At 35.5% G+C, this 144179-nt stretch overlaps 1 protein-coding gene across 4 annotated transcripts; it reads right to left on the bottom strand.

Moving 5' to 3' along the window:
• Nucleotides 1-23363: 23363 nt before the first annotated feature.
• Nucleotides 23364-133198, bottom strand: Prkacb (protein kinase, cAMP-dependent, catalytic, beta). Of its 4 annotated transcripts, none has more exons than XM_013018310.1 (10): nucleotides 84349-84648; nucleotides 55802-55863; nucleotides 54017-54145; nucleotides 50369-50467; nucleotides 49732-49814; nucleotides 47819-47945; nucleotides 46074-46169; nucleotides 42877-42999; nucleotides 30394-30558; nucleotides 23364-25463 (listed from the first exon to the last, which is right to left on the bottom strand). In XM_013018310.1, exons 1-10 carry the CDS (start codon nucleotides 84533-84535, stop codon nucleotides 25338-25340), a joined length of 1197 nt encoding a protein of 398 aa, XP_012873764.1. In that variant the 5' UTR covers nucleotides 84536-84648; the 3' UTR covers nucleotides 23364-25337. The 4 variants fall into 4 exon arrangements, with proteins under 4 accessions (XP_012873764.1, XP_012873765.1, XP_012873766.1 ...); XM_013018311.1 differs by lacking the exon at nucleotides 84349-84648 and adding an exon at nucleotides 132854-133198 and having other exon boundaries at nucleotides 25000-25463; XM_013018312.1 differs by lacking the exon at nucleotides 84349-84648 and adding an exon at nucleotides 70879-70914 and having other exon boundaries at nucleotides 25000-25463.
• Nucleotides 133199-144179: the final 10981 nt, after the last annotated feature.

The following is a 144179-nucleotide window of genomic DNA, read 5'->3' as shown; positions in this document are numbered from 1 at the left end:
TTCTTTTCCTTCCTTCCTTCCTTCCTTCCTTCCTTCCTTCCTTCCTTCTTTCCTTCCTTCCGTCCTTCCTTCCTTCCTTCCTTCCTTCCTTCCTTCCTTCCTTCCTTCCTTCCTTCCTTCCTTCCTTCTTTCCTTTCTCCCTCTCACCTACCTTGTCTTCACTCTTAGTAGTTATTATAATGAAGATAAAGCAGGATAATGAGTACATTTCTTCTCAAGCATTGTTGCCTCCTCCTTTGTTTTTCCCCTACCATCCCTTCCTTCCCACCTCCTCAACTATACTCCTCCCCCCCACCTAAATTGTAAAGTTCATTTTTCAACATAGTGTCTTGTACATCTCATTTTGTTTTTTCCCTTCCCCTCCCCATCAAATACAGTGAAAACAGGGGATATACCGTGGGGGAGGGACATACAAAGCAACAAAAAAATCACATGGTACCTTATAAATATGTTAGAAACAATAGCAAGAAAGAAAAAAAAACCCACTGTGTCCCTATCTTGAGGTTCATGTGCTATTGCTAATGATTAGAGATGTATAACATCACCATTCAGATTGGCTATATTGAAGATGTCTATGCAAGTCCTTTGCCTATGTTTGAATTGTATTCTTTGTTGTTGAGTTAGTTTAGAAATCTGGTTCCTTAAAATATCAGTCTTTCCTGAGTGTTAAGTATTGATTACTAATTACACATTTAAAAAAGTATGATGTCAGCCCAAGGCTGCCAGTTCCCCATCTGTGTCTCAGGCAGACACAAAGAGGCATGATCCCCAGTGTAATGAGAAAGACAAAATGATGGGTATTTGCACTGTAGCCTTCATGATTTAATACATATACTCCTTTCCCAAGTCCCATTTTGTCTCTATTATGAAAACATATATATATATATATATACACACACACACATATATGTGTATTCACACACACATACACACACATAAAACCTATGTTACTCCAGCAACCAAAGCAAATGATACACTGGCTTTATTTAAGTGAAGGCCTGACCTGCTGGCAGGTTAAGAGGAAATTTCTCATCAGCTGAATGGGAGATGTTAAACTCTTTTCCACACTGCCAACTTTTCATCAAGGAATATTTCTTGATAAGACATCTGTGACTCACTCCAGGAGAAAATAGCACAGGGCTATGTAAGTATATTAGCTAGATAATTCAAGGAGACAGTAACTGGCCACACACTGATCTTTCACCTATGCTGGGAAATGGATTTTAAGTGAGCTCAGTGGAAGCAGAAGGTCCTAAAGCTGATTTCTGCCCCCCTTGTAGTGTATTGTTGTATGAACTTACTGCTCTGATCTCAGTTTCTTCACCTCTGAAAGAAGCTTCATAACATATCCCTGGAGGAGTTTACAGCAAGGTTAAATCAGTTTTTAAAAATAAAGAAAGAAGAACTAGCCTTATAATGATGTTGTGCAACTATTATCACCGCCACCCACCTCCAGAACTATGCGGCACTGCTTAACCTTTGTCCAGGTCTCCATAGTCCTGGGGAATATTCCAGGGAGTGGGTGACACTTGTAATAGAATTTGTTCTGAATCCCCGATGTCATCATGAACTCTGAGTCCTTGGATCTTGTCCTTTGTAGGCCAATGAAATGTTTGTCTGTTGTTCTTGTCCTTATGTCCACTTTCTCCATTTGGTAGCTTGATGCATCCTAGCTTTTCCACCACCCCTGGCAAAGGCACTGCTGCAGTAGACCAAGGTGGTCTTAGTTTTCGTGACCATTGGCAATTCCAGGACTTGTTCCCAAAGCTCCCTTCTGTATACACTCAGGGTTGAATGTGGACATCGCCATGCAAGTGAGCACTGAGCTCCAGGTCAAAGTCTTTGAAATTTAAGTGCAAGTTCTTTAAAGGAGGAAAACATTCTCACAAACCTTGAAGTATGTTTGAGGGCCTCTAGGAAGCTCTGGAACTTGGTTTAGGGAATAATATTTATGCTATAACAGCAATCTAGAATGTTCCATCAGGGGAAACAGGAGGTCATGTGACACACAAAGTCATGAACTTTTTGCACTCCAGCCCCTCTCTTTGCTTCTGTCACAGTGGGCAAATACATCAGCATCTTAAACTTCAATGTCTCTCCCTGTAAAACTAGAAAATAATAACTATGGATCAATGTGATAAAAAGGTCAAATTTTAGAATAAATTTAATATGTTCGCTATTCAGTATAAGTGTAGTAAGTCAGTCCTTTGACAGTGAGCAGATGGAAAAAAATTGCAAGGGAAGGAGTTATGAAAGAATTGCCAGGTATCAGCCATAGTCGTAGTCTGCTCATTCTCCATCTGTAAAGTTTCAGGAACTATGGGGTCCAGGCAACTGGCCTTTTCTTGCCACCCAGTGAGTTCCCTATCTATGGTGGTGGCTTTCTGAGAGTAGATGGGTTAGTTGCCTAAATCCTGTATGGCAGAGGCCTACTCTCTATTCCTCCTTACTGTCCTTGAAAACCTTGGGGGCCCTTGCCATACAAAAAACCTCTGAGGATCTGCTGATGGACTCATTGACCCCAAATGATTAGAGAGATTGGACTCCTCACAGTGCCCTTTTTGATACAAATGGTTACACCTGTTCAGGGCTGAGCCTATTGAGAAAATTGTACAACTGTGCAGATTGGGACCATGACAAATTCATGGCTTTCAAAGCTGGTTAACTGTCAATGAACAGCTACTCTTCTTTCCCTCAACACCCCTTGAAAACCTGTGCTCTTTCCTACAGGACTCCTCACTTTCTTCGTTTCCCATCCTTTCTGCACATGCCTGGGCCTCTAGCATTCTGGGAAATCCGTCTGACAGATAGGACTGCCATCATACCTGTGTCTTCAAAGTGGCCCACTCTGGCACTACCCTATCCCCCCTTTGGCCCCTGCAGCCTGCAGAGATAAGAGACATGTCTTTCTATTCCAGGGGAACTCTTCTGCCATGGTCTTGGGTTCCTTCTACCTAAGAAATCTATTTAGATTTTTCTTCTATTCTATGTTGTTGAGTTGGCATTGACCATCCACCACTCCTTCTCCAAAGGTGGACACATGACCCAATTTGGCCAATCAGAGTACACCATTTCCCCTACCACCGTTTTGGAGTCAGGATAACTGAATCATATATCTGAAATTTGGACCAATCAGAGTCAACCAAGAGACTCTTGCTTGAGCTGATGAAAGGTTGGTGATGTATTGTCTTGAGACTGTGGGCCTTGGCAGCCAAATGACAACAGAAGTAGTAGTGCGTATCGTCTTTGCCACCACATGTGTGCACCCTGCCACACTGAGAATAAAGCCAAAGGAGAGGAATGTGAAGTTGCAAACCAGAGGAAGGGAGAGGGAAAAGAAAAAGAGGGAGGAAAAGGGAGAGAGGGAAAGAGAGAGAGAGAATCCTCACATTTTGTTGAGTCTTTGGAGGCATCTGTGCCTCCAGAGAGAGGTTGGTCAATTCTCTTCGTCCTAAGCTTTTGGGCATTCTGCTATTCATAAGAGAACTGAGAATGTTGTCTCTGGACTGTGAATGTCCCTAGGAAAGGGTGGGGTCTCAGTTGTGCACTGCCAGCGCTGAAGACAGTGCTGACCATGGCACACACTGTGGGTGCTCAGTAAGTGTTAGTCAATAGTAGTTAATGTTTATTGACTAGCCACATCTGTGTCTAGAGTGGAAATCTTCATCTCATCTCATCTGTCTTTGTTTCTTTATCATGGTTCCTATCTTTTTGGTCTCTCACTTTCTCAGATAATATATTTGTTCAAGTCCCTTTGTCCCTAAAATAGAAACCAGCGAATGACAGGAAAGCAAAATCTTCCTTCATTATGGCATTTGTTTCTAGCACCCTGACCTACTTTCCCATCTTGTCAGAGCATAGTCTTCATCCACAGTAACCTGGCTTCTGTCCCAACTCTTTCAGTGTTGTCACAGTTTTTTCTGTCTTCATTGGCATGAAAGCACATGCCACTCACTCTCTGTCAGCTGCTCTTCAATATTCCCCACACCACTGAGCCCCCTTCTAGGAAGCAGCGTGTTTTCAGGCTTTCCTAGCCTCTTTCCTCAGAACTCAATTCATGCCTCTTGAATCTACCTAAGCATTCAGCTTAGAATTCTAGCCGCCTCCTAACAAGACTTGGAATTCCTTGTTCCCATTGGACCCTCAGCAGCACAGCACTCTCTCTCTCTCTCTCTCGCTTTGGCTTCAATCATTTGTCTCCAGGCATCCATCTTCCACTTTGTTCAGAGCCCAGATTTATGATAACTGGAAGACGGCTGCTGTGGCTCAGAACTTCCCTAAGACAGGCACTTAGCCCAGGAAGCAGCAGGGGCCAGGGTATGAGGTTCACTCAACTGGATGCTGCTCTCTACAACACCCAAGATTTGGAAAGAAATGCATTTTGTTTTGCCTGAGCTAGTGCTCTATTACAAACAGCAATTTCAGAGTGAGACTGTGAAAGGAAGTGCTTTGTCCCCTGACCCAGGAACCTCTCGCAGATTAATTGACTAGTTCTGGTGAGCTGACAAGCAGTAGGGAATTCCAAGCATCTATGTTGACAATTAGAGCCCACCCAAGAAACAAATGGTAGTAAATAACCTGAACTATTTAATTTACAGAAGCTTATGAGAGAAATGATCTCTGCTTGTTTTGCTAGTTTCAATGAAGCCTTCCAGCAACTAGATTCATTTCACTGATCTACTCAGCAAATATTTAGCAAGCACCTAGGGCCTGCAAGGAGTTAGTTATTTGCATAGAGACAAAAAGCTTATAGATAAATAACTTTAATATAATGTATCATTAAATTCCAAGTGTTTTTTTTCCTATTAAACAAACTGCATGGAGTCAAGGAAGAGTGTACATTTAACGAAACACCAGGCTGTTTCCATTGCTGATGGCTGAAGCTGTCTGCATAGCAGAGTTTATAGCAGCCTCTTAGGGTGAATCAATCTTGGAGGGAACTGGTTTTTCTGACCATGTTCTTGGGTCCTGGTTCTTCAGCTGCATTCCTTTCTGTTTCTTTCTTGTTTTTCATTTTTAATATATTTTACTCGACTACTTCTCCTTGCCATGCACTAGTTCCTTTCCCTTCCTTTTCTTTGAGACAAGAACTTTATCTATTCCAGGTTGGTCTCACACTCATGATCTTCTTGCCTAAATCTCCCAAGTGTTGGTCTTACAGGTGTGTCCTACCACACTGGTTCATTTGTTCATTTTCTATGGGTTCTGTAACAAATTATCTAACCCTAGTGGCTTGCAATAACCTAAATGTATGATCTTACATTGCTGTAGGTTAGAAGGGGCTCACTGGGTAAAATCCAGTTATTACTAGGGCTCTGTTCCTTTCTAGAGGCTCTGGAGAAAAGCGTTTTCTTTGTGTTTTCTGAACACTGAGCACACGATGCCATTCTGTCTTTATAACCAGTGATGGCTGCTTGGCTCTTTCTCACCTGGCATTGCTTGGACCCTGGGTCTGTAGTCACATCTCTGTCAGACATATTTCCTGCCTCTCACTTCAAAGCTAGCAACATTTAGTCTAGGGCCCTCTTACCTCCCTCCACTTTCAAAGATGTGTGACTGTACTGCGCTCAGCTGGAGAATCCAGGACACTCTATTTTAAAGACAGTTTATGAGAAAACAGCATGCCATCTGCTACCTTAATTTCCCTTTGTCATTTGTTTGTTATCAGCTGTTCCAGGGATTTGAATGTAGACATCTTTGAGGTCTGTTCTGTTATAGCAATTTAGGCTGTGATAGGCTAATCAGGCAGTCTAATGGAGTGGCATTGGATAGGAAGACAGAGCATTGAACTGAATGTCCCTTTGAAGGAACAATGGCTTATACAATTGTTCTTCAGGGATGTGAGCCCCAGTGTTTCAAGACCTGATTTTTTTCCCAGAAAAGCCAGGACTTTGGATTTTTTTTCCCTCCTTCTTTCTTTTTTCCCCCTGTTATGCCCTTTACCTTTTAAAGGTTGTCAGTAAATCTGAATATTTTAAAGCATTATACAAACCACACCAGATACACTTGCTACTATATTGGGATGTCCACGTATACCTTCTCTTCTTTGTCTTCTGCCTGGAAATGATCTCATTATATTTAGATATTTAACTATTATCTATACTATGAAAAGTTGACTTGCAAACCTATTTGTGCATTCAAACCTCTCTGATAGCTGAGAACAGTATCACAAACTGCATGCTAGACTGTGCACCATGTCTCAGCACAGATCTGCTTCTCAATCTGAAAACCTGGTAGCCATTCATATTCTGTCCCAGTAGTTATCTGCCCTGCACTTTGTTCCCTCCTCTACACTTGGCTTTGGGCCTTATTTGACTCTTTCTCTCTTAGCATTCCTTCTGGTTTACTAAGCCTGTCTTAGTTCATGCTGTTATCACAAGATTCCATTGGAAGTCTATGCCTCCATCAGAAAGAATGACATTGCCCCATTTGTTAGGAAATGGAAAGACTTGGAAAAAAATTATATTAGGTGAAGTAAGCCAGTCCCAAAGAAACATAGGTCCCATGGTTTCCCTTATTTGCAATAACTAGTATAAGTTTAGGACAAGCAGGAAAGGTCAAAAGCTCTGTATATATGACCAGATAAGATGATGTTAAGTGAAATGAACCCCAAGATAGGGACACAAGTGGTTTTTTTCTTTCTTGATATTGTTTCTAATGTATTTATAAGGTGCCATGTGATTTTTTTGTCGCTTTGTGTGTTTCTCCCCCACAGTATAACACCTGTTTTCACTGTATTTGATGTTGGTACAATTTGGGGAGGGGAAGGGAAAAAACAAAATGTTTAAATAGGGATACAGGTTGACCCATGAGATGTACAACAATGAGATGTACAAGACACTGTTGAACAAAGAACTTTACTATTTAGGCAGGGGGTGGGGGGAGTGTAGTTGTGGAGATGGGAGGGAAGGGATGGTAGGGGAAAAACAAAGGAGGAGGCAACAATGCTTGATAAGAACTGTACTCATTACCTTGTTCATGTAACTGTAACCCCTCTGTTCAGTATTTTCACAATAAAAAAGTTATAAAAAAAGAAATATGTGACACCACCAGCCTCCCATACAATTAGTATATGCTAATAAAAATCTGTATTTAGTTCCCCCTCCCTCTCCCCACCCCCTGCAAAAATACCTAAGATTCCATTGACTGGGTGGCTTACAAACATCTTTATTTCTCCTCATTTGAGATTAGGGTGTCTCATGTCAAGTTCTGGCAAAGTTCCTCTTCTGGGTTACATCCTTTCTAGCATGACTAGCTACCACATCCTCACATGGTAGAAAAGAAATCCAGTTAGCTTTCTGGCCCCTTCTTAAAGGGACCTAATCTCAGTAATAAAAACTCCCCACTGAGAATTTAATTACTTCCCCAATACTCCTATCCTCATCTAGGTATCAAGCACATTTGAGTATAGATTACAATATATCAACCTCAGGAAAACACAAACATAATAGTTTATAAGACAACCAAATTCCTAAATCATACCGTATATTTTTTTCTACTTAACATCATTCTAGAGTTTCCAGAAACTTACAGGATGAAGCACAAAGTCTTTAGTATATCCTTCCGTGTCTCTTACGCTATTACCCTGAATTTCCCTCTAACTTCATTTCTTACTGTTTTCACTACTATCTGGTATCTATAGTATTCTAGAATAATAACCGTAATTAGTAGACACCTCTACACCTAATGGTATTTAATGCTTATTTTTAAAAATTTTTTATTATGAAAATACCATACAGAGGGGTTACAATTACACGGGCAAGATAATGAGTACATTTCTTATCAAGCATTGTTGCCTCCTCCTTTGTTTCCCCTTCCTATCCCATTAATGCTTTTTTTTTTTTTTAACTGGAGTACTTTTTCCCATTGATCAGCCTGGAGAAGTATTCATGCTTAAATCAATGCCCAGGTCCAACTTAGGATGTAAAATGTTCTCCAACTCCTTCCCCTGGGACCTCTCATAGCCATCTCTGAGCTTTGCTCATCCACCCATCTCCTTGGCTTCATTTGTTTATAGGCACATCTCTCATCTTTGTTTTATAGCATTTCTGTATCACAACCACTCTGTCAGAGCCCCCTCATTTGTAGTAATATTTCTCAATGAACAAATGAGTGAATGAAGAAGTCACAGTAGACAGATGGCATCTGTCCTATTTCTGATCAAAATTACCCCAAGGAGTTGTAATTGTTTGATGAGTTTCCACTCCTGTCTTCAAATAAGTTGCTATCTTCCGGCAGCTGCAGAAGCTTTTTGAATGATTTCAAATGTGGAACTCAAAATTGGCTGCCAAGAAATGCCACTTCATTTCCTTTCTAAAATAACATGATTTTCCCCATGACCCAGACCAAACAACAACCCTTAGCTAATGTTTCACAAAATGGAGATTGTGTGTTTTAGGAGCAAAGAAAGGTCAACAAAAATAGAATTTGGCTTTGCTTGTTTTCTTGCTGTTTTCCAGATGTTCTTGTCCAGATTTTCTCCCTCTCTCCTCCCCCTCATCTAGGTTGCACGGGGAAAAACTCACTCCAGCACGCCAGGTCAGGCTTTTAGTTCTATGGTGACATCACCTCTGGAAGTGCCAAGTACCCTGAGAACCTTGCAGCCTTTTGCAATGTAATCATAGATCTGGACAAGGACCACAGTTTGCAAAACATTGCTTTCTCGGACTGAGAGTGAATTAGTCATCTTTCTAAAAATGGGGAAAAGGGGCACAAAGGGGCACTTGTCTTCATAAGGAGCTCAGCCAGCAGAAGCCTGTAGAGCAACTAGAAATGTTGGGTTGAAAATCAGCCTCCAGAACAGTTCCAGGATCAATCCCCATCAGCCCAAACATAAAGTAGAGAACAGGTGCAAAAACTGTTTCAACCCTAACCAGATGTCAACTTTTTTTTTTTTTTGGTCAGTCCTAGGGCTTAAACTGGGCCTGGGCACTGTCCCTGAGCTCCTTTTGCTCAAGGCTAGCACTCTACCACTTGAGCCACAGCACCATTTCTGTGATTTTGGTTTTTTTTTTTTCCTGTTGATTAATTGGAGAGAAGAGTGTTATAAGCTTTCCTGCCTGGTCTGGCTTCCAACTGTGATCCTTAGATCTCAGCCTGGTGAGTAGCTAGGCTTACAGACATGAGCCACTGGCACCTGGCTCTAGATGTCACCTTTTGAATGTTAGATGTTCTTTGTGTGCCTATGCATATTACCTACCTAGACTCTTGTTGGGAAAGACAGAAACGGGATGGGTGGGGGGAGAATATTCTCTGAATGTCTTCATTGAGCCAGCACATGAATTTGATGCTTTAAAAAATACTTGCTTGAAATTTGTTTATGCCACTTTAGAATTTGAACTCAGGGCAGCACTCTATCACTGAGCCATACTTCCAGCCTTTTCCTGCACTGTTATTTTTGAAATAGAGTCTCACATTCTGCCCAGATACACAAAGGACAAAAATCTTCCTACTTTTTGCTTTCTATCATGGCTGGGACGACAGGCTATATGCTACCATTCCGAACAACTTCCCATTTAGATGGAGTACAGGCTGTCCTGAAACTCTGGTCCTCCTATTCTCAGTCTTCCTCAGAGCTAGGATGACAGGCACGCATCACTGCATCTCGCCAGTGGTTGAGATAGGGTTTTTCAAACTTTTTATCCTTCATTCATTTTCTAAAAAATGGGATTGACCTCAAATCACAGTCCTTCTGATCTCAGCCCCCAGCACTCAGCTTTATTTGCATTTTTAATTCCCATTTTATAAACAAGGACTGGGGCTAAGCAAGGCAAAGTCTCCTTTATCAATTCTAACCAGTACTTCAGAGGATTATGGCTTACTTATTCTATCTATGCTGTTTCTAAGGTAGAAAATAAGCTGTAAATTACAATTTGTGTACTTGTATATCACAAACAGGACTGTAAGGTTAGCTCACCCATCTATGACCCTACTGGGACAATATGGACAGGCTCTTAGCTCTACATTGGTGAGTGAGTCAACATGCCCTCTGTGAAGGGACTGGTTAGGTCAATGTAGAGAGGCCCAGCACCAGCTCTGCCTGTCATGGCTACATTCTGTCTGTAAGTAAGTCAGTGTGATTATAGAGAAATTTCATTGAGTAAGCAAGCCAGCAATTCTGCACATGTCTAGCATTCACAACACACATGAAAATAAGATTTTTTTCTTGACAATTATAAGGCTAAGACTCTAGGCACTGTCCCTGAGCTCTTTTGCTCAAGGCCAGCACTCTAATACTTTAAATCACTGCACTTCTGGTTTCTGGTAAATTGGAGATAAGAGTGTCATGGACTTTCCTTCCTGGGTTGGTATCAAACTGTGATCCTCAGATCTCAGCCTCCTGAGAGGATGACAGGCTTGAGCCACCAGAGCCCAGCCTGAAGGTAAGATCTTGGGTAGGTGTTTGTGAGGCCATAATCATCACCCTCTTCTTCCTCCCCTCCCTCCATCCCCAACACCCCAAAGACAATGTGTTAGAATGCAAGTGATCAGGAGCCTGTTGTTAAAGGCATTGCTCAAATTAGCTCCAAAGTTAAATCAAAATAAATCAATGGAAATCTTTGGTATTTTCATTATTAAGAACTGAATACCAGCTGCTATCTTACAACAGATGATAGTACTTCCATGTGTTCAGTTTCTGTGGCTGAGAAATACTGCATGAGGCAGCCAAATGTCTATTGTCATGACAAAAGCTGTCATGAATGGGAAGGAGTGGGGACTAGAGGCTGGAGTAGACTAGGATGTTATGTAAAAGATTGATGAGTTACACCAGCACCTAGCATAGTACCTAATAGGTGGAGGAACTTACCAAGGGAACTGAATTGAAAAATACAAGGCACACGTGGGCTTTCTGCCATAGACTGGCAGACCATGTGTAGTTATTTCCTTAATGAGTAAGGACACATAGGCAAACCCCTGAGGATGTGTTATCTTAGGTAGAGTCACGTGGAGGGGGTACTTTCTGAGTGACAATTTTTAGAAATTCTATTTTTATTATTTTTGATAGTTTACAAAGGGATTATCATTCAACAAATTGCTTTATGAATACAATGCATCTTATGTCACCCCTTCTATTATTTGCCCCATCCTTGCCCACCCCTCCCCTCCCTTCAATTGTCCTAATGTCATAGGATGTCCATAGAATGTTATGATTGCATTCTCTCCCCCATTTCTTTCTTCATTCATCTACTCTCCTCCCTTTGACCTTCCCTCATCTTCTAAGTGCTAGTTTCAACGTATTCATTTTGTTGGACTGTGTTAGTTTTTCTAAGGAATTACACCATTTGAATTCTCCTCTGCAAATATCATACTTTGACTAGTACACTTGTATATATGTACATATGACCCTGTATATTTTACATATTTATTTATATATTAGATCTAACGTTCACCTATAGAGAAAATGTGTCCTTTGTCTATCTGGGCCTGACTTACTTCACTTAATGTAATTTTTCCTTTTTTTTTTTCTTTTTTGCCAGTCGTGGACCTGAACTCTGGGCCTAGGCGCTGTCCCTCAGCTCTTTAGCTCAAGGCGAGCGCTCTACCGCTTGAGCCACAGCACCACTTCTGGCTTTTTCTGTTTATGTGGTGCTGAGCAATCGAACCCAGGGCCTCATGCATGCAAGGCAAGCACTCTACCACTGAGCCACTTTCCCAACCCTTAATGTAATTTTTTCTAGGTCCATCTATTTTTTTTGTAATTGATGTAATATTTGTTCTTGCGAATGGATAAGTAAAATTCCATTGCTTGATTTATCAAATTATTATGCTTAAAATATGTAGTATAAAATTATTTCCTCCCTTGACTAAGTGGTTGGTTTTTTTTTTTCTGGGGGAGAGCTACATTTTCTCAGATCAGAGTATGAGGTAAATACTGGAACTCAATTATATTTATATTGCTATTTGTTGATTTTTTAAATATCATATGTCCCTTTTCCCCTGTTCATCCTAACTGTTGAAAGCTAGTGATGTTATCTGTAATGCTTTTGCTAATAACTTTAAATTATATTTAGTTAAATCTCTCTTGGTCTATCTGCTTTCACCATTGTGAGCTCTGACTTAAGGACATTCTGCTATTCCTTCTGCTTTCTAAGTTATATCATTTGGATAATTATTGTTTATATCTTCTGTTTTATATTACATGCCCTTTGACTCCAATTATTTTTATTGTGAAAATACTGTACAGAGGGGTTACAATTACATGGGCAAGGTAATGAGTACATTTCTTATCAAGTATTGTTGCTCCTCCTTTGTTTCCCCTTACCATCGTTCCAACATTACCCCCCCCCACCTCGCCAAAGTTGTAAAGTTCGTTTTTCCAGTCTTGTACATCTCATTGTTGCAATGGGTCCACCTGTATCCCTATTAAAACAATTTGTTTTTTCCCTTACCCTCCCCAAATTATACCAACATCAAATACAGTGAAAACAGGGGCTATACTGTGGGGGAGGGACATACAACAAACAAAGAAATATCTTTAAATATGTTCAAAACAATAGCAAGAAAGAAAAAAAAACATTTGAATCCCTATCTTTATTTTTTGAGGCTAGATTAATTCATTATTTTTCTCTGAGTGCTGACTTCTTATGATTTCCTATGTTGACTTGCTAACTCTTTCTGTTAGCAAGTTGATATACTTACTTGATTATTTATTTATTTATTTGGTCGTGGGCCTTGAACTCTGGGCCTGGGCACTGTCTCTCAGCTCTTCAACTCAAGGCTAGTGCTATACCACTTGAGCTACAGCGCCACTTCCGGTTTTCTGGTGGTTTGTTGGAGATAAGAGTTTCACGGACTTTCCTGCCCGGGCTGGCTTTGAACCACGATCCTCAGATCTCAGCCTCCTGAGTAGCTAGGATTACAGGCGTGAACCACCTGTGCGCAGCTTTGATTATAGTCTTTAAGATCGTTTTTTAGATTCCTTAGGAGAGGCATTGAGTTGTGGATCTGTCACCATTATGTTTTTGTTTTAGGACTGAAACTCCACATTGGATGCCACATATGTGTGAGTCCTAGGTTAGGAGATGTTATTTCCTAAACTGTCTTTTCTTTTTCCCAAATGTCCTACTAAATGGCAAGCTTCTTTCTTTCCCTTTGCTAAGGATGGTGGTTGGAGTTTATACCTTTGTCATAGGTATTAAGTTTAAGGTGGAAGTATCTTGCTCTTCTGGTATGTGCTTAAGCTACTGCTCCTAAGCTTGGTGTGCTACAGAACTGCCACAGGGCTTCCAGTTGGCTCATGATTCCCATGAGGCTATTGGCTTAAAATTTCACTATTCCTTGAATATCCTTTTCATTATAGCACTGGGATGTAACTTTATCTTCTTAGAAATCTCAGCGTTTGAGCCATTGTTCTATTCTGTTCAACATTTTTGTGTTTATTGAGCTAGACATTGCTACGTTAGCTATAGAGAGGTGTTATTTTACAGACTTAATATGTATGTTTGGTTAAGATTTTTCTTAGAAATCTTATGCTTATTTTCAATAATATTTTGGAATATTTAAGACATAAAAGTATATAGAACTATACTGATCCACACTATGTATCAGATGCTGTAATAAAGGAAATACTAAAAATAAGGAAGTTTCCTGAATCCCTCCTCCTGATTTTCAGATCCAGTCCTTTCCTCTTCTCTATCTTGGAGGTAACTCTTATCTTCAATTTGATGCTTACTGTTTCCATGAACTCCTTCTCAGTATTAATAGTAGTATTAGCTACATGAGTGTTCACAATGGTCCAGCCACTTTTTGAAGAGCTTTAAAAGTGCTAAAGTTTAGGTGAGCACAAGTGGTTCATACCTGTAATCCTAGCTATGCAGTAGGCTGAGATGTTAGGATTGTGTTTCAAAGCCAGCCCAGGCAGGAAAGTTCATAAGATGCTTATCTCCTATTACCCAGCAAAAACCAGAAGTGGAGCTATGGCTCAGGTAGTAGAACACCAGCCTTGAGTGAAAATAAACAAGCAAGAGTCTAAGGTCCTGAGTTCAAGGTCCAGTAGTAGTATATATATACACTCACAAACACACACAGACACACTTAGACACACACACAGTGCTAAAGCTTCATAAAATCTTCTGTCAGAGAAGTAAAATTATTGTTAACTTCCTTTTACAGATGAGGAAATGAGAGTCTAAAGGCCTTATGCAATCTTCCCTAAACAAACAGATGGTGTGTGTGTGTGTGTGTATAATCTAAACCCAATTAGTCTGTCTTCATAATGTATGTCCTTAGATATTATGTTAAATAGTATCTTATTTTATGTAATCTGAACCTATGTAAACAGTATCATATTTATTAATTTTTCTGCAGTTACTTTTTTCTCAGCAGGCATTATTTCTGAGGTTCATTCATATTGATGTGTATAGCTCTAATTCATTCATCTCTCCTGCATAGAACTTAATCATGTGAATTTATCTCTACTTATCCATCTTAATTTTTTGGCATCTTAGTCCATTTTGATTTTACAAAATACCTGTTGTATAACTTATAAAGTATAGATAATTATTTGTGTCATGACTCTGGTGGCTATAGGGTCCAAATAACATGGCAGCTGCATCTTGATAAGAATCCTTGGCTGCATCATAACATGACAGAAATGAAAAGAAACTATTCACAGAAAGGCTTTTTAGACACACTCTTGCATTTTTGCCTAGGACTAACCTCATCTGGTGATTCTCCTATCCACACCTCCCTTCTGTGACTATAGTTGTGTACCATCACACCTAGCTCTGAAAAATGAGTTATCTATTATTATTATTAGAAAATGCTGAAAACAGAGGGGTTACAGTTACATGTTAGGCAATGTCAGTTTTGGACAATGTCACTCGTTCTCTCTCTCTGTTTTTCCCTCCCATCCTCACCCACAAGCTGTGAAGTTCATTTTCTACATAGTATCCAGTGAGTACCATTGCTACATTTGTTAACCTTGGCCTCCATTTCTATGCCTCCCCTTACATTCCTAAAGACATATAGACAAACAAGACAAAAGAAAACAAAAGCAGCAAAAAAGGTTTGTTTCCATTTCCTGGAGTCCATTTCAATAAATATTATTTTGCATGATAAGATGCATATAGGGGGGCTGGGAAGGTGGCTCAGTGGTAGAACACTTGCCTTGCATGCTCGAGGCCCTGGGTTCGATTCCTCAGCACCACATAAGCAAAATGAAAAAAGCTGGAAGTGGCGCTGTGGCTCAAGTGGTAGAGTGCTAGCCTTGAGCTGAAGAGCTGAGGGACAGCGCCCAGGCCCAGAGTTCAGGCCCCAGGACTGGACCTCCCCCCACCCCCCAAAAAAAGATGCATATAGGTATTGCTCCTTTGTGTTTCTCTCCTAAGAGTGTCTTCCTTTGGTCTCACTGTGTGAATGCCTGGAGACTTGTATAATTTATTGCGCTCCAGTGTATTTTAGATGAATTTTTCTAGGATATATTCATGAATGAAACTGATGGTCAAAGGACATTTTACTAGGTTTTGTTCCCCTCAGACTTGTCTTCAAACGTGGTTGACCAGTTTACATGTCCATTGACAGTGGATGAAAATTTCAACTTCTCCTTATCTTTGTCCTGTGTCATTTGGCTGTTCAGTTTGTGCCCAACTGAATCTTAAATCTTATTGGGCTTTTCCTCATTACACTTCTAGCAGTTAAGCACACTTGTTTCATGTTTCTATTGCTGCATAACAAATTACCCCACAATTTAGTCTCTTAAAACAAGTTGATTACTTTCAGAAATTTCATGGGTAAGAAATTCAGACAGGCAAGAGGTGAATTTTTTTTTTAATCTCTGCCCCAGAATGTCTGAGGCTTCACCTGGAAGTGAGTGTATAGGGTGGAATGGGCTCTTCATGTATCTGCTCGTTGGTGTTGCTTTTAGTGAAGACCTTAGATGAAGATGTAGATGCAAGTGTCTACATGTGGCCTCCATGTGTGTGGCTGGGGCTTCCCCACACAAGACACTTCAAATTAGCTGAACTTCTTAGGTTGGTGGCTCAAGTCCGGAAATGGCATCTCCATAAACTAGGCAGAATCTGTTCTTTTATTTTATTTACTTATTTTTTGAGACACCAAATTGGGAGTTTTTTTTTTAGAAGGCCAGTGACTGCAGGTGGACCCTTGTTGCAAAGACCCGCAACCCCCATGAATACATTTAACACTGTCAGAAAACAAAGCCATGAATCAGGAGAGGAAAGAGCAGAAAAATAATACCAACAGACCAGATCAGTTCCAATGGAGTGGATGCCATGTTGATTGGAGGACAGCCAGAAAGACAGGAGACGTGGTGGTGGCATGGATGTTCTGTGTTCTTTTATGTCACTTTTCCTTCAGTCTGTTGGTTAGAAGGGAATCACTAAAATAAGCCAGTTTTCAAAAGGAGGAGACACAGACCTTGCTTTTCAATGAGAGAAATGTCAGAGGATTAGAATGGCCTGTTCCACCGAGCTATTGATGCATTTTCCCTTCAGAAACAATCAGTTAACAGAGTTATGGTATGTTTTGCGCAATATTTTACATGAATCATATAGTTTTTGTTAAATTTCATGTTTGGTGGCTAAAATGTCTCCATAATTTTACTAAAAGAGGAAAGGAGTAATGAAATGACAAAAAATACTTAACCTCATAAATTTTAAGTTCTACATAGTGAAAGTGATTTTACTGAAAATATTGTGGATTTATATTTGGGGAAAAGTAAACCTCTTAGTTTGATTTCCACAAATATAGAATTTGAGAGGATTGCACAATCATTTGCCCTTCTTGTTAATGACGTTACTTATTAGGATAACGCCTTAATAAGTGGCATAATATCTATGATGTTTTACATCTATTACTCACATTAAATCCATCTAGTTTTTCCCGAACACGAGAAAGGTTTTCCACACAGAATTATGGTGTTTTGTTTGTAAAATGCAAGAGATGTTAATTAATATCAATTCATATCAATTCTTTTCCTGTTTGCCCAGACCATCTTTTTTTTTTTGTTTTTGAGAACTAGCCCTTGCTCAACTTACAACATTCTGTGAGGCTGTCAATCATGTCAGGAGCCACAGAAATAGGCTCCAGCCCAAGCTGGTCAATTATGAGTTCTGTTAGGGGCTTTGTATAATGCTAGGGAATTATTTCTTGTTTCTCCTAGGTCCATCAGCCTCCAGTGGCTGGTGGCTTTTTTTTTTTTTTTTACCCTACACAATTGTCTATTGAGGTTAAGTCAATTCTGAGAAAAAAAAGGGCTCAGAAGTAGAGAAACAGGCAGAATTCTAATGGTAGGTTCTGGATTTATCAAGAGATTGTTTGGACAGAGGCCTCTCCTTGGGCTTCCTGATGATGAGAGTCTAGGGCTCCCCTTTTCTTTTTCTTTTTTCCTTTTTTTGCTATAGCCACAACAGTGTTCTGTCTGTCATATGTTAGTGAGAGGGTCTTGACCACGATCAGTTCCAAAAGTACAAAAGCAAAATTCAAACTCTTCTTCATTATTGAAAAACTTGCAAATGGCAAAAAAAAAGTACAAAACGAAAAGGATTCAGCAAAGCCTGAGGGGAAAATTGTGAAATAACCCCAGAACTGCAGGGTTCTCTGTGATCATACAGTGGGGTAGAAGAGGCAGAAAGCTGGGTTAATAACAAGATAGCATTCATTTTACAAAAATTGTTTTTTACTGTTTTACAAAAAGTTTTTTTTTTACAAATGCTATAGTCTAATTTATCAGAAATAGCTAAAATAAAAATATAATTGAATTGAATGTAAGAAGTGAAAATGAAAACTGATGAGAAAGTTTCTTCACAAAAGATTACAAAATCAACAGAAAAAAATCAAGCAGCTAGAGTCATTGTCTTAAACCACATGTACTAAATTTAGACTCTCTTAATTGACTTCCGGGCACAAGAAATTAGAAAATTTTCAGTCTAGTCATTTCCTTCTTTCCCCATCTTCTAATTTTGTTAGTTATATTATCTGGATACAGGGAAGACTGAAAACACATATAAGTGGTTTTATAATTACCACAGTTGCTTATTATTAGTACTTTATTTAGACTGTGTTTACCATGGCCTTTATATTACTGCTTTGCTATTATAATTTTTTAAAATTCATATGCATTGAATGTAAAGGGCTTATAGGTTCTCTAGTCTTCTTACTGGTTAAGGGATCTGTCTTATGCCTTTACATTCAGTGCAACTTGGCTGAGTATAATACTACTAGACCAAACTTGAGGTCTTTACAGCCAACTGTTTTATGTTTTTACATTGAATATGATTGTGGAGACATGGAGCCATTCTAACTTCCTTCCTCCTCACAGACAATACTTCAATTGTCGAAAGTGAAATTCTTCAATTGGATATGGCTTAACGTGAAGAGCCCCATATCTATTTATTTTTTCCCTGAAAAGCAAGAGTTCTCTTGCTCAGTTTTTTCTTTAATCATAGGAAAAAGTTTTTCTGTCTGACGTATTTGAACACTTTTTCTGTCCAATTCATTAGTTTCTTAATTGAGGAGCTTATCCATTACCATCTTTGAATTTCCTGTCTTTGTCAACATACACCGAAACTGTCTCACTGTGGTCTCTTTTGGGTTAGAAAGTCTGTAGCTCTTGCCTTTAATGCCTTTATTATCACCGTTTCCATTCTGTGTCTGCTCTGAGAAGATGCTTATCTTGTTTTTAGTGCAACAAATATCTTCACAGATATTTTAAAGTATATTTTATCATTGCTATGTGACAAGGGAGAGAGAGGGAGGAGGAAAGGAAGACTTGTACGTTTTTTAAAAGATTCAGCCTGTCTGGACTTCTCTTCTAGGTTTTAAACACTGTTTTGAATCTATTTCATTTCTTATTCTTAATGATCATGTAAACATATACTGGGGTTTTATCTTCTACTTTTCACTCATGCTTCCTAGAGACATTTTTTTCCCCCTAGAATGGCTTTTCCTTTACTCTGAAATGTAGTTTTTAAAGTTCCTTAATAAGGATCTGTTTGCAGGAAATGTTATCTAGAATGGCTTTTATTTATTTATTACCATTTATTATAGAAGTGGTAGTAATGAGAATATCAGTCAGTGTCCAGTTAGGAAAACAGGAGCCACTCTTGTTATTTGAACAGATTTATTAATAGAAGAAATTGTTTTTCAAGATTATCAGTTACAATTCTTTTAATTTTTTTATTTTTAATGTTTTTGTTGTAAAAATACTGTACAGAGGGGTTACAGGTACCTGAGCTCAGTTACATTATCATTATATATTTTATGAAACCAGCTAAAACAAAGCCAAATACTAAGATGGTGAAGTAATCCAAAGAAGAGCAACAGAAGAGCTCTCCATCAGCCCCAGGAAAAAAGGGAAGAGGCAGAGCTCATGGTCCAGAGTCACACAAGGAAGGGACTAAAGTCTTAGGCCCATTGTGAATCAATCTCCCCAAACTGGAAAAAGTACCTGCAGCAGATGGCATCTCAGCAAAGCTTGGTAGATGGGCACTACAGCCAAGCAATGCTGAGAAGCAGTCTACCCTGGCTGGATTATCTCCCACAGGGCATCATGACTCAATGGGAAGCTTGAAGGGGATTCTGGGTACATGGATGAGGGGAACACAGCCTGGTGGTCTGAGGTAGCTCCGCACTAACTTGAAATGTCTCGAGCAGGGACAGAAACATGTCTTTTTTTTTTTTTTGGCAGTTCTACCACATATCAAATGTATTTTGAGAGTTTCATGCAGGAAAGGATAAAGGAGAAGGAGAAATGAGTCAGTCCAAAGGCAGGCATTCAGGCCTGATATGGTCACTCTTTAGGTTCTGAAACAATGTACTTGTGAGATGAAAATCTGTTTAAACCTTTGTATTCTTTGGATTGTGAGACTACTTCTACTCCAGTCTTTCAAATTACAGGTTTTCCCCTAAAGTGACTTTAAGTGTGGGAGGCAAAACATCATCTGCCTCCCTCCTCTAAGATGTCCATGTTCAGTTCTTCAGATCCTGTGGATATGTTAAGTTAAAGGTAAAGAAGTAAGGTATCAGATGGAGCTACAGCTGCTCATCAACTGATCTTAAGAAAGTCTTGATTGTCCAGGTGGGCCTAATTTAATCACAAGGGTCTTTAAACACAGGAGGAATAATTGATAAAGCATGAGGACTTAGCACAATGTTGTTGGCTTTGAAAATGGTGACATGGCATTATAGGTGAAGAAGAAAAGTTGATCCCTTGAAGATGGAAAAGTCTCCTCTACAGACTCCAGACAAGACTCATTTTAACCCAGTGAAACTCATTTTGAATGGTAGACCTGTGATGCTGTAAGATGATGATTCATTGTAGTTTAAACCACTTAGGGCAGTAATAAAAACTTAATACCTTAGCTGTTTACTGTGAGCATACTAACCCCTGAAAAATCAGAAGACAACTGTCGATGTCTTATTCCCATTCCCACTACCTTTTGGACAGTTCACTGCTAGCATCACATTAACCAACAGGTGCACAGACAACCATGCTGTGCTTGCTTTTTGGTTGTGTATTAGTTTGAAAGGACAGCTTGATGGAAGTTTTTCCAGTAGTTAGTAGTAATTTGAGTAAATCATGATTTCTCCAACTGTCACTGTCAGTAGCTACCACTTCCTGCTTCCATTGCATGAAAGAATGGAAACAAGATAGCAGATACATTTGAGATATTTTGACCACACTGATACACACACACACACACACACACACACACACACACACACACACACACACACACACACACACACAGAGTCTGTTCAGTTTTGTCCAAAGGAAAAGCATGTTAAAGGAGATCAGTATAAGCCTTTCACTGTAGGAATGCGTAGTCCTATGGGTGTTAGTTTACTAAAACCAAACACAGACAAAACATCCATAGGGCATAACAACAAAGTAAACAGAAAGCACAACAAACAATATGGCTTTAGAAGCAATCTCTCTTTTTTCTCTCACAGTTCTGAGGCTGGATAGTTCAGGATTAAGATCTTTGCATAGCTGGTTTCTTCTGACAGCTTTTTTCTTGGCTTACTGAGGGCCATCTTCCCCATGACGTCAGATGGTCTTCTTATATCCTAATAAAAAAACTAATCATATTGGAATTTGACATCATCCACACTTTTAATTTACTTACCTCCCTAAAGCTTTTCCTCCAATTACCATTAAATTCAGAGGCACTGGGGAATACTATGTCAATATGATTTTTTAAAAAAAAATTGCAATACTAGGGTTTGCAGTCAGGGCCCCTAGCTTGCTAGGCCTCTGACACTTGAGCCACACTCTCTGCACATTTGGTTTTGCTATTTTCAGTGATGTCCTATGTTTTGTCCAGCTGACCTGGACTGTGATTCTTCTAGATATGTCTCTTACAAAGCTGAGATGACAGGCATGAACCACGAGGCCTAGCTTTTCCTTTTTCTGTTGTTGACATGAGGTTTCACTTTTATTCATTTATTTTTTTGCCCAGGCTGGCCTTGAACTACACTCTTCCTAATCTTTGCCTCCCATACGGTTGGGATTACAAGCATGGCTCACATCTGGCCCGCAACATACGAATTTTATTCATAACAAAATCTACTTAGCTTCTAACAATGGGCACAATGGCCAATGAATAAGCAGAGGAAAATAAAACCAGTAGAAAGGCTAAAATGTAAATAAGTATTTAACTTCACATCCAATATTTGTGCACAAGGAAAAACTCATTATTAAATGAATTTCAAATGATAATAAATATAGAGTAAAGGCATGCTCGTATTTTTGTCATTGATTTTATAAGGCAATGAGAAATTGGAATTTATATTAAGGTTCGATAAGGCTAGAATAAAGCAAGTGCTGGTATACAAATAGTAAGCATCACCTTACAAAACTGCACCCATATTTATGTTTACAGTAATGATCAAACAAAATGGTAAGCTATTACAATCATTATGTAAAAATAATTACTTCTTGATGTAAAGGACTATAGAAATACACACCCATCAACCTGACCATAATGAGAAGAGGTAATGGGCAGTTCAGAGGTGCTCCTGAAGGAAAACAGCACAGATTAACAGTTGTTACAAAAGAAGGGTGAGGGCTCGTGAGGGAGGCATCAATCTCATAAATACATGCAACTATGTGGTAGGAATAATTTAAACTAATATAAAAAATGAGGCTGGAAAAATTCCTTTTAGAAGCCAATGAATGCACCTAGCAGTTTCTCAGTGAAGATATAGGTTGAGTAGATTGGGCAGTTGTCCTGCTGTTACACTGCTTCTCCGACCAATGTACCAACCCAAGTATATACAATTTATAAACATTCATTGTTTAAATCTGGACATAATAGCATCAAATAGAACTCAAGACTCCATTGTTTTATCCTTTGAAGATACTTTAATTTTGCAGTTATTTATTAATTAAAAAACACAGTTGTTTTCAGCATTTCCTAGCTATAGTAGTGCGTAGGAAACTCATTCTAAACAAAGTGATTAATGAAATAGCACACACCTTTATAATTTTACATTAACAGCTTACAGTTTACAAGGTGCTTTCACATACATCATTTGATTCTTACAACAAGCAGAAAAAAGGTAAATCAGTGGGAAAGAAAAATGATTTATTTTCAGGTTTAAAACAAGTATTTTCAGGCCAGTGGGCAGTCAGCACAAGAACATATCAAGAAGACGGTTATACCCATAAGCCACAGTATCATTTTTGGTAGGTTGACAGTTTGATATCAACTGTATATTTAGAAACTGACTGAGTAAGGAATCAAGACAGACAAGGGTTCTCATGGTAATCAAGGATTTGTAAGAACACTACCAGAGATAAGATTCCCCCCAATTTACTACCTTACTGAGGGGTCTTTTAAGCAAGATAGTCCTTCTAAATAGGAGATAAAAACAGAATCTTTCATAACATGTCGAAGTTAGAAAGGACCCTGGCAATATCTAATCCAACTCTTGAATTATGCAGTCTTGACTGTCAGTCTAGGGCTTTTCCCCATACAATACCATCTCTTAAATATTTGCTGTGCCAAAACTAATTTATTCTGTTTCCTTTATTTAAATTTGAGGTTAAATACTGTTGTGTGTGTGTGTTTTTTTGCCACTAATTTCTTATCCAAGTTTTTATCTTGTTCTTGGCTACACTGTGGCTGAAAATGAGAATTTGATATGCTTCTACAATCTAATTTAGTGTACTTGATTAGTCAGAAATAGATTCCTTTGACATAGATGACAGTTTGCTGATGTTCTTAAAATAGAGAGTAAAATGGAATGGCTGAATAGCCCTCAAAACCAAGGTATGCCTAAGGGTGATCTACCTGGGTAGTGTTGATAGTTGGGCATTAGTAATTTCATAGAAAAAAATAATTTTAGAATTCATAGAAACCTTTTCAATTCCCGAAAACTGAATTGTAATAATCAAATTGTCATCCCCATGATTTATTGAAATAATTTTATAGTAATATACAATAAAGCTACCATAGAATTTGTAGCATACATAGAGCATACAAGGATCAGCACATTCTTGGGTTGAAATGAAATACAAAAAATTAAGTTTCTTTATACAAATGTTATTTTAAATTTATTAACATGATGACATGTCTTTGTTACATGAAACTTGCTATAGCGGAGTGTTTCAAATTTTTCTTGCACATTTTAAATATAGGAGGACCAACTGAAATCACTATTAGCCTTTATATGACATTACCATGCAGAAACATTTGACAACCAAAAGACATACAGACTGGAGGAAAGAATAGACAATGATTTCAAGGTGTTATAAAGGGTGGTACAGATGAACAGACAGTGTCAGCGACCTACCTGCACCAATAAGGAAGCAAATAGAATGATTATATACAGTAGGGTCGATTTGACCAGAAACAATTCATCTTGTTTGTATGTAAATTGATCAAAAAATGAATGCAGCTTATTTTAAAGTATTTTGGTGTGTTGCTAAAAGATAGGTCACTGAGACACAGAGATAAAATCAGCTGGGAAAAATTAAAAGCCAAGAAAAAAATAGTAAAAAAAATTTAGTTAAGCATGGAGTCCCAACAAACACTGAACTAAATGTGCAAAAGTGCTTGAAATTTCCGCATGACAGCAACATTGTTAAATCAGTTGGCAAAAATGTATAAAAAAGTAAACTCAAATACTAAAATTGTATCTGCATGATCATACATTCTGTTTACCTAGAGAAAAGAGATTAGAAATTAGGACATACCTAAAAATATCACACCTCAAAATTAAAATACAAATGTGGCAGTTTTATAAACCTTCTCCCCTGTCCTCACTGCTGAGGCGGGGGATAAAAGAAGAAGTTGCAACAGTGCTCCTGATTTAGGCTTATAAATATAATACACCAGAATAACAAGCAGATAGCAACTTCCTTTGTTTATAACTGTTACAAAACAACACAAACAAAATAAACCTCACTTAAATAAGAGTACCTCTATATTGATTGCAAGAACAAGCCATTTGTTTGACTTAGCAAAGTATTTATCAAACCAATGTCTCTTGTAGTTTGCTTCTTTTCCTTTAAAAAATTTACAATGAGTACTATTTGAGAAACTTTAAAATCTATCACTCTTATCCATCATGTTCTATGAAAATACTGGCTAAAACCCCATGAGAAAGTTAAGGTTCAGAAACCTTCACTGTACCTCTCTCCTACCCACAAACATGCTGCTAGCAAGGGAGACAGGCTAGGTGGGGATCCACACCACTCATTGTTCCCAACCAGTGAGACTTTGCTATATGGTCCTGCAATTACTCAAGGGGATGAGGAGTTAAGAAGCCAAACCTTTGGATCTAGAGAATTCTACATTTCTGGGAATAGCAATTTTAACTTGGTCAGATAGAGAATTCCAAAGCAAGTTATTGTCTTAAGTTGAGTAAATTTCCTTGGTGATAAAACATTCTATCTTTGAAAATTATTTAAGAGTTTTGGCAAAACTGAGTCTGAGCGACTCAGTGAAAAATAATTATTAGGTTTATCTTCAAGCCATTGGATAACACAAATATTCCCCCAAACTACTGAAAGCATTTATCCTTCCTTTCAAATATCACAGAGCCATAACACTGCTCATCTAAAACACAACAAAATAAAATGTTCAGAGAAAGAAATGAGGAGAAAGAAATGATGGAGGAGTGGGGAGAAAGACAACTGAAAAAATAGGAAAGTGGTCTGCCTGTGTGGTGGCACAGGCAATGCTCACGGAGAGGTGCCTGGTTACACAGGTGGATGCAGAGTGCACACGGATGATGGCATAAAGACCTCACTCGGTTGCTGGAATGAAGGAACTAGGTAACTGCTTCAACAAGGACGCTCGCAGCTCCACCTGATACCTCAACAGAGTGCAAAGGCTGACTGTGAGCTCTGATGGCGTCTTGTTCCTCTAAAATTCACAAAATTCTTTTGCACATTTTTCTGTAATAGAGACACGAATATCTTCTTCTTCATAGTCGTCAAAGTTGCTGGTATCTCCAGAGCCTCTGAACTTTGGTATGAATGGAGCTTCAACCTGTAATTGACACAGAGAGAAAGTCAAACTTGCTTCCAAATACTAAGAAAGAGAAATGCCCACTGTGACTACATGGTGGCATCTTTAAGTGCCATTAAATCCATAGATATGATACTACTAGAAGAAGAAATACACAGTAGATTTGCAAATAATCTAATATTTTCATTCAGGAACTGCAGCAAGTCAATGAAATATATTAGAAATTTCTAGGATAATTAATGTTTACAGATCTAGTTTATTCCATTCATCTATCTATCCATCATCTATCTTGTGCCAGTACTGGGGTTTGAACTCAGGGCCTGGGCACTGTCCCTCAGCTCTTCAGCTCAAGGCTAGCACTCTACCACTTGAGCCACAGCACCACTTCGGGCTTTTTCTGCTTATGTGTCATTGAGGAATTGAACCCAGGGCCTCATACATGCAAGGCAAGCACTTTACCACTGAGCCACCTTCCCAGACCCTGTCATTTAGCTTTTTAATTCAAGACTGGTGTTCTTCCATTTGAACCACAGCCTCATTTCTGTTTTTTTTTTTTTTTGGGTCCGGTCATGGGGCCTGAACTCTGGGCCTGGGCGTTGTCCCTCAGCTCTTCAGCTCAAGGCTAGTGCTCTACCACTTGAGCCACAGCACCACTTCCAGCTTTTTTCTTTTTGCTTATGTGGTGCTGAGGAATCGAACCCAGGGGCTCATGCATGCAAGGCAAGCACTCTACCACTGAGCCATCTTCCCAGCCCTCATTTCTGTTTTTTTTTGGTGGTTAACTGGAGATAAAGGTCTCATACATTTTACCGCCTGGGTTGGCTTTGAACTTCAACCCTCAGATCTCAGCTTCTTGAGTAGCTAGCATTAGAGGAATGTGTCACTGCCACCTGGCTTTATTAATTCTTTATTAATTATTAATATTCTTTATTAATTATTATTATGGTGCTGTTGTTACTGTAGTACAAAGGTGTAACAATTCCCTGTCAGATTATGAGTACAATGCTTCTTGGTTAAATGGCTAGCCATTCCTTCATTCTCCCTTATTTCCCCCTTTCAGGCCCTCCCCTCAAGCTATGCTATAGCTCGTTTTTTACATAAAGTTAATTGAATAAAATGCCTACATTCAAAACTATTCTTAAAATGGGTACAACTGAACTGCTACTGCTCATTTAGAATTTATATATATTTCCCAGTAGGTTTTGCTTATTCTAGGTAGTAAACTGTTAACCTACCAAGAAATAAAATAATTTTTAAAGTTGCAACTGTATGAGAGAGGGTAATTTAAAACTTTACTGAATGTCAGAAAACATTCAAGGAAATGCAGAAGCATAATATGCTCATTATGGTAAATTCTCAAGACTCAGGCTTTTTCCTAATGTTCAACTTAACTATAACCCTGATTAAAATTCCCCTAAGCAATATAAATCATTGGCAAGTCTAATATTCTAAAAAAGGAAAAATTACATGGGGTAAGGATGATTTTCTAGAAACTATAATGTACTATTATTTATATTTATAAATATTTAATATCTATTAATACTTATATTTATGAAATTGCCTGTACAGTAATGGGAATAATGCAGGGAAAAGACAAAAGAACTAACTCATGTAATATTAAAGCACATTAAAAATTACATAAAATGCCATAATATAAAACAACCAACTAAAAGTATTAAAAATAAAGTCTAGAAACAGATCAAAGTATATAACAATTTAGTATCAGTAAGAGACCAAATAAGAATTATTCACTAAGTTCTGAGGGATAATTGCTAATGATCACTAAAAAAAAAGAAAAAACAAGATAGTTTTTGAAAAAACTCAAACAGATATACCTAGGGTAGAGTAAATTCTTTTAATATGGTTAGGTAACATGGCAGTAAGTCACCTGAATGGAACATCATAGGAAGTAGAAATTGTGCTATATGGGCCTGAAACAGGAAGGAAAGGGGTGTGGAGGAGAGTAACAAGGTTTTCAGCGATTAATGTAGTGATGGAAAGCAGAGGATAATGAATGGAAAGATGTATACTAATGCCTACTACAGTACAGGTCCTATCTGCATGGGAGAACAGTAATGACTCAAAAGTTAAGATACTTAATAAATTAGCTCAGTACATGAAACACAACCAGACACGAAAATTGAGCCTGAACCAATTATCTAATCTTTCTGAACAAAGTATTCTTCCTTTGGCACTCTCTATTTTGATCTAAACTTTAAGGATACAACTGACTTTATAAAGCTTAAATGGTTTGAGATCACACTACAATGGTTTGTTGATCTGAGACTTAGAACACGTCCCCAAATTAATGTACTCTCTTTGCTGCCTTTTGACAGCCTTCCTCCTTCATAAATACTCAAAGCATCAACGTTTAATAGATGATAAATAAAATGTAGGAAACAATGAGTTGGTCTGTGGTTTGCAGATTCATTTGAAGAATAATATTAGGAGGACTTTGAAAGGCAATATGAGCTTGGTGTTGTTTGTCCCTAGGTCAACTGTTATAAGGTAGCTGTCCATTTATGTCAAAATTAACCCATCTGAACTGATTTCCTTATCAGCACAATGGAGAAAATGGTAACCCCTAGTTCATGGGACTGTGCAAATGTCTAGAATGAGATGTTACACTAAGGTCTTAAAATTTAGAAAAAATATAAACACATGGAATGCCTTTTTATGAACTTTAATGACTGTTTTAAGTGATGATATAACTTCTATCCATAACAGACAAGATGAGTTAATATAATAATGGCTGTATCATGACCTTAATAATTTCTGGATCCTTCCTTCATGTTGTTTAGTCTTGTTATATTTTCTGTATCCTACATTTTAAAAACTCTTTTGTTTCTTTGCTTTCATAGGCTTTCCAAATATAAATTAATTTTACTAATAAAAATTACATGTTTTTGGAAGTGGCGCGGTGGCTCAAGTGGTAGAGAGCTAGCCCTGAGCTGAAGAGCTGAGGGACAGCATTCAGGCCCAGAGTTCAAGCCCCGTCACAAAAATAAATAAATAAATAAATAAATAAAAAATAAAAAAATTACATGTTTTCCTTGAAGGAAAATTCACCCTTATGGCTATACAGCATTATGAGGTATTACAAACCTCTAAAACATTAGGAGTTTAGATTTTATTTAAAAAATAGAAAAATAATTTAAATAGATTCAATATAAAAATACTTCAATCAAGTTATTTTTACCTTGGCATTTATGAAGCAAAAGGTAAGATAAAGGTAATTCAGCACAACAAAATGTTTTCCTGTTTCTCAGTTTATTAACAGGTTGAGATAACTATACTTAGCATACTACTTACTACAGCTTTTATAGTGCTAGCTTGGTCAATAAGAAAGAAGGTAGTCTCTCTTAAATACGCTACTGTTCAGTGAGGGGTTCTCCTTGTTTTATTAAGATGGTGTAATAATGCGACTTGTTTTATATTTACATTCAAGCTTTCAAGCTGCATGTCTTTTTTTTTTTTTTTTGTCGGTCGTGGGGCTTGAACTCTGGGCCTGGGCGCTGTCCCTCAGCTCTTCAGCTCAAGGCGAGCGCTCTACCACTTGAGCTACAGCGCCACTTCCAAAGCTGCATGAATTTCTAACATGTAAGAATCCTTGTATCAAGAAAGCAGACAAAGAAAATCTAAAAATCTCAGGTGCAAAGTTACTTCATCTGTATTCCCTTTACAGGGAATTTAGATGACCATCTGATTGATTTCCCCATCTCTGAAACTAGCAGCTTCATGTGGGGAAGAAGGAAGCCAGCTTTCGTTCATTGTAGCATTCTCAGCACAATTCTGACTACCTAGCAAAGACAGGCATTTCCCAGATATTTGAAGAAATACAAGGTAAATAATTACTAAAAGATAAAATGTAATAGTTTCAGATAATTAGGTGTGACTTCTCACAAAGCATTACATTTTCCATTTCTATTACTTATATTCAAATTGACTTACAAATGGATAAAGGAAAAGTTGTAGCTGAACAAAGACAAATAAATGTGCAACAAACTTAGCGAACATGGTGGCTCTCGCCAAGATGATAGAAATATAAAAATGTCCCAATGAAACATTGTTCCCTGATGAAATAAATGACATTGATCAAGATGTCTTGTACTCATAAACTGACATGTTGAATTGAATCCCTTTTGTATAATTACCTAAAGAGAATTTAAAAAACACTTCCTCTTCTTAGTGAAGTATCATAAAATGATAGTATCTAGAATATGAAGAAAGAATATGCCTCCAAGAAAATATTCCAGTAGAGATGCTATTTAAGTTAATTCTGAAAGGATTAATGAGAACACAGCAGATACACAAACTGGAAAACTCATTCACTGAAAGCAAAAGAAAAAAATTCTACTAGGCATGATGTGGGAAAAAGCAGTCTTTGGGATACACTAGATTAAAAAAAAAAACCTGCCTTATTAAATGGCAATTCCTTTGTAGAACTAAAGATAACAAAAACTATGTAGTCAAAGGCTCTAAGAAAAAAAACAATTAGAACCCTGATAAATGCCCACAGAGTGGTCAAAATAAAGGCTAAAAAATGTCTCCAGAAGTCAAATTAAAGTAATTAAAAGTTGTAGCTGGATTTAATTGGTGGGTGCCAATTCTGGGTCAGAGACTGTATTTGTTTATGTATTTTTTTGTAATGTGGCTTTATAACCATTTTAAAATGCAAACCCTCCTGATACTATGAGTGGTATGGGGCATGGTTAAGAAAAACTTAACAGGGGAACTTTTCAAAGAACACAGGCCTTCTCCTTTACCTGAGAGAAAATTATTATTATTATTATTTTGTTGTTGTTGTGGGTTGTAAGGTACTTCGAATCTTGCAAAGGATTAGTTTAAGAGGTAAAATAATTTAAACCATGTGCTGTCTATCTTTAGTACATACAATTTTAATCCCAACTTTTAAAAAGCTTTTAAGTTAAAATAAAAAGGACAGACTCACCTTTCTCTGGTAAATAGCAATCCAATCTGTTGTGGCAAACCACTTGTGAGTTTTTATATCACTCACACCATTCTTTAGATTTCCAAATCGCTTGGTCAAATCTACCTGGAGCAGGTTCCTGAGAAGGTCCTTGAGATCCGAACTGAAGTGGGATGGGAATCGGACCTGTGCAAATACAGCATTCATGAAGCACACTAAGGCTCACTACATTTGTTAAAGTGAAAAGATCATTCATCAAGCCAAAATACTTAGTGCTGATCTTCTCTATGCATTAAAGTGCCTACTGCAGTCTTAAAGAATGAGGATTAGTTGAATGAATAAACTCAAACTGATCCCAGGCCCTTGTTTTAGTCATGAACTCCCCTTAAGAACAGACCCATCCCTAAAAACTAAATCTAAATGTACATGTAAAGAACTTTCCCAACAGGACTAGATGTATCCATCTCCAAAGGAGATCCCCTGATTCAGTAACACTATACAACTTGAACTATACATCTTGTATGTGAGGATGGGAGGGAAAAACAGGGTAGAAAGCAAAGGGGTGATGGCCAAAAAGAAATATGCTCATTGCCTTGTGCTGGTGGTTCACACCTGTAATCCTAGCTACTCAGGAGGCTAAGATCTGAGGATCACAGTTCAAAGCCAGCCTGGACAGGAAAGTCTGTGAGATTCTTATTCCAATAAACTACCAAAAATCGGAAAGTAGAGATGTGGCTCAAGTGGAAGAGTGGTAGCCTAGAGCAAAAAAAGCTCAGAGACAGTGCTCTGAGTTCAAGCCCAAAGAGTTATATGCATATAATATATAATATATAGTATACATAATTATATAATATACATAATATGCCATTATGGTATATATTGCACACATGTGTATATAATATATATAACATAATGTATTTGTATATGTACATGTATACATATAATTCTATATGAATATATACATACATAATTCTTATATAATTCTCATATATAGTTCTTAAATGTATAATATATAATTCTTTATTTCAAATTGCAAATAAAATGATGAACTCAAGTTAGGCTGAATGATGAATATGTATGTGTGGGTGGATATGTCTTTTTTATTTTCAGAACAGTGATTCTCAAATAGGAAGTGGTGGTAGTTTGTGATGGCTGAAATCCGAGTCACAAGAACCTTTTCAAGATATACACATTTTCACAGTGCTCCATCACACCCTCCTCTGAGAGGGGGCATACATTCTCACAATGGCCCATGTTAATGGTATTTCTCATACCTTATATTGGAAGGGAAATAGTGAGTCATTGTGAGAATATTTTCATGGTTGTTTTAAAATGTAATATGAAATGTCATAAAGAGTCTCTAAAGAGCCATGTTGACTCACTAAACTGCAATAAGAAAAAACCAGGAAATATCTAAACAGAATTATATAAGACCTTTATTTATAGTACACTAACTTGGAGATACTAACAATTTATATGCTATTAAGAATTAATAACTTTTCCTTCAAAACTATATCTAGAAGAGTATTGTTTTTTATCATTATCAGTTATACCTATTATAGAATATGAACTCATAGACTATGAAGCACATATCACTAAACCTTCATATAAGGAAGGAACCTAAACTCCAGTGAGGCTACCAACTCTGAGGAATTGTTGGAAAATAACTGAATCTTCCTGACTTCTATATTTATGAGCTTTCTGGGAGGCTGTGTTAGAATAATGTTCGAGTAGGTAGTTGTAAAGGACCAGATATAGGAAGGAAAAACAGTTTCACTCCATTAAACCATTAATTTGAGAGCTAATGTTATTAGAAACTAGAATCACTTAACATGAAAAACGTGTTTGTTTAACACAAAAATTGTGCTTATGCAGGACAACAAACATTTCCTACAGTGCTTCTCTTGGTCTGTTTTCCCCAATTATATTTCCTGTTTAGGATTTTTTTCCCCCTGATCTTCAGTAGCCATGTTTCTGAATTTCCTAATGATCTATTGAGACTAAATCTGTTTCTCTAGGGAAGTGTAAATCTATAGAATAAACTGGCAATAAAGGGTATATACCAAAATTCTGTGATGTTTAAAATCTACAGAAGCCCTAGTGAATCAGTACTAATGAGGAAGGACACAGAAGACAGAGTCTACTTCATGAAGGCCGAAACACATCTGATTTATGATCTCTGCAGCATGCTCATGGTCTTGTACATAAGTTGGGCTTAACAAATAGTTAATGAATACATGAATACAAATTCAGTTTGAATCCTACCATGACCTAGGCAATGATGTTCTTGGGATATTCATAAATAAAGAACATGAAGATCCCAGCTTTCTCAGTGTTTTCTTTCTACTGAGAAAGAGAAAATGGGGAATCAATGTAAAGTTTTGTTTTTGGTGCTGGGGATTGAACCTAGGGCCCCAAGCATGTTAAGCATGTGCTACGCCACTCAGCTAACACTCCAACTCCCCAAGTATAAAGCTTTAAAAGGAGTAACAGGAGACTCATGATTGTGGTAGCAGTGGAGGTTATAAACAGTGGCTGAATTCTATACATATCCTAAAAGTTGAGGCAAAACAGTTCTTCTGTGAATCAGATATGGGTGAGGACGCCAGTATTTTTTGACCTGATCAGTTAAAAGGATGGAATTGCTACCACTTGAGGTTGACTAAGGGTGAATGTAATAGTTTTTTTTTAAGTTTCCAAAATTTTATTTCCTTAACATTGAAAGTTCACATTCTCTTGAGAGAAGTTGTTAAGTTATAGCCACAAAATGGGCAGCATCTCAAAGCTTGCTTTCCTTCTTTTTTTTTTTTTTTTTGCTATGTACAAAACTGCAAACATAGTTATTTGGGCCATCCTTTACCTCTAGCACAAAGTAAGCTTATTTTGTGTGTGAGAAGTTTCCTATGTCCATGTATCTAATGACCCAGCTCTGTGTGAATTTTATACCTTCTTCCCAGTTTTCAATGTATAATGTTAAAATCCTAGGGTCATATTTAAGAGTAAAAGAATTAGAAGCTTATTAATAGTGCAAAACCAGTATGTCTTAGTCTGACAACAGTTAAAAACTAAATTAAGGGCAAATAAGTATGTTAAGTTTTAGAAAGTCTGTATATTTAACATACGTATTAGACATCCTAGAAAAGATAGTAAGTAGAAAATTGAAAACAGAAGTTAGGTATGAATTGCAAAAAATCAATTTGAAAATTGTGAGCTGTCATTTAAAGATGAGGCTGGATGAGACTACTAATAGAAAAAGTAGATCAGCCAATGAGATTGACAAGGAAATGGAAGTAATGCAGGAAAAAAACCAGGACTGTGAACTGAAGCCAAGTAAAAGGATAATGAAGGAACCAGTGAACTATTTCTTGCTTTGTGAAGGAGTTAAATAAAATGAATTTGAATATCTTTGCACCTCAAAAATGATTATCAAGCTCTTTCTTTTATGGCTTTTCTCCCAACCCCTCCCTCATGAGTCTTTATCCTCTCTTTTCTTTCTATCTCAGGAGACATGCCTATGTTGCTAAGCTGACCTCAAACAGCAGGTTCAAGAGATCCACCTACCTTAGCTTCTCAAGTAGCCAGGATTACAGTGGCTAGGCTTCTTTAGAAGAAAGAATTCCTGGCTTTCAGTCTCAACTTTAATTACATACATGATCTGCGATCTAAGAAAAGCCCTTATACCTTTCAGAGTCTCAGTTTACTCAACTCTAAAATGATGTTAGTATGTTCTGTCCAGCAGGTAGGAAAACAAATTAGGTTAATGGCTATGAAACTGGTTTGTATTATCATACCTATTGTCTTGCTGGTACTAATTCAAATTATTTTTATTTTTTTCAACCTTCCCATGAGATTATTGTAATGATCCAAAACAGAATTTTTGAACTGAGGAAGATACTTGGATGACAGCAAGGCTGTAATCTATGTTTATATTTATTTCCAAAATACTCAGAGACAGTCTGCATTAGAAGTGTCACTTGGAATATATAGGAAGCTTCACTTTTCTAGTTGGATCATTTCCAACCTGTTAATTTACTGAATAAATTATTTTAATTTTTTCTTAAGGTCTTAAGTTTGATAGAGGAAAGGAGAAAATGGATAATGGATAACTATAATGTTATTTTGTAAGGACTACATTGTGAATACAGCTGTTATCTTAAAATACTTTGTCAGATTGCATTATGTAATATGCAACTTACTCAGAAATAAGCAAACCAAACAGAATATTTCTCCTGCTTTTTGAATCAATTACAAGGTCTTATACGTTTCAGTTTTATGCCATTTTATTATTTATAAATTTAAAAGAAAGTTACATCCAAAAAAATCAAACCAATTCATGCTGTTATGGTATCCATGACTTAAACTCATTAACTAGTTTTACTGACTTTTTTCTTTTAGAAATGCAGTAAGACCAAATCAAATATTTTTACACTGAGTTTAATTATAGAAATTATAAAGTCAATCTTTGTCGGATAGAAGACAAAACTCTTGCTGCTGTTCTATAATTATTGATGGGGAAAAAGATTGTGTAACTATTATAATTATCTTTCATGCATTTAGGACAAATTATGCTAGGCTTAAATAGTTAAGGGTTTATACAAGCAATAATCGATTAACTTATTTTTATTTATACTTTGTGCTGTTACTGGCACTTAAATACTGGGTTTTTTTTTTTTTTTTTTGTTGGTCGTGGGGGCTGAACTGTGGGGCTGGGGCTGTTCCTTAGCTCTTCAGCTCAAGGCTAGTGCTCTACCACTTGAGCCATAGCCCCACTTCTGGCTTTTTTCTGCTTATGTGGTGCTGAGGAATCGAACCCAGGGCCTCATGCATGCAAGGCAAGCACTCTACCACTGAGCCACCTTCCCAGCTCCCTAAAAAAGTTCTTTTTTTTTTTTCTATTTTGCTGTTTTTTTATTGTACTTATAATGTCCTATGTGATTTTTTAAATTTTATTTGTGAAGATACTGTACAGAGGGGTTACAATTACATGGGCAGGATAATGCGTACATTTCTTACCAAGCATTGCAGCCTCCTCCTTTTGTTTACCCTTCACATCCCTTCCCAGTCTCCCCCCTCCCCCCCAACCTAAAAAAGTTCTTAAAGATCTGTAATAATAACAAACGGTCTATATAGCAAATTAGTAAAAAAAAAAATGCTGGTATTGAAACTTGAACTCAGGACTTGGGTGCTATGCCTGAGCTCTTTTGCTCAAAGCTAGAGCTCAATAACATGCTACAGCTCCATTTCTGTTTTTTTTTAAACAGTTAATTTTACTGTCAAGGTGATGTATAGAGGGGTTACAGTTACATAGGTAAGGTAGTGAGTACCCTTCTTGTCAAACACTGTTACCTCCTCCCTTATTTTTCTCCATTTCTGGCTTTTGTGGTCAGTTGGAGATATAAGTCTCTCAGACAATCTTTTTTACCCAGGTTGGCTTCGAACTGTGATCCTCAGATCTCAGCCTCCAGAGAAGCTAGAATTACAGGCATTACTGGCACCCGGCACAACACTACACACAGTGCCAAGCTCCACTCTGCCTTACCCAACTCAAGGCAACTTCAACCAGCCTATATTATATAAATAAAAATAAGGAGCTGGGACATTAAAATATTTACAAATATTGGTATCATAAATAGTATCGGTAATCTCTTACTCTGCAGAAACAGTAGTAGATAGAACAAACCTAAATGGTTGCAGAGTGCTAGTATAACCCAGCTTCAGTTCCTCCCTCCACAAAATGAGTCATACTGCAATCATTTGCCCATCAGACCACCAAAATGGGCTATCTCAAAGCAGATCTTAATAAAAATTTTAAATGGCCACAACCAGGTGCTTTAAAAAAGGCTCTAGGCCTTTTTAAAAGCAATTTTATTTTGTTGTAAAGGTGCTGTACAGAGGGGTTACAGTTACATAAGTAGGTAATTTCTTGTCAAACATTTCTTGTCAAACATCATTACCCACACCTTGGTTTTTCTCCCACTTTCCCAAGCCCCACTACCCCTCCCCCCCAAAGTTGTAAAGTTCATTTCCAACACAGTGTCTTGTGAGTATCACTTCTGCATTGGATCACCCTTTGTCTTTAATTCACCATTTTGTTATTCCTCTTTCCTTCCCCAAATCAGATAAATGTTATATGAGATGAAAGGTACCAGAATCAAAAATAGTTACTACTGGTGATAAACCAAAGGGAAAAAGAAAAAAAGAAAGAACTCCATACAGTACATTAAAAAACAACACCATCAACAACAATAACAATAAGAAACCTCTTATTTCCATATCTTGGAGTTCATTTTGATTAGCTTCATTTTATATGGTCGTATGAACACAGCTATTGAGACTCTAGGTTTTATGAAAGTAGTAGAATGGTGTATATGTATGTGTGTGTGTGTGTATACACACACTTTTTCATGAAAATGACCTCTCAAATTTCCTAAAAAATGCATTAACAATGGCATCTTATAAAAAGTATGTCTAAAGTAGTCTCTATAAATGTGAATGACTTTAGGAAACACAATGCACAGAAGAGTTAAAATATGAGGATGAAGGCCTAGTTTCTTTATTGCTTTGTACGTCCCTCCCCCATGATATAACCCCTGTTTTCACTGTATTTGATGTTGGTATAATTTGTGGAGGGGAAGGGAAAAAAAAACAAATTGTTTAAATAGGGATACAGGTGGACCCATTGCAACAATGAGATGTACGAGTCCTTAGGTCGAAAGACGAACTTTACAACTTTGGCGGGAGAAAGGGGGATGGGAAAGGATGGGAAGGGGAAACAAAGAAGGAGGCAACAATGCTTGATAAGAAATGTACTCATTACCTTGCCCATGTAATTGTAACCCCTCTGTACAGTATTTTCACACACACACACACACACACACACACACACACACACAAAGACACTGTGAAGAAGAAGAAAAAAATACTAAACTTAATCTTAGGCAAAAGGCCAAGAAGCGACAAGAAATGTACTCACTACCTTACATATGTAACTGGAACCCCTCTGTACATCACCTTGACAGTGAAATTTTAAAAAGGACCATATAAAATGATGCTTATCAAAATAAACTCCAAGAAATGGGAAAAAAAGAACTGCTTACAAGTTTGTACATATCTGGAAAACGGAATGGTATTAGTTCCTTACACTGCATGAAACTTCCTTTAAAGAGAGCATGATTCACTGAGCCCTGGGTTGTTAGGACAAACAGTGTGCTCACTCTGGGAGTCTGGAATTTTAGTGTGTTGGGTAGAGGGTGCATAAAAATACTGGATCCTGCATGTCTAATGACTTTCACTGGTATGCAACATTTCACAAGTGTTTTATAATTGGTTGCTAGAAGAATTCAGTACACCCATTGGGGAGGGCTACTGAAAGTTTGCACTTTGACTACTCTACTTGTTTTTTCGCTGTGCTGATTTTGGTTTGTATCCTTTGGCTGTAATAAATCTTAGCTGTGACTACCAGTTGTATGCTAGTCCTGTAAATCCTGCCCGTGAAGCTCCAGTCTTGAAGATGGACTTGGGACTCTTCACCCAGAAGGGAATGGCCATTTCACTGCTAAACTATTACCCTTCATGTAAATGCTGATTTCCCTGAAGAAAAAAATCAGCCAACTCTTGATCATTCAATATACACTTAACATTGATGTCCCTATACTTTTTGCAGTGTCTTCTTGTAAAATTTTAGTGTTCACTGAAAGTAGAGTAATAATTATATTATATATGGTGAAACTAAGAATTTTTTGAATTGTGTACAGCAAAGACTCTGAAACTATGGTATCCACATTACCTGATTACTTTATTGCAAGTATCATTTTTGAACATAATATTAACTTTTATATTCCCAGCTAGATAAGAGTTGCTGTGGAAACCATAACTGCTTCTTGTCATAGAATATATGGTATCAAAGCATGAAATTTAAAGACTATGTACAGAAATTCAGAATATGCACTGCTTAGGAGGAGAAAAGTTAGTGTAGGATTATAAATTTTTCCTGTCAACTATGCATTTTTAAACCTAAGCCTTAATATTGCATGAATAATTTGACATTTAAATACCACCTCCTCTGTTTTTCTAAAGGCAAAATATGTGGAGGAGAGAATCTAACAAGCTGATTGATCATCTTTCTGTGCATTTAAAAATAAAGCTCAAGTTAAAATATTGTAATAATCACAATACCTAGCAATGTAATGTTAAAATGTATATATTTTAGTGAGTCAATGAATGACTTAATAATGTTTAACTCTGATAAGTAATAGATACCATTATTTTTATTTATTTATTTATTTTTTGGGTCTGGTCACGGGGCCTGAACTCTGGGCCTGGGCACTATCCCTCAGCTCTTCAGCTCAAGGCTAGCACTCTACCATTTGAGCCACAGCGCCGCTTCCGGTTTTTCTTTTTGCTTATGTGGTGCTGAGGAATCGAACCCAGGGCCTCTGGCATGCAAGGCAAGCACTTTACCACTGAGCCACCTTCCCAGCCCCAGATACCATTATTTTTTATATCATGGTTTCAGAATGAAAAATATAATTGACATAAAGTACTACTGTTTTTAAAAATCAGAAAAAATAATTCTAATTGAAGCATATATTCATAGAGATTATGTAATTAGAACCATTAAGATTTCAAACATGTGATCCAGAAATGTTAAATCAAAATCAGATTTTAATGGCTTGAATAGTTAAAGAAAATTAAAAACTAGTTAGTTTTCAATTTGGCTTTTGATTACTAACTTGGGAGATACTAGTTTTGTGATGTGGATAGGGAAACATTTCAGGTTGGATCTGAGTGCAAAAGCAGGCAGTTTTATTGGGAATGTGAATATGATCAATATGTCACATCACACAGATATGGAAGTGTTCTTATGGAACAAAGGATGGAGGGATGAAAATTGCTGTACTCAACACAGACAAAAAAATCTGGCACTGTTAGGAACAAGAGTATTCCAAATAACCTGTCTTATTTCTAAATAAACCAAGAGAAAAATAATCATTCCATAATATGATAGACTATTATTATTTTCCCAAAATCAAGTTTAAACTGTTATGATTTTAGGCTATAAATTACTGGATTCAAAATATTAAAATTTGGTATTAAATGAAAACATTCAAAAACATAAATTTTCTTCACTTAGAATCATTGTCAAAATGAAGCTATTCATAATATTGATGAAGCCATTCATTTAAACTAAAGCATTTTTCCTAAGTAAATGTAAATTTAGTTATGATAGCATCTTTGTTAGAAAACTAGATTTTTAGTTTTCTCATATTTCTTTATATGACTTTCAGCTTTTAGTCTCACTTGAAATGTAAACATTCATTTCTAAAATTCTTAAAAAATAAATCACTGCCTTGTTTAACTTTTCTCAAAGTCTTATTTTGTTCATATTAAAAGTTCTTTTACTATAACTTTCATATTCTGTGAAAAAGTGAAAAAGATGAGAAATTTAAAATCCAGAGATTTACAAATGTAACAGGGATACTTAATTATTTAAAAGAAATGATGCATTGTCTTTCTGTGTTGCATTTTTCAGTGTAAACCTTTCAAAACCTTTCAATACCTGTAAGAGGTATTTACTTTTAACTTGTGACATAATTGAGGTATAAGGTCTTTAAGTAGTGACCTAATTTGTGAATTCTGACCTAACATCAGACTGTACAGAACATGAAGCACAATACAAGAAAAAGTCCGTGATACTTATAGACTACATAACAAGCTATGGAACTTTGTTGAGCTATTGCTACTAAGTCAGTGGTTAGACAACATTCTATAACTAACTGTCTTTTCCTCTTTCTTAGCTATACAACTTCCATGATTTAACTTGGCATGATGGCAGAATGATGTCTTTATATAATCCACACAGTGTAACTGGTGAATATTTAACACTATACATTTTAAATTCATGGATACTGAGATCAACTGTACATTAAATGAAGAACTTGAATTTGGCTGAGATAAAAAGTAGAGATTGAGGGTGGTGGTGGTGGGGGAGATGGGAAGGGATGGGAAGGGGAAACAAAGGAGGAGGCAACAATGCTTGATAAGAAATGTACTCATTCCCTCCCCCACAGTATATCCCCTGCTTTCACTGTATTTCATGTCGGTATAATTTGTGGAGGGGAAGGGGAAAAACAAATCGTTTAAATAGGGATACAGGTGGACCCATTGATTGCAACAATGAGATGTACAAGTCGTTATGTTGAAAATGAACTTTACAACTTTGGTGGGGGGAAAGGGGGCAGGAGGATTGGGTGTGGGGGGGGAGGATGGGAATGGATGGGAAGGGGAAACAAAGGAGGAGGCTACAATGCTTGATAAGAAATGTACTCATTATCTTGCCCATGTAATTATAACCCCTCTGTACAGTATTTTCACAAAAAAAAATACGACAAAAAAAGAAATGTACTAATTACCTTGCCCATCTAGGCCCCTCTGTATGGTATTTTCACACTAAAAAACATATATATTAAAAAAGTAGAGATGTGACTAGACTTATTTGTGACTCAAAAGGTCATAAAACATGAAAAGTCTATATCACATCTCAGGCTAGTGTGATATCTAAATTGATGTTCTACTTCACAGTCATATTCTAAATGAGACTATGTGGTCTAAAAAAAAAAGAGGATGAGACTCGCAGATAGTGAGACCTGCTAAAATCGTTACAGGAAGAGGGGGCGAGAGTGATGAAGGGGCCAGTCTAATCAAGAGACAGTGTAAGTAAGTATGGAATCCCTTGGACAGCTAGGATATGCTAACAAAAATGTTTGGAGAATAAAAAAGTGACAAGGTTAAAAGGTATAACATATACAAGAAAAGAAAAATGTCCTTTCCTATATACTTTTACATCAGTGCTTAAGCCTCCTCTGAGAGTGTATCAAAGGCTACATGGTAGGAAGAATCAGGCTCATTTCTTGAAATCAACTGTGGTACTTTCCAAAAATATCTCAAGTGCACATAAAGTCAACGGTGACTGACTACAAACAAAATTAGAAATTATAAATGGAAAAGAAAGGAAGTTCATGCAGAAACTTAAACAAAACACTGTGACACGACAGATGAATGGATCCAAAAATTGTGGTATCTATACACAATGGAATATTATGCAGCCATTAGAAATGACAAAATAATGGCATTTGCAGGGAAATGGATGGAGCTAGAAGGAATCATGTTGAGCGAGGTAAGCCAAGAGCGAAGAGACAAACGGTACATGGTCTCCCTGATAAGTGGATGATAAATCCAAAATGTTAGGTGATACGATAAAACTAACAGGACTTAAGAAACAAAGAACTCCTGCTCATCTGGTTGAACCACTACTAAATATCCCCATGCTGCTGATCACATGTATGGTGTATAACATGTGAACACTGTTATATATTACAGACTGTGATAGAAGAATGAACTTGTGACTTAGAAATTATGTAATCACTTAATCACAATCAAAAAAAAAAAAAAGAACTTCGGGGAAGGGAGGGAGGGAAGGGATGGTAGGGAGAAAACAATGGAGGGGCTAACAATGTTCAAGAGGAAGTGTACTCATTACCTCACTCATGTAACTGTAACCCTCTGTATAGTATCTTTACAATAAAACAAAAAACAAAAAAACACTGTGACATAGAATAATGTTTCAAATTACTTATTACATGGCATAAAGCATCTCAGCAAAAGCTGTTGATTAATGAGAGTTAGGGGTAGAGATGGGAAAACAATAATGTTATTTTGACTAAAATACATGTATTTCTGAAGTACATATATTAATATACACTTAAAAAAAACTTGAATAACAGGTAAGTAAAACAGGCTCTGTTTGAGGTAGGCAGATTCAACAGGAGTAGGGAGGGCAAATAGTGAAGGTAAATGAAGATGAACATGATTGAAATATTTTGTCTAAATAAAAATAGAGCAATGAAGTCTGTTCTAATTGTTTTAGAAGGGAGAATGACACGGGTTAATTTGATGGCATACAATATACATGGGTGGAAATGTCACAATGAAATCCTTCTTGGTCCAACTACTGATGAAAAGTCAATAGCCATTATAATCAAAATCAGCCCAAACAATTCTACAGAATCAGTTCTATGAATTCCTATGGTAAAAAGACTTATCTATTTCATGTTTACTTCTATTTTGTGGTATATGACATAATTAAAACCAGAGGTCCCTACTGAAAGAGAAAGGGCACAAAAATAGCCTCTAAAACTTTTCAAGTACATGTCTACAAAACTGCTAATCTTTATTTACTTAATAGAATATTGAGAATTGTGACAATGACACCTTGCTTTGTAAAGAATATGAGTACTAAACACAAAAGTAACCTATACTTTGCTAGCTTGTTGGTACACCTGCTCTTTTTTTTTAAACACTGAATATATCCATTTTTCCCCTAATGTAGGATTAACAGTCAGATAATATTATGTGGTTTCAATCCAAAAGCCCTAAAATTCATATGCAGAAATAAGGAACAGGAAAAGATACACAAGTGAGTAAGTGGTAAATAGCATTACTTACCTTCCCAGAAACAATCTTTTCGTAAATCTGAATTGGTTGGTCTGCAAAGAATGGGGGGTAGCCAGCTGCCATTTCATAGATTAGCACTCCTAACGCCCACCAGTCCACTGCTTTATTGTAGCCCTGAGACAAACCAATCATAGAGTCAATCAGTACTTAAATTACTAGAGGAAAAAGACGCTATTGGTAATTTCAAAATGATCTGGAAACTGCTAACAAGCTATAAAGAACAGGATTTTAAAAAGGAGAAAAACAGATCAGGTCAGATTTAGATTACATGAAAGGGAGAATTCTATCTTTCTTTCTTTCTTTTTTTATTTTTTTTTTTGGGCACGGTCATGGGGCCTGAACTCTGGGCCTGGGCGCTGTCCCTCAGCTCTTCAGCTCAAGGCTAGCGCTCTACCACTTGAGCCACAGCGCCACTTCCGGCTTTCTTTTTGCTTATGTGGTGCTGAGGAATCGAACCCAGGGCCTCATGCATGCAAGGCAAGCGCTCTACCACTGAGCCACCTTCCCAGCCCACTAAAGGGAGAATTCTAGATATTGAAATTGGGTATTGGAAAGAATTACTAATTTCTCTTCCTAAAATCATGAAGAATATTATTGACAATGAAATTTCTTCTACTTTATTGTGATAATTGTTGCTCAACAACAGAAAGGGACATAAACCAATTTGTCTTTTAAGGCTTATTATAGGCCCATCATCTTAAGATCAGGTTTCTAAGAGCAAATCTAGAAAGGTTTAATGTTTTGAAACAAAATAGTAGTACTGGAATAGTAAATAACAAAATTGACTTTAAAATATTATGCACTCTTGGAAATAGGACTGTGAATATAGCACGGATAATCACATGTACATCACAGCATCTTGAAAAATATAAAGTATACTTTTGCTCTATACTGTTCTATTCAACTCTAAAATATATTCAGGAAAGAAAATGAACTCAGGGTTTTGAGAGGTGTATAACAAATGGAAAGGAATAGCATATACAAAGTGAATAATGAAAAGAATATACTTGATGTTAACATCAAGCTTACTAGAATTCACACACAGAAGTATTTATAAGCTCATAAATAATAACATTTATATATTTCAACAAAGTTTGCTATCAACTATGATCTGTATCAATTAGCCCCAAAATTATGGGAAAAGTAGAACTAGCAATTATCTGATCATGGAAAGAAAGAAGCTTAGTTCTTCCCAGATCTTCTATTCTGTCTTTGAACAGGCTCTCGGATCAGTATCACTAGTCCTCACATTCTACCTTTTTGTCAGAATATTAGCTTTACAAATGACTTAGTTTTCCAAGATATTAACAAAAATACAATAACATAACGTAGAAATTTCCTTTTTATCTTTTTTCTTAATTTTGTATTTTATTAAAGGAAGAAATACTATCATAGAACTTTACGAATAGAATTAGGCATTGATTTTGCTTAACTCTTTCATTTCTGTTATAAATTCTATGCTAATGTTTATAGTAAATATGTCAGATAAAAGTAAATATCATAGGTATAGAGAACTTAAAGAATCAATAAGCCATAAATAATATGCAAAGAATATAGACAATTTATACACATACGAAGAAATACTAAATGGCTACTAAGCATTAAAAATATAATAATAATATGAATATAAGAACAATGACATCATTTATTTCCCATTAAGCTAGTAAATATTTTTTCTTTTTTTTTTTAAGCCTGAGATTGGGACTCAAACTCAGTACCTGAAGCTTTACTCATTGGCTAGAGCTCTACCCACTGAATCATGCGTCCAACCCCTAGTAAATATTTTTAAAATGATAATGATCTGTGCTGGAAAGGAGGTAGTAAAATAGATACTATCTTACACTACTGGTAAGAATTAAAATGGTACTATCTTTTTGGAGAACAGCTTGGCAATATACATGAAGAGCCTTAAAAATGTTCATGCTCTTAACCTAGTAACTGCACTTGGGGAATCTATCCTAAGGAAATAATGCAAAATACAGAAAAAAAATTAAGCACAGAGATGTTTTATTGCAGTGATTTCTAACATAAAAAGAAAAATAAAACTAAGTCAAATTCCCAATCATAAAAACAACCACCAAAAAACCCCAAAAGATAATCTAAAATAATCAATAACAGATGAATAATTGTTATATGGCATGTTTGTATACAAGGATTAGCACCACAAAACTAAAAAGGATGCATTATTGATATTATGTATACAAAAAAAGCCAGACACAAAACTATAGATGCAGTAAGATTTCAACTAGGATAACAGGCATAGAAAAAAATATGCCCAAATGCTACTTTGTGTGGTGAAATTTTTCTGCATCTTCAAAATTTATACAATGAACATCTATTTTCACAATACATAAAGTATTGTGTTTTGGTGCTTATTTTTTTGTGGGTACATTATTTGTTAAATGCATTTAAAGAAATGTGTTAACAGAAATGATAGATTATAAAGCACTACAAAGACTACATATGATTTAAATTACGAGAAATATTAAGAGGAAAGCTAATAGGAATTTTTTTTATAGTCTCACACTTTTGTAGCCAAATTTGAATTTGTTTATGACCTATCAGGCATTTCTTATATCTTCTTATTTCCTTGCTTCTTTATGCTCAATTTCTGCTAACTTCCTCTTTCTAGCTTGAGTTTCTTTAGCCTTCTATATTAAGGGCTGGCAAGGAAAGGAAAAGAGAAAAACATTCTTTTAAATATAGTTATAGTTTCTCCTACATTTTGTCATTCAGAAATAGAATTTCTTTCAATAACACTGAATCTATTCATTATATTTAACATAGAATTAAAATAATTTTCATATATTCCTTTTAAGTGATAAATTTGAAAAAGGAAGAACTGACAATTGATCCATAGCATGTCTAGATCTTCCTCTTAAAGAGATAGGCAGAATAAGCCTTCTCCACCACCAGTTACTGGGAATAATTATGAAAATTATGATTTTGGTTTCAAGGCATGGAACTAGAGTTAAATTTATTCACTTAAATTCTCTAAGATCCAGAGTTAAAACTGACAGAAGATAGGGGACTACTAGTAGAATATAGATAATTATTTAGACGTAATGAACAAATATGCTTAAAATTACAATTTAGATCAAATAAAATACATACTATTTAGAAAAATAAACTTTTTTTAACCAAAGTCTCATAGTGTTATTTCCCATATATGAATATTAGGAATATACCTTGCTGAGGATTATTTCTGGAGCCAAATATTCTGGAGTGCCACATAATGTCCAAGTTCTACCTTTAACTCTTTTGGCAAACCCAAAGTCTGTAACCTATAAAAGAAAAAAATTTGTGAAAATTTATTACTTTACAATAAATATGACTGCTGTACCTCAATGGAAAATTAACAATTCAGGATTCAAGTGAAAGTCATGAAAAAGTGGGAAAAATTAAGTCAGTATAACTGAGACTAATTCATGAAGACAACTATTTAACAAACAAAGGATAAAACAATCCAAACTGCAAATTCCCTCTCTATCTCAAAAGAGACAAAGAAAAAAAATAGAAAAAAAATTAAGCTTCAGTCATTATCATAAGATCTTAGGCCCAACTAACAAAAAAAGTAAAATAATAGCTTGATAAAAATCCAACACACTGAATTCCTAAAGTCTGACCTGCCTTCTGCCATTAACTCCTATTAATGAAAACAATAATAAGAGAAGTATGATAAACAGGTGATAAGGCATATTCTTACTCTAGTAATAATCCTATATTGGTCTTATATTGGTAGTCACAAGTCCTTTGGCAATTGTACAGCAGTGATAAAGAACATTGGCCGTTAGACGGGCGCTGGTGGCTCATGCCTGTGATCTTACCTACTAGGAGGCTACGATCAGAGGATAGTGGTTCAAAGCTAGCTTGGGCAGGAAATTCCATGAGACTCTCATCTCCAATAAACCACCAAAAAACCAGAAGTGGCCCTGTGGTTCAAGTGGTAGAGTGCTCGCCTCCTCCCAAAAAAAAGAACATAGGCTCTGGAACCAGATTGCCTGGGTTCAAATTCTGATTCTACCATATACTGTTTGGATGACATTGCTATGTATTACTTTTATTATCCTTAAAATGACAATAGAGTATTACCACTTTAAAGGATTATCAGCAAAGACATAATACAGGTTCAACATCCCTGTTCAAAATGCTTGGGACCGGAAATGATTGATATTTTGGATTTCTCTAGACCTTGGAGTATTTTTGCATACACAATGAAATATTTGTACTGGTTTCCAAGTCTAAACACAAAATAAATTTATGTTTTATATAAACTGTATAATGACAACTTGAGGGTAATTTCATAAAATATTTTTAGCATACCTGCATTTTAACTGTACTTATTACATAAAGTCACATGCTCATGGGATTTTTCTATTTATGTCAGATGTTTCATATTTTGAAGTTTTGATATTCAAATTAGGCAATGCTCAATCTGTACACATAGGACACTTGGAATATGCCTGGTACTAATGAGTACTCAGAAATATAGCTAAGGGCTGGGAAGGTGCTCAGTGGTAGAGTGCTTGCCTTGCATGCATGAGGCCCTGGGTTCAATTCCTCAGTACCACCTAAGCAGAAAAAACCAGCACTGTAGCTCAAGTTGTAGAGCACTAACCTTGACCTAAAGAGTTGAGGGAGAGTGCCCAGGCCCATAGTTCAGGCCCCATGACCGACAAAAACAAAAAGGGAAAGAAATATAGCTAATATTCCTTATGTAGGAGTCTAGGCTCAGTTTACAACTACACAGTATAACACATATAATCAGGTTCTACCCTTGATGTGATTGTTGAAGCAGAACTTTAAGCTCAGTTTTAGATATTACAAAGAACTGTTTCCTTTACAGAAGGAATTTAGTATGGATAGCTGGAGTTAAATGCATTGCTTAGTATTTTTATCATGTACACTGTAATATTATGTGATCAAGTCATACCTGGATATAACCTTGATGGTCAATTAAAAGATTTTCAGGCTTCAGATCTCTGTAGATGAGGTCTAATGAATGGAGGTACTCAAATGTTAGCACTATCTGAGCTGCATAGAACCGTGCATGGGGTTCACTGGAAAGAAACAAAGTATTTATTTATTTTTGTAAAATGAGTAACAATTACTAAGTAGACTATAAACAAAAGTTAATATGGGGTGGAGCTATTTTGGGAAATAAAAGCATTTTTGCTTTCAAATGTTTTGCACAGAATTTTTTTTAGTTTTCAAATGTTTAGTAAATTTCTAAATTGTCTTCAAAGAATACTTTAATACATTCTGAGGATATATTTTCTTCTATATACCTGTAAATGTTAGATTACATTCTTATGTTGAAGAAAAACCTATCCTTAAAATCATCTTGCTGTAAATCACTAGTGCTCATATTAGATAGCAATATCCAGACAGGTAATCTGATCTTGAAAATGATTTTTTTAATGTGTTAACTAGAATATCTACCAGACATACTGCTACAGTTAGTAGGCTCCATCTACTCTACTGATAAATTTCAAGAGCTTTTGCTTAAGGATTTACATTATATAGACACCTTTTAATTGCATGAATCTGAAGATTAATAGTACCCATTTTTCATGTCACAATTTGCATTATTTCAAAAGTGTGAACCCACTGTCTAATTTGAATTATAGATAATTTTCTAGAATATTCACTAAGTTCTGCTAATACCTGTCAGATTGTAATGATTTCAGATTTCTTTCTTTAACCTGAACTATTAATAGATCTATAGCAAAAAAAACAGAAATTTCAAAAAAATTTATATATATATATATATATGTATGTATATACATATATATGCTGTTCTTTTTGATTGTCACTGTATTTTCCAGGTCTTAGACTGATTCATATCAGGATCTCGTAAATATTTATGAATGAGATTATGAAAAGAAAAATACTTTTCAACCTCCTCATCTCAACAATGAAACAACTTATATCCTTTGTCAAGGTACAAGGAGGAAAACTGCAAATAGAGACTGGAAAACATCTCCAGTTATTACAACGTGCCACTTTAAACTTGGAAGCATGGGTATAAGAAGCTCCTTTCTATTTTCTATAGGTATCAGTAAATCAGATTACTCACCATCAGATACTAATTAGCTACCCATTGATGTTTGATTGAAGAAATAGAGCATATAGATTTTAATCTAATTGTTGAAAGAGTAAAATGCTCTAAAGTCAATTTGGTATTGGGTATTTCTACTTAACACTGAAGAGAATGCAGGAAGATAATTTAGAACAGTGTGGTTTGAAGTTCAGATGTCTTCTAAGTAGATACTGGACATGATTCTACTGATTCTGATTAAATCCAAGCTAAACAACTGTTCAATTTCTTATTGCCTCAAAGTTTCTAAGGTGGTATAAGTAGTATTTAGAGTACATATATCAAATGTGTAAAAGTTTAGAAAAGACAGTGTAAAGAAGGAATTGTTTCAGTCCACTTGTTTCTTTATAGGGCAAAGTCAATATGATACCATTATTATTTCAAAAAATATATTTTTCATCTTGCCCTTACAAATCTGTTATAAAGTATATATACTGTACATACTATTATTTCTTCAATGCTTTAATTAATTTAACTAATGCTTTAATTTTTGAATTTTCTAGAAACTTTAAAAATAATATCACAACTACCAGTGGAAGAATTTTTAAGTTGGTTTTACAGTACTTTCATTTGAATTTTAAAACACATACATTCTGTAGCCTCTTATAAATGTTTTTACCTAATACTTCTTGTAGCCAAAATCGTGGTTAATTAACCACTTTTATCATTGGAATTCAATTATAATTTGAGTTTAAAACCAATACTAAAACTAATGAAGACTTAAGGAAGGGAAAAGTATTGGTTACCTGAACCTTCCAATTCTTCTTAGATGTGAAAACATTTCACCTCCAGGAACATATTCCATAACCATGTATAAATTAGAATTATCCTATGGAACAAAAGAAAATAAGTCAAAATTATTAAATCTAGGCAAAGTATTTCAAACTCGTATCATGTGAGAATATGACACTTAACCTCCTCCTTACATGATATTCTTATTACAAATTACGTTAGGGCTTGTGCTGTTCTTGTTTTTCCAAGAACACTTAATTCCTGAACAATGAAAACGTACAATGCTAAAGAATACACAAATAAATTGTAAAGCCAAAAAATAGCAGAAAAAAGCTTCCTTATTTGAAGCCCTTTTATAATTTGTTCTTGCCTTACTGCTGTGGGTAGGAATTCCACTACTATATGGAACAGGAACAAAGAGCGTAAACACTCTCACGTTAGAGGAAATGGCTTTAGTGTTTCACTATATATATAGTATGATGCTGTCTGTGGGTTTGTCATACAGCCTTTATTATGTTAAAGTATATTCCTTCTATTCCCAGCTTCTCCAGAACTTTTATCGTAAAATACTGTATAATTTTGTCAAAGTGGAATTATTTAGAAGTTCACATTTCTGGAAAAAAATGTTACCTAGATATTACTAAAATTTACCTTAAAAGAGTACTCCAGTCGGACAAGAAAAGGAAAATTCACTGCCTGTAATATTCTTTTTTCATTCAAAGTATGCTCTATTTGCTTCAGTTTAACAACCTGTCACCAAGAGATAAGATATGTTTTAGTATATTTGAAGAGAATTCAAAACTTATAATCATTATAAAAGTATTTCTATATAATAGTAAACTTGAATAAGTAAAATTTTAGGCTTGAGGAAGAAATATAATTATTGCTATGTAATTTTATAAGATTCAAATGAGCAAAGCCTAATAGTGAAGAACATCAACTATGAATTAAGGTAAAAAGTAAGGACTAAGTAGAGATAAGAAATAGATAAATTAGAATTACTTTAAAAGTTACTTTAAAAGCTGAAGTTATAAGGAAGTCAACCAATTGAGCATGAATAAGAAAAATAATTAAAAATACCAGCCAGTTACTGTTATTCTGAAAAAAATTAGAGGCAAACAATACTGAATTGATTGACAGTGAGAAAAATCTATGTGCTAGCCTAGCCTTCTATTCAGCTCCTTCTAAATGAGGAGTTTTCTTTCAACACTTGGAGCCTTACTTTCTGAAGTCCAGAACATCAAGTAGTTTAGTTGCTACTATTCACATTTTAACTATTTTCAGAACCAGTTAGTATAGAATTATTGTAATAAATTATATAACATTGGTTGGAGAATTCTTGTTTGTATTTAATTTTCACATTATGATGGACCAAATTTTTAATTAGGCATAAACAATGTGTCATCTTGTGAAATAAGTAATGAATCCATGAATACATGCGTAAGTGGGGCTTTCTCCATTATAGCCCTATACCAACGATGTATGTGTGGGATATAATATAATTAAAGCTAGAAAGAATCGTATGTAAGTAAATAAATACATAAACAAGTAGATGGGTAAGGGAAATGAAAACATTGTTGGCAGTAAAGTAGGCAAATTAGTAAAGGTGAAAAGTCTGGGACTATGGAACCATGTTGTTGTAAATGCCAGTTGAAATCAATTGAGGATCAAACTAGTAGTGGTAAAAAGGATCTTTAAAATGCCGCTCTTGTGGCTTGAACTCGGCCTGGGCACTGGTTATGAGCTTTTGTGCTCAAGACTAGCACTCGACAACTTGAGCCACAGCTCTACTTCTGGCTTTTGGTGGTTAATTGGAGAGAAGAGTTTCACAGACTTTCCTGCTCAGGCTGGCTTCAAAACATGAACCTCAGTGGCTTTATGGCTCAAGTGGTAGAGTGCTCGCCTTGAGCGCCCAGGCCCAGAGTTCAAGCCCCAGGACGGCCAAAAACAAAACAAAACAAAAAACATGAACCTCAAATTTCGGATTCCTGGGGAGCTAGGATTATAAATAGCAATACATTTTGAAAGCAAAAATTAATAAGGAAGAAAGGCATAGAAATCAGATAAGCCTAGATCAAATTCTTGGTTCAACTACAACTCTTAGCTCTTTGGCAATAGAAAACTACTGAAATAGCAAGATTACTAGTATTAAAGGAGGAATAAAGCCATACAAAGTTGTGAATACACACTGGAACAACATAAAAGACTAAGCAATACTTGACCATAGCACAGAGTAAGACATGTGACGGTCTTAATTCTTTCCTTTACCTTCCCCAAGATGGGACAGGCAAGCCAGTTTAATTGGAAGATTTCTTATATCTTTTCTACATAGTTTAAAGCATAAGATGACATACTTTATATCCAACATTCTACAAAGAAAATCATTTATTATAAACTCCTTTAAAAAGATAATATATCAGGAGGAAGCTAGACAAAGCATCCAATAAATGGTTTAATAAGTTTTCAAAAAAATCTGCTTAAATTAGAAGTAGAAATCTTAAGGAATTGAGGATGGGGGATAAAAATGCATAGGGGAGGTATACAGAATAAGAAGTTTAGAGATCATCCAGAGCCTAGAGATTAGCAATCCTTAGAGAATAGAGGGTGGGGTGGGGACAAAATAAAACAAGAAAAGAGGTAAAAAAGGAAAAACTCAAAGAGATAGGAAAATGAGGTTCCAAATGCTGGGCACAGATGTTGTCAAGGGAGTGGTCATCACAGTCATTGGCTCTTGAAAGGTCAAATCAGATGAGCAACAGGTCTACTGAACATGGTGGTTAGGTCACTGAATGGTGACACCAGGCAGAGTCATTTCAGCAGAGCACTTAGAGGTGGGTAAACTGTTGTGGGTTGAAGAATAATAGGAAGTGTGTTGTTGACAGGGTAACTACACTATTTTTCTCAGGAAGCATGGTTGGAAAGATATATAAATGAGGGAGGCAGACAAAGATGTGCAAATAAACGTGTGTATTTACTATTTAATTTTAGAGACAGCCATTTCCTTTTTCTATTAGATATTAGTTTGCTTTTAATTAGAATAAAGACTGGACTGAAATCTCAGACTAATCTACTACTATAGATACTGGTTATATATAATTATATAAAAACATATTAGAGTCTGAAGACAGCATAAAATACAAACTATTCTAATAAGTTTATACTAATTACATGTTAAACAGTGGGTTAGTAAATAAAACACTATTATAAGGGTTCTAAATATCTGTTTTTACTTTTGAAAATGTGAGCATTAGAAAATTTAAAATATAATCATGGCTGGAAAGCATCAGTAGCCATATCTTAACTCTGGTTACCAGTGAGCAGTACTTCCTTCACACTTTCCTACCTATATCTCAGTAAGTCAAAAAGTCACATCTTAACTCATAACAAAACATCACACAACACATCTTAACACATAATAAGTCTAAGATAACACAAGATTTACTACAATTCTATTTCCTTCTCTTAATTGTTAAGATGATTACTTGGAAAATAAGACCTTAAGATTTAGAGCCTAAAATGCTTAGCTTTTTAAATTTAATTTTATTGTCAAGGTGAGGTACAGAGGGGTTCACAGTTAACATAAATAAAGTAGTGAGTACATTTCTTGTCAAACATTGTTACCCTCCCTCATTTTTCTCCCACTTTCCTTCCCCCTCCCCCAGTTGTAAAGTTCATTTCCAACATGTTGTCTTGTGAGTATTACTTTTGCATTGGTTCATCCTTTGTCCTTTGTCCCACCATTTTGTTGTTCCCCTTCCCTTCCCTAATTCAGACAAATGTATATAGAGAATGCTTAGTTTTCCTAATTCTTTCAGTATACCAGTATGTGATAAATAACTTGAATTGTGTTTATAGTATGTAGTTTTACAAGTTTTCCCTGTTTTGTCTGAAATTTTAAATTTACAAAACCCAATTACATTAAATAAGTCATAAAATAAAACTGTTAAATTTTGCATCAAATTAAGAATTGGTTTCTACATTTTTCCACAGTGCAATGAAAATGCTTGTTTTATACATGTTGAATGCAATAATTTGTTAGTAAATATATATATGTATATATATTTACTATATACTTATCTATTTACTATATATAGTTAACATATATATGAACCATTTATAAATAACTATTGAAATAACAAATCTCCATATAATAAAACAATATAGTCACAATAAATAAGAATAGGAAATAAATGCAACAATAAGATTATTTAAAGATATCAGTGGTAGGCCATCCTAATTCATCTACTTAAGTCTACTTGGCAAAGGCTACCCTACATGTAAGCAATGAAAAGCACTAACCTTCTGCTTATCTAAGATCTTCATAGCGTAATACTGTTCAGTGGCTTTATGTTTCACCAACATGACTCTTCCAAATGAACCTGTTCCAAGGGTTTTTTTCCTTTCAAAATCCTCAAGCCCAGCATTATTCTTACAAATGCATGGAAACATAAATTAAATTTAAAATTAGAATTTTCTCTAAGAAGGCTGTAATCATTTAGTAATGTATAGCAATCATGGAAAATTTAACTTATAACTATCCATTCAGAAGAAAATATAAAAAGATAATTTAGATTCCAGGTTATTAAGTCTATCTTTCCCCTTGAATAAGAAAGGATCTAATAACAGAAAAGAGAAACATTACAAAACAGAGCATGAAAGTCAACTGAAATATTATAAGGGAATTTACAATATAAAATTCTAGTACTTGATTCATAATAAATTCTACTTTTAATAATTTATGAATTGACCAGTAATATATTGATGAAAAGAGTCATGCAAAGCTTACTGTCTTTGTGCACTTGTAAATAATTATAAAAAATGGCAAGCTGAGAGATGAGAGCTCTTTTCATTGGAGTTACCTCTGAAAAAAACACTTTTACTTCAGTTGTGTGTTTATACTAGCCTATAGATCAGATAATAATAACATGAGAGAAAGCCTAGTGGCTTTCTCTCTGGTGCCATAATAACACAGTATTACCTAAAACTGTAACAATAAGGAAAGTGTTCCTCATCTCACAAAGAAGCAAAAGCTAGAGTCTCAGAACAATAATCAAACTCTTTTTTTCTCCTTGAATAGATGTTTTGTTACATGCAAGCAAACAGCTTTGTTTGGCTTTGACTACAGCATAGAAGCAAAGAATTAGAAGCAGCAATCTATTGAATTTGTTGCTGCCACAACAAAATGAAAATTACTGGGAACAAATTATGTGCTAAATAGCAACAAGTAGTAATTGCTGACCCATTTGTTTAATAAGTTTCATTACTAAGATATTCATGAAGATCTCAGCAAAAATATTTCCAAGGCTTAGTCTGTGGTATTTAGCTTTAAAAAGATGTGTTGCAATACAATTCTTAAATATGTGAAAAATCTGCACAGCTACTGAAGCTTACTATCATTGAATTTAATTTCCAGTACAAATAAAATCTTGCTTTAAAAGACATCAGTTTCTCGTTTAATCTCTAGAAAAGGAAATCAACCCTTCTAACTTATACCATTTGCTTCATCATGTCAATCTACATTTATTGATATTGTTTGCCAATGAAAAAAGGCCCTTAAAATTGTGATTAAATTCATTTTATGGATCAATATCTGACTTTTAGCTTTACCTACATAAATGAATTGAAATGTTTAGTACTATCCAACCAAACAACAGAAATAATCTCATTGATATACAATAGATACCTCTTTATGTTAATCATTTTCATTTGTGCAATAAAAGCATGCCATCTTCCTCATTCTCTTAATATTTCATGTCACACATGTCTAACATTTTACACTTACAATATCTTAGTGTATATAATCAAAATGCAATTAAAATTAATATATTAGAAAGTATCCAGAGGGTATAGCAACTTGGAATTACTATAAAAATTTATATTTAGGTAGTATATAAGAAGTCAGTTCCTTCTCCAATTTAGGTATACAATTATTAATTAAAAATGATACAATTGCCATTTTAAGCTTACATATACTAATGCCATTTGAAAATAAAATTTTCTGTAGTAGCAAACTACTTTGAAAAGAATTAAGACTGTACTTAACACGGAAATTTTAAACTGCAGAAAAAAGTAAATATTCCTTACCGGAGGAGGATTCTCCCACTTTTTCAGAAAGTCTTCTTTTGCTTTGGCTAGAAATTCTTTCACTGAAAATAGACATAAAAAGAAATATTGTCTTATAATTAATATTACTTATACAAATATTTATATTACTCACAAATCTTCTTTAAAAAGACAGACATATCAACCACTGTCATAAGAAGTATATTCCTTACTGTGATAGATTAATTAGCTATTTAGAGTTTCTAAACACAAAGCACTTTCTTATATTGCTAAAAATGTCTAATATTCTATATTGGGATCACTTTTGTGAATTTGAAATCTAAGAACAGTACTGCTCCTGAAAACAACTTATAATGTAATGTAACAGAAAACAAATGTAACAGAAAGTAAATATAACAGAAATTCATCCAGTATAAAATAGTGATTTTAAAATAAGCCAGCAGCAATATTAACAGACATTTGGACACAAGACATTTGGACAACATGAATGTTTTCATTTGTGGAGTTTTAAAAATAATTGGTTTTGATAAAAGGCTGCTTTCAGGTAGACAATATGTTATTAGATTTGTGTTTCCTCTACAAGCAGAAAGAAAGAACAAGAAATGGCAGACTAAGAGACACAAAGGATATCCTCAAAGGCTTAAAAAAATGGAACAAAACATTAGCCAAAAACATAAACAACTTTAAAATCTTATCCTAAGTTTGGAATAAAAACTAAATATTGAATGCTTTCATACATACTAGTAATAGCCATACTAATTAAACCGGTGGCTTTAAGTTTTAAATTCGCTAATTAAATGATGAACTATTAAAAAGCATTCCTGCTTTTCACTGTCTTCCCACATATTTACTAGCAATGGTTTGTTTCAAAACAACTTCAGGTGTTTTAAAAATAAGTAATAGGAAAAAAGTTCCAAAAGATAAAATAACAACAACAAGTAGTTTTACTCTAATGTTAGGAATCAGAATAATATCTGATTACATAATAATCAATTACTTTAATGTTGTTTTGGTTAAGAAAATTAAGAACACTTTCCTATCTGAATCTATAAATAAAGAAGAAATGATGTGTACATTCACAAACAGACACATGGACTGAAAAAAAACACAATTTAAATACTGTTAAAATGGCAATCAGCTGGAAAATACAAAGTTAGAATGACACATAGGCAATTATTTAAGAAGTAGTGAGTGATAATGATGAAAAGACAGAATTAGTGGTGAAAGTGTAGGCTCTTTAAAATCCCAAATTATGTGGCAGTTTGAAGCAAGGCATTTTAGGACACAAATGGTTATTTTTCTCTTTATCCTTAATGTAATACCTTTGGGAAAACAGTAGAATTAATAAAAAAGGCTATTGGTATTCTAAGTGTGCTGCTCCTTCAAAATGATGTTGATATCAATAGCAGACATTCGTTTTCAGGTAATACTAGAGAATGAATTTCTGAAGACACTGTGATTACTTTTCCTAAGTACCAATTTAGAAAATTTGAGAAAATTAGAATCTTTATATAAGCACCAGAACAATGAATCAAATAGTTATAACTAATTATCTAAATGAGATCAAATTCCTTCCAGAATTTAGAAAATTCTTATGTTTTTTTGGAGTTTAGGGTAATCCAAGTCATCTTACTTACAAAGTTCACATACTAGTTACAATTGAAGAGTGGCTTTATGAGTAAGATTTTATTAATTTATTCTGACGTAGAATAGACATATCTGAACCTTGACATTAAAATGACAACTATAAAATAAAAAAAATTATGGCAAAATGTAACTATGATTGTTAAAGGCACTACAATTTGTGGTTCTTAAAATATATCATTAATTTCTTTTGAAACGTTTTAGCTATTTTTGATATGCGGAACTTTCACATCAAGTTGCAGTATAAACTGAGATGCCTGTATCATTACAGATATAATTCTGTAAAGAAAGAAAATTCAAGATTTAAAAAATTCTGCAATATCCTTTTTTAGTTTCTCCTGTTATTTTATGCTAAATGGATCTAGGGCAAAAAAAAAGAAGCTGATCAAAGAATACAGGGCAGTATTTGCCAAAGTTGGTAAGTTGAAAAAATAGTAACCTCCTGTTGACGAGCTATCAAAAAATGTGGTGTTATTTATTTTATTCACTAATCTTAAGTTCAGAAAACTCTTTGCAATATTCTCTGTACTCATCCATGTTTTGAAGTTTACTGCAGAAAGTAAACAACAGATTTCACAAAGGTCTTATAGGAAATTTATCAAATGTGTATTAATTATTAAATTTGTGCATTGTTTCTACATACAGAGGCATTTCCCTTTAGAAGAATGATGACCATTAAAATTATGTCATTAAATAATTTATGAAGAAAATGTTCTTGAAACATGTTTTTGTCATATAAAATTATATACAAATATTAAATCTCCAGAATTAATGTGCACTACAAACATAATAAACTATTTGTAAAGATATAAACCAACAAAATGCACATCTTATAAATATAACAACATATAATTATCAAAAATAGTTTACAATATGCTTGATTATGAATAATCTTAAAAATAGACACTCCAGAACCACATATATTTGCTCTGAATCTTGTTATTTTTAAATCATTAATGAATTTAACTTCTAAATGTTTTCTCTGGCTACTATTAAGTTTCTGTTCACTGATACAACATATTAGCAAGTAGTTAATAAGACAGCAAATGGAAGAGAGCAAGATTCAAATATTAAACCCCTATCAATCCAAATAATAAGCACATACCTTGAGGTTCTCAATTTTTGAGTTCTCTTGTACTCTGATATACAAACAATACAATATTTAACCATTTAACTAATTGTGATAGCCTGAAAAGGCCAGTTTGGGGAGCTTTGGGGAATTAGAATGTGGTCTCTAATATTTCTTAACAGTGTTGTTGTAACAGGTACCTATCTACAAATAGCTAATACTACCTCTTTAGGAAAAAAAAAACACTTTGCAAATATGTTTTGTTCCATATTGGTTAATGATAGGGAAAACTAGAAACTACAAACATGAGGATATATCAAGAACTAAATCTTTATCCCAGTTACCAACGTCCATTGAAAATTAATTTATTTTCCAAATTAATTTTCTCTTCAGTTTTCATCATTTAAAAAGATGGTCACATTGCAGTTGAAAAGAAATAAGCATACCAAAGGAATCTATATGTGCACCCAGGTTTGTTTTCAGGAACATTCACCCATATTCATGATATGAAGAAAGAAGAAAGAAGAGAAAATTTATCCATTTCCATAAGTAATAAAATCAAACTTACTCCTCTCTGCCCACCTCCTTCAGTATTTTTGTATGTTACTTAAACATAAAAAGGGATTATAAAGTTCATTTTAAACATTAGAAAATTTGACTATAAAACTCAAGCAATATATCAACGTATCCCACATAATCATTATAACTGTACAATGAGTAAGACTTTCACTAACATTTAGTAACTTTATTAGGTGTTTTGGGGGTATTGTGTTAGATAAACTAGATTACTGCTTATCATGACAAGAGTATGTTGTAAGTTATACTGTTATTATCCAACTCTTATGAAAAATTTATAAATCCATTCCTATAGAAATGACAACTTATAATGAGATAAATTTTACATCACTTTTACAGTAAAAGCACAACCATAAGTTTCATTCAATGTATGTCAGACAATTATGAAGAAAACAACAGAAAATAGAACTAAAAAGAACAAATACTTCAAAGGACAAATGCACAATTAAAGTATTACATGTGTACTTTATATGCACATATGAAAACAGAACAATGAAACCTGCTGAAATTGGTTTAAGAAGGTAGAAAGAAAGACAGAGAAATGGGGGAGGTAACTTTGATTAGGATTTTTCTATGTATATATGGAAATGTCACAAAGAAATGCCCCCTGTACAACTAATATACGCTAACAAAGAAATCTCAAAGAAATATTACTGGTTTCATTCAAGATTTATAAAATCTATAAAATACTTATTAATCTGGGTAATTCAACTTAAGTGATATGCATTAATTTGCCTTCTGATGCTAAGTATAATTTCTTCTACTTCATGGTAGTGTAATTATGTTTTAAAAATATATTACATATAAAAACTGCAGTATTGAGCCAGGCACCAGTAGCTCACACCTGTAATCCTAGTTACTCAAGAGACTGAGATCTGAGGATCATGGTTCAAAGGCAGCCTGGTCAGGAAAGTCTGTGAGGCTCTTATCTCCAATTAACCACCAGAAAACAAGAAGGAGCACTGTGGCTCAAGTGGTAGAGCACTTGCCTTGAGCTGAAGAGCTCAAAGACAGCACCCAGGCCCAGAGTTCAAGCCTCACAACCGACAAAACAAACAAAAATACCCCTGCAGTATCTATATAGTAAATATAAACCATAAATATATAAAATAATACATTTTTCTTCATCAAGAAAAATAATTTTAGTTTATTATACTAGTAAACTATGACTTTATGAGAATAAAAACTTGCAAACAACCAAATAAAAAATTTTAAAGGTAACATTTGTTTTATTAAAAACTGGTTGCCTACCAGATATTTCTGAAGAGGAAGACACTCATGTACAAAAAATAAAAATTGAGTAAATTGTATTGTTAAAAATAATATATTAGCATAAGGTCATTTATGCACATTTTCTTTATATAGGAAACAATTATCTATCAACATGCATTCAAATAAGACACTTTAAAATTAAATAATAAAATAAAACTACTATAAGTAACAAAACCAATACCATTCTCATTTTCTTTAAAACAAACACTTCACTCATTGCAATAGAGCTAGTAAGAAGTAAATTTTGAAATATATATCCTGTAACTATTGTAAAATCATCTGCAAATTTTGGCTCTTCAGTCAAACTTTACAGTAGGATAGACATTGCATTACAACATATCAGTCACTGTTTTCAAAGACATTCACTTTCCAGGCATCTTACTTCCTTGATTTCAGTTTAACAATGCGTTCAACAAATACTGAACCCCCTTCAAGCATTTGGGACACTGATGTAAACCACAAAAAATAAATACTGTTAAGATCAAATCTGAATGAGGAGACACTAATGAAGGAACAAGACCATAATAAGGTGTTAGGAGAGTTTCCAAGAGGAAATGTCATGAGTAGTAAGTTAAATCATAAAAGATGACAGTATTTTGTGCTGAATCTTTAAGGATGGAGTTCTTCTAAGAGAAAAAAGTTGGAAAGGTAGATACTCTAGACTAAAATTATCTCCTATGAAAGATCATGGAGGAAAAGCATAGTTGAAGAAGAAAATGGTAACATTTACTTGTAACAGAACCATATAACTTATGAGTACACAACAGTACTAGGAGGTGACATGCATAGGCAAGCAGGAGCCCACTTAGTGAGCTACAAGTTTGCCATGCTTCTCAAGGGAGGGAAGGAAGGTGAGTAAACTTAGTTCACGGTTGCTGGACAGTATTCCTTCTGGGATACAGAAAATAAGATCACTTGCTAAGAGAGAGGGAGTGGTAAGGAGGGAATGGTGAGAGTTTGGAGGCCTGAGTACTACACCATGATGGAGCTACTGTAAGCAATAAAGCGAAGAGCTATCCCTGCAACTCCACATGGTGTATTCATTCACAACGTATCATGTGTGTGAACTTTCTTTCTCAACCTGCTCAATCCCTACCTTGGGATGCTGTGGATTTTTGAAGTCATGCAACCCATATTTGAATGAAGGCATTTCCAATAGGAATTTTATACTGAAATATTAAGCTACATTAAAAAAATGCCATAAAACTACTAGTCCTGGCAGATTGTGAAATGCTTTTTGAAATGCAGCTTTGTTCTTTATTGTTCACTGAGACTTCTTGTAGGAATAATATATCTACCAAAATTATATAGCAAAGGGTTATAGACAGTTCTGAATTCAAATACTCTTGTTGCCTGACAGAGTAGAGGCATAACTGCATCATAAAATATACATTACCAACTTAATAACAAATGATCTAATGAAATAGTTGTATCAATTTATCTTCCTACCACATCTTTGATATTCCATATCAAAGCAAATATCCATTTAGTTACTGATTATGAAATTATATCTTATTGATAGATTGGATATATAATTCTCTGTAAAATTTCATAATTTTGCCCTTGAAGTACTTATTACTTTTATTAGAAATATTCTTAGGTTCCTTAGAGCTTTGGCTATGAAACTTTTTAAAAATTGTATTCTATGCTTGCTGTCAATACACAGAACCTAGTTGATGTATATGTATATAGCAAGATTCTCCTCAATTTTTAGACAATCACAAAACATCTATAAATAATGACAATTATGACAATAATACTTTTTTATTTTCTTATTATGCTGGTTTTGCCCAACAGTGTAATGGAAACAATTTCATTTTCCTATACTTTTCTTTTAAAATGATACTAGATGCAATAAACAAATTCCAGATTATTTTCTTTCTCCTATCTCTGGAAGATTCCATACAAGGTAGAAATGTTTGGTTCTTTCAATGTTTCAATGTCCTAGGAAACTGGACAGTCCTAATTTTGTTTTTAGTCAAACTCTAATTGATTCAAATCATTGAACAGGTTTAGTTGTAATCAGTTCTTTAAAAGTACTTTGTAAAAACTCATACTTCTTATGCATCTTTATTTTTTGTTCCACTCATCATTGTTGGTGTTTCCATTAATTTTTTTTCTTGTCTCGATTAACCAAGCTACACATTTCCAACTTGTTTGCTTGACCACTCATATCACAAACATCTTTTCTGAACTGAATCATTTCAATTTACCTTTAAATCCAGTTTGGCTACATGCCCTAAATTTTTATATGTAGTTGAATTTTCTTTTTTTTAAATTTATTTTTTATTATTTATTTATTTTTTACTGTTTATTTTTTTATTGTGAGAATACAGTACAGAGGAGTTACAATTACATGGGCAAGATAACGAGCACATTTCTTATCAAGCATTGCTGCCTCCTCTTTGTTTCCCCTTCCCATACTCCCCCGTCCCAATTCTACCCACCCCACCAAAGTTGTAAAGTTCGTTTTTCGACATAATGACTTGTACATCTCATTGTTGCAATGGGTCCACCTGTATCCCTAGGTATCCCTAGTTAAACGCTTTGTTTTTCCCTTCCCCTCCACAAATTATACCAACATCAAATATAGTGAAAGCAGGGGTTATATCATGGGGGAGGGACATACAAAGCAACATAGAAATCATCTTGTAAATATGTTAGAAACAATTGCATGAAAGGACAAAAAAATAACATTTGAATACTTATCTTGGGGTTCATTCCCCTAACATCAACTTATCTGACCTTTTCTGGTTGACTCAGACATGGCTTACTTCACTTACTATAATTTTTTCCAAGTCTTTCCATTTCCTAACAAATGGGGCAATGCCATTCTTTCTGATGGAGGCATAGAATTCCATTGTGTACACATACCACATTTTCTCGATCCATTCATCTACTGAGGGGCATCTGGGTTGGTTCCAGATCAACAGAAAGCCCACGGATTGGGAAAAGATCTTCACTAGCCATACAACAGACAAGGGTGTCATATCTAAAATATACCTGGAACTTAAGAAATTAAATCCCCCCAAAACAAATCTTCAAAGACAAAACTGCCCAATAAATAAGTGGGCTAAAGACTTAAAGAGAAACTTCTCTGAAGAGGAAAGGATGGCCAATAGACACATGAAGAAATGCTCAACCTCTCTAGCCATAAAAGAAATGCAAATCTAAACAACACTGAGAGACCACCTTACCCCAGTTAGAAAGGCTATAATCAAGAACTCTAATAACAACAGATGCTGGAGGGAATGTGGACAGAATGGAGCCTTACTAGATTGTTGGTAGGAGTATAAACTTGTTTCAACCACTTTGGAAAGCAGTATGGAGATTCCTCAAAAGACTCCACATAGAGCTCCCCTATGACCCAGCAATCCCATTTTTAGGCATTTACCCAAATGATCACAAACAAGATCATACTAAAGCTACCAGCGCAGCTATGTTTATTGAAGCATTATTTACTGTAGTTGAATTTTCAACTTATGAGTTAATTCTTGATCCATAGCTATTTGAATTTAAAATTTTTTTTAGTGATTGCATTTCAGTTGGATAATTTTGATTTTGTTTTGGTGGTACTGGAGTTTAACCTTAAAATCTTGCTATTGCTAGTCAAGGCTTCTACTACCTGAGTAAGGCTCTAACATTTTTCAATTTAGTTACTTTTTTGGATAAGATCTAGCATTTTTTGCCCAGAGCTGGCCTTTTACTATGATCCTATTTCCTGTGCCTTGTGTGTAGCTGGGATTAGACATGCACCATCACCACATTTAGACTGTTGAGATGGAATTTTTTTTTTTAAACCTAGGATGGCTGTGAACCATCATGCTTTCAATCTCTACTTCCGAAGTAGCTGATAGTATGATTGCTCCATGACAATGTATTGGTTTGTTTAATTAGCCTTGTATTATAGATTGAACTTGCCTGTTTTGTAGTAAGAGACTGTAACTGTATATAAATTCTTTGCAATTTGTTGAGTATGTGTAATTAGATAACCAATTTTGGAAGCATTATACTTTTCTGATAACATGAGTAAGAATTACTTCTTTGTAAGTCTTATATTTTATAATTTCTCTTAAATAGGTCAATTTTGTTTTATATACTTGGTTAGAGGCATTCATTTTTTGACAGCAAGTGACAATTCTATTTTATGATATTCTTATGGGAGCTTGAATATTACTCTGAACACAAGTGTAGTGTGCATGTGTGTGTGTGTGTGTGTGTGTGTGTGTGTGTGTGTGTGTGTGTGTATTTTATTCTTGGATTATGAGCTTAAAGTTCAGTGTCCAAATCTTAAAGTCTTGCCAAATATAGGGTTTTGTTTGACCAAATAATGCATTTTATTGGTGGATCTCAGACCACACAATTAATTCAGATTAAAGCCTAAAATGTACTTAAGGAGAAGCAGTTGATTATCAATGGTCAGGAGAGGTATCTTACATTCATACACCCACCACCCTCCCCTGTCTCCAGGAACCCAAGCCAAGAAATCCAAGCTTTCTTTTTCCTGCAGGCTCAGCAATGGTTTTTCTAATTTATGTTTTCACTGAGGTTACAGTTCTAGGACTGGGTTTTATCTAAAGGCCTAGGAAATCACCAACTATATGGACCAATAAAACTTGTTTTCTATCTTTGTGGGGAAATTTGAAAGAACATCCCCTCAGAGCAGTCCAGGTATTTATTTATGCTCCCTTCAACAGCTCTGGTGTTTACTTGCGATTTCATTTTTTGCATCATCGGAATTTCTTTAAATTTTTATAAACTCAGAATTCACTAAAAGGAGTCTTTGCTATAGCTTTTTCAGCATTCCAAGGTGTGGTTGTACGTTTATTATTATTTCCCCCCAGAAGAATCTTTAAGATACCTGTGTATCTAATTTTGTATTTTCCCCCTATAGGACAGGTGTCACTGTTAGATATTAAGATGCAAAAACTTAGATGTTTGTAGAGCTGGATTTGTCAATCCTTGAAATTCAAATTGTTTCCACCAGTGTATATTTAGGTATTGACTGGTTACATTGTTATTTTGTCAAAACAAATGAGTTCTTTTGATCTAAATACTTAGTTGTTTGTTCAAGAGGTCTGAGAGCATGAGTTCAATCTCCAGCACCAAAAACAGTCTTCATTTTATTTTTGATTATTGTTGTTTGTTTTGTTAATCAAATTTGTTCTCTGGAGATACTAATCATATAATCTCTACAAAACCCTATACTTTTATCAAGTGTTGTTGCTTTTTTTTTTTTAAAGATTTTTGTCAAAATACAGAGAGTTTCTACCTCATCATTCTTTTCTGGTTCATTTTTCTCTTATTCTGGCAGAACATTTCAGGCTAGTTCTTCACATTATTATTTCACTTTCCTATGCTGCTTATTCTGCTTTCTACTGCCTCTAACACAGCATTCAATTCAGCAAACATCAATTATATTTTATTATAATCTTTCTATGTCACGATATTATGCTTTTTCTGCAAATCCAACCTGCTTTTCAGTCTGTTGTATTCATCCTGTTCTCCTGAGTTAGCTCATCTTTCCTTGACATTTTAAAGAATTAATTCAGTTGTTATCTGTAATTTTTCTGTTTATAACCTTTCCACACAAATATTTTCTAAATATAAATTTGTTCTCTTCCTTTTGAGGGCTGTGATTTTATTTTCTACAGGTGCATAATCTCCCTCTCTTTCCCCTTTGGCAGTAGTGGGGTTGAGCTTATGGTCTCTCATTTGTTAGGTAGGTACTCTCCTACTTGAGATACACTGAAGCCCTTCTTAGCTTTCTTTTTCAGGTTGATCTTGCCTTTTGCCCAGGATGGCCTTGAATTATGGACTTCCTACATTCCTGAATGCTTTCTGCATAGCTGAGATCACAGGCCCATGTCATCACTTCTGTGTTATTTGTTGCAATGTGATCTCACTAAATTTTTTGCCCAAGGTAAAAAACCACATTTTCTCAAGCCACGTTTCTCCCCATCTCTTCCTCCTGAGTAGTTAAAAGGACAAGTGTAAGGCACTATACCAGCCATATAAATTCACCTGTAGACTCCAGGTTGTTGTTTTTTTAAAATTATTATAAATATTCCCAAATTAGGTGGTGCTTGTTTTTTTTTTTTGGACACTCTCACTTCCCATGCAAGTAGTTAGAGTCAACAGTCTTTCATCTTATTCATATTCACATTATTAAATAATTCAATGACCTTCAGAAACTAGAATGTAGCCGTGTGGATAGAGCTCCTTCTTGGTGTGCCCCTCATATGAAGGGGGAGGGGAGGAAGCCCTATTTTTCCAACGTGGAGTAGCATAAAATGTTCTTGGTAGTCACAATATAGCTGTTTAAGAAAAATAGCAATTAATAGTGTGGCCCTCCATTCATTTTCCCCATAATCTTATGAGCCTCATCCTGCTAAGTGAGGGTGAAACATTTCTTTCTATCCCACAGACAGGCTACTCAAAATAAAACTGTCAGTTCTATTCCTGGGTAAATATACTTAACTCTAGGGCTGCTGCACTGTTTTCATGAATTTGTTCTTGTATTTTCAGTCACGTTCTAGAAAGATAAATTAAGTCAGTGCTTGTGCTCAAGAATGCAACATTCTTGAGTTTCAATGTCTTCTTCAGAGATTTGCCCTCAATTGCAGCTGGGCCAATGAGAGTTCTTGTTTAGACGGTTTTAAATTGACACCAACAATTGTACCTATTAGTGGGGTCCTATATTATGTTTCCATACTTAGATACATTGCAAAGCTTTCAAATCAGGTTAAGCATACCTATGTACATTATTTCTTTGCAACAAGAACTTAAAAATCACCCAAATAAATACTCAGTACAGTATCATCCTCTACAATTACCCAATGGGACAGTTACTTCTTCTCTAATTGAACTGTAACTCAGCACTTGTTGACTACCCTTTCTCCATCTCTCCTACTCCACCCTTTTGGTATTATTATGTTAATCATTTTTAAGTACACAGACTACAAATAAATACTAAAGATGACTAAAATCCATCTTGTATAAGGAGAAACCTATTTACACACAGTAAGGATAGTAAGGCACTACAAAAGGAACACTTTTTAATTTAATTTAAATTTTTTTTTGCCAGTCCTAAGCCTTGAACTCAGGGCCTGGACTCTGTCCTTGAGCCTCTCTATTCTCAAGGCTAGAGCTCTACCACTTGAGCCACGGTGCCACTTCTGACTTTTTCTGTTTATGTGGTACTGAGGAGTTCAACCCAGGACTTCATGCATGCTAGGCAAGCACTTTACCACTAAGCCACATTCCTAGCCTAACAATCAATTTTTTAAGTACTAGAAAGACAAGTTTGAATTGCTATAGTTCAATTTCTTAGTTTATTTTTTAATTGTCAGGCTACAAAGATGATGTGGAAATGGTAAGTAACCATGGTTTTTGTGTATTCTGAACCAAAGCACACAACTGATATTTTTCACTGATGATATAACAAAAATGTTAAAATTTATTTTTAAGATGAATATTATTTGCTCATTCATTTAGGGATATTCATGTTTGGGATAGTGAGGTAACCACTGGAAAAGTATAGATGAACCATGGCACTGTCTTTGGCTAAAAGAGTTCAAATTTAGAGATTAAAAACTGACATGCAAATATATAATTTGTATGTAACAAATAGTTGTTACTGTTTATAAGTTTGCTTTGATAGTATAGTGAAAAGAGAGTACAGACAATTACAAGCATAGTGGTACTCAGGTAGGTAACTGCTTCCACATGACCTGCTAAGACCATTGGCTTTCATTTTAGAAGCAATAGGGAATTAGAAGTGATCGTACTGAGTTAAGAAATGGGAATATTTGCAATTTACCAATTTCAGTGTGAAAAGAAACCTGGAGGATATAAAACTGAGAACTGGAAAAATAGATTGAAAAAAGATATATAGACTAAATAATCTAAAAGAATTCCTGGTGTTGATGAGATTGGAAAAAAACAGTGATTTCTGAGACATTTCTGATGTCAAATTGACAGAAATTGATGACTAAGTATATTTCTGGGGGTTATAAACAGTTATGAATGACTCTAAGCTTTCCTGTTTTTATATCCTGCACTGACAGTGAGATCATCAACAGAAGTCAGAATCAATGATGATGGAGTAGATTTAGGAAAGGAAAGAGACATTTCAGTGTTGAACTGAGCATTCAAGCAGTGGATATGATCATGCAGAGAACACAGCAGGAAAGGAAGCCAAAGGAATGTTTAATTAGCAGGAAGGAAAAAAGATTATCTTTATAGCTATTAACATACATACATGCACCATATATACATAAATACAACTGAGTTTACAAGGCCCAGCATTTACCTACTTTTTAGAAATAAAGCCACACTTCACTGGTAATTTCCATACTTTGAAATGGCCAGGGCATTTAATCTCTCATGACGTAAGTAAAAGTAGTTGAAACTGAACAATTTTGAAAAGTCAATGTCTATTTGTTATTATTTTCTATTATTATTATTATAATTTTCTAGTAGTAGAAAAGTCATGTAAAGAAAGGTAAACATCTAGCTCAGAAAGCAAAAACTATCTCTATAGTTTTTTACTGAGGGAAAAATCAAGCCATAGAGGAGCAATAACAATTTTCTTCAGCTAAAACCAACAAATCACATTGTAAGATCTTCAGAAAACATAGTAGCTATCTAAAGATTATAAGGTAATATGCCAAACTTTCAATGAGAAAACACATATTCAGATAAATTAACCAAATAATGACATCACATATCCTGAGGAATGTCACATGTTGATTTTGTAGTATTAGTCCAAATTAACAACACTAGATCAGAAATATCTACCTTCATAACAGGAAAACACTACTCCAGTCAATTTTTAATATTTCACATGTGACAATGCTCCATTAATATCCAACAGCATTCTATAAACAGATATAGAAGTGTTGAAACGCTGATGTACTACTGTATGGCAGAATAAAAATACCTATTGGTGATAATAAAGTGATTTCTAGTTACAGAAGAAAAGACTCATTGATTTTGAATTTTATCATGAAATAGCACAAACTGAACTCTCTCAGGTTTGGAATTCCAATTCTAAATCTTTTAAGTATAAATATTAGAACTTCTATGTTAAAAGAGAAACCATATAACACTTATGCTAAAAATGATATCTGAATCAAAGGTTAATTTGCAAACAGCTTCTTTTTTTAGTAAGAAAAAGATGCTAATGAGTTATGCTCTAAGCAAACATTTCTCACTCTAACAACAGGATATCTATTTTTAGCTGCAGGTTTGGCTTGAAGTGAACAGCTTTTGCCCTGTGATAAGCTGCAGTATCTACTGTAGTATGTTTCTCAAAAACCACTTCTGGAGTGGTTTAGAAAAATAAATCATAATAACTAAAGGAAGACTAGTTTTCACAAACATATTTAGTCTAATAAATAATTTTTTCCAAATAACTATTTCATACAATTTTTTAACAAAGCCTCCAAGCCAAAATGCATTTTATTTCAATAAATCATAGTTGAGAGCAACCAAAAATATCAACAAAATTTCAACCACATCTTATTACCAAGACTAGCATATTAAAAAATATAACCCATGGATGACAAAACTAACCAAAGGAAAGTTAAACTTATTATTTTAGGATTATATATTAAAATAAAATTCCCTTATTATTGTGGTTCTTCTACTTACTAATTTATAACAATTAAGAGCAGTGGCTAATGAATATAATAAATCAAACCATAAAAAATTAAAAACAGATTATTGCTTCTGAATAATAGTAATGACATTAATTATTTATAGTTCTTAGTGGTTTTTAAAACCAGTTTACTCTAATATAGCTTAATTTCAGAGCATCAACACAAACTGTAATTCACTCTAGTCTTGGCTTTTATAACCATCTCTTGAAAAAATATTTTTCTTCTTATAGTTAAATATTTTAAAAAATATATAGCTGAAGAGTCTCAGAGAGCATACTTACCACTCATGATGAAAACCAACCTTTCCAAAACATATTGCTCAAAACAACAATCCAGCAGCAAAGGGAGTTATGCTAATCTCTAGAGGTAGAAGAAGCGAAGCAATGGTGTAAACACATACACTGGAACATGCAGCACACGGAAAATGAAAAGAGCTTTCTTTTGTTTAAAAAAGCAAAGCCTCTACACGCGAAGCATAACTGCCCAGCATGAGATATCAGTAGTAAACATTAAATTCATGCTAGAGATGCATATAACGACTTAATTTCTTTCAAGCTAGTTATCCTAGCCTCCTTCATATACCTCCAGAACAACTCAAAATGGCAGGGAGAAAATTTCGAGCCAGGATGTATAAGATGTTCTCAATTATATCAGCATGAGTTGTTACCACGGCAACATTAGACCAGAATTATCGGTTCACTTGTAACAAGCGTAGCTTTTCTAAAGCTTTAATCAACCAAAACAAATAAAATACCTTTTTATTTAGAGCCACACGATTTAAAAATAACCATATTCTTTAAATTTAAGCATCAATCTACCCTTTTTACCTCTTTCAAAGATATAAAAATAATGCTGTTTTCTCATATACTCACACAATCCCATGTTGAATCTGGCAAGGAACAAACAGCAGAATGATTGCACCTAAACGTCTTTCAATTACACCAGCTCTTACTGCTAGCTGTGGACCTCACTGATATTAAAATGCTGTGTGCTGTTGCTAGTGACTATTGGCGATGAATCTTATTGCCCAGATCGCTGATAGCTTTCATTTTTCATGAGCCAAAAAGCTACATATACTGCAGCACAAATGTTAACCATTTAAACATTCTGTATGATGGAAGAACAAAACATAATACTATACAATAGAGTACATATATAAAGGAAAATCACAGAAGAACTTATTTATAAACTTCCATTGAATTCAGCATTGCAAACAGTATCAAATGCCATCCATGTGGTATGAAAAGAACACAATACACAACAGTTACTGGCAATTATTACTGAGGTGTGAAATTCCCAGATTAAACAAGATAATGATGACAGATCGTATAGTAAAGGTGGGCAGACTGGAGGGCATGGTGTACAGACTGTTCCAATCCCAGAGACTCAGAATTTGAACCTTGATGATCTATACATAGGACCTAGAGGACCATGCTTTCTCAGGTAGAACTCAGCAAGTCAATTTTCTACTTTAAAAGTTGCCAGGTATGGCAGGACTTCTGGTGACAGAGTAGAAAATCAGAAATTCTTCCTAAGAAACAACTAGGAAGCTGGACAAAATTGTCAGAAACAATGACTCATTGTTCTGGGAACCAGCAATCATAAACAACAAATTGAGAAGCATTTCATGAAAAACTGCTGAGCTTTGCATGGGTACTCAGGGAGTTGTGATGTTCTTGCACGGGGTTACTCCCCTTCCTTCACAGCACAGTCAGTACAGTTCCCTACCCAATGAAGTTGGTCATGAAAACTAGCAGATTCACTGTCAGCTGACCCCGTTTGGACTGAAAACTCAAACTCCACATTACTAATATTTTCATTAAGAAAAAAACAAAGTGCAAGATATTATTAGTGAAAGAAGTGCCAGTTCTATCAAACTAAGCTTGTGACCCTAGTGGGGAGGGCAGCAGACTGGTGATCTAGCAAGAGATTTAATAGGAAAACTGGAAGTGAGACAGAGAAGGACTGGATCAACTCTCCATACTCTGTCTATGTAGGAGGTTAGGTCCCTCATGGAGGCTGCAGAGGGCTCAGTGGAAAGGTAAAGAAGATGTTTAGTACAGACCTGAAAACTATGCACAGTGTGCTCCTCAATCTGCACATGTATTTTTGAGTACAACTAAGCCATGGAGACAAAAAGCAATCGCTAAGAAAGCAGATTTAAATAATAAAACCTAGAAGAAAGAAAGAAATTAAAACTGAGATATCAGTAGTCACATATCATGGAGGATCTAGATTCTATGCATTACAACCAAGAAAGCTACTTAAAATAAGATAGATAAAACCAATCCTTACAGAAGAAAGAAAAATTGAATTCAGAGCTGCTAAAAATACATTATGGACTTCGTTTCTGAGAAATCTGTGTCTATAGAAAGTGACCATTAGAAAATGTCCCTGATGGGTTTAGATACAGGATTTAGCAGAGAAGGACTTCAAAACTGGTATGATAATCATGATAAGAGAAGCCAAAGAATACTGTGTATATAAAGAATTAAAGAAAAACGATCATAATGACAGTTCAAATGGGAAAAACTGTCATCATAGAAAGAGAACCTGCTAAAAAATCAAAATCAAAAAGTGCAGACTTGAAAAGTCACTAAGGAAAAAAATTTCAACTCACTATGGGTCCAACAGTAGATTTGAGAAAACAAAAGGCCAAAACAATGTACTTAAACATAAATTAGTTTAAAATATCCAACATGAAGAAAAAAAGACTGAAAAATAAACAGAGCCTCAGAAACTTGTAGAATACAAGGGTATCAAGACACATATAATGAGGATGAGGAGAAAAGAGATAAAGGGCAAAGGAAAATATTTAAAGAATTCTCATTTTAGGGGCTAGGAAGGTGGCTCAGTGTTAAGCGCTTGCCTTGCATGCATGAGGCCCTGGGTTCTATTCTCCAGCACCACATAAGCAAAAAGAAAAAAAGCTGGAAGTGGCGCTGTGGCTGAAGTGGTAGAGCGCTAGCCTTGAGATGAAGAGCTGAGGGACAGCACCCAGGCCCAGAGTTCAGGCCCTACAACCGGACCCCCTCCCCCTCCAAAAAAAAAGAATTCTCATTTTTTTTATTGTGAACATACTGTACAGAGGGGTTACAATTACATGGGCAAGATAAGAATTCTCATTTTACAGGAAAACAATAGTTTATGAAACACATGAAGAGATGTACACCTAGAGACCTCATATTCAAGTTGCTGAAAGATAAAGACAAGGAGAAAATCTTAAAAGCAGTGAGAGAACTGACCAAACATATACAAGAGAAAATATGAGTAATAATTATTTCTCTCAAGAAATAACAGATTCCAGAAGACAGTGAAATTATGTACTCACAGTATTAAATAAAACTCACGAACAATATCACCAAGGCAAAGTATCTTCCAAAAGCAAAGATGAAACAGAACATCCCCCCAGAGAAATTATAATTGAAGAAATCAGTTGTAAGCAGAAATAAAAGGTGTATGTATATTTATATATAATCTTTATATGTGTGTATACATGGAATACAATGATACCAAGGGTTAATCCCAGGGCCTTGCACATGTTGGGTATGGGCCTATAACACAGATGTAATACATGTAAAAATAATAACAAATTCAGAGAAAAATTGAGAAATAACTGGCTCAATGTAGTTTTTAAAGTCATTAGTACCCTGAAGTAAACTCAGACTGAGAAAATACTTTTAAAAACACATAAATTAACTACTAAGAAAAATGTTCAATATGCGCATAACTCAGGCCTGTAATCCTAACTACTTAGGAGCTGAGATTGGGAGGATTGCAAGTCGAGACCAATTAGGGGGAAAAGTTCATAAAACTGCTTTCTTAACCAATAGCTGGGCGTTTTGGTGGAAAGCTGTCATCTAGCTGCATGGGAGGCTGAGATCAGGAGGATCACACAGTTTGCAAGATTCTATCTCAATACAAGAACCTGGGCAGGTGGCACTTGACTGTCATCCCAGCTACAGTGGACATCCTCAAGTTGGAAACTATTTGTATAGTTTCCAAAACTTTTTCAGCTGTCATCACAACAGCACTTCCAGACTTACCACTCACTAGTATGACATGTAATGAATAAGTCTTCAATCACTGAAACCACCCAGTAAATCCAATCTCCCCCTACAAATATTACCTTTTTTTTTTTTTTTGCATTGGCCACTGCGCTAAAAGGGATACACTTCTGTGCTTGATTTCAATCCAAGTCATTATAAGTTTCTCCATAAGTGATGTATGTCTTTCTGGAATCAGTTAGTTTCACTGTCTTCAATGAAGCAGATTCCTTTAACAGCTTCTGTCCCTTTGTTCTGATTCTTCAAGATCATGGCTATGCTGGAATGGGTCATGTCTTACTAAAAACAATAGTCATCACTGATTTCCCACCTAGTCATCCTTAGTCACTTTTATTTTTATTTCTAAGTCAGTCACTTGAAATGACTTCTAATTGGCAACATTACCAAGTAGACTTTGTATGATTAGGAACAAAACCATGTGATATAAAATCAAGCACAAAAGAAAATGATGCAATCAAGAGATGCAATGTAAACAAGTGACATCTAAGGTTGCTGCTGGCATAATCTAGCACACTATTTTATAGAAAATTTTATATACATATACATTTTATACATATATATAGATATTTACATACAGAAGGAACATATTCCAAAGCTATGATGCACAATATAGTATAGCAAATACATAAAGCCAGAACCATAATTGTTAATTATCATCTAGTATTATGTATGTAATTATATGTACTATACTTTTATATAGATGGATGAATAATGGGTTTGTTTATATGGATGTCACTATAAAAATGAATAAGCATTGAGCTATGAATTATGAAGGTTTTATTAAATGACATAACTGACAGGAATTTAGCTCTATTAAATCTAATCAAACTAGTGTGATAAATGTAGTCCATTACTCATTGAAACATCATGATTGCAGGTGGCAATTTAAATAGTCCTCTTTTAATAACTCATGAGAAAAAATAGATAAAAAATTAGGAAGAATAAACAACTTGAAAAACATCACCAAGAAACCTAGGTATTCATAAATACAGCTTCTGACACCAAACAACAGAGAATATGTTGGAAATTATCTGTACAACTTTGGGGGGGGAGTAGGAGTAACAAATTTGACAAGAAATGTACTTATTATCTTATGTAACTGTAACCCCTCTAAATAACACCCTGACAACAAAAAATGCTAACATTAAAAAGAAAATATATGTGGAAATTATCTATATTAAACTACAAAAAGTATTACTCTAAGTAACAGAAGCCAGAAACAACAAACTGATCGCAAGCTGTATAATTCCAGTTACATAAAGTGTCTGGAAAAGGAAAGTTATGCAGAAAGTATATCAGTGTTTAGTGAGACTGAGGTAAGAGTAGGTATTGGTTGCATTTGGGTACAAAGAAATGTTTTGGAGTGATGGAAACATTTTTAAATGGAGCTGTAGTAATAGTTGTTAAACTAGATATTTAACTAATTATCACCGAATTTTATACAAATACTGAGTGAATATTATGTCATGGAAAATATCTCAATTTTTTGAGCCAAGTTCTTATCTACCAAGGTAGAGACAACATGCTTGATGCAGATCTTCTTTGCTGAGGAAAGAATCACTTCAGTGGGTAACTTAATTATGTAAATGTAAAGCTAGTAAGCACCATTACCTTAGGGAAATGTTCTAATAAAATCTTTTGGGGCTTAGTAATGACTGTTCCTTCTCAAAACTGGTAAACAGAGCTAAGTAAGAGGAAGAAGATAAATAGATTTGTCCAGAAACTAAAACAAGAATTCTGAAAGGGAAGAATCAAAATCTAGATCCATACTTCCTGAGGTTCAGAATTACCAGAACTTCTTTTGTGAATTTTAGTCACCAATCTGTGAAGAGGTCTATTAAAGGGGAAAAGGGAATCTGGTTTGAGGATTTAGGCTTAAAAAGATGCATTGATTATAAACTAAATCCATATGTTTACAGTCAACGTAAGAAGGCTAGAGACCATCAGACAGTACAATGCTGTTTACAGAAGACAGTTTTTGATATTTTTGTCATGTGGGAATTTGGGCTGAACCAGTTTTTCTAACGTTTTGAGAAGCTGGAAGTCCAGATTTTATCTGAGATAATTAGAGCAGACTTTAATTAGATTTTTACCCAGCTAGTTAGAACAAATGGTTATGTCAGACTTGAATATTTAAAAGATGAGACCTTACTTAAAACAAATGTGTCATATTTATTAAATAATAATAACTGGCAAGCTAAGCTTTCTAAAAGCAGACATTGTTTAGGACTTGCAAGTGATATTTAGCCTCTCAGATAACATGACTTTCTTTTAGACTCAATTTATTAACTCCTACATTGCATCTTATTTTCAAAATTCTTTTACAGTTTCTATCATGAAAGGATGCTGAATTTTGTCAAATGCCTGTTTCTATCCACTGAGAAGATCACAGGATTTCTATCCTTAGTTCTGCTAATGCAGCATGTACTACTTGATTTCCATGTTAAGCTATCCTTGGATCACAGAGATAAATCAGACTTGATCGTGGTATATAATCTTTTCATGAAAAGGGCTTTTCATTGACAAATATTCTTTGCACAGAGAAGTTCACTGTGATATTTTTGTATATGTACAATGTACCCAAAACTCATCCAGTTCATCACTCTTTCAACCACTCTCCCTCTTCTTAAAACAATTTTAAAAAGTTCCATTACTCTATTTTCATAAATTCATTCAAAGCACTTCAACTACATCCATTCCTATTCACTCTCTCCATTGGCCTTCTCCTCCCACTAGTACCAAAAGAGCTTGTTTCGATTTCCTGTCATTCTTTTTATTTTAAAGTATATATTAATTGAACTATGTTACATGTGCATAATTCAGTCAGGTTAACCCCTTCTATTGGCTTGTTCCTTCCTTGCCCCGCCACCTCCAAATGCTCCACAGATTTCAGTAAGATACTGTATGCTATCTTTATACATAGACACAATACATTTTAATTTTATCCCCCATCCTTCTTTCCTTCTCCTCCTTCCTCTCTTCATTCCCTCATAGACTCCACAGATATAATTGTATATGTCTATCTTTCAGGTCTAGGTTCACAGATATGCAAAAAATATGTGTTGTTTGGCTTTGTAGGGCGGGCTTTTTTGCTCTACAGGATAATCTCCAGCAATTCCATCCATGTTCTTGCAAATAACCTAAGTCCATTTTTTTCCTTATGGTTGAGTAAAATTCCATGGTGTATATTTAGCATATCTTCTTCATCCATTCATTGATTGTTTGGTATCTCAGCTGATTCCATAGTTTGGGTATTAGGAACAGATTGACAGTAAACATGGGTGTGCAGGTATCTCTCTTGTATATTTATTGACTTACATCCCTTCAAATGTGTCAAATGTGTGCCAAAAAGAAGTATGGTGGGCCTATTCTTAATTTGGAAGAACCTTTAATGTTGATTTCCAGAGTGGGTGTACTTGTTTATTTTCCCCCAACCATGTATGAAAGTTCTTTCCCCTTTCCTCCAGTTGGCATTCCTGCCATCATTTATTTGTTTGTTTTATTTTGTTTTATTGACACCAGTAATGGTGTCAATCATGAGACGGAATCTTAAGTGTTTTGATTTGTATTTCCCTTATGGCAAGGATAATAAACATTTCTTCATGTATCTATTGGCTATTTGTATCTTCTGAGATTTTTTCTGTTTATTTACTGTTCTTTTGCTATTTAATTTTGAGCAATTAGTATATTTTAGATATTGAGTTTTGATGCATTAAACAACTTGTGATTTTCTCCCATTTGGTGTGTTGTCTCTTATTCTGAGAATTGTTTCTTTAGCCATGCAAAAACTTTCTAATTTGATGTTACTTTTTGCTTTTATTTTCTGGGCAACTAGTCATATTCAGAAAATAATTACTTATTTCTCCATCTTCCAGTTTTTTCCCCACGTTTTCTTATAACAGTTTCAAAGAATCAATTCCCTTATTAATATTTTTAATGATCTTTTTAATATGCCCTTGAATTCAGTTTGCTAGTGTTTGTGGAGGGTTTTTAGATCTAAGTTTATTGGAGATATTGACCTGTTACTTCCTTTGCTGTGGTGTCTTTATCGAGCTTGATATTAGGGTACTGATGGAAGTTATAAGTATTCACTCCTATTTAAGTTTTCTTGAAAGAGTTTAAGAAAGACTAGCATTAGCATTAATTCTTCCTTAAATGTCTTGAATTTAGCAGTGAAGCCCTTAAAAACTGAAGATTTTTTTCTTCCAGGAGTTTGAGTATTGATTTCATAAGCTTGGTATTGTGTCTATTCTATTGTCAATTTCCTCATGATTCAGTCTCTTGATATGTATAAATTTCTTCCAGGTTATCAAATTTGTTGCTATGTAATACTTTACTCATTTTTTATTTTTCACAGACAAAGAAAAGTCAATCCTAAAAATTGTTTGGAACCACAAAATACCCCAAATAGCCCAAGCAACCTTAAACACATAGAACCATCACACTAACAGATTTTAAAATGTTACAAACCTGTGTTAATCAAAACATGGTATTGGAATAAAAATAACATATACTAATGGAATACAATAGAGTGTAGATATAAATTCAAGGACTTACGGTCAATAAATTGCATGGGGAAACTGGATATTTACATGCAAAATAATTAAATTAGGCCATATCTCACATCATTAAAAAATGAACCCAAATTAGATTAAAGCTTTAAATATATGAGCTAAAACTGTGAATCTAGTAGAAAGAAAAACATCTGGGCAAAGAATTTTTAGGTATGTGTAACAAAAGTGCTCACTATACCTAAGTATCATTTAAGTTTTAATCAAAATCACAATACCACATCAACACAGTCCTATCTTTCCTGATAGTCTGGTTAGTATCAAAAAAGCATAAACCATAAACTATTAGAGAAGATGTGGATAAAGGGAGCTCTATTTATCCTAGGCTGGCTTTGAACTTATCACACAGCCTTGGTTGTCCACGAAGTCACAGCTGGTTCCTGAGAGCTGGCATTAGCCATGTGCCACCATGTCAGAGTAAAGGCCACTTGGAATAGTGATAAGAGCTTAAATGAATATGGCTGTTATAGAAAATAGTAGGGAGGCTCCTCAAATTTTTCACAGGATGCAGCACTTGTATATGTACGTTTGGTTAAATACTGAAAGAAAATTCAGCCAGTATGTGGAAGAGATTCATGAAATTTCAGGTTTGTTGCAGCATTATTCATAAAGGTCAATATATGTAATTAACCTAAGTGTATACTGAATGGATTCTTTAACTTTGTCCCATAAAATATAAAAACAATCTTGAATATGTACAAAGACTTAGCCACAAGGATGTTTACCAGCATTTGTGTGTGTGTGTGTGTGTGTGTGTGTGTGTGTGTGTATCAGTTGTGGGTATAGTTGATTTTTCCCCCAGTATTTTTAATATAATAGCATAAAGTGAAAAACACAAAAAAATTAACAGTGGTAATCTCTTGAGAGGATTTTATGCAATTTTCAATTCTTTTCTTTATTCTTCTATTGGATTTCCAAATTTCCTTATTGAAGAAATACATGCACTCAGTCTAAAATGTTATTATAGAGTAAGTGCTTCTGAAACCTCAGCGTCCATATGAATCAGCTGAGAAATCTTGTTGAAATGAATACCCTGACTCAGAGGTCTAGATGACATTTGATATTCTTTGATGACATTTGATATTCTGTTTTTAACAAGCTCTCAGATAATGCTAATGATTGCTGAACTCAGTACACACACACACACACACACACACACACACACACACACACACACACTTTTCCACCAACCCTATCCTCTGGCTATTGCTGCAAAGTGAAAACAGGTAAAGGTTTTCCATTACACTTAATGTTGTATTTGATATTGCTACATAGCCCAGAGAAATATTTTTTAGTTTCAAATCACTTAATATGACAATCACTTTAGCTTCACTATAAAGCTCGTTGGTTACTCCAAATCTTATTTAAAAAACAAACAAAACACATGGGTAACACCAAAAATACCTAGGTAAAATCTGCAATATAGTGTTCACCAGGGTCAGGTCAGTATTTGCCATTTTAGGCTAAAACTCATAGGCCTTTATCACAATTTCACAATAGGAAAAATTAGAGGAAGCCTGTGTCAGTCTGTAATGTGTTAAATGACAATACAATTCAACATTACTGAAAATTATGCTAGCAATATTAAAATAAACTGACAAGTTCTTATACCTTCATAAAGTTCAAAAATCATAGGTGACACGTGTAACACAAAGATAGTAAAATAATTTTAATGCTATAAAACAAGTCTTATTAAAAGTAAAAGATAAGCCAAGTACCAGTGGCTCAGGCCTATAATCCTAGATACTTGAGAGACCAAGAAATGGAGGATTAAGGTTCATAGGCAGAACAGTTTTTGAGATGCCTTCTCAGCTGACATCTGTGCCAGGCAGCCTATACTACGGGGGAGGCTGAGACTGGGAGAACTGCAGTTGCAGGCCAGTCTTTACAGAAGAGTCCCCAAGACTCAATCCCAGTGGAAGAAGTTCGGTATGACAGCAAAACTTGTCATCCCAGCAATGACTGGAAGGCTAAAATAGGTAGATAGCAGTCCTGGTACATAGTGCTCTAAATGAAAAATAACAAGCATGAAAGAAGGCTGGAGGCCTGTCTTAGAACAAGTGTGCCAGCCTAGTAAGAGTGAGGTCCTGAGTTCAAATCCCAATACTGTAAAAATAAGGGGAAAAATGGTAAATAGATGATGGCAGCATTAATATCTAGGAGACGATGTCGGAATTGAAATCTAGGAGGAGTCTTAACTATGAGCAAATCTGGCCATTGGTAGCAGTAGTAACAGGAAATTCAGACGAAGTATTTTAACAAGTATTGTTATAAAGAGAGTCTATTCTCTAATTATTCCTTGCCATATTCATAGTAGGTTCAAAAGCTTTGTTTCTAATAAAGCACTCTGCACAAACAGAAAATGTATGACAGCTGCATGCATTTCCCAGTAGTAAAACAAGTTATCCTATTCTCTATTATGCTAGGTAAAATTCTTTAGGCTCTTTAAAATAAGGTTGTATCGCAGTATTTTCCACTTCTAAAAAAAAATACACTTTAGTGGCTAGGGACATAGCTCACACATAGAATGCTTGCCCAATACCCCTAGCACCTTCTAAAAAATAAAATACCCTTACTCCTGACTATTAGATTCTGATCCAATACTTATTTATTTATTTAGTTAGTTATATTGTTATTGGCAATGTAGGGGCTTGAATGTTTGAGCCATAATCCTTTTTTGCTTTAGCTAATTTTTAGGCAGGGTCTTGTAGATTTGCCCAAGGCTAGCCCCAGTCTGTAATCCTCTTACCTACAGCTTCCTGAATAGGATATATGCACAGGCAAATATCATCACATCCACTTATTTTGACCAGGGCTGGTTTTAATTCCTTAGTACTGGATTACAGACACAAGCCATTGTAGCTGGCTGTTCCTCCAACTCTTGTTTGTGAGCCTGCAAACTATATCTTATTTTCCCCCCAGAACCTTGTGTATGAACTGTGATATAGTAAATACTCAAAAGGACTGTAACCAATAAGGCAAAAATTGCTTGCTATCAATAATAAAGCTGGGCGCTGGTGGCTTATGCCTGTAATCTTTGCTATTCAGAGGCTAAGAACTAAAGATTGTGGTTCAAAGCCAGGCAGGGCAGGAAAGTCTGTGTGACTCATCTCCAAATAACCACCAGAAAAACCAGAAATGGCATTGTGGCTCAAAGTGATAGAGTATTAGCCTTGAGCAAAACTGCTCAGTGACAGTGTCCAGGCTGTGAGTTCAAGCCCCACAAATTAAACCCTAAAAATAATTGCACATGAACAAAGTAGAGGAAAGTAATGTGAAAAGTCTATAATTTGAGAGCTAGAATGATACAAAGTAGATAAGCAAAACAAGTAAACTATCTGAAAGATTTACTTCAAAAAGTGAAACTGGCACAATAGTCTATTGCAATCACTTTTTGCTTTCTAAGAGCTATTTATTTGTTCAACAGAGTATTTAAATCTAAAACTCATCTACCAGAAAAACAGCTTGTCCATTCGTGGGCAGGACTACAAGGTAAATTATTTGATGCGATTAATTTATTTCTTCCTCAAAACTTAACTTTTATATACTTATGCTATCAAATAGCAATTGTGTTTTAATTTAATAGTGACAGATGAAACAACTGGGAATCACTGTGTGGCCTTTATTGTGTATGTTTCCTCTACTTCATACCATTAGAAAAAAGCTGATTATGGTTTAAGTTTCATATCTAGCTAAACTGATTATTCATCTTTACTCAATAGCTTAAGACTCTAATTTTTACAAAAATCACATGTGGTTTCTGCATTTAGTTGCCTCTTAAAATAGCACTTTGGAATGATTATATTCACAGAATTTTATCACCAGGTGATATTTGCATTCCTTTTTCTTGTTAAACAAGTCAGACAAGAAATTGCTTTAAGTAACTTTGAACAATATGTTTTGTTTGAAAGCTTCATACAGTCAAAACTCCTTCCCTGACTCACTGCTAAATATATAAAAACTTGTACTTTTGACCCAAAAATAAGGCCTGGAATTCCTAAAGGGCAGGATTCCCAGCTCACTCTCCTTCTGTTTGGACATGCTCCACCACAGTGAACAAAGTGCATGTTCAACATGAGCTTCCTTACATGAAACTGGTCATGGCTATTAAGAGTATTTTTAGTATGAAGAGACTGGACTGATGAGTAATGAACTGCAGTTGCTCTTTAACTATTTCGTATTTCATGACTATTATTCACAAGTATAAGGACTCTATCTATGTTTTTACTTCACAGAAAAGAAAAATGTTAGCAGCAATTTATCAGTCTGCTTTTCGAAAAGGAATCATGGCTCATGATACTACTACCATTGTTTGACTTTAAAATATGTTTCAGAAGACACTCAGGTCCCATACATTAAAAAAAAAATCAGTCTAGTTCAAACTTAACTTTTAATTATTAAAGTCCTTTGGAATTTGTTCAAGTTAACTAAAACTTACTAAACTCTCGCTATGTATTAAACATAGAGAAAACAGAAATTAATTAATTCCTCATGGAATTAAAAAAATCTTTGAAATGTATTAGAAATGATTTCTGAAATAATTTTGGAGACTATAATTTAACAGAAGGGGAGAAGCAGAGTAAATAAAAAGCTTTTGTTACACTATAAATTTCCATAAAGTACATTACTTGACTATTCCACAGTTCATTAACTTAATAACATATTTGTTATGTGTCAACTTACTATGCAATAATGATTAATTATAAATAATTTTTTGAATTTTTTCACATATATAGGCCTTTATTATGGGCTCATTAAAGTAGCTTGGAAAGACTTAAAATTCCAATATAATAAAACAATAATTCAAATAAACTCCTACAGAATTGGTGCTACTTAAGATATGAGTAAGTCCTTGTAAATATTTTTAGTGAGTTTTCCTTTATAACTCTAGTGCTATTTGATGAAACAACAGGGCAAGAGTGCCAAAGGTAACTCTACTGTTCTTTTCATGAAAGTCACAAAATAACTTGGGGAGGGTCCAAGGTGAGATTAAAGTTATTTTTTATATGTGAAACTTCTCTTTTAAAATTATGTTACCAAAAAAGGTTTCATATCACTGTTTTAGCAAGCAGTAATTCTCAAACATTTTAATATGCCTAAAATAAACAATGCAAACATGAACAACTTTTCCCCCTTATAGACACACTCATAAAATATCACAAAATTGCAATTATGAAATATTTATATATTATGTTATAAAAGCATGAGTTTAGTAGAATAATCTGCTTTCAGTTTAAAAAATCTTGCTCATAACAACTGAAATAACTTTCACATATGCATTTAAAAATCAATGCTAGCAAACATAATAGGAATTTAAATGTAAACTCCAAAGTCTTCTTGTCTTTTTAACATTAATAAAGAGAAGAAATTGTAAAATATAAACGTATCAAATTTTCCTTTTAAATTTTTATGAAGCAGCAAAAAATTAAAAAAAACTGACATACACTAGAAATGATGTAAGAATATTACAAAAAATGTTCTCATTGACAGTAAACTTAAGTAGTCATACATGAAACAAAATAATGAAATACATGGTTCAGCTCAACTGATATTCAAGTTTTTGTGAAATTCTTTCAACTTCATCTTGCAAAATATACTTGGACTAATCACAAAGAAACAAAACATAGTTCTTTATGCTTGATTCTAAAACCTCAATTAAGATTATGGCTGTTAGTTTAATATATCATTAAAAAAATGAACTTACTTGATCTGTCCCATAAGGTAGTATGTTCAGAGAAATGCAGACTGTCATTTTCCAGAGCTGTTTTCTGATCATGGGTAGTACCTTTAGAGTGTCTATGAAATAATCGGCTAGCAAAGCCTTCCAGTTTCTGAAGAGCAGTAGAGGTACCTGTATACTGGTTACAGGGTAGTTCTCTGTAAGCTGCCATTCATGGGCATTTACACTTTCCTTAAAGTAACTGAAAATATTCCAGAAGGAGCTTAACAACTTCTTACAGAGAAGCTAAGAGCACTGCATGTGCCAAACTTCCTGTTTGCAGGGCATTCAAAACCACTACTGCTGTTCTGTTTCCTGTTAATATAAAACTGCATATTACCAAACTTGTCTTAGCAAAACTTTTTTCATCTCAACTAGAAATGGGAATTTTTAAAACTTGCACTATCTACCTAAAGGGTTCTATGTTTGAGTGATTTTTATATTAACACAAAGACTCATAAAGACATTAATTATACAGATACATATGGTTAAAATTATTTAGAAGGGAAACTAGTTAAACATGTATTATACCACTATGTAAAAAACTGAAGGTAACACACCCTCTAGACAAAACAGGTTAAAAAGACAAGTGTTTTATTTTTTCCAGGAAATGACTAGGATATGGATTTTTATCAATCTTCATAAACAGTTCACTCTCTCTCAAAAATCGGTATGGAATGTATATATATATATATAAACTGTTACAAAGCAAATTGATAACATATGTTAAAACTAAGAAAAACCTGAACTGATCATTTCAAAAGGAAACTGAATTTGGTTAATACTTGAGGTAAGTGGAATGTAACAGAGATGACAGAAACTCAGCATGTCAGTACTGCTTTATCACACTCATCTACTGACAGCTGACTATCAAGGTATATTTAACACATTCCTAAATGTGAAGAGCTACAAAACATCAGATTGAAATTACATAAGTCATAAGATAATAATAAATTATAAATATGCAAGATGCCAGCCAAATCAAGACATTCAATTTAGAGAAAAACTGACTGAGATATGTTAATTTTACTGTTTACTTGATCCACTGATTTGCTGATCTCACCTAGGAAAATATCCCTCAACTAAAATTAAATAAGGTTTGCTATGACCAATTTGCAGGAAAGAATGTTATCTGTAGCATTTAACAAACATGAGTATTTGCCTTTTGATACCCATTAATGGTTAAGAAATTTATCTTTTCTCTTTGAGGGATGTAAGAAAAATAGAGGTGAGAGTAAGGAAGTGTAGAGGAGTGGAAGGAAGGAGAAGGGAGGGGAGGGGAAAGGAAATGAATACAGCCCAAAGGAAAAGATCTTTTAAAAAATCTTAAAAAATATATATGTATCAGTCTACATTTCTGGCCTATTTTTTGACAAATTGTTTTAACTGTTTGCTAACACAGTTAAAATAGTTTACAAAGTATTAAACTATGAAAAACAGTTTGAAATAGAAACAGTAATGACACATAAAACAAATGGGCGTAATGATATAATAAAATTAAGACAGACACAGACAAAGTCCACTGTGAAAACCCTGACTAGGGAACTTTACAATTTATCTATTCATTTGTGAATATTGTACATAACAATACATTACATTCATCTAAACAAACAGGCAACAATATAAGACTAAATTTGTTAAACATAGCTTTCTGAATAAATGTTAGGTGTATAATAATTACTATCTGACAGTGTTTCACACAAATATAGTATCTGTAGAGTTTCATAAAAACCCAGAGCATGGACTGACTCAATATGGTAAGAAGTGTTTAAAACTCCTGAATTTCTTTGACTTGTTTACCAGACAAATATTTTATGCATCCTTAGGGTTTACTATAAATGTCACCTTTGTTGTTGTTGCTGTTTTTACTAGGTTTTGAACTCTGGGTTTCACACTTCACATTTGTTTACTGGTACTCTACCACTTGGTCCACATCATGAGATCTTTCTTTTTACTTAAAGTATCTGCTTGCCAAAGACAAAAACCAACCCTAAAGCAACAACTTAGGCTGCTGGCTTTGAAGCTTGATCATTGAGTTCTCAACCTTCAGAGTAGCTAAATTAGTTTGAGCAAACCAGCACGTGCCCAAATGTTAACTCTTCAGTGTAGCCGCCATACAGCTCCTATGAAAAACTTCTTTTTCTTCTTATCATTGATCTTGCGATTTCATGTTAAAATCTGCTGTGAATCTGTATGTCCAGGAATTGGGAGTTATTTAAATTCACAAATGATACATATTATTACATACTCAGTAAATATATGAATAAAGTAATCATTTAAAGGTATAAGTAGAATGAAAATACCGGAAAATATTTTAATATCACTTATGATAGGACCATATTGTAAATAATCTAACAATTATAAAGTTGCCTATGTAGAAAAAAATAATAAAAGCAACACAATTGGATTTTTCTATATTAATCTGCTAAATTTTATTCATCCTTTGAGTTGTTTTCACTCAGTGCAATTAACCTCATTTTTCCTGCATCTAGCCACCTCTATGATTTGCTTTCCCCAAAGTATTATACTCAAGGTATCTGTTTGCTAGTGACACAAACTAATCCTACCATTGATATGTGTGTGTACAAAGTGCATGTTTATGCTAGTCCTGAGGTTTGAATTCAAGGCCTGGGCACTGTTCCTAAGCCTCACTGGAGCTCCACTTCCGCTTTTTGGAGATAAAGTCCCACAGACTCCTGAATAGCTAGGATTATATGCATGAGCCACCAGGCCTGGCCAGATTGATTTTTAACAGATGTATAGCCAGAATTATTTATATTCTAAAAAAGAAATCCTAGATTTCAAACAAGAACACTAATACTGATTTATTTAGAACTATGCATAATACTAAAAACAAAGTAAATATAGAATAAAAATTCACTAGCTAAGTAGCTTGAAAGTACATTTGGCATCACTTTTTGTTGAAGTAAAACAGTTTTCAAATTACAAAGTCCTTGTAGAAAGTAGAATGCTTAGTTCTTAAAGCAATGTTTCTATATATGGTACTTTGACCAGGAAACTGTTGCTATGGAAATTCTCAGGAAATTTGATTTTTATTAAAAAAGAACTCTACTGGCATCTACTGCTAGAAAGAAACAACTGCAGCTTTAAGTAAAAGTGAACTGCTTCAAGAAATTATAGCAACTTCCAGACTGAAACTTGCTTTATTTGCCATGATATCACAAAATATTGGTTTATCTTATATTTAAGAATAAATGGCAATAGTATATTTTCCTAGCACTCTACAATGTATTAAATAATTTCTAATATATAGTCATGGCACAATTATTGCAAGGTTTATGAAATCCTTACAAATGAATAAGTAGCAGCACTATGAACCCTACTTTAAGTTAGAGAAGAAACTTAAAAACACTTTGTAACTTGCCCAGAGTCACCTAAGTCTTCTAAATCTCCATCAGGGCTCCAGCTATGTATAAGCATGATTTTCTCCACAAGGAGCAAATATTTTCTCAAGCATAGTATTTTTCAAACAGAGTTGCCAGGCCTATGTACAGGTCTGAGAACATTTGCACTTCTATGGTCACCTTCAGACTTCTATTACCTGTTTCTAGATTTATAACCACATGGGTACTAAAGTCCTTTGAACTGTTAGTTTGAAGGTCAGCTAAAAGAAAAAAAACATATAATATATTTATATGTAAACAAAGCATATTTTCCATATGGAAGACAAACAGCATAACCATGAACTGGCACTCAAGTGAAAGTTTCAGGACAATTTAGCTTTGCCTTTTCTAGAATGTTTGATAAGTGCTTTATTCATTGTACAACATTTTATAGACTAGCTCCTTTAATTTGCCATAGCCTACTAAATTGAGATTCATCCATGATGTAAGCTTCACTGTTTTATTTTGGTTTCTTGTTGAAAAAGTATTCATATAGATTAATCACAATTTTATAGATCTATTCACACACATACATACACACACATACATGCACACACTTTTGCATTTGTCAAAAATCAGTTGATCACAGAGATGAGAGGATCATGGTTTGAGGAAAGTCTAAAAAAAAGCTAGCAAGTTAAAAAGCTAGCAAGATCTATTCTTAACAAAACAAAACCTGGGTAAAGTAATACATGCCTGCAATTTCCTGCTGGGAGGCAGACTGGCCCTGGCCAAAAAGCAGGAGACATTATTTGAAAAATAAACTAAAGCAAAATTGCTTGGATACCTGGCTCAGTGGTAGAATGCTTATCTAGTGGTCGAGTGCTTACCTTGAAAATGGCCCTTAGTTCAGATGCCAGTACTAAAAAAATAAAATGACCAAAGAAGTGTGGGTCTATTTTTGGACTCTATTCCACTGATATATCTGTGTATCAGTTCTTTCTGGTTAACTTTAAATCTAATAAACTTTGCAACTTTCTACCACCTCCATTCTACTAAATTTCTTTCCCTTTACACACATATACACACAATTAATATGGTAGAAAGTGAATTCAGGGCCAAATCAGTTCTGACACAATTCTGTTTTCATTCTACTTAGGTCTTAGATTTCTTTAATCAATATTCTATAATTTTTAACAAGAACTTGCACATTCATATCCAAGTATTTTTAAATAGCTATTTTGTTTATTTATGTATTTGGCAGTATAGGAGTTTGTAGCAAGGCAATAAGCTTGTTAGTCAAGCAATTTATCAATTCATTTGATCACTTTGAGCTATGCCCCCAACCATTGTTTTAATTATTTTTTCAGGTAGGGTCTCCTGGTTTTTTCTTGGGCTAGACTTGAACCATAATCCTCCTAAACTTCCTATGCCAACCACGCTTGGCATGTTGGTTGACATGGGGGTCTCATTAATATTTTATCCAGACTGTCCATAATCACAATCCTCCCATCTGCACCTCCTGCATAGTTGCAATGAAAACTATGTATGTGTGCTAAGAGGGATAGCAGAGTAATTACAGAGAATAAGCCTAGCTCTCTCTGACCAACAGATAGAGTAGATAAAATAGATAAGAGAGAAAGAAGTGGGGAGAGAGAGGGAGGAAGTAATTATATAAAACAAATCCAAGAAACAAAAAAGGAGTTTGTAACAACTTCAGGATCAATTAGAAGACCTAATTTGTACCTGATAGTTATTGAGAAAGCATAGGCAACTAAAGGGATACAAAACATATTTAACAGAATTCTAGCAGAGAATTTCCCAAACATTCAAAAAGAAAGGCTCATTCAGATATAAGAACCTAACAGACCAGACCAAAAAAGAACCTCCCACCACCACTTTGTGATCCAAATGGGATTGGTAGAAAACAAGGAAAGGATACTTAAATTGTCAGAAAAGAAGATTACATATAAAGGAAAAGTGGTCAGAAATAAAGAAATTTCTCAGCTGAACCCCTAAAAGCAAGGAGGGCATGGCACATTGTATACTAAGCATTGAAAGTAAACTACAAATCAAGAATACTATATCTAGCCAAGCTTTCCTTCATAACTGAAGGACAAACAAGCTATTCCATGATAAATAAAAATAACAATTTATCTCCATCAAACCAGCTCTAGACTCAAAGACATCTTACATGCAGAAAATTAACAATAACATAAAATAGGCAGAGAAAATGGATCCTATCAGAGGAACATATAGATACAGCAAAAATAGAAGACACAACCTGTAAGAAGGAGGATAACATTACAGGAGTTATCAACATATTTCTCAGTTCTAACACTCAATATCAATGGGATTAATTCCCCAAACAAAAGCCATAGAATGGATGGTTGGATCAAAAGGAAAAACCCATCCACCTGCTGCCTATAGGAGATACATCTCGCTGACAAAAACCATTATCTATTCAAGGCAAAAGTATGGGATAAAGTCTTTCAAGCAAATGGTCCTCATAAACAGGGTGGAATAGCAATATTATATCAGACAAAAGATTTCAACTTAAAATTAGTAAGAAGGGAAGTGTATTACATATTAATAAAGAGAACTCTCCATCAGGAGGACATCACAATCCCACACATTTCTGTACTGAATGCTGGCATTCCCAACTTCATCAACAAATACTAAATGACCTAAAATCATACATAGATTCACAAAGAACAGCAGCTAAAACTAGCACAGAAAATACTGAAACACATAGAAACTGACTAATAAATTGCAGAATAATCAATGGGTATCGAAGAGATAAGAAAGGAAACTGAAATTGAATTCTGGAATTCAATATAAATGAAGACCTGAAATACCAGCTCCTTTGGGACACAGCAAAGGGAACACTCAGTGGAAAGTTTACAGCTATGAGTGTGCAGATCCAAAAATTAGAGAAATCTCAAATCAATACTCTAATAATGCACCTCAAACTCCTAGAAAAACAGGAACAAGCAGATGAAAAAAATAATAAAAATTAGATCAGAAATAAAATGAATTAGAGATTTTTAAAAAACAGAGTATCAACAAACCCAAAAGTTGATTCTTTGAAAAAAATTAATGAAATTGACAGGCCCCTAGCAAACTTCACTAAGAGAAATCACCCAAATAAATAAAATCAGAGATGAAAAAGGGGACCTTATAACAGATTCAAGAAAAGTTTAGAATATTATAAGGAATACTTTACAAGCCTCTATGCCAATATATTGGAGAATCTGTCAGAAATGTATGCATTCCTAGAGAACACAGATATACCTAAACTGAGACAGGGAAGATAAAAAAAACTCATGGACCCATCACAAGTAATGAAATTGAAATGGCAATAACACCTCACATCCAAGAAAAGCCTGGACCTGCTGACTTCACAGTTAAATTTTATAAGACCTTTAAAGGAGAACTAATACCAATAGTTTTCAAACTCTTCAATGAAATAGAAAGGGAAGGATCATTACCAAACTCACTATATCGAGGAAATATTATGCTAATTCCAATACTAGAGATCCATCAAGAAAAGAGAACTATAAACTTTTCTCTGATGAACATATGCAAAACTTCTCAATAAAATAATGGCCAACCAAATCCTAGGGATGCAAAGCTGGCTTAACATTTGTAAATCAATCAATGCAATCCAACAAATCAACAGAAGGACAGAAGGAAAAAAACCCACATCAATAGATGCAGAAAAGGCTTTGAGAAAATCCAATATGTCTTCATGATAAAAGCTCTGGAGAAGCTAGGAAATCATGGAACATTACTCAATATAATAAAGGCTGTGTATGACAAACTGACACCCAACATTATACTTAATGGTAAATAACTAAAACGATTTTCTCTCAAGGAATGAGACAAGGATGTCTACTATCTCCGCTCTTGGACAGTATTGGAATTCCTAGCAAGAGCAAGAAGGCAAGAGAAAAATATAAAGACGAGCCAAATAAGGAAGGAAGAAGTAAAATATCCCTTTGTGCAGATGACACAAGCCTGTACTTAGAGGACCCTACAGACTCCTTCCCAAGATACCAGAGCTGATTCAAAACTTTGATAAAGTTGCAGGGTATAAAATCAACCCACAAAAATCAGTAGCTTTTCTGTATGTCTACAACAAGAAGATCAAGACTAATATCAGAAAAGCAACTCATTTGTAATAGCCTCAAAAATAAAAAAAAAAAAAACTTAAGAATTTACCAAAGGTGTGAAGTAACTCTATAATGAAAAGTTTAAAAATTTGAAGGAGGATTTGAGAGGAAGATGGCAGAGGAGAAGCTGGAGGCTAAACAAGCTCTCGCACAGAAAGATGTTTTAGTGCTCCAGTGAACAGTCTTAGGCTAGAGACTCACACCAAGTGTACTCTCACAGTACAGAGAGTTTGGCCAGAGAGGGAAAATCCAGGCAAGGAGACAGATCTGAGCACCTGCTGGTAGCCGCAGCTGCAGTAGTGGTTTTGGCTGCCATACCAAGAGACAGACACGGTGTATGAGCAGATTCTACTCACCACCAGCAAGAACTGACAAGGAGAAATCTTCATCCTGCAGATTGCAGACCAGGGATGGCCCAGGAACCAAGAGTCTGGCATAAGTAGAACCCTGACATCCTCACTCCTTCTCACAGAGCAGCAGTGGGAAGGCCATCCCTCACCCGCCTCCCCCAATGGAGATCTCCATCTTTGATACTAAGGCCTGTACAATCAGCTAGCTCCAAGTCAGGCCTTGGAAGAAAACAAAAAGAGTCATTTAGCAGGTCACAGGAACTTGACCTGACCTGCCAGGCTCAGCTCCTCCCAGAGGAAAGTCACCTGGCCGAGACAGAGATAGCTCGGCCCAGGAGGAGTGACTTTCTTCACTGGGTAAACAAAGACAGAGGCTGCCCATCCTCACTGCAGCCCAGACAAATTGAAACTCAGTAAACATAAACCCTGAGAATGGCTTGAGGCTGGGCTCTGTAAGTGTCTCTGTAGCCCCTCAGGGAAAAGCTACTGATTGCTGATAGGCCTCAACCCTACCCAGAAGCTAGCCTCAGCACATCAACTCCAAGCTAGAGGAAACAGCCATCTCCCTCTTTTGTGACACTCAAAGCAGATCTCCCTCCCCATTAACTAACCTGGGAGGGTGATCACAAAATACTGTATATCACAGAACATTTTTCTGCCTGCTCAAACAAACTGACTTAAGAAACCAATCAAGTCACAGGAAAACCAAACACCACAAGCAGAGCAAAGATCCACCAAGACACTGGTTATGGACACAGGGGAGAAACAAGATCTTCCCCCTCCAGCTCGCCCCCCCCCAAAAAAATCAAAGAACTCTTTTTTTCTACCTTTTTAAATTTTTTTATTTAAAAAATTGTTTTCTAGGGCTGGAAGGTGGCTCAGTGGTAGAGTGCGTGCCTTGCATGCAAGAGGCTCTGGGTTCAATTCCCCAGCACCACATAAGCAAAAATTTAAAAAAAAATTGTTTTCTATTATTTTTTCTCTCATACTTTTTATTTTAGGTGTATATGTGTGTGTGTGCTTTTTAATAAAAATATCAAAACAGCAAATTATGCTGTTCTGCTCATCCCCAGATATATACCCATAGTCAATTATTAGACCTTATCCCCCATTGTGTACATACTTAATACAGAAATTTACTACTCAATTCACAACCTCTTAGGCTTAACTTCTTTAATAGTAGTATTATCTCTTTATACCTATATAATTTCAAGTATTCCAATTTTAAGAATTTTTATTTTTTATCTCTCCCCTCCCCTTATCCTATCCTTTTCTTCTCTCAATATCATTTTTATACTTACACTGTTTTTAAGTGCTTCATTTTTTAAATTTAAATTTTTGTTTTGCCATTTTTCTTGTTTTTGTTTTTGTTTTAATCTCTCTCCTATCACTCTGTCCAATCCATTTCCCTCTCTGAGATTAGGACTTGGTTAAATTCACTCTCCTTTTACTTCTCCACATTCCTCTAATCCAATTTTCCCCCAGAATTCTTCCTAAACCTAATCATTTCTAGTTTGCTGAATCACTCTTTGATGTTCTTAGCCCATTAACCCATAGTCATTTCATGTCGAGTAGATTATATCTGTTGAACTGGATTGTATTTGCAGCCATTTTGACTGTGCAACCACAGGACTTTGGTTGATGCTTGCCTTAAAATAGTGTTCTAGCACAAAATTGGTATTACTTTCATACCAAATAGGCAGAACAAGCCAGAAAAAGAAAAGAAAAATGGCAAGTCTGAATATCACAACTCTCACTCACGATAATCAGGGGACAGAACAGTTAATGAATAATCCAGAGGAGAGTTCCCCAAAAGCTCTACAAACACTACTGGCAAACATGGTGAATGAAAAGACTGAAAACCTGCAAAGGACTCAGTGTGATAGGGAGCAAGAGGAGGCAAAGCAAAGATTAATACAGGTATCTTGTGAGCATGAGGAAGCTACTTAAAGATTAATACAGGAATTGCACGAGCAGGCTGAGAACAGTCAAAGAGAAATACAGGAATTGTGTGGGCAGGTTGAGAACAGTCAAAAAGAAATATAAGAATTGCATGAGTGTGAGGAAGCTACTCAAAGAGTAATACAGGAATTGAGAGAGCAGGATGAGAATAGACAAAGATCAATAGAGGCATTCATGGAATCCATAAACAGACAGCTGTAGGAAACCAGGGAGACCACAAAGGGAATGCTGACTGAGCCCATCAGAAGGAAAGGGAATCCAAGGAAACCATAACCAATCAACTAAGTGATTTGAGAATAAAAACTGAACACCAAATTAAGGAAGAAGTTTACATAAGATCTAAAACAAAGCTCCAAGAAAGAATGTGAAGCCATCAAAGCCGACCAATTATAAGGAAAGGAAATAAAAAAAAAAAAACAGAGTAGAAAGTCTTGATAGTAGGTTAGACCAGGCAGAAGTTTGAATCTCGGGGATTGAAGACAGCCTAGATATTATAGAGAAAGAACATACAACAATTCAAGACAATTCCAAGAAGTATGATAGATCTATTCAACATTTGGAAGATACCATCAGAAGGCCTAAACTGAGGATAGTGGGTGTAGAGGAGCACCTAGAGACAGAAGTTGATGGTCTAGGAAATTTGTTTAATAGGATCCTAGCAGAGAACTTCCAAAACATGCAAAAAGATAGGCCTATTCAGATACAAGAAGCTTTTAGAACCCCAAATAGACCAGACCAGAATAGGACATCACATCATCACATTATAATACACACAGGATCAAGTCAGACCAAGGAAAGGATCCTTAAAGCTTTCAAGGAGAAAAGATCAATCACCTATAAAGGGAAACCAATTAGAATAATCTGAGCTTTCTCAGCAGAGACAATTAAAGCAACAAGAACCTGGAATATGTATGCCATGCCCTAAACACAAACAACTATCAACCAAGAATACTGTACCCAGCTAAACTCTCCTTCATAACTGAAGGTCAAATAAAAACCTTCCATAGCAAAGAAAAACTGAAACAATATATCTCCACCAAACCAACCCTACAAAAGATACTTAAAGATGTCCTACACATAGAAAACCAACAAGACCACAATAAAGGCCAAGAAAACACACCCAAATGGAGAATCCAAGAACCATAGGAAGAACCCGGTTGTGTCACAGCCCCCAAGAAGGTGGAAACATGGCAGGAACTAACAAACACCTCTCAGACTTAACTCTTAACAATAATGAACTTAAATCTCCAATTAAGCGACATAGACTGTCTAGTTGGATTAAAAAGCAAGATCCTTCCATCTGCTGCCTTCAAGAGTCACACCTTGCCCATAAAAACAAACATATTTTGAAATTGAAAGGCTGAAATAAAATCTACCAAGCAAATGGCCCCCATTAACGGGTGGGAGTTGCAATCCTAATATCAATGACTTCAATAAAATGACTTCAAATTAAAATTAGTGAGAAGAGATAAAGAAGGTCGCTACATACTAATTAAGGAATCTATCCTTCAGGAGGATATTACAGTTCTAAATATCTATTCACAATACAACTGAACACCCACATTTATCCAAGAAACAGTTTTCCCTCAAACCTAACATAGATACAAAGACATTAATTGTTAAGGACTTTAATACATTACTATCCCTAGATAGATCAACTCAGCAAAAACTCAACAGAGAAACTGCAGATCTAAACAACTACATAGATCAACTAGATGTAACAGACATCTATCGAATATTTCACCCAGCAGCATCTGAATGCATGTTCTTCTCAGTAGCACACAGCACATTTTTCAAAGTAGATCACATTTTAGGTCACAAAGCAAACTTGTCCAAATTCAGAAACATTGAAGTTATACCTTGCATCCTCTCTGACCACAAGGGAATAAAATTAGAACTCAATACCAAAAGCTACCCAAAAAAAGTCCTGTAACACATGGAGGATGTTGAATCACCAGTGGGTCATAGAAGAGATTAGAAAAGAAATTCAAATGTTCATGATATTCAACAAAAATGAACACACAAATTACCAGCTCCTCTGAGACCCAGCAAAGACAGTGCTCAGAGGCAAGTTTATAGCTCTGAGTTCCTACATCAACAAATTGAAGAGATCGGAAACCAACAACTTAATGAGACAATTTAATGCTCCTTGAAAAAGAGCAGCAAGATAAACTCCAATCCAGTAGATGGAAAGAAATAATTAAAATTAAATCAGAATCAAATGAATTAGAATCCCCCCCCAATAGAAAGAATCAACAAAACAAAGAGTTGATTCTTCAAAATATTTAACAAAATTGACAGACCCTTAGCAAATCTTGTCAGAAAAAGAAGAGAACACACCCAAAAAAAGACACTCAGAGATGAGAATGGTGAGAATGGAAACATCACCACAGAAACAACGAAGATTCGGAACATTATAAGGGAATACTTCTCAAACCTTCATGCTAATAAGTTTGAGAACCTGGAAGAAATAGACCTTTTCTTAGTAAATATTGACATGCTGAAACTAAACCAAAATGAGTTAAATCAACTTTAAAGGCCCATATCAAGCATTGAAATAGAAACATCTAAGAAAAGTCCAGGAAGGGATGGATTTATAGTGGAACTCTACAAGGTCTTCAAAGCAGAACTCACACCAATACTCCTCCTACTCTTCAATGAAACTGAAAGAGTAAGTTCACTACCGAACTCTTTCTATGACTCCATCATAATCCTCATCCACAACAAGGCAGGGACTCATCAAAGAAAGAGAACTATAGACCCATTTCTTTGATGAAAATTGATGCAAAATTTTGGCCATCGAGTTCAACAATTCATCCAAAAAATCATACACCACAATCAAACACGATTTCTTTCAGGGATGCAAAGCTGGTTCAATATATGTAAATCAATTAATATAATTCACCACAAGAGCAAGGATAAGAATCACCTGGTTATTTCAATAAGAAAAGCATGTGACAAGATCCAACACCCCTTTATGATGAAGGGTCTGGAAAAACTAGGAATCCATGGAACATTCCTCAATACAATAAAGGCTGTATATGACAAACCTACAGCCAACATTATACTTAATGGTGAAAAGCTAAAGCCATTTCCTCTAAACTCAGGAACGAGACAAGAATGTCCACTCTCTCTACTTCTCTTCAATTTAGTATTAGAATGCCTAGCTATAGCAATAAGAGAAGATGCAAACATAAAGGGGATCCAAATAGGGAAAGATGAAGTAAAACTCTTCCTTTTTGCAGATGACATGATCTTCTATTTAAAGAATCCCATGGACTCCACTCCCCCCAAATTACTCGAGCTGATCTGAAACTTTGGCAAAGTAGCAGGGTATAAAATTAACCCTCAAAAATCAATGGCTTTTCTGTATGCCAACAATGAGAAGAGCGTGGCTGAAATCAGGAAAGCAACTCCTTTTGTAATAGCCCACAAAAAATAACATACCTAGGAATTAACTTAACCAAAGAAGTGAAGGACCTCTATGATGAAAACTTTAAACACCTGAAAAAGGAAATCAAAACAGAACTTAGAAAGTGGAAAAACCTTCCACACTCCTGGATTGGAAGAATCAACATCATGAAAATGACAATACTTCCCAAGGCTATCTACAAATCCAATGCAATACCTATCAATATTCCAACCTCATTTTTCAAGGAAATAGAAGAGGCAATCCGAAAATTCATATGGAACAATAAAAGACCCTGAATAGCAAAAACGATCCTTAACAGAAAAAACAGTGCTGGAGGAATATCAATACCAAATTTGAAACTTGACTACAAAGTCATAGTAATCAAAACAGCTTGGTACTGGCACAAGAAGAGATCTCAGGACCAATGGAATAGAATTGAAAGCCCAGAAATGAATCCACAGACCTACAGCCACCTAATCTTTTATAAGGGAACTAAAAAAATACAATGGAAGAAAGACAGCCTCTTCAGTAAATGGTGCTGGCAAAATTGGTTAATCACCTGTAGAAAACTAAAGCTAGATCCTTATACATCACTCTGCACCAGAATCAACTCCAAGTGGATCAAAGACCTTGGAGTCAAAGCAGACACCCTGAAAACATTCCAGGACAGAATAGGAGAAACCTTAGATCTCCTTGGCACAGGCCAAAATTTTCTTCATAGAGACACAGAAATACAACAAATTAAATGGGATTGCATGAAGCTGCAGAGCTTCTGCATGGCAATGGACATAGCTAGCAAGATCAATAGAAAGCCCACAGATTGGGAAAAGATCTTTAGTAGCCAAACAACAGACACAGGTCTCATATCTAAAATATACCTGGAACTCAAAAACTTAAATCCCCCAACAACAAATCCTCAAAGAAACAACTGCCCAATAAATAAGTGGGCTAACGACTTAAAGAGAAACTTCTCTAGAGAGGAAATAAGAATGGTTAATAGACACATGAAGAAATGCTCAACCTCTGGGACAGGAAGGGGAAACAAAGGAGGCAGCAACAATGCTTGATAAGAAATGTACTCATTACCTTGCTCATGTAATTGTAACCCCTCTGTATGATATTTTCACAATAATAATAAAAAAAAGAAATGCAAATCAAAACAACATTGAGATATCACCTCACCCCAGTTATAAGCAAGAACTCTACAGATCCTGAAAGGGATGTGGACAGAAGGGAACCCTACTGCATTGTTGTTGGGAGTGTAAACTTGTTCAACCACTTTGGAAAGTAGTATGGAGGTTCCTCAAAAGACTCCACATAGAGCTCCTGTATGACCCAGCAATCTCATATTTGGGCATTTACCCGAATGATCACAAACAAGACCATACTAAAGCTACCAGGCACAACTATGTTTATTGCAGCATTATTTACCACAGCTAAGATATGGAACCAACCCAGATGCCCCTCAGTAGATGAATGAATCAAGAAAATGTGGTACATACACACAATGGAATTCTATGCCTCAGAAAAAATGACATTGCCCCATTTGTTAGGAAATGGAAAGACTTGGAAAAAATTATATTAAGTGAAGTAAGCCAGGCCCAAAGAAACATAGGTCCCATGGTTTCCCTTATTTGCAATAACTAGTCTATGTCTGAGACAAGCAGAAAAGGTCAGATAAGATGATGTTAAGTGAAATAAACCCCAAGATAGGGACACAAGTGTTTTTTTTCTTCCTTGTTATTGTTTGTAACGTATTTATCAGGCACCATGTGATTTTTTTGTTGCTTTGTATGTCCTTCCCCCATGGTATAACTCCTGTTTTCACTGTATTTGATGTTGCTATAATTTGGGGAAGGAAAGGGAAAAAACAAAATGTTTATTTAGTGATACAGATTGACCCATTCCAACAATGAGATGTACAAGACGCTATATTGAAAATGGAACTTTACAATTTAGGCTGGGGTGGGGGGTGTGGAGGGTGGGTTGTAGTTGAGGAGGTAGGAGGGAAGGGATGGTAGGGGAAAAACAAAGAAGGAGGCCACAATGCTGGGTAAGAAATGTACTGATTACCTTGCTCATGTAACTGTAACCCCTCTGTACAGTATTTTCAAAATAAAAAACTTATTTAAAATTTTAAAAATTGAAGGAATTTAAATAAGACTTAAGGAAATGAAAAGACCTACCATGTTCCTACATAGGAAGAATTAACATCTTGAAAGTCGCAATACAGCCTCAAGCAATCTACAAATTCAATGTAATACTACCATTATTCAATGAGATAAAGTAATCCAAAAATTCATATGGAACAACCATAGACTCCCAAATAGAACAGACAATCTAGGCTTGGGCACTGTCCCCAAGCTTTTGTCCTCAAGGCTAACACTCTACTATTAGAGCCATACCTCCAATTACTTTTTGGTAGTATACTATAGACAGAGTCTCATGTACTTTCCTGCCCAGGCTGGCTTCAAACCAAGACCCTCAGATCTCAGCCTCCTAAGTAGCTAGAATTACAGCCACGAGGTACTGGTGCCTGGCTTGTTTTTTCTTTTTTAACTGGCCACTACTCTGACATTTTTTTTGTATTTTTCTCCTCTTTGGTGTTAACTTTTTTAGTCATAGAATATGAAAGCTTAGTTACATTAAGGGTTTTCTTCTTACCTTATATATAAACCGAATTCTGTATCTTTCTCTCTGAACATGATTTAGGTGCATCTGACAAATGTTCATGCACTATTTTTATTTAGTTCAGATCTTTCCTAATTTTAAGATTTTATCTTTGCCCATGGATTTTTTATCTTTGCCATGGATTTTTTTTGTTGCTTACATTACTCATTATATTCGTTATTGATTTCCGTATCAATTCTATTATGGCCAGAAAATACTTGGTATGATTTTTAATTCTCTTAAAATTGTTACTATTTGTCTTGTTACAATTTTGCTTTCCTGGTGAATGTTCCAGTGTTTTAGCTACACATGTAAAATCCATTTTTTATTTCTAAATATAAATATAATTGTAAGCAACATTTAGTTGATGTTTAGTTTTTTCCCTGGGTTTTTAATCTATTCTATAGATTACCAAGAAAATAAAAGTCTTCAATTTTGAGTATTATTCTGTTGATTGTTCTTCAGATATTCCAAGTTTTGCTACTTGTATTTTGAAGCTCCACTGTTAGGTACATACACATTTAAAATTAATTCTTTTATCATTGTCATGCTTCTTAATCCTTGCTGATTGCTTTTGTTCTGAACTCTGTATGATATTAATCAGCCTCTACAGATTTCATTTAATGCTTGTGCATGTACATTTTTCTACAATCTTGATGATGGCAATCTCAGTTCTTTGATGATTCTAAGAAAAATCACTGAGTCTGTTTAGTTTTTCTTCTTGTAAGAACAACATGGCAACTTCTAGTTTCTTTATATGACAATGCCGAGTTCTAAGTCTCTTCTCTACATGTCACTCCTGTTTAGAATGTCTTCCTTCTTTGGGGTCACTTGAATGTCTGTATATTGCATAGTTGATTTTTTTCCATTTATTTTATATTCTAAAGATTTGAGTTTTGCCCTATGACTAACAAAACAACAACAACAACAAAAACCCTATAGATTCATCCCCCAAGTTACTTGAGCTGATCTGAAGCTTTGCTAAAGTAGCACGGTATATAATTAACCCACACAAATCAGGAGCTTTTCTGTATACCAACAATGAGAAGGACAACACTGAAATCAGGAAAGCAACTCCATTTGTAATAGTCTCAAAAAAAATACCTAGGAATTAACAAATATGTGAAGGACCTCTATTATGAAAACTTTAAAAACCTGCAAAGGAAATTAAAGTAGATTTAAGGAAATAGAAAAATCTCCCATGCTCCTGGATTGGAAATATTAATATGGTAAAAGTAGCAATAGCCACTTGTGGATACCCATTTGTGGATAGTAATCCACAAATTTAACACAATACCCATTAAAAATCCTAATCATATTCTTCAATGAGACAGAAGAAGCCATTCAAAAATACATGTGGAGTAATAGAAGACCTTGAATAGCAAAAACAATCCTTAGCAGGAAGAACAGGACTGGAGGAATATCAATTCCAAACTTCAAACTCAATTACAAAGCCATAGTAATAAACACAGCTTAGTACTGGCACAAGAATAGGCTCAAGGACCAATAGAATAGAACTGAATGAAGACCCAGAAATGAATATATACCTAATATTTGGGAAAGACATAGAAATCAGACAAAGGGTAAACCAATTTAGCAGTGATACTCACTAGACACTAATTTGGAAATGAACTATGCAATGTGTGGGGGTGGCAGGTCAGGAGGGAAAAAAAACTGGGAGAAAACAAGAGGTGACATTGTTCATAAAGTAATGTACTCAATACTGACTTATGTAATTGTAACCCTTCAGTACAGTAAAATTTTTAAAAAGAAAAAAAAGATTGGAGTTTTCTATTCCTGTCTCTCTTGCCATTATAATAAATTATATATAATGTACATATCAATCTATCTATATCATTTTTAAGTCTACTTAGAGTTGAAATTTTATGACTTCAAGGAAATGTGTAAACCTGCTAAAACATCTGGTTCTCTTAAAACATTTCTACTCGTGATATTCTAATTGTTACATGCAATAGTTAAATACATTGGAAACACACCAGATAACATTACTTTTTATTTAAAACATAGTATATACTTTAGTGAACCAAGAAAAACTAGTCTGTTACATTTATCCAGATATTTATTATTTCTTTCCTTCAAGACGTACCAAATCTCTTGTGTCTTTTCTGCATGAAAACAACAAAATGGTGAGACAATCGACAAAGGGCAAACAAATCCAACAGCAATACTCAAGAGACAATATGTTGGAAATGAGCTATACAACTTGAGGGGGGAGTCAGAGGAGGGGAGGAAAAGTGGGAGAAAAATGAGGTAACATAACAATGTTCGACAAGAAATGTACTCACTACCTTAAGTATGTAACTGTAACCCTTCTATACACCAACTTGACAATAAATTAAATTAAAAATGTTTCCTTCAGTATTTCCCTTTAAGTAAGACTGCTCACCAGTCTTGCTTTGACTTACATTTGAATTATCTTGGTTTCCAATAATTTGACTAGGATGTGATTAGATGTTTGTGTGAGTGTATGTATGTGTTAGATTTCCTGGGCTTCTTGAATATTATGTCTTTTGTGAAATTTGGAAATTTTTCCACTGTTAGTGTTCATTTTCTGTATCAATTTCTTTACTTTCCTACTATGATTCCAGTGAAATATATTTTTTCTTCATGAAAAAATCATTTCTCCACTGTTTACAAGAAAAATCATTCTTCTCATCTTCTCATTTCGCAACTCCTTCCTGTGCCAACTCCACATTAGCAGTCAGTATTATTCCTGCTACCCTACCACAAAAGAGAAGTTTCAGTAGTGTCTCTTGCCTCAAGGAAGGAGCAGAAGGAAGAAAGAAAACAAATGGGATTTACTTTTTCTTTTCTGTAGGGACTTTTCTTCCAAAATCTCTCAGCAAAAACAGTACCTGTCTGGAGTATTCTCTCCTGAAGTCACTGCAAAGTTCTAGAGTTCCGGCTGCTTAGGATGTATAGTAGAAGGCTTGGGGAGCAAATTTTAACATCATAAAGTTACTATCATACCTCTTTTCAAGTTTTTATTTCCCTTTACAATATGTCTGTTATTACTTAGTTTTCTAAGTTCCTATAGCTATTTCATGTATTCTGCTCAAGGATTTTAGTTGTGATCAGATGAGGTATACAGACTTCTTCTTAATTGGAAGTCAATCTCATCTCTTCCGAGAATTTAGTAATCAATTTAGAAATAAACATTTTTAAAGGTGCAGTTTGACTTAAAGTGTAATCTCAGGGTGAAATTAACAAGTACTTCTCTTAATCCAGTCAAGGGCAAGTACTTCTGTCACAGAACTGTATATAAAATTCAATATAATACTGGCTGTTTCATTCATGGGCAACTGATATGTTTGCCACCAAAAAGTTTTATGATCACTTTGCATATTTTTTTTTACTGCCAACTGTCCTTAAAGCCTAAATAAAACATAATTGCACATCTCAAAATATAACAGTCTAAAAATTTTATAATCTTGCTAAATATTATATCATTTTATAGAAAAAAACAAACTCAAGTAACTTCTGTAACCTACTATAAGCAAGCACTTTCATCAACCTTAAATAGACCTGTACTGACATTTCACAAATTTCTCTTAATACAGGAGTACTAACAACTACCATTTCTTGAGGCTACCATATCCTTTTTTCACTCTAGCTTTTTCACATGCCATCTTCCCAGAAACCATTCCTGGAACTGAATAAAACATTTCTGATAAGCAGAATGCTGCCCTCTGCCACTATTTCATCTATTCTCTGGAGTCTATGAATAGGCTGAAATGGACTTTGCAGATATAAAAAGGTTACTAATTAGTGACCTTAAAATGGACTCTTTGGAACTTAGGTGGCTCCTATCTAATTGTATTTGTTTTTAGAAGTGGGAAACAATTATGGTCAGAAGCAGATGAAAAGACATGACAAGATATCCTCAGATTACAAGACTAAGAAGAATTCAAAGTATGTTTATAGGTTCTGAAATGTTAGAGTCCTTGAATAAGCACCAGAGAAAGGCCTCCAGCAGCTAAGGGAAGCCCTCAAATGAAAACCTCAGTCCTACAGCCAAAAGAAAATATGAGTTCTGCTTGGAAAACATGAATATACTTGGAAGAAGATTCATTTCTAGAAACTTCCAATTGGTGCCTGCAAGAATGGTAACCTATAAAATTGTGAGACAATCAAATAAATGTTGTTTTAAATCACTTAAGCTTATGGTAATCTCTTATGGGAACAATAGAAAAAAACAAAAGACTTAAATGTAGTAATATAAGAGGGTTGAGTCCTAAAATACATGAAATACGAAAATATTCAAGTCTTACTCATAGTGAACACAGGGACTATCTTCTGCTAATCTTTCTAAAGCCCTTCATGTTAATGAGAACCTTTCCACTGATCTGTTAACTCACTAGGGAAATATATGGCCAGCTAGCCCATTTAGATCACCATGGAGGGGTTCTCTAAATACCTGAAACAGGAATGAAGAAATGATTTCTCCTCTCAATCCTTACTACCACAAATTGAACAGGGCATCACAGTCACTTCCCTTACCTACAGAAGAATGCACATAGTCAGTACAAGGGCAAGCTGGATTTGACGGCATTGTAGTTGGTGTGACTAGAATACAGAGGTGAAGATATCTATAGACTCAGGAAACAGCTTATAAATGCCTGTTCAGAAAGACATTGCACTCTCACTACAAATGGCAAGGAGGAAGCATGGTTTCCCCCACTCAAAAAGATTGGCTTAAAACATCACTCTTAGGGTCATGGATGATAAAAAATACTCCAGATATAAAAGGCTCTGTTGTAGTTCCAATATGGACTGTGAGAAAGTGCAGATAGATGAACCAGTAGTCAAAAATCAAGCATAAAAGCTGAATTTATGGAACTCACTTCCTAGCACATGCTAGATAAGCATTCTGCCTCTGTAAAGCTCACATCTTTAAAACTAATAGTTTTCTCAAAAAAAAAAAAGCTGGACACTGATAATCTGAGCTAGTCAGGAGGCTGAGATCTAAAGATCAGGGTTGAAAGTGAACCCAGGTTATTTCCAGCCACACACACACACACACACACACACACACACACACACACACACACACACACACACACACACACACACACACACACACACCTGTAAGTAAAGTATGGCCAAGTAGTAGCATGCTAGCTTAAAAAAAGCTCATGGACAGTGCCCAGATTCTGAGTTCAAGCCCCAGCACTGGCTAGTGTGCATGAACTTCTACACCCATACATACGCCCCCCCCAACATTTCCATTTACAGAAGATGATCTTTTTCTGGCAAATTCATATTTGTTCCAACTTATTTTCTATATTCCATATTCTAAAAATACAATACTCATATTGTTATATTGACCACATTACACAATAATTATGTTTATACTTTATACTTCTAATTCTCTGAGAGTATGTCACATTATTTTCTATTTCTAGAATCTAATGCAATAGTGGTCATGTAGCATTCTATACATGTTTTTGATGCTTCTGAATTGAATGTTTTTACACACTAACTTCACATCATAGCTCTTTCCTGCAAATTTGAGGTATCTCAAGTCAACAATCAAACACAGACAGAAAAGGGTCTTTATTAGCCCCACTGTACCATATCTACTTCTATACAACTTTAAGGAACAATGTGTTTTATTATTGTAAATTTCTCTATTTCAGTTACTAATAGAGGTACAACAAACAATATATAACCTGTAATATATACAGTATTTTGGAACCCACTTAAGCACATTAGCTTTGGATGCTGGTAATACTTATTACATCAGACATTCTGTCTATTATATAAAGTAAGTAAACTTATTCCTAAAAATCCTTAAAATTCCTAAAAATTAGGTATTTTACTTTATTTTCAAGAAGTACAAAGAGAATAAGCATGTTGCAGAAAGTTACAAAACTGCAATACTCAATCGTCTGCCTTTATTTTTAAAAATTCTGAACCTTTGCCCAAACTTAAAAAAAAGCTTACTTCAAAAACATAGATTTACTCTGAAATGTCACAAAAATGGGGATTTAAAGTAGATTTTTTAGATGAGGAACATGATGAAGGTCTAACATTGATCAAGATGCAAAAACTAATAAATTGATTTGTTGAATGGTAACTCCATTTTACAACTACTGAAAGACAAAAATATAATTTAAAACATTTAATTAAAAATACCAAGGTTTTGTCAATATGCATATGACTTCTCTTCCAATTTTAAGAGTTATTTAAGTGGTTATTGAACCAAACATTAGTTTCTCGCTAAGAATTCTGCAGCAATTTCAGTAACTTTCAGTTTAATCACATCCAAAGCACTTTATTACTGTGACCATGATACGTAGCTAACAAACCAGACATAGTTTTAATGTCAAGTAATACATGAAGAAATTTTCCCATTATGGCAAAGTCAAAGGAAGTTATAACTATACTATAGTTTTATATATAGTTATATAACTATACTATAGTTATATATATATACATACTATATACATAGAGTATATACATATAGTGTGTGTGTATATATGTGTGTGTGTGTGTGTGTGTGTGTGTGTGTGTGTATGTATACGAGAAGGGAAACAACCTCACATACCACCACAGGATAGCCTATTCCAACAAAAATTCTTAGCAAATTTTATAACTAAGAAGCAAATGTGAACCTGAGGCACTAGAACCAGATTATAACTTAACTGACCTCATTTGAAGTATTGCCGGTCCCCCCCCCAAAATGATCTGGTACCAATCATGGCATTTAAATGACAATTGGTTCATAGCAGTATAAGATATGAAGTTAGCCAGAAGGTGGCAGAATGGAGCCAGTCTTCACATACAAATCCAGAAACACTCTTCTATCAGAATACTAAACTCCATTCTCTTTCTTATAAATTTGTATATATGAAAACATGAAAAAAATGAAGTCCTCCCAAATCCTCTGTATTAATACATTGTTCTTGAACTCATGAAGATTTAGTTGTAAATGTTGCTTTATATTAGAAATTTAATTTGGTAAGATTAGCAAGAGTTCCTATTAGATCTCCTATAACTGTCAAGAAAACGTATTTTTTATACTGAATTTGTTTAATAGTTAATAGGGCTTAGGCAATATGACTTGATACAGCAGACTATATTTTCATCAAATTTCATTTGTCTGTTTACAACAAATCTGTTTATCTTTATACTCCTGGTAGCTACCATGGAACCTAGAACACATAAATCCTAAGATTATTTGTTTAATTGAATAGAAGATATCAAGGAGAAAACAAAAGGATGAAAACAATTAAACAGACAACACATCAGTTTGTATCAAAATAGTTTTTTTTTCATCAGATTACCAGCCCTCTCAAACTAAAAACAAATAATACGTGTTAGTGTTAACTGTCTTCCAGTAAGGACTAGGCTACTTGCTGAAACCAAGTGAAACTAAAACCAAATCTGCCAACAAGCCAAGTGACATTAGAGGCACAGGTGGAGTTCTGTGAGATCTGAAACACGATTTAGGAGAGGAGGTGTTGCAGCCTGCCTCACCCTAAAGGACTTCAAGGGAACTTTCAGATTTAACATATACCTGTCCTCTACTGTCCACAGGAGCTTGGGGCTGTCCCTAGGTGTTAACCACTCAATGGAGGATAAAGCCACCTCTGCTCAGTGGCAGAGTGGAAAGTTGTTCCAAGGGAAGAGTCAACTTGGAACAACAGGGAAAACACATTTGTTCCATGGACTGCAGAGAAGAGTAGGGGCAGTCTGAGGAGAGGCAGATCCCTTGTAAAGGGAACTGAAATCTATGGTCCACAACAGATTTACTGGAAACCTAAAGAAGCTTATATTTCAACCCCAGTTCCTGTATTGGGAGATCTGGGATCTTCTACCACCCTAGGGTCAGGATAATATAAGCACTCTGGATAAAACACTTTTCCCTCCAAATTCTCTGCCTTCCATTTTGTCAGGTGCTAATGGAGTGGCTACAGGGATTTTGGAGATTTTTATTAGGGGAAACTCAGATGAGATTAAGTTATAAGGTGTGAACTTTTCAAGAAAATAATGTAAAATTACGGATTCCTGATTTGAATGTAGATAAGGAAACCCTCACTTACATATTAAAAACCCCAAATAAAATTCTAGGTAAAAGTATGATGGAAATTTCAGATTACTAAAGATAATCTACAAAATAAACTAAAAATATTTAAAATATTTTATGCAGAAAACTGAATTCTAAAAAGCATACCAGAGCAAAACACTAAAGTATGTAAATGGGCAAGCTTTTGTTCAAGGCTAGTACTCTACCACTTTCAGCCACAGCTCCACCTCTGGGTTTTGGAGATAAGAGTCTCAGGAGGACTTTTCTGCCTGGGCTGGCTTCAAACTGAGATCCTTGGATCTTAGCCTCCTGAGTAGTTAGGATTATGGGCAAGAGCCCACAGGTGCCTGCTTAAAATCCAATTTTTTTTTACCTCATATATATCAAAGAAACTTGTCAGGATCTAGCATATAATGCTGTTTCTTCCAATAAACACACACAAACATACACACAATTGGCAAGTAGAAAAAGGTCCGGCAATTATACTACTATATGCTACAATTTTTATTTTCTTTATTAAGAGGACATGTTTTAAATTTAGCAATAATTTTTCATATCACTCCTGTACATACAAATGATGAAAAAAACAGGCTGGGTGCAGTGGTTCATGCTATAATTCCAAATACTTGGAAGGCTGGAGTCATTCCAAGGAAAAAGTTAGAACCTGATCACAACTAATAAGCTGAGTATTGTGGTAAAATTCTGTAGCCCAAGTTGTATAGGAGAGTCATGGTCCAGGTCTGCCTGGGCAAAACACATGAGATCATAACTAAAGCAAAAAGGAGTAAGAGCGTGGTTCAAATGGTAAAAAGCCTGTGTCGCAAGCATGAATTTCTGAGTTCAATCCCAGTTCCTCCAGCAAAGAAATAAGAGAAAACATTGGTTAAGAAATTCCTAAAACTCCTTAGCATCCATTGAATTTCTTTTCTGTATCTTAAAAAAAAACTCAGTCATTATTGGGCTTTGCATACTTATTGTCCTTTATGACATCATAAATATTCAACATGTAAACATTTCTTAAAGAGTAGGATCACCTCCAATATTTTCTTCCAAGCTGCTAATATCCATTTTCATGGTTTTTAAGTGTGCATGTAACAAGTTTCTGACTGATCTTAACTATATAAGATGCCATCAAATTTGGGAGGCACTTTAACATCAGAGATATATTGTGAAAAGGGTGTGTGTATTAGAAATACTGAAAAGTAGTGGCAGATTTAATTATTTACATTAACTCTGTATCCACCGTAACTCTGGACTCTGACACTTAGAAATCTCAGTACCACAGGGGGTTGCTTCTCTCAATGAGGCATAATAATGAGTCCCTTGAACTGAAAGTAGAAGGTGCCACCTGGATATTAACAGACTCCATGTTTCACTGAAATTATGGACAAAAATAAGATGCTACTCATTTTTCCTGGGTATCAGTAATATTAGGCCTTTACATAGGTGCAAAAGTGACACCCACTCAGTGTAAACTATATCTGACTTTTCCTAGATTACCAATATGCAGTAAAATATTTTGCCAAGATGCTGGGCAGTGGCAGGCTGTAGCTCCCAATGAGCCATGTGGTAACAAGGTTAGGCATTCTGACTTAAAACATTTTCAAATTACAATGAGTTAATTTGCTCTGCTATATGTGTGTATATGTATATATGTATGTATATACATATATCTATCTATAGGTATACATATATGGTTTTTCTCATTTATATAAGGTATGATTGTAGAACTTTATAAGTAATCCAAGTGATATTATGACATAATGGTAAGTGAATATCCTCCAAAGATTGATATAGAGACTGCTGAGTCTCTCCTCTTGGTTAAAAGTGATTCAAGCTATACAGTAGATAGTAGCTGAGCCTAAGTGGAGCATATTGTGATTATCTCATTGGAACAATAAATAGGATGGTGTAAACAGGTCATTGGTGACTAAAGGAGTAGACCAGGCTGGATAATACACATTGGTTCACTCAATACCTGTCTATTCCCCTGTAATAGTAGAAAAGGCTGGAAAACTACAAAGTACATTTACCAGACTCCCTGTTCTAAAGTTTTAGTTGTAAATAGAAGTTGTTGTTTTTTTTAATTACATTTAAGTAGTTGCACAAAAAAGTTGCCATTCAGAGCAGTTTATGAATACATTGGTCAATGTCATCCCTTTCAACATTCTCACCCCTCCCTACCAACCACCCCTTCTCTCATTAATTTTGTAGGCTATGCATTGAATTTATTTTTTAATGTTTCCCACACCCCTTTCTTTTGCTTACTATCCATCTCTCTCCCCTTGACCCTATCCTTTTTAAGTATCCATTTTATGTGTTTATATGTGTTTATTTTGTTGATTTTTGCTTTAGCTTTTCTAAGGAATTACATTGGTGTGGTTTCCCCTGAATCTACGCATTTCTGTTAATGTATTTGTTCATAATAGTTGCATAACTCCCAAAGTATTTGTTTATATATTTATAAATTAACTCTAGCTTCCACAACATGTAACCTTTGTCTCTCTTGTATTAAAGGCACTTCTATAATATTTGAATGTATGTTTCTGGTGAAAGGTTGGTCCTGAACAAAAGGTTCCCCAGAAGCAGTATTTCAATGACTTACAGTTCTAGCTTTTCAATGATGAAAAATTCTATCAGTTACTGTAAGACTAAGAAAGAAGTGACAGAGGCAGACACAGAAAGAGAGCGAGAAAGGGACAAAACTAACGGCATCATTTGAGGTCCTGGATATTGCAGTGCTTAAGTCCATTTTCACTACTTGAACTTTCAGATTACTTCATTTGTTTTAATGTTTGGGTGTGTATGTATGTTGCTGTTACTATCTTCATTCTTCTTTTCAGACAGGGTCTGGCCAGAGAATCCACACTGGCTTTGTATTCAAGATCATCTGATTCAGCTCCCCAGTGCCCGGATTATAAGCATGAACTATCATACTCAGACTCCTTTCTGTTTTATTCAGCTTGAATTGGGCCTCTGTCACTTAAAACTGAAAGAAACTCATTAAATTCACATTTCAGAAGCAATTTCTAGATTATCCTATGATTTACATATATCAACTACTTCCTGTGATATATGAACTTATTTTTATGAACTGAGAGGTAATGAGATTTATAAGAAAATTCAGTAACTAATAATTATTAAGAGTAAGAAACAAAGGAAAATGGCAAAATACCACAAATGGCAGTAAATTTTTCAAAGAATTATACTCTAGAAAGTTTGCTAATAACATATTCTATGCCATTAAAACATAATGATCCCTGAGACGGCTTGCAGGCAGTCTTAGATTTTCCTACTGTTGTCACTAGCTCTATCCTCCAAAGGTCAATGACCTTGATGGCAGCTGCTGTTCTATTCTTGCTGCTGTCCTCAGTTCTGCTTTAGACTCAGAGGTGTCACTGCCATTTTTTCCTTTGTTTTCTCCCACTTTAGACCTCTACATTAGGGAAGCAGAGAATGGTGGAAGCTTTGTACTTGTTTCTTGAATTGTAGGTTTTCTTTCCTTATCCAGCAATATCACTACTGATACTTCGGAATATTTGCTTCAACTCTATTTTTCTGCTTAAACTTTTAAAAATAATATATTTTTGAAAAATAGTAATTGTGAGTTATACTAAAAGCACTCTTGACTACTGTCTCTTACCTGGATTCTTCCTCTGTTCCCAAGAAACAATCATTATTAATATAAATATATATACACATTATATATATATATAATGTATATATATACATTATATATACACACATACAATATTTTTCTGTATAGTTATATATAAATATATACACATATATATGTACATTACATATACATGTATATTCATTATACATATATACATGCACACCCAGATGGTAGGTATCATGTTCTACATATCCTTATATGAGTTTTTTTTCTTTTGGGGGTCCGGTCGTGGGGCCTGAACTCTGGGCCTGGGCGCTGTCCCTCAGCTCTTCAGCTCAAGGCTAGTGCTCTACCACTTGAGCTACAGCGCCACTTCTGGCTTTTTTCTTTTTGCTTATGTGGTGCTGAGGAATCGAACCCAGGGCCTCAGGCATTCAAGGCAAGTGCTCTACTACTGAGCCACCTTCCCAGCCCCTTTTATGAGTTTTTTTTTAATGTAGTATATTTCATCCATTTCTCTGTTGACAGACTTCTAGCCTATTTCCAGTTTCTATTATTACAAGTAATTTGATAATGTACACATGTTCCTCTTTCTGTGTGTTAAATGTTTCCATTTCATTCTTCTAATGTTATTACTTACCTCAAGCTGTGATTTCTTTCTTTTCCTTCACACTAGTATTGGTCTACCTTTACGGGCTACAGTAATATCTAGAGAGTTCTGAGCAATTAATCATTTTTTAAACAGTTTTATTGAGCTATGCTACATAGCATTACTCATTTTATGTGTATGTCAGTGATTGTTATATTTAAATAGTTGTATAGAGAGGCTGCAATTTAACATGAATTTTGATCAGTGTCACCCCTTCCATTATCTGTCCCTTCCCAGCCATCACCTCGTGTCCTAGTTCCACTTTTCATATATAAAGATTATGACTATATTCACCCATAATTATTCTTTCTATTCATGTTTTCCTCCCTCTTAGATCTCACATCCTTCAGTCAAAACATATTTCAGCTTCCTGATATTTATCCCACCCTGTGTACATCACACTTCAGTCAATTTGATCGTGTGTTTGCATTGGATGTGTATATTTGTATATGGCCCTGTGCTTTCATATATGTTTATATTCTGGGTCTAACTTTCACATATGACAGAAAATATGTGTCCTTTGTCTTTGAGTCTGACTTACTTTTCTCAATATGCCTTTCTTTTTCAGGTCCACTGAAGAATGGACAAGGAACAACAGATTGATCAAAAGAAAACCACTAATTTTTAAAGTCAATTTACAGGGCTGTGCAAAGATGATTACTATTTAATTTCAGAATACTTTTTAAAAATATTTTATTCCCCTCTGTACAGTATGTTCACAAATAAAATAAAATTAAATTAAAAATAAAAAAAATATTTTATTGTAAAAATACTGTACAGAGGGGTTACAGTTACATGAGTAAGGTAATGAGTACATTTCCTATCAAGCATTTTTACCTCTTTCTTTGTTTTTCCCCTTCTATCCAATCCCTCCCTACTCCCTACTCCCTTTCTCTCCCCCTTCCCCACCTCCAGCCCTGAAGTTGTAAAGTTTGTTTTTAACATAGTGTCTTGTACATCTCACTGTTACAATGGGTTAACCTGTATCCTTATTTCAGAATTTTGTTATTTCCCTTCCCCTCCCCAAATTAGAAAAATGTATATACAAGATTCAGGGCACCAGAATCAAATACAGGGAAAATGGGTTATACCATGGGGGAAGAACATACAAAAGAAACAAAAAAAAATCACATAGTACATTGTAAATACGTTAAAAGCAATAGCAAAAAAAAAGAAAAAAAAACTACTTGTGTCTCTATCTTGGGGTTCATTTCACTTAATGTCATCTTATATGGTCATATATACATAGCTTTGGAGCTTTTCAGAATACCTTTTATCTCCATCACCTCTGAAAGAGATCCCATGCCTATCTGTAGTCACTCCCTATTTCCATCTAACCACCAATCTACTTCTCTTTGTACAGATTTGCCTTTCCTTTTCATCTAAGTAGAAATACATGATATATGGCCTTTTATGTCTCATTTATTCCATTTAGCAAATCTTTTAGGCTAATTCAAATTATAGCCTATCTTAATACTATTTCTTTTTATTGTCCGATAGTATTCTATTAAATTGGTAAATAAAACTGTGTTTATCTAGTTGTGTTATAAATAAAGTTTCTATGGATTGTAATGTACAAATTCTGTGTGGACATATGATTTTATTTTTCTTAGATATGTTCTTAGAAGTAACTGTTGGAGATGGCAATGTGTCGTTTCACATTTTGAGAAGCTGAAGTTTCCAAAGATGCTATATCATTTCATATTTCCAACAGTAATGTGTTTCTTTATATTATTACACAAACTATTTTTTACAAAAAAAAAAAGACAAGAGATACCTAACAGGGAAGTTCTTTGTTCCCAATCTGGCCCCATTTCTAATTCTAATTGATTTAATAATCATATCTTCTCAGATGTGGTACCTCAATTTCCACTCAGCATGAGTGCTTGTCAGAATAGTGTATGCTTTGATCATCTTTGTTAGTCTAGTAAATATAAAGGCACCCTGTTTTAAGTCACATTTCAATAATTATCAATACAGTGAACTGTCTCTTCACACATCAACTAAGCAAATTAATTTAACTTTCAGTGATTTATCTGTTTGCATTTTTACTATATTTTTCATTCCTTTATATTTTTGTCTTTTTCTTGGCTTATAAAATAGTTCTTATTAATTCTACTTCATGATAGACAATATTTCCTACTAATCTTCATTCTTAAGGAAATGTGAACATTGTCTTTCAGAGTTCTTCCATAGAAAAATATTTCTCTGTAGTCTCGATCAGCATTAGGTGTCTTGATTCATGTGTGTAAGTGTTTTAACTGCCCATCTATGAGTGAGTATTTTCCATTAGTTTCCTGGAAACTCTATAAAATACACTTAGAAGATTCTTAGCTGACTTTTGTGGGAGAATATGCAAATTAGGGCCTATCAGAATTAATAGCTGCAAACAGTAAAACAAAACACTTAAAAAGAAAATAAAGGTATTAGTTGAGTGACATGACAGAATGGATGAGGAGTGAAAACCTGGTGAAGGTAGTTACCAAAGGGGGCAAAACAGACATGGTTGAGAAGCAATTTTCTTAGACTTCATATACTCTGAGTTAACAATTCTCTAATACTCATGACAGTGTCACCAATGATTATCCATTCTAAAACACTATATTCTCCATGTTGCTCTTGCCATTTAATCTTCTCACTTTGAAGCAAACTCACAAAACTTACTGGAAATATTAGTTTCTTGTTAAGATATTGCTTTTGATATAACAAGTAAACCCTGAGCCAAGTAGGATGGCTATTATACCAGCTACTTGGGAAAGTAGAGAAAGGAAGACTGAGGCCAATTGGGGTAAAAAGTTAGTGAGCTTCTGTCACAAAGAACAAGCCAGGCATAGTGGTTCATGCCTACAATCCTAACTACATCACAGGCAGAGGTAGGAAGATTGCAGTCCTAGAATGGGCCAGGCACAAATACAAAACTCTTCTCTGAAACAACTAAAAGCAAAAGGGCTGGCATGTATGGCTCGTGTGGTACAGTGCTTGTCTAGCAAGCATAAGCTCCTCAGTTCAAACCTCAGTACTACCAAAAAAGAAGAAAAAGGAAAAAAGAAAAAAAACAACCTGAAGTTGAAATACAGAGTTGAAGTACACAATGCTCAATGGTAGAGTGCTTGTCTACAATGCATAAGGCCCTGGGTTCAATTTCTAACACCTCAAAAATTGGAAATATCAAATACAAACTAAAAACAATGTTCAAAATCTACTAGAAAATCTAGAGATTAAAACTAAAATAATTGAAATTATACCAATAAATCTGATATATATATATATGCAATTGGTATGACATTATAATGAAATGGAAATAAATATATATTGGCTAAAAATTGTTTTGAATGAATGAAGGGTATCAAGGTGCAATTCTGAAAAGCTGCAAACATTAATCAGAGGGAATAAAAACCAAAAGCAAAGAGAAAATCTTAAAATCAATAAAAGGAGAAAAGGGCACCTTACCTGGGAAGAGGTAGGAGGAGGAGGAGATAAAAGAGGATGTTGATGACAATGAAGACCCATTATATATGAATAGATACGTTAATATGAAACTCCCTTGTACAACTAACTCATGCAAATAAGAATAACAATAATAAATAGAACCAAATTTAAGACTAACAACTGATTTCTCATTAGAATGGCAAATGAAACATCTTCAGTATGTTTAAATAAAGTAACTCTCAACATAGAATTTTATCCATAATACATATCCTTGAAAAGTGATGATAGCTGAATATAATGGCACATGCCTGAACACTTGGGAAACTGCAGCAGGAAGACAGTGATTTCAAGGCTAGACTAAGCTACAGAGCAAGGTGTTTTTTTTTTCTCACAGCAAACAAAAAGTGATAACAATGAATAAATAACTCCGTATTTTACAAAGTAGACATAATTCTTCAGTAGGTTCCCTTCATTAAAAAATATATAAGATTTATTTAGGCTTACATGAGATAATTGAAGAAATAATCACAAAAATGCATGAAGGAATGACTGCAACAGAAAACAATTATGTGGGTAAATATAAATCAACAAATATTGATGGCAGGAACTTGGTGTACAAATCAGTGGCACATACAAAAGGCTTAACATGCTTAACATACAAAAGGCTCTGGACTTAATTCTAGGCAAAGGACCATCGTAATAATGCAAGATGTTGTCTTAAACACAGGCAAAGTTAAAAGACATGAAACATAACGCATGTGCACGCATCTCTCTCTCTAACACACACACACACACACACACACACACACACACACACACACACATACAATCTGAAAGGACCTGGCCAATGAAATTAGAGCCATCCAGTAATCTGTAGAATTAAATTTTATTATACACTAAAATAAGTGAAGGATAAGCATTGTAATGTCTGAAACTACAAAAAGAATGTGTATATGTACATGCATAACTATGAAGCAAATAGGTTTGCAATATGTTTAAAAATTATCTGATTAAAAGGAAGAAAAAAGAAAGATTAAATAAGATCAGTACACTACAAATAATAAAAGCAGACCAAACCAAATATATTAACAAAAATTCAAAAATATGCCACCAAGATGCTAACAAAGAAAATGGAAGTTTAACTATACTAACATCTGATTAGTTTTATAAGAACTAGAAGGTACACTAAGTAATTATAAAAGAAAATAATTATATATATGCATCTAAAAATAATGCATCAGCACCAGATGTCAGTGTCTGAAACCTATAAAACTATTTGGGAGGCAGAGACAGAGAATTATGTTTCAAAGCCAGAAAAGCATAAAACTACATGAAACCCCTAAGAGGTGGATGTGGTAGTACCTTGTATGTTATCTGAGCTGTGATAGTAAGTCTAATATAAGTGAATAAAGGCTTGAGTGCCCACTCAGGCAGGATTTGAGATCCTATCTCAAAAATAAATAGCACAGAAAAGTGGGTGGAGATAGCTCAGTGGTAAGAGAATCTGCCTTGTATGAATGAGGTCTGAGTTTAAACCAAGTACCAGCCTTCAAACAAAACAAAACAAAAACAGCATCACCATACGTAAAAAACAAATTTGACAGACTGAAAGGAAAAAATACATAAATTCATAGTAAGAAACTTTAAACACTTACTACAACAATCAAAAAGGTGAAAAGAAAATAGGAAGAATAAATAGTACATAACACTGACCCTCAAGATAACCGAAGTCGCATGTGGGCAAGTGCACATGCACACACACAAATCTTGATTCTGGATAGACCACAGTTCTAAATGTGAAAGGGAAAACAATGAAGATTCTAAATGTAACACAGGAAAAGTCCCTGAGGTAGTGAGAGAACTCTTAAAGTACAAGACACACACACACACACACACCACAAATAATATACTGTAGTTCATGAAAATTATTAAGCAATATCAACAGAAGACACATTTTAAAGCCTAAAAAAAAACAATCCAGGGGCTGGGAAGGTAGCTCAGTGGTAGAGTGCTTGCCTTGCATGCATGAGACCCTGGGTTCAATTCCTCAGCACCACATAAGCAGAAATGCCAAAGTGGTGCTGTGGCTCAAGTGGTAGAGTGCTAGCCTTGAACTACTCAAGCAATAGTACACCAACCTTGAGTGAAAAGCTAAGAGACAGCACCCAGGCTCTGAATTCAAGTCCCAGTACCAACATACACACAAACACACGTGTGTGCATGCACATGCACACACAATACATACACACACAGAAATACTGAAAAGTATGAAATGCTAATTCAATGACTTTTTTTTGGTTGGTCCTGGGACTTGAATTCTTGGCCTGGGCACTTTCCTTCAGCTGTTCAGCTCAAGGCTAGTGCTCTATCACTTGAGTCACAGTGCCCACTTCCGGCTTTTTCTATGTATATGGTATTTCTTTTCACCTTTTTGATTGTTTAAGTGTTTAAAGTTTCTTTCTACGAATTTATATATTTTTTTCCTTTCAGTCTGTCTACAACAGAGCCACTTTTCCAGCCCCTCAACATCAATTTTTAAAAGAAAAAAAAGGACATTCAATAGTCAATACAGACATTAAAACATCATTAAGCATCAATGATATGCAAATTTAAATCTGGCCTCACTTTTGCCAGAAAGAGTACAAGTAGAAATATGAAAAATGCCAAATTTGGGAAGATGTAGAGCAACAAAAACCCTGAAGCATTGCTGTTTGGAAACAGATTCAACAGCCCTGAACATCTACTAGGTAGCATTCACCAAAGCCATATACTGTATAATCCAGAAATCCAGCAATCAATTTGATTTCAACCTGATATCCTCTCCCCCCTTTCTCCCACCCTCTATCTCCTTCCCTCTCATTCTCTCCCTGTTTTCTTTCCTCTTACACACATACACAACTACAGAAATACACACATGCATGTACATTTTGCTATATTTAAATGACATATCTATGAAAATTAATGAACTACTGCTAGTGAAAAAACACAGTTGCAAGAAAATAGCCCCTCCCAAATCTAACAAACCAATCATTAAATGGGCAAGGGAGCTAAAGAGAGACTTCTCAAAAGAGATAAAAATGGCAAAGAAAGGGGCTGGGAAGTTGGCTCAGTGGTAGAGCGCTTGCCTTGCATGCATGAGGCCCTGGGTTCGATTCCTCAGCACCACATAAGCAAAAAAGAGAAAAAGCCGGAAGTGGCACTGTGGCTCAAGTGGTAAGAGCGCTAGCCTTGAGCTGAAGAGCTGAGGGACAGCGCCCAGGCCCAGAGTTCAGGCCCCATGACCGGACCCAAAAAAAAAAAAAAAAGGCAAAGAAACACATGAGAAAATGTTCATCATCCCTGGCTGTAAAGGTAATGCAAATAAAAACAACACTGAGATACCACCTTACCTCAGTCATAATGGCCCACAGCCTAAATTCAGCCAACAATAATTGCTGGAGGGGATGCAGAGAAAGAGGAACTCTACTGCATTGCTGGTAGGAATGTACACTAATACAACCACTTTGGAAAGCAGTCTGGATATAGCTCAGAAAGCTAAATATAGACCTCCCCTATGACACAGCTATGCCACTCATAGGCATCTACCCTGAACAACAGGAACCAGAATACAAGGACACATGTACCTCCACATTCATTGCAGCACTATTCACAATAACCAAGATATGGAAACAATCCTGATGTCCCACTACAGATGGATGGATCCAAAAATTGTGGTACCTATATACAATGGAATATTATGCAGCCATTAGAAAGGACAAAATAATGGCATTTGAAGGGAAATGGATGGAACTAGAGCAAATCATTTTGAGTGAAGTAAGTCAAGAGCAAAGAGACAAATAACACATGGTCTCCCTGATATGTAGATCCTAAAGCCAAAGTGCAAGGAGATATGACAAAGTAAACAGGACTCGAGAAACAAAGGACTTCCACTCATTCTGTTGTATCATTGCTAAATGACTCCATGTTCTTGACCACATATATAGTATGTATAGATATAAATATATATAAGTATATAATGTATTATATATACACAGATATATATGTGTGTATATATGCATGCATCTGAGGGATGCTAGGAGGAGGACACAGAATCCGAGGAAAACGAAAAAACATACAACAGAGGACTGGACACTGCACTGGACACTGATGAAAATGAACTAAGAAACTCATGGGCAGCAATGGGAGGGAGGGAATGAGAGGGAAAGAGAGAACAGCTGACACTAAGCAAAAGGAAAGAAATGTACCTATCATCTGATTTAGAAGAAATAGTAGTATTGTGAAAGCTCAGAATTCACAAATTTTATAGACCATGATAATAAAGACAATTTGCCTTGTGAAGGTTAAAATGTGTTTATAACTTTGTATCATTATCTCATAATACTGCAAAATATAAAAATTTATGTAATCACCTAATCTCAAAATTTTAAAAAGAAAAAACACAGTTGTCACAATAGTTGGAATGAATGAAACCAGGCATAATGGAATAGATAATAAGGTATTCCATCTTTTAAAGTCTAGTAATGATTGAGAGAGAGGAAGATTTGGGGATATCATCAAAAATATTCTGTTGGTATGAGAATGTTACAAACTTTAGCAAATATATTAATCCATAAACTAGGATTTTAGTATTTCTTAAAACATATTCACTTAAGTAAAATATTTTACTCAAAAATGTAACTAATTCTATTTCATAGAGTATTACTATAAAGTAAATAACAAAAGAAACACAGAAACATTTCCTCCTGTCTATTCTATCTCCACTGCAATCTCCATTGTTATTGTCACAGAAATTATTTGGAAGGAAATTTGCAGTTTGGGGTCACTGATACCTGTAAGAACAAAAACAATTAAAGATAAAAAGTAACTGACTGTTTTCCATGCTAAAATTGTATATGTAATAAAACAAGAAGGAAGACAAACCATAAAACCAAAAAGATGGTTAGGTCAAATAAGCTAAAGGTATTTTGAGGATAGGTTCTTATTTATTAAACTAAATTGTGCATATAATAATTTGACATTTTATATTTATACTTGAGGTAACTTGCTAAAGATTGCAATATTAAAAATAGACACAACTTTCAAACAAATTATATTCTGAAAGCTGAGCTGCATTAAGTTTAGCTTACCTCCTTTGTAGCTTAATTATAAGAAGGTACAGTAGAGCATGGAAATGAAAACAAACAAAAAAATTATTTTTTCCTCTTTTCTGTGGTGTCAGGGTTTACCCAAACACCCCCCTTCCTGGTCAGTCAACTGAGTATACCACATATACTGCAAAATAATTAAACTTCAGTACATTAAAGACAAAAGGAGAAAGAGAAAGTATGATCAAATACCAAACTGAAAATTAAGGGTGAAAAGGTGCATAGTTTTAAAATGAAATGTTGGATATACAGCTGGGTACTGTTTGCTCATACTTACAATCCTATTTGGGAGACTAAGATTGTTGGAATTGCAGTTCAAAGCCAGCCTGGGCAGAAAAAAAGTTTGAGGATTCATTTTCAAATAAAGAGCTAGACAGTGGTGTTTATCTGTTATCCTAGCTACAGGAAAGCTTACCATAGGTGGGTCAAACCCAGGTATGCATCTAGGCAGGAAAGCAAGACCCTATTTCAAAAATAGGTGGCAAAAATCAGGGGCTGAAAGTGTGGCTCAGAGGTAGGAAAATCTGTTTAGAAAAAGCAAGGCCCTAAAATCAAATTCAAAGAAGGAAGAAAGGAAAGAAGGGAGGGAAGAAGGGAGGAAGAATGGGAGGAAGGGAGGGAGGTAGGGAGATAGGAAGGGAGGGAGGGAGGAAGAAAGGGAGGGAGGGGGAAGAGGTGAGGGAGAGAGGGAGGGAGGGAAGGAATAGAAAGAGAAAGAGGTGAGAGGGAGGGGAAGGACAGGACAGAGGAGAGATGAGAGAAACAAGAGAAGAGGAGGGAAGTGGAGAGAAGAGAAAAGAGAAGAGATGAGAGAGGAGAACGACTCCTAAGAAAGAAAGAAGGAATCGGATCCAAAGCAATAGAGGAGGGATGGCTTTTCAGAGAAAGCTGTACAATGTGGCAGTTTTAAAAACTTGACCAAAAATCTACTTTACTTTCTAATGAATATGGATTCTAGTTAATTCACTTTTAATAAATATGATGCAGAAAATGTAACTAACTGACTCTAGAAGGTCAGTCAGAAAAGGTAATAGGGCTTCCCCCTACATCTCTTACTTTCTTGGAACTCATCCAATCAAGTTGCCCAAGCCAGATGCAGAGGTATCTATATTACAACTTACAGTATACAATTGGTATCAACAAGGAGACGTATAAATAGGCAAACCTTCAGATGGTTCTAGGTTCCAGCTTTTGAGCTGAGTTAGCTACAGCAGAAGCCAAATAGATGAGAAATAAGCTCTTTGCTGAGCTCTGTCTAAATTGCACTTTTATAAAGAAAATAAATGTTGTAAGCTAGTAAATGTAGGAGTGGGTGTGGTAGCTCCTGTATTACAGCAAACAAAGAAGACAAAGTTAAAATATGGTAGGTGGTATGAATTTTGATAGCTTTTATTTTCCTTGTGATGTGTGAGGCTTCATCATCACTTAGAATGAGAAGTGGAGAAGTTAGAGAGAAGAATGAAAAGCAGATGACTGAGCCAACCAAAGAAGTGTGGTCCAGTTGTCAAATCATGTTGACAACCAATCTGAGGTGACAATGAATTTATAGTCTACTTTGGTGAGGCTTTCTTTCTCCAGCATTGATTAACTCTTGACTGAAAGTACTGAGAACTGGATAGCTGACTTTATCTGAGTTGAACTGAACTGATACATGATATAATATATGACAAAGCAAATAAATGCAAAGGATTTGGGGAACCCCAACATCTCAACTAGTTGAGAAGGAAGTTAGGAAGCAGTGGCTCACGCCTGTGATCCTAGCTACTGAGGAGGAAGAGAATTGAGGATCCCTGCTCAAAACTAGCCCTAGCAGACAATGTGAACATCTGGTTAACCAGTCTGGTTAACTGGTTATCTCCCAATTGACCAGCAAAAAGCTGAAAGTGGAGTTGTGGCTCAAGTAGTAGAGCTAAGCAAGAGCTTGAGGTGGTGGGGGGGGGGAGTCATGAATTTCAGGATAAGAAATTCTGATAAAGAATAATCATGGTGAAAATATCTTAAAAGTAAGCCCAAATGAGAAGACATTGTAATGTGAATGACACATACCCTGGTGATTCTTGAGCAGATAAATATAAAACTAAGGTCCTTAGTGAGACTATGTATCTGAAATGAAGTCCAGAGAAGATAACTGGGGTAACATGGTCATGGTCAAAGAACTGAGAAGCAAAGCTCATAAATGGACCACCAATATAGAATTTGAAACTTGAATACAGAAAAACACTGAGAGACAGGTAACAATTTTTTTGATGAATGAGAATGAGCAGAAGATTGGCAAACAACAGCAACAAGAATAGGGAAGAACACTGTCATTCAGTTGAATGATATAGGCTTCAAGTGATAGAATTTTTCAAAAGGTAAGCAGCAAAACAGGTTTTCCTAATCCAATGTCTTCCTCTTTTTTAAGAGCAATCTCTTCCTCCCTATTAATAAGGGCTGTAATTCTGATATATTAAGTCAAACAATTATGTGCTAAAAAGAGAAGGAAAGAAGTATCTTATCAGGTAAAATGGTTATTTTCTCTGCAAAGTTAATGCACTGCAGAAAAATTTCTTCCAACAAGGCAAGCAGGGTGTGATAAATACTTCTAAAATAGGGTTAAGCCAGGCACCAGTAGCTCAAACCTTTAACTATATTGAAGGCTGAGATCTGAGGATTGCAGTTCAAAGCCATTCCAACCAGGAAAGTCCATCAGCCTCTTAATCTCCAATTAGTGCATGCGCACGTGCGTGTGTGCACGTGCGTGCACACACACACACACACACACACACACAACCAGCTACACCTAGAGCTGTGGTTCAAGTGGTAGAGTACCAGCTTTGAGCAAGAAAGCTCAAGGGCAGTGCTCCTGAGTTCAAGCCCCAGGACCTGAACAAAATAAATAGGGTACAATTTTTATTCACTAACGTATATATGATGCTAGCTTCCACCATGGCTTAAGCCAAAACCTGTGGTGCATTCTGGGGACTTTACACACCAAATCAGAGCAATACATCCACAAAATGTAGTGGATGAAACAGCTGGAAAAAACAATGCAGCAAAGGAACTACAATTAGACATGTAAACATTTCCAGAATGGACTCAAAGTTTCTGCTTCAGGTTTATTCCTATATAAACGCCTACGTTACATTTTCACTCTAGTATGGATCTGAGTCACATAATACATATGTATCATAATATGCCTTATCATAAATATCTGTTAAGCATCTGTCTCTCAGTTTAAGAACAGAAATTAAACCTTATTTTAATTTGCAGCTGTGCTCTAGCACAGTGCTGGTTTAAGTAGGAAATCCTAAGTACTGATGAATGATCTCAAAACTACAGCCCAAGCCAGGCATAGTACAGAAAGCCTGTAACTCCAGTTACTCAGAAAGTAGAGATAGGAGATTTCAGTTCAAGTCAACCAAGACAAAAAGTGAGGCTCTATTTCAAAAACAACCCTCATGCATGGCAATAGACATCTATAATCTTAACCACTTGGTAGGCAGAGGTAGAAGAATCCCAGTCCCAAACTGGCAAAAGTATGAGGCACTATCTGAAAAATAAACTACAGTAAAAAGTACTAGGGCATGGCTCAAGTGTAGAGTATTTACCTAGCAAGTGTGAGACTCTGAGTTCAATACCCAGTAACATATGTGTGTATACATGTGCGCATACCCACACACACCCACAGAGGAAAAGGAAAAAGAAGAGATACAGCCCACAATGAATTTTTTTTTACAAATTTTAATCTTTTATCCTATTTTCTGACTCATACTCAACTATTAAACTGAATTGGGATTAGAGAAGCTAAATTATCAACATAGCTGGCCTTTACAATAGAAGCTAAGTAATATCTGTATTAACATGTTATCTACAGTCTGTGGCTTACAACAGCCTCCAGATGGCTCTACAGAAATCTACTTATGAAGCATGCAGCACATAAACTGAATACTCCTTTCACAAAGTAGGCCCATAAACTGTTCAAATTTCAAGATCATTTCTTCAACTTTTTTGAGGATAAAGTGCAAATGGAGGCATTAAGTTTGCAACAGACTTAAAGGCTTTAACAGTTGCCTTATAAGAAAACGAAAATTTCAGAAGTCACCAGAGAGTCAATACGTGGATTGCAGGTAATAGCAAACATAACATTCAACTATGGCCACAAAACCTGAATTTACACCTTGTTATAGCAAACCAAATAAAAGATGTGGCCTCTACACTGGGTTTTCTAAGGCAGACTAATTTCAATTAGGCTACTGCATCAATTCAGTGAAAAGAATTTGCCTAAAAAGAATCACAGATTTGATTTATAAAATCATCTGTAGAGAATTATTAAATCCACTTTATAAATGAAAAGTGAAAGCAAATTACCACAAAAAGCACCTTACATTCTACTTCTTGCAAGATTCTGATAACTATGTTTTTACCCAAACCTTTTATAACTCTACAAGCTACATGAAAATAGTAACTCATTATATGTCATACCATACACACCTTACCTCTATATCAAGGTAAACTATTACTTGTATAATAATAATAAACTTCCATATTAGCAAGAAAAAGATCAGTTTTATAGGAAATTCTTAAAAGAATTTTTTCTTTTTCTTTTCTTTTCTTTTTTTGTGGCCATGGGGCTTAAACTCTGGGCCTTCAGCTCTTCAGCTCAAGGATAGCACTCTACCACTTGAGCCACAATGGCGCCTCCGGTTTTTTCTGGTGGTTTATTGGAGATAAGAGTCTCACAGACTTTGCTGCCTGGGCTGGCTTTGAACTGCAATCCTCAGATCTCAGTCTCCACAGTAGCTAGGATTACAGGCATGAGCCACTGACACCCAGCAAAGAATGGCTTTTTAAAGAAAGAGTAAGTATTCAATATGATGTAGTACTGACTTGTGTGTAATTTACCTCCTATAAATGTCATATGTTCATATTTACGTTTTTCATTAAAACTTAAGATGTATTTATATAAGGAAATTTGGTCATATATATTAATATTTAGTAATTCTATACACTACTTTCTGTAAAACTGTGTATTCTATAGATACATACCTCATAAATTATACGTTTTTATTTCATCAATTAAATATAGTATCAAAATTAGTTATGGTTAACCCTTCTGGCTAATAGAATCTTAACAGCTATCCTGGCTTACCTAGTAAGCTGTGGCTTACTTTTCTAAGCTGGCTTTCATGTCTCTTAATTATCCTGCTGCCAGCAATGCAAAACAACAATCTACCTAGATGCTAAGTGGGGGAGCCTAGAAGATTATCTTCTACTGTAGGTAAAGATACACACAAAGAATCATAAAATCATGGGGCTCATTTAAAATAAGGTAATATGTATTTAGCATCAAAATAGATCAACCATCTTTAATTTTTTTTAACCCAAGGAAATCTATTCCCAAGTACCTCTGCACTGGATTATCCTTTAAAAGCAAGTCTGGCAAGCCAAACACTAAGGCTCACACTTTACTCAGAAGGCAGAAATCAAGATTATGTTAAGGCCAGCCCAAGCAAAAAAAAATTGAGATAGGCCTCCTCTCACCATTTCTCAACCAATAAAAAGCTGGTGTGGTGTGGTAGCACTTGCCTGTCATCCTAGCTAAACCAGAAAAGTAAAAAGGAGAACTGTGGTCCAGGTTGCCGAGGACATAATCTCAAGATTTAAAAATAACCAAAGAAAGTAGGACTTGCATGGTTCAAGCAGTACAGTGCTTGACAAGCAAGTAAAAGGCCCCCAGTTCAAATCCTCATACTACCAGAAAAAAAAGTTTGTAAAATAAAAGTTTCAAAGATATATATAAGATGAGATCACCGAATTCATTCCTAATCAACATACAATTTTACAAAAAAAAAGCCCAATGAAAGCTTAAGCACTGACATTCAGCATTAGAAACTATAAAATTTTAATTTTAGCACAACCCCAAAAGAAATTTAACTTTGTAGTCAATTTTTATAGATTAAAAACATGTCACTAAAATATAATAATTTGTTCACTAAGCTTACACATATTCATTAGAAAGAAATGTTGAGGAATTAGAAAGAAATGTTGAGGAATTATAAGAAAATGTAAATCCAGAATTCTCTTGGTCTGGTGAGATCCACAAATTACCAAAATACAGGAAGGCTGTCATTTTTATTACATGCAAAGTCAGTTATGTTCTAAACCTAAGGTTATCTAAACTGTAAAATAACATGTGGAAGTTAAAAATTCAGTTCTTCAGTGGCATGGCCACATTCCAAGTCATCAAGAGCTGCATGTGGATAACTATTTACAGTATAGATGAAAACAATTCCAGCATCACAGAAAGCTAGAATGGATAGCACTATGCTCAACCAGGGTAAAGTGCAAAGTTCTAAATACATTAAAAAATTGTAATACAAGTTCAATTAATAATTTGGAGGCAGGCCATTTAACAGAAAGGGATGCTATACATTTACAAAAGAGAAAAAGTGACAATTTTAAATGCTAAATTAATTTAATATGGTTAATTTGAAATTTTACCATGTTGAATGTGAAGGCTTCCAAGGTAATTTAATCTCTGAACCTCATTTTACAATGAAACAATTCATCTAAAGAATGTGCATGGAAAAATATCCTTTCTTAATAGATTATATCCAAGTAGTTATTATTGAAACAATGTCACCAAAATAATAATGAAGTGAACGAGGTCTATGCTATTCTGTATCTCCTTTACACTGGATACACTTTTACTGTGTTCAACACTTGTTGGGATTCCAGGCTCTGGGATCAGGTTGCCTAAATTCAAATGATGGCCCGGGATTTATTCTCTGAACAACCTTAAAAATAACTTAAGTTCTTTGAGCTTCTAATTCCTCATCATAAAATGGAGTAATAAATGAACTGTATCATAGAGTTAAAAAGATTATGTAAATGTATGCATGCAAAACACTTGAGAAAATCTGGCACATAAGAGTCCTCAAAAAATGTTAGTTGTTCAGAAACTAACAAAGAATCAACAACTAATTGACAAATGGACAAATGAGCTAAATAGAGACTTTTCTGACAAAAGAAGCAAAAATGGCCAAGAGACATGAAAAAATGCTCAGCATCTCTGGCCATAAAAGAAATGCAAATCAAAACAAGACTGAGATTCCATCTCACCCCAGTTGGAATGGCTATCATCAAGAACACAAACAACTGATGCTGGCAGGATGTTGGGGGAAAGGAACTCTAATACACTGCTGGTAAATATGTAAAGTTGCTAAACCACTGTGGAAAGCAGTAGTTTAATAAAACTAAACATAGAACTACTATATGATCCAGCAATACCACTCTTGAGAATTTATCCAAAAGATTACAAGTAAAGCCACTTGCACAACCATGTTGTTAGCTGCACTATTCACCACAGCCAGGGTATGAAAGTAGCCCAGATGCCCCTCAATGAATGGACAGATGGATCAAGCAAATGTAGTATAGGTACCCAATGGAATCTTACTTATCCATTAAGAGTAATAATGCTATTACCTCATTTTCAAACAAACGGATGGACCTAGAAAAGTATTTTGTTAAGTGACATCAGGCCCCGAGAGACAAAGGATGTATGTTTTCTCTCATATAAGCAAATATACATAGGGGTTTAGGCAAGTGTATAAAAATGTATTAACCAAAGTATGGTATTTGCAGGGGAGAATTCAAATAGTGTAATTCCTTAGAAAAACTAACTCATAGTTAGTGAGTTAGAAAAACTAATTCAGAGGAAAATGTTACCTGAAATGTGTGGGAGGAGGTAAAAAAGGGGGTAGACAAATTAAGGAGGAAAAGTGGGGGAGGGATGTAGACTTAATATTCAACACCTATCTTATGAAACTGAGAAAACTGAGGGCAGGGGTGGGGTTGGGAGGGATGGAAGAGAATGAGGAAAGGAGTGACATGAATCAAGATGCACTGTACTTATAAACTCATTGAATGACAACCCCTTTGTACAATTACTTAAAGACAAAAATATAATTTTAGAAAGTTGTTCAGAAATTTGCATTTTGTTTTTTTGCTGAACCTGATGTACAGATGACTTTCTCTAGTCAATTTCTACTGGCCTTCACAGAGGGACTCCACAACATTCAATGACCACTCTATAACAACTAGGCTACAGGTTGATTTTACACTTGATTTTACACTTAAAGTCACGGGAGACTCTACATCCAAATCCCTGCAACACTTAGTCCTCCACACCTCTACCACAGTGTGTAATACAAATCCCTATAGGAATCCTATAGCTATATTTCTTTTTCTTTTTTTGCTGTTTTATAGATAGATTGATAGATTGACTGTTATTGTAAAAATGATAGAGAGGGACTATAGTTACCTATGTCAGATAATGAATAATTTTTTCATTTAATACAGTCCATTTCTTGTCAAGCTTGTTACCCCTCCCCCATTTTTCTCCTACTTTCCCTCCCCCCAATCTCAGTCACCCCTTCTCTCACACTCTCCTAGTTTTTCCCTCTCATCCCCAATTAATTATAAACTCATTCAATGAGTTTATAAGTTTATAAGTACAGTGCATCTTGATTCATGTCACTCCTTTCCTCATTCTCTTCCATCCCTCCCAACCCCACCCCTGCCCTCAGTTTTCTCAGTTTCATAAGATAGGTGTTGAATATTAAGTCTACATCCCTCCCCCACTTTTCCTCCTTAATTTTCAACATAGGGTCTAGTATCACTGCTACTGTTCACCTTTTCTTGCCCCTTTTCTGTGCCCCTCCTTTCCCTCCCCAAACAGATAAAATTACAAACAAGACACAAGGTAACCTGTAGCTATATTTCTAAAAGGAAACAAAAGAATATGCCAGGTTAAAAGAAGTGTCTTGCTTTTGTGTTGGTGATTTCAGCGAATAAAAGGTAGGTACTGATTCAAAGTAAAGCACTTTTGAATGAGAAGAGCTTAAAATGTTCCAGAAAATTATATCCTTACTTAATTTTGTTTAAGTTTAGACTCTATAATAGTGGATATTTAAATAACTACATTCAAATTTTGAAAAAAAATTGTTTTCAGAATTTTGAAAAGAAACACATACAATAGGTATGTGTTTTGAAACTCATCAATTTAATTTCTTAGTTCAATACAGAAAAACAAAGTATCCAACTTAATGCTGCCTCAACAAACTGTGGAGATGAGAATGGAGTCTCCCTGGTTTTAAGGTCTTATCTGAGAAAATATTTATTCTATGATTAGAGGGATAGATTTTAGCTGGGCACTAGTGGCTCATGCTTATAATCCTATGAGATTCCTTAGAATATGCTTAGAATCCTATGAGATTATAATTCTATGCTTACAATCCTCTGAGATTCAGAGGCTCCTAAATCAAAGTCAGGTAGGCAAAACAAAATCCAAAATAACCATCACAAAGCAGGGTTAGAAGCATGGCTCAAATGGTAGAGGGCAACAACCACGAGTGAGCTAGAGCAAGGTGACAGACAGACAGACAGATAGATAGATAGACAGATTTTTAACAGAGAACAACATAAGCATCAGATAGTCAAACTCCACTTACCTTTATTCTCAACTTCATTCTTCAAAGTATTTTTACTTACATGGTTCCCAGTTAACACCAAAGTGTGAAAATATTTTGAAAGTACATGCATTAGTAATTAGTGATGCAAATGGAGCAAATGGAGGTCATCAGATCTATTACTTACTCTGTTATTATTAATAATATGATCTCAACTCTGGCTTATTCAGAGGTCATGCACTATGGTTTTGAAATGGAATGATTGCACAGGCTGATCTCTAAGATCACTTGTTATCTCTCAACGTTTATTCCACTGTAGTTTTTTAAAAAAGTTTATTCAACTGTAGTCTAAATAACTACATACAATTTTTTTAAAAAATTAAGAGCTAATTCTTTTAAAAATACACACAATAGCTTGATATTATAGTAAGAGTCAATCTTTCATTAAGTTTTTAGACATAATACAATTTCTTTGTTCACTACAACAGAGCAGCAACATACACCTGATAACATTGCTCCAAATGAAACTATAGGCACCAATCAATACATGATATTTCAAATGATTTTCCTTATGAAACTGTGACTGTTACCTTCTTTGTCACTTTACAACAGATTATTATAATGACTTTTCAGTTTCCATTGGTTAATTTATATAAAAAGCTAGCTAACAACCTTAAAACTTTGGAAAGAATTTTTGTGGAAATAGCTTAAATATGTTTAGGCAGGCATTTAAAGTTTCCACTCTGTTTACTATGAGTTGAAAACTAACAGTGTCTAGAGGAAAACTAGACGGAAATATATGAGTCAAAGCATAAAATACAATCACTATACAGGAACACTTGATGAAAACCACTGATATGATTCAATTACCAAACACACTCTGTAACACAATTAGTATTAAGTTTTTTTAATAGAACTTAATCAGCGAAACTGACAATTGATAAGATATAAATATAATTGATAAGATATAAATGATTCTTCATACTTTCTGTAATACTTCTATTTTTGTATAATGTCTTACTACATTTAAAAAAAGATAATGAAAGTTCTACTTTTTAAATTCAACACTGCACACAGAACAGTATGTTCATTATAAAGTTTGCAGGATAGTTCATCATTCTTTCCTGGAACTCCTGAAATTTAACACCAAAACTTTATTTTTGAAACATAAGTGATATGATCTTATCCTATTTACAAGGCATAAAATTAGAAAAATCCTTTTAAGTCAATTGTACCTATTCACTCATAAAGGAAAAAAGCTCTTTCCATCAAGGTAAGTTATAAAGTTAAGTCTAAGTCTTTCGTTACAAACAGAATTCTAAATGGATAGTTTTGAACAAATGATCAAGTTTAAATGCTGGATTGTCTCTACTACTGGGGAAAACAAATAGTAAACATGGTTATTTACTCATGAACTATAAAAACCTTTACAAAAACAAACCACTTTTTCCCACAACCCATTCTGCTACGTGTGCAGCATGTGTATGTTCCTATATAAGGAACGGTTCATTTTAAGGATTTTTTTTTTCTGTTTTGCTCTTTGGTTCAAAGTCTTCGCTCTCAGAATTCAACAGCTTCAGAAAGTACTTGGACTCCCAAAGATCTTGAAGTTCTACAGACCTTGTAGCAGACCCTTGGAAGTCTCGAGAAAAGGCAAGCCTGCCTCACTTTTCTCTCTCATGGATAAAGTTGCCATTTGAGTTTGTGTTCCCCACTCCTAATCTGAAGACAGGAGCTGACCCTCAGGATTAACCTTCCCCGAAGAGCACCACCTTAACAACCCCTCATCTAGTGCTAAGACGGGGTGAGGCTCTAGAGATGGAGGGAAAAGAGCCAACTTTGTCCACAGCACTACCTGTAGCTTCCCAAAGACAGGATCGGGGTGCTGGTAGGGAACCAGCCCGGACCATATTTGGGGAAGTGTTCCAGATTGTGTGCGGTCCTCCACGCTCCAGGGAGAAAGGGAATCTCCGGGACCGCGGCGCCCGCGCCCTCTCCATCCGCCCGCTCAGGGCGCTCAGCCCCCATCCCGGTGCTGGGGGCGGGGCGGAGCAGGAGCCGGAGGAGGAGGGTGAGGAGGAGGAGAAGGCAGCCGTTCCCGGTGGCCGCAGCTAGGCCTGGACCGTGCCAGCGGCCTCGCGGGCTCCGACCCGGGGTGGTGCTCCGGCCCGCAGCGCCCCACGCGCCCACAGGGGGCCCAGCCCGAGCCGCGGCCCCTGCCTCGCACTCACCGCTCTCCACCTCGCTGCCTTTCTTGGCGGTGGCCGCGTTGCCCATGGCCGGGGCGATGGCTCCGAGGGGTCAGGGAGGGGAAGGGGAAGGGGGGCTGGGCCGTCCCCGCCGCACCACAGTCCGCGGCAACTCCCGCTTCGGCTCCAGTCAGGGCAGCGAGGGCGCCACCACGCAGGTGCCCCAAGTCCGGGAGGGAAGATCGGCGGGGTGTGGGGACAAGGGTCCGCGAAGTCCCCGGTAGCGGGTACTAGCGGCGGCGGCGGCGGCGGCGGCGGTAGTGGCGGCGGCGAGCGGACACTCCCCCTTCTCCCGGCCCGCCCTCCTTGCGCGCCCCCGGCAGCCGCACTCCGCGAGCTCGGCTTCAGCCCGCGGGCGGGCGCGCGCGCCGGAAGTGACGTCGCGCGAGCCCCCCCCCCCCCATGAGCGGGACGGGGGCGCGCGCGCGCGATGGGCCGCCGCTTTGCGGGGCGGAGGCGGTGGGGCATTTCCCCCCCGCCTTCTTGGGCTTCCCCGGCGGGTGCTGCGAGGCCCATCGTGGGTCTGGGAGGCAGGCGCCATGGTAACCGTCAGCTTAGGAGAACGCAGGATCCCCGCGTTCCCGCGTGCTGGAGTGAGCCGGCGGGGGGCCGTGCTAGGGCGCCTGCTTGCTTGCGTGTGGACCCTGTGTCCACAGCCTCGGCCCCGCGGACCGCAGGCCCAGCTTTGGGCCTCAGCTCCGGGCAATGCCTGGCCTGCAGGCCTGGGCTAAGCCTTGCAGAGCTGGGTGTTCTCAGCGGCCACCGCGTTGTTCTGGTCCCTGAACTCCACTCCCGAGCCTTCTCCCACCGTGACCCTGTCAGGTTTCCCAGGTTGAGAGGAAGGAGACTGCTATTACTACTTTTGCACCATCACGTGTAGCAGCTTTCTGTGTGGGTTTCACAATAAGTACAGTCCCGTGTGATACGTGGCTCTTTATCAGTCTGTATTAGAGCACACGGATTTGCTGTGAGTTTTATTAGAAAATTTCGGTATCTTTTGTTCCATGTTCCCTTGAGCTTCTCTCTGAAATCACTTATCCCAAATTCAGAATAGACTGGTTAACTTCTGGAGGGACTGAGACTCATAAATTTATTTTGTATTCTTAGGGCATCAAGCACAGTAGATGCTTAATGGATACCCGTTGACTTACAAGTACTGAGGAATTTTTGCAGAATTTTAGAAATCTTATTACTAACAAAAATGCTGACAGTTTTCAGCAAAATCTGCTGCTTTTTATGTATACGTTAAATTTCTAAATATATATATATATATATATATATAGTATTACAAATGCTACCAAAATAGTAACTCATTTGGTTCCATAAAAAACATCTTATTCATTATGTAGTATTATCATCATCTTTTTCCTTGGGAGCAAACAGACACAAATGTTGAGGTTGCATAGCTACTGTGTGGTGGAAGCAGTATTTGAAATGAAGGAGTTAAAAACCTGTCTTCTTAGCTCAGCTTGGTAGCTCAAAGCTGCAATCCTAGCTGTTCGGGGGACTGAGTCCTGAGGATTGTAGTTTGAACCCAACCCAGGCAGGAGAGTCCATGAGCCTCTTATCTCCACTTAACCAGCAAAAAGCCAGAAGTGGAGTTCTGCCTGAAGTAGTAGAGTGCTATCTTTGAGCAAAAACAGCTAGTGACAGCACCAAAGCCTTGAGCTCAAGCCTCAAAGATAAAATGTCATCTCAAAATATTCCAAACTGGTAGGTGTCCTATTTCAAGCTGAAATTACTTGAGGACTGTAACTTTAGAAGGAAACATTTTTCCCATTTTTCATTATATACACCAAGCCATATTCTTTGGGAAAGATGTCCTTCACATGCTAAGGCTGGGGGGCAGAGCTGGGGGAGAAACAGCCTTGACCACAAAACACCAGTATTTGGGGCCACAATAAACCTGAATTAAACAAACCCTTTGACATAACTCCATGTTTTCTGCTAGCTTCTATATGCCCCTGCATACATCTATTAGTAGAATTACTGCCCTAGTCTAAATATCCATTTGTCCAGTGTTTACTTCACAAATGTATTGTTATTTGTCTAAGACATATGAAAGCACTATGCTTTGGCCATTTCTTCAGTGTTTCCTTTTTTGTGAAAATCCTTTGTATTTGTAGTTAATTTACTCTTGTATTAATTGTGTATCTACATCCAGTCAAACAGCTTATGTAAGAACTGAGATGGAATAGAAGACATTTCTATCCTCTTAAGGAATCTAGACATATGTGGTCCAAAGTGTGGCCTTTGCCCATAGTGTTAGATATTGTGGTATGTTACACTCCTCTGTGCAAAATCCTATTGATAGATGCACAATTACTTTACTTATTGATAATATTCAATATATTGTTTTCTGGGTTTCTATTAAACTAAACTAAAAAATATCAGAAACTCAAGTAGACTAGTTGATGTGAGGTTTTACGTTAGCAAGCAACAATTTTAAATCTCTTTTGTGTGTGTGTGCTGGTACTGGGGTTTGAACTCAGAGCTCCTGCCTTCTCTTGTTTAGCTTTTTCCACTCAAGGTTTGGCCCTCTACCACTTGAGAGACATCTCTACTTCCTACAGTTTGCTATTTTAAAAAGTCTCTTGATTTGTGTGCCTAGGCTGGCTAGACACATGGATTCTCAAATCTCAGACACCTGAATAGTGATTAGTTATCCTGAGTTACCAGTGCCATGCTCATATTCTTTGTGCATGTGACACATTTAGCTTTGTACATGTGATATTGTGTCCTACATACCAAAAAAGTTCAATAAGTAGCAAAAAGTCATACATATACCAAATTTTAATATATTCTACTCTAGAAAGTGTCCTTCTAGAATTTGAGAATGCTCATACTGCCTTCAGACTTTCCTTCCTCTCTATTTCTTTTGCTATACTACAGGCTTGTTAGGCAGGTACTCTATCCTTTGAGTCATCTCTGCATCCCTTTGTACTTTAGTTAATATTCAGATAGGAACTTAATTGTTTTCCCTGGAGCCAGCTTGGATTGCCATTTCCTTTCTCTGCCTCCCAAATAGACAGATATGAATTCGCGGGCCCTACCCTAAACATAAATCTTTGCAAACACCAAATTTAGTGAGTAAAGAGTGATTCTACACATAATTTTCACTTTCTTTAACATGATTTTCAATTCTAGGTATGTAATAAGAGGCCTGATATCTGCTTAGTAAACAATTTATAAAGGATTCAATTGGCCCTTCTTAAAAGTTAGTGCCAGAGTGAAATTATAACACTGCTTTTGTCAATACAAACTCAAAGTGTTAAGAGAAAACATGGTGGTGAGGGGAAGGGATTATAACCAACACCATTCTTTCCCTTTCTTAATACATAATATATGCAGAAAAACGGCTTATATTGATTTTGGATAGTCTGATTTTACTATCGTTTTTAAAAAACAAGAATTATAGCAAACTATCTGTTATTTCACTGTTGTGCTATGCATCTTTGTATTGAGAGAACAAAGATAGCATCCAAATTTCAAACCATTTGCTGCTTCATAAAATCATCAACTTGATACCGGACCTTTCATGAAATTCAAACTTTTATATTTGAATCCTGTGTTTGATCAAAATGAAAAGAGAAGAACTTGGTCACTCAATGGATTCGAGTCATGTTCATGTTGTCACCAGACAAACCAGAAGTCTGCATAGTAAGCTTAGTAAAAAGGCTTGGGTCTCTCTATGACCCAGCAATACCACTTCTGGGCATTTACCCAAATGACTTCAAACGAGGCCATACTAAAGCTACCAGTACAACTGTTTATCACAGCATTATTCACCATAGCTAAGATATAGAACCAACCCAGATGCCCCTCAGTAAATGAATGGTCAAGAAAATGTGGCATATATATATATATATATATATATATATGCACACACACACACACACACACACACACACACACACACACACACACAAAAGAATTCTATGCTTCCATCAGAAAGAATGACACCACCCCATTTGTTAGGAAATGGAAAGACTTGGAAAAAGTCATATTAAGTGAAGTAAGCCAGACCCAAAGAAACATAGGTCCCATGGTGTCCCTCATTTACAATAATTAGTATATAATTAGTATATATTTAGGACATCTTATCAGATGAGCAGAAAAACTCAAAAGCTATGTACACATGACCATATAAGGTGATGCTAAGTGAAATGAACCCCAAGATATGGAAACAAGAGGTCTTTATTTGTTGTTGTTGTTTTTAATGTACTATGTGATTTTTTTTATTTCTTCTGTATGTTCTCCTCACTAGGGTATATTCCCTGTTGTCACTATACTTGATTTTGCTAATCTGCATTTTGTATATATGTTTGTCTAATTTGGGGAGGGGAAAGATAATAACAAAATGCTGAAACAAGGAAACAGGATGACCCATTGCATGATACCCACAAGACAGTGTATTGGAAATGAACTTTACAACTTCAGGATCAGGGGGAGAGGAGTGAGGGAGTGGGGGAGGGAAGGGATAGTAGGAGAAAACTAATAAGGGAAGGGGTAACAATGCTCAACAAGAAATGGACTCATTGCCTAACTCATGTAACTGTAACCCGTCTGTACAGTAGCTTTACAATAAAAAATAAATACAAAAAGCTTGGGTCTTTATAGACAGAAAATCATGATTTTGTTCTTGTTTTGCCAATATTTGTGATTGCCTCATAAATTACTTAATTCCCTTTGACTTTAATTTCCCAAAGTGTAAAGTTTTACAAATAAAATTGAATCTTTACTAAATTAGAAAAATTTTGTTAAATAAGAGTTAATGACTATAACTCTTATTTCTACACCTCAATGACATCCTATTTTCTTTAATTTATGCGTTAACAGCTATCATTTAACAAGGTTGGTTACAATAAATTTAATGAATTGCTACTGAATGCCAAACATGATGGGAGGGGCAAACAAAAATAAAACTGTTCCCTATACTCAAGAAGTTGTAAAGCAAGATAAACAAGTATGTAAGCGATGTCATAAAATTTTGCTATAGTATAAAAATGCAAGAAAGAAGAAAAGCAATTATTTTCTCTCTTGGGTGCAGTAATGGCAGACATCAGAATGAAGAAGCTAGAACTCTTTCATTCAAAATGTGACTTGTGTCATTCTGAATTTGAGCTGATGGTGAGTTATAAGCACTAGTGATTATGAACAACAAATAAATATAAATGTCCAATAAATTCAGGAGTTTGGCTCTCTTCAAATTAAGGTGAGTCAAATCCATGACTCTCAATGAAATAATAAGACAAAGACAGCTTAGAATAGACAGTTACAAATCAGAGACAGAGGAGTCAGAAAAGGAGTCTGGTGTTCTAGGAGCCCATGGTGACCAAGTAAATTTAGAGAGCAATAGAAAAAAGAGCCATAGAAGAAAAAGAGTATATTACATAATTGAGCACATGCGAAAAATGGACACTAAGAAAAACAGAAGTTCGCCAGAAAAATATGCAACTCTTTGTAGGGAGAGAAAAGGAAACAGAAAAACCAGTTTAGTGCATCAAAACTAAGAAGTTCCAAAGTGCTGAAGCAGCAGTAGCTGCTTGATACAACCTATGGAATGAAACAAAACAAACCCAACTGAACTCTTTCTATTGTATTCCTTTACCCATAACCTAATTTGTAAGGAAAAAATCCAATTGGCCTACATTGAATTAAATTTCTGTCCTGTACTCAGAATAAGACAACTGTTTAGCCATCCCATGGGACACTTGGGGGGGGGGGGATGGCAGGAATTTCCCATTATCTAAAGAATGTGGAACAATAAAAAGAATCCACTACAGAGTATTTATTTAATAAAGACAAGTATTTCTTCTCAGGGAGTTATCTTAAAGTACTTCTTTCCTCCTCCAAAGCCTGGGTGGACTTAATCATACATTCATAGACATTTTAGTTACAAAAAATACAAGAGATAGTTTGGTACTTGATGTGCTAGGAAGAATTATGCCCTTTCCAAAGGAATTCATGTCCCAATTTTTAGATTCTGTGGATATATTACCTTTTATGACAGACAAAATTTAAGATTTTTATTAGCTGATAATAAAATAGGAGATTATCCTGTTTTATCCCTCAGGGTTCAACGTAATTACATGGTTCTTTAAAAGAGGCAGAAGAGGAAGTCAGAAGGTGTAACGTAAGGATTGGCCCGACTGTTGATTTTGAAGATGGAAGAGGTAAAAAAAAAAATTGTAGAATGTGATCAGCATCTAAAAACAGGAAAGTAAAGAGTCTGCCCTATTGCCTCCTGAAATATAAACAGTCCTGGTGTACCTCGATTTTATTCCGGTGAGACTAGGGTCAGATTTCAGACCTACCAAACTATAAGAAAATATTGTGCTGTTTAAAGTCACCAAGTTTATGGCAATACCTACCTCATTCCATTTTAAAAATAAATAGGAAGTTAAGTTAAATGAATTCATAAATTGACCAAGGCACAAGATCTCAAGCTACTGTTCAGTAAACATTACACAACATGTTAGAAACTTTTACCACTAAAATTCATGATTATTTGGAAAACAGGAAAGCTAAAAAATGAAAAGCACTTTCAACTTTCTTCTAAATTGTTTTGTTAAATAAGTGCCTCTTTAAAGTCTAGTTAATGACAACAAAGTTAAATATAATTTCTCAATTTTTCTTACCTAGAAGTTGAAGTGATTACTTAAGCAAAATTTTTGAAATATGCCAGCATCATTGTTGGAAATTTAGGTAACTTCATTTCTTTTTTACTTTTTATGTGACAATTATACCTTGATATTCATCTCCAAATAATTAGTATGTATCATATGTTATTATAAAAATGTTTGTCTTTGAATAAATAGAGGTGCTAAATAAAGGTGTGTTTTAAATCAATAATAAGCAAACACAAATAGAAAAAGCTGAATTGTTCTGTCTAAATAAGGAAAAGTTCAGAATTCCAGGAGGAAGTAAGGAAGAGGGACAGAAGAATTAGCAAGGTATCAGGATGTCAGAAGACTTAATTATAGGGTGGTTGTAGCCAATAAAAATAGCAAATGTACTGTGGTTCCTATCACATGGATGTTTCTGGTGTTGCACTTACAGTAGCCCCTAAGTCTTCAGTTAAGTTTTACTATATGAAACAGCCTAATCTTTGTGTTACCCTGAAGAAAATTATAAAGATTGAAAGGTGATTTTTTCTTTTGACTTACAGTTCACAGAAATAATGACATAGTTGACACAGAAATAATTATAAAAATTACATAACCACATATTCTTAGGTAAGGATTTAGAGCTAGAGGGATTGAGAAAAACATAAGCCTATCAAAGGTAGATATGAAAAATGAGAAAATTTTGATCCTGAGATCTGAAACTGAATCTGAATCTGAATCAACTAAGTACTTGGATGGATCAATTGACTTCTAGTCTGCAAAATCACAATTATTGACATCATCAGTTTTACTCATGATAGATAAAATATATAGAATGCCTGTTTGTACTAAACCTTTCAAATATATTACTTCTTACAATCCTATTAAGTAGGAACAATGGTATTACCATTTCAGAAGATTAAATTGAAGGACACAGAATTAAAATTACTTATTTGGTCTTACATGTAGAATATGAAGATTTTAAATATATATTACCTTATGTTCTTTCTAGTTCTTTCCACCAAAATTTTTGCTTTCTAAACTGAGTAAAAAGCCCACTGAAATTTGGATTGCAATTTCACTATCTCTGTAGATCAGTTTAGGGGGAAATGCATGTCTGCAAACACTGCACCTGTTTATCCATGATCATGTCATCCTCTTAGGTCTTGATAAGATTTAATAACTTTTCCTATAATCATGTTCCTACTTTTTGTTGGCTTTTTCATGATAATACAAGATTTTTGTTATTGTCATAGACATTTAGGAGTATTGCAAATAGTTAAGAATAGTCTTATTCTTTATGGACAAACTTTAAATGTTTGAAATAACACTTAAAGTCTCATGTTAGGGGCTGGTAGAGCACTTGCCTTGCATGCTCGAGGCCCTGGTTTCGATTCCTCAGCACCACATAAGCAAAAAGAAAAAAGCCAGAAGTGGCGCTGTGACTTAAGTGGTAGAGCACTAGCCTTGAGCTGAAGAGCTGAGGGACAGCGCTCAGGCCCAGAGTTCAGGCCCCAGGACTGGCCCCCCCCAAAAAACAAAAAACAAAAAAACAAAAAAAAGTCTCACATTAGTATTTCCATTACTCTATGAAAGACAGATGATCTTAGAGTAAAATTCTACCACACACTTGCTATATTAATATATATGTTGCTAGTAAATGTAATGCTTGTTGCTAGTAAATGTAATGCTCACAGGTTTACTTCTGAGAAAACACAATTTTTGCTTTAATTATTTATATTATTTACATTAATTACTTATGTTGTGCCCAAGTCGCAGGACCCCACCAAGAGGACCACCGAGAGTCAGACGTTCTGAAATGCAAAAGCAAGGTTTTATTTAGATGGGCTGCAGCTGGGGCTACACTCCAACACAGGGGAGCCTGGGAGGAGAGCCCCTAGCTAAAGATTTGCAGGGCTTATATGGCACACAACCAGGTGTTTGGATTACCACCATGTGTTGCTCTGCTAGCTGAGATAAACAAGCAACAAATGGTCACTGCCTCAAGAATGGAATTACTTTAACCCTTCACTTACATTATCTATGTAATGTAAATATAGGATCCTTATTTTTTTTTTCTTGGGTTCTTTTTTCACTCGTAGTGTTTTGGTTTGGATAAGAAGTACCCCTTTTCAAAGGCTTATGTGTTGAAGGCTTCCTGGTGAATTCAGTCCTAGTTGGTGGGTTCAATCCTTAAGAAATGAGGGCTCTGAGGCTGGGCGCTGGTGGCTCACGCCTGTAATCCTAACTACTTAGGAGACTGAGATCTGAGGATCGCTGTTCAAAGCCAGCAGAAAAGTCCATGAAACTCTTATCTCCAAAAAACCACCAGAAAACCGGAAGTGCCCCATAGCTCAAGTGTTAGAGCACTAGCCTTGAGCTGAAGAGTTGAGGGACAGCACTAGGCCCAGAGTTCAACGACCAACAACAAAAAAAAAAGAAAGAAAGAAAAATGTTGTAATCAGTAGATCAGTTCAATGATGGACTACTAATTTGGTGGCATTATTAAGAGGGGATGAATGCTTTCAAAGATGGGGTCTAGTTGGAGAGGGGGGCTATATCTTGTCCTCAACTTCTATCTGTCATTCTTGCCCACATGAGGTTAACTTTGTTCTCCATTCGCTTCTTACTGTGATGCTTGTATCTTGCCATAGGCTCAAAAGTTATGGAGCCAGTTGATCATGGACTAAATTTCTCAAATTGTGAGCCCAAATAAACCCATCATCCTTTTAAATTGTTTTCTTAGGTATTTGGACCAATAAAAAACTGACAACAGACAGCAAGGCTTTGGGTAGAGAACAGCATTTGGTGCTTTTGTTGCTATTCTTTTAGTCACCGAGAAGCGCAAGAAAAGGTAGTGTGTAGCTCTCTTAAGCCACATGTCACGATCTTAACTCCATGTTTACCCACACATGGTATCTATGACATAATTTTTCTCCTTATGCAAACATTATGGAAACACTCTTTGCTTAAAAGTTCTACATTCTGTCTTGAATGTTGTAAGCTATTGTTTGCCATCCCATCTTTGAATTCCTGTGCCTTGAATTTTCCATTTCTTTCTTTTGAGCTCCTCAATAAATTAAGATAGTCTTTTGAAACTTATTCAGTGTTTCTCTGTCTTTAAAGCATGTAACTGGTATATCTTACTCACCAGATTGATCAGTTATATTTACTAAATGTTTAGTATTGGGAATATTTTATTTTTGAGACCATTTTCTTTGCTCCCAAATTCTCTATTCACTGCCTAATATTTATTACTTGCAACCCAGGAATTTAAGGTCTATGAAAAGTTGTTTTATACAAATGTTAAATGGAAGTTTTAAAGCACTCAGCACACTTTAAAGGCTGACATCAGAGAGCTTTTGATTTGCCAGGTCTAAGCCTTGAGAGGAAAACTGCTTTGTTTTTATTTCTAAAAGGTTTTGGCTAGGATCATTAAAGCAGAGATTGCAGGCCAAGAGCATACATACTATAAAAAGTAAATGTTGAGTTGGATTGAATGTAAAGTTAGCCCCTCAGAAGAAGCACAGAAAATATTTAATAATTAAAAAGTCGGTGCATCTGTGCATAAAAATTCTCCATAGGAGGAGACAAAGCAAGTTGGTAGAAAACAAGGTGCCCAGTAAGGGGAAAAGCCAAGAAAGACCAGAGAGTATGAAAGGAACCAGAAGCCAGTAGAACACATGATACAACTTGTCCTTTACTGTGGAAGAAAGACCTTAAAATGCCCAACACCTTGGGCACCCTAAAAATTTCACTTTTATGTTGGCCTCTGAATTGTTGCACATTGTATTTCCCACTGTATGACATTCACTTATTTTAACAGTATGTGTGGAAAAGTAATAAGCCCCCTTATTAAACCTCTTTTATATAATAATAACATATATAAAATTTGGTCTCAGTATTCATATACTGATATTATCGTATCAGTCTATGAGTTTACTAGTATTATCTTGATATTAAAGATGAGACAAAGAGGTATAGAAAATTTAAGATCAAATTTGATAGACATGCAGTCAAAGTGGAATTTGGCATGTTCACTATTTTATTTCCTCTGCACTAAGATCCTGAAGTGAGAAAGGTAAAGACAAAATTCGTGAGAGAAATGAAGAGTATAATAGGCATTTAAATGTGAAAATGACTCTGTACATGGTGAATGGGTGAGAAATTATCTGAAATGTTGTCCAGAGAAAGAGAACCACATGGAGATCTCTCTCACACTGTCTCTCTCTCTAAATATGTATATGTATATGTGTATGTATGTATGTGTATTTTTTTTTGTGAGTCATGGGGCTTGAACTCAGGGCCTGAACCCTATCTCTGAGCTTCATTTTTGCTCAAATCTAGTGCTCTACCACTTTGAGCCACAGGGCCACTTCCAGTTTTCTGATGATTAATTGGAGATAACAATCTCATGGACTTTCCTTCCTGGGCTGGCTTTGAACCATGATCTCAGATCTCAGCCTCCTGAGTAGCTAGGACTACAAGCATGAGCCACCAGCATCCAGCACTGGGTGTCTTTTAAATATAATACTTATGCAATAAGGAATTTATTCCTAGATGTATATGCATATACACAAAATAAAAAATTGCCTCAAGTGATCATGACTGAGAGTTCACATGGATCTATTGTTCACAAAATGGAAACTGAGAAAAGCTAGAGGTCTATGTCTGAAGATCCAAAGCCCAGGAGAGATAAC

The sequence above is a fragment of the Dipodomys ordii genome, unplaced genomic scaffold (assembly GCF_000151885.1).
Source record: "Dipodomys ordii isolate 6190 unplaced genomic scaffold, Dord_2.0 Scaffold39, whole genome shotgun sequence".
In the NCBI taxonomy this organism is placed as follows: domain Eukaryota; kingdom Metazoa; phylum Chordata; class Mammalia; order Rodentia; family Heteromyidae; genus Dipodomys; species Dipodomys ordii.
Note: the sequence above shows the minus strand (reverse complement) of the source record. Positions and strands in the feature narration are given on the sequence as shown.

What these genes read in the sequence shown, in the direction of transcription:
- Prkacb (XM_013018310.1), bottom strand. Translation starts at nt 84,535, where the DNA reads ATGGCAGCTTACAGAGAACTACCCTGTAACCAGTATACAGGTACCTCT. An exon ending in AGTGGGAGAATCCTCCTCCG is followed by an intron (nt 54,146 to 55,801) that starts GTAAGGAATATT and finishes TGCATTTGTAAG; the next exon opens with AATAATGCTGGGCTTGAGGA. An exon ending in AGAAGAATTGGAAGGTTCAG is followed by an intron (nt 47,946 to 49,731) that starts GTAACCAATACT and finishes GTTTCTTTCCAG; the next exon opens with TGAACCCCATGCACGGTTCT.